Source organism: Leuciscus leuciscus (assembly GCF_965113295.1).
Source record: "Leuciscus leuciscus genome assembly, chromosome: 16".
NCBI lineage: Eukaryota > Metazoa > Chordata > Actinopteri > Cypriniformes > Leuciscidae > Leuciscus > Leuciscus leuciscus.
The window spans coordinates 33410333-33532708 of record NC_138740.1 but is presented as its reverse complement, the minus strand read 5'-3'; the positions used below and the strand labels follow the sequence as shown (position 1 = coordinate 33532708).

General features: G+C 37.5%; 6 protein-coding genes across 11 annotated transcripts in view; 3 read left to right on the top strand and 3 right to left on the bottom strand.

Moving 5' to 3' along the window:
* Positions 1 to 17263: 17263 nt before the first annotated feature.
* On the bottom strand, positions 17264 to 25590 carry txnl1 (thioredoxin-like 1). The gene is made up of 8 exons (XM_082141789.1): positions 25357 to 25590; positions 23974 to 24070; positions 23086 to 23259; positions 22874 to 22996; positions 21057 to 21126; positions 19348 to 19520; positions 17725 to 17829; positions 17264 to 17552 (listed from the first exon to the last, which is right to left on the bottom strand). Exons 1-8 carry the CDS (start codon positions 25452 to 25454, stop codon positions 17523 to 17525), a joined length of 870 nt encoding a protein of 289 aa, XP_081997915.1. The 5' UTR covers positions 25455 to 25590; the 3' UTR covers positions 17264 to 17522.
* Positions 24077 to 28227, top strand: LOC309478204 (uncharacterized protein). 3 transcript variants are annotated; one of them, XM_082141820.1, is made up of 4 exons: positions 24077 to 25029; positions 26263 to 26372; positions 27587 to 27706; positions 27874 to 28227. In XM_082141820.1, the coding sequence occupies exons 2-4, from the start codon at positions 26307 to 26309 to the stop codon at positions 27937 to 27939; spliced, it is 252 nt and encodes an 83-aa protein (XP_081997946.1). In that variant the 5' UTR covers positions 24077 to 25029; positions 26263 to 26306; the 3' UTR covers positions 27940 to 28227. The 3 variants fall into 3 exon arrangements, with proteins under 3 accessions (XP_081997946.1, XP_081997947.1, XP_081997945.1); XM_082141821.1 differs by lacking the exon at positions 24077 to 25029 and adding an exon at positions 25551 to 25689 and having other exon boundaries at positions 27874 to 28145; XM_082141819.1 differs by lacking the exon at positions 24077 to 25029 and adding an exon at positions 25855 to 25940.
* Positions 28228 to 28498: 271 nt separating this feature from the next.
* Positions 28499 to 51062, top strand: nars1 (asparaginyl-tRNA synthetase 1). The gene is made up of 15 exons (XM_082141647.1): positions 28499 to 28680; positions 30905 to 30987; positions 31102 to 31167; positions 32834 to 32926; positions 33014 to 33103; positions 34243 to 34321; positions 34432 to 34502; positions 34922 to 35008; positions 35774 to 35995; positions 36199 to 36398; positions 37491 to 37626; positions 38112 to 38225; positions 38328 to 38459; positions 48601 to 48732; positions 50727 to 51062. The coding sequence occupies exons 1-15, from the start codon at positions 28506 to 28508 to the stop codon at positions 50856 to 50858; spliced, it is 1812 nt and encodes a 603-aa protein (XP_081997773.1). The 5' UTR covers positions 28499 to 28505; the 3' UTR covers positions 50859 to 51062.
* Positions 51063 to 52546: 1484 nt separating this feature from the next.
* On the top strand, positions 52547 to 69843 carry fech (ferrochelatase). Of its 3 annotated transcripts, none has more exons than XR_014198820.1 (12): positions 52547 to 52752; positions 54419 to 54527; positions 56924 to 57043; positions 57128 to 57276; positions 60480 to 60614; positions 61671 to 61777; positions 62075 to 62173; positions 62248 to 62355; positions 63707 to 63871; positions 64908 to 64967; positions 65482 to 66679; positions 66914 to 69843. XR_014198820.1 is itself a non-coding variant. In XM_082141698.1 (11 exons), the coding sequence occupies exons 1-11, from the start codon at positions 52716 to 52718 to the stop codon at positions 65614 to 65616; spliced, it is 1224 nt and encodes a 407-aa protein (XP_081997824.1). In that variant the 5' UTR covers positions 52547 to 52715; the 3' UTR covers positions 65617 to 69843. The 3 variants fall into 3 exon arrangements, 1 of the variants encoding a protein (XP_081997824.1); XR_014198821.1 differs by having other exon boundaries at positions 65482 to 66846; XM_082141698.1 differs by having other exon boundaries at positions 65482 to 69843.
* Positions 69844 to 75000: 5157 nt separating this feature from the next.
* onecut2 (one cut homeobox 2) lies at positions 75001 to 104614 on the bottom strand. Of its 2 annotated transcripts, none has more exons than XM_082141672.1 (2): positions 103146 to 104605; positions 75001 to 83040 (listed from the first exon to the last, which is right to left on the bottom strand). In XM_082141672.1, exons 1-2 carry the CDS (start codon positions 104227 to 104229, stop codon positions 82754 to 82756), a joined length of 1371 nt encoding a protein of 456 aa, XP_081997798.1. In that variant the 5' UTR covers positions 104230 to 104605; the 3' UTR covers positions 75001 to 82753. The 2 variants fall into 2 exon arrangements, with proteins under 2 accessions (XP_081997798.1, XP_081997799.1); XM_082141673.1 differs by having other exon boundaries at positions 82787 to 83040; positions 103136 to 104614.
* Positions 104615 to 115560: 10946 nt separating this feature from the next.
* st8sia3 (ST8 alpha-N-acetyl-neuraminide alpha-2,8-sialyltransferase 3) overlaps positions 115561 to 122376 on the bottom strand; it is an 11571-nt gene continuing 4755 nt past the window's right edge. The window contains exons 3-4 of the mRNA XM_082141736.1: positions 122261 to 122376; positions 115561 to 116966 (exon numbers count right to left, since the gene is read on the bottom strand). The exon at positions 122261 to 122376 is cut by the window's right edge and continues 442 nt beyond it. Of these exons, the coding sequence (XP_081997862.1) occupies positions 116684 to 116966; positions 122261 to 122376 (399 nt within the window). The 3' untranslated portion in view covers positions 115561 to 116683. The remainder of the gene's footprint in view (positions 116967 to 122260) is intronic.

Sequence of the window (122376 nt, the reverse complement as noted above, 5' to 3'; positions counted from 1 at the left end):
AAGTCAAGGGAACGAGAAGTGTAGTGTGATGCCTCTTAAGGCTGGCAATCTCTAAATTCTGCACTCTCACGAAAACTCCCTGTGGCGAGCAGGAGCGGGGCCGAGAGCCGCGGGAACGGAGCGAACGCTAATGAGCGTCACCTGACCGCCACACCGGCCCCGAGTCCCACAGAGGAGCTCCGGAAGGATAACAGGAGGAGTGACGACAGTGAAGGAAGAGAGAGGACCAGGCCTGAACTTTGTTTTGTGCTTTATTTTAGTTTATGCGGCAGTCGTCCCTGATTTGCTGCTATAATTTTAGTACTTCAACTTAAACTTTTTTCAGTTTATTGGTAAGGCAACATTTAAAAAATTTTAGTTGAATATTTCAACTAATATTTATATTTTATTTTATAAAATAATTTTATTTTTGCTCCTATTTTAAATTGTTATTTTCTAATTGAATTTTCTATTTTTAATAAAAAGTAAATTTTATTTCAAATATATATATTTTTGATTGGCCGCCACTTTATTTTCATTTTGTTCTTTGTTTATTTGGCGATTAAATTTATGTTTACTGTTCGCCGGTTCCCACCTCCTACTTCCCTAAGCCTTTAACATTGTTACACTCCCGTTATAATAAAAAACATTTGTCACAGTATTTTTTAATCTTTGTTAACTCCAGTTAATAAAATACAACGGTTCATGGTTAGTTCATGTTAACATAATATTAACAGATGCAACTTTTGATTCTGAATTTATTAATTCAAGAATGAATTTTCATTTATTAATCAAGTAAATGTAAATGTTGGAATTAACATTAACTAATATTAATAAATGCCTTAGAAGTATTTTTCATCGTTAGCTCATGCACTGTAAAACATGTTCACGTTTAATTTAAAGGTGAACTAAGTAACTTTTTTGACCTTAACTGAACAGCTTCGGAGTCATTGGAATGGTTATATTACTTATTTCGGGTTGAATGGTGGTCGTTTCGCACCCCCCTGGTGCCCGTGAGCGGAAAATACGCACTTGCAACTTTGAACCGGCGGGCCGCGGGCCGCTGCGTCAGGAAGTCTCGCGTGATATCAGGTCTCGCGATGTAAACAATTGCTTTACGGCCAAAAGAAATCTGCTAAAATGCTGTCATTATTGCGCTCCCTCACGCTGTCCGAACCCGAATGAAGAAGACGTTTTAAAGAATGTCCCATCTGCTTTGATGTCGTTGATCTACTAGCCTCTGGTGTCTAAGAATCGCCAACGAGTTTTTACAACAGTGTTGTCAAATATCTATTCCGAAGCTGTGGGGGGAGCTCTAGAGAGAAACCTGCGAGCAAAAAGCAAGAATACAGCGAAGAAATCCCGAAGCTACTGAGTGCTGCTTTAATGTGTTACTTGCCGTTTCTTCGTAATTATATGTGAAATTTACTAGTAATTTCTGAGTTTCAAAGTAAATCCTACACCAGTTTTTCAGCATGTTAGCCAATGTTCACAAATGAGACCTTATTGTGAAGTGTAACCCACTTGTTATGTGTTGAGGATATTTATGGATTTTATTTTACTTTCCATGAGAATGAGTTGTTGGACAGGAAGGGCTCATTTCCCTTAATTGTCACTGTAATAAAGAAACACAGGAAGTTGATTTTGATTCAGATTGAATTGTAGAACGGAACAAGGACAGAATGCATTGTGGGTCGGCATGTTCTAAATGGAGGACCAATCAGAGTTACGTTTCTGGCAGCGCTTGAATAAATCTGGCTCGTGAAGCTTCTCAATGGTCTGATTGGGTCCGGTGCCAAACGTGATGATGTATTCTGTTCAGATAAAGTACGGCTGAATGTTAATCAGATATTTGCTCCAGATTGCCAGAGTGGCCCCTCGCTCTCGGGATCAGAGGAAAATGCTCATCTTTGCTTTTCTTCTGGGAACAAAGAAAACTGGATCTTTTATGATGGATCTTCTCTGTCTTATTAAATGCATTTCTAAATCACTGCTTCAATATATGTAATGGAAGATGTCAGTCAACTATTATCACACACTAGACTCCGACTCTATATTTACTTACACGGCTAGTAGATACAAAATAAATGTAATACATTTTTTATAAAGAAATACTGATTTGAGTTGACAATTTGTAAGCTTCCACTAAGAAAAATATATAAGCATGTCCAAGTTCAGGGTTTATACTGTTAACTAAAACTAGTACAAATATTTCTGTTAAAAGAAATATAGCTGAAATGAAATAAAAATAAAAATATTAGTTTGAAATATTCAACTAAATAAAAACTTGAAATGTTCCTTTGGCTTAAAAACTGAAAAAAAGTTTAAGTACTAAAATTATTATCTGGAAATAAATAAATAAATACCAACTAAAACGTAAAAATAAATTGAACCCTAAATAACAATATTTATATTTAAAAAACAAAAACAAATACTCAAATCACAAAAGCACAAAAAATTTAACCAAAATTAACATGAAAAAAAACCCAACTTAAAATATTAATAAAACTATAATAAAATTGTGTACAACTTTATCGACATGCATACAGTACACTCAAGTAAAGCATATACACATATATATATATATATATATATATATATATATATATATATATATATATATATATATTCTATATAGCAAATCTCAACTGTTTGATTAGTTGCAAAATGTAACTGTTATCGCTCAGCTCTAATCAAAATGAGTCTATATGAAGATATTATTAAGATATTATAAACGATTTTCTGTAAAGCTGCTTTGAAACCATGATTATTGTGAAAAGAGCTACACATATATTTATTTAGCTTAATTTAATACTAGTAAACCATTTAGCTAAGATGTAACATTTATAGCCCTGTTAAAGTTTGTCCCTCATTAGACTCTTGGTGTTTCTTATTGATTACCACTTGTTCTTCTAAACGCAATGTTTTCCTTTTCTTACTTTAACTGGAGACTCCTGAGCTTCTAGACATCTACAGTATCAAAACCTTTATGTTCATTACATGTTTTAAAATGAATTTTCTGTCATAATTTACTCGTTTCGAACCAGAATGTCTTTCTTTATTCTGTGCAACACAAAAGCAGCTATTTTTAATAACTTTGGGGCCTAAACAACATTGATTGGACCCCATTGACTTTCATATATGGACCAAAAAATGTAAAATAAAGGAGATATTTTTCTAAATATCTTATGTCAAAGATCTCTCTCTCCTATGAAGATCTCCAATGACATTTTCACTAGTCAGCAACAGACAAATATATGGAATTATGGAATATATGGAATTATGGAATATATGGAATTATGGTAATTGCAATTTTTTCTCTCACAATTCAGACTCTCTAATCTTGCAACTGCAAGAAGTTTATATTTAAGACTTTTTCTCAAATTGTGATATAAACTCACAATTCTGAGAGAAACAAAAGTCAGATATAAATTTGAAAATGTGACAAAAAAAAAAGGTAGAACTGTGAGACAAACTTGCAATACAACAAAAGTTAGAATTGCAACTTGCAAGATAAACTCAAAATAACCTCAAAAAAATCAGAAAGAATGGTGAGATAAAAAGTCAAATAAGCTTCCAAATATACAATCTAGCATCATTATCCAAAAATATTTGCTCAATGTTGCTTAACCAATCAGAATCAAGTATTTTAGAAAAGAAAAAATCCATTAAAACTTACAATAAAACAAATATAACTGAACACATACGTTTTTTACTAACGTTTCGGCAACAAGCCTTTATCAAGGCCCCAAAACACTGGTGAAAATATGTACCTCTATAAGGCAAGCGTTTGATTTAACGTTTCCTTGATTCCCGCTGCAGGACGCTGAACTTTAGTACGTAGTGCTTGAGGTTTGCTAGCAAAACCTAAATTGCAGGTATAGAGCTTAGCATGTGTTCAGTCAATCAGCTTTATAAGATAAAGAATCAGCGTGATGCTCATGGTAATAAAATATTAGCCATAATCCGTCTGATAGATATTCAACAAAATCATGGTCACAGACTCCCACACTGTTAAAATAATCATCGTAAGCTCTTTAATGAGCTGTAACGAGTGTAGTGTCCTCTCTGCGTGCGTCTGAGATCCCAGAATGCTTTGTAAAATGCCCCCTGCAGACGTCTACCCATCACGCACAACACACTGATACCCCTGTGTGTGCTGGCGTCTGTGTGTGTTGATGGATGCGTTGCCAATTTCCGGTGTCACGTAAACGCTTTGGTGCTCTTTTTTCCCCCCTTGCACGCTTTTAAATATTTGGAAGCCTTTAGGGAAGATGCATTATTCATTCAAAATTACATTTCATTTGCAGTTGGGGAAAAAAAAAGGAAAAACCTGTAAAGCAAAAATCTTATAAAATCAATTAGATTCCTGCCCTCAGACGACAGGTCGGCCACACACAGGGCCTGGCACCATATCAGACCCAGATCTTACCTTTCATTTCACATTCAACAGGAAAATAGCAGTTCTAATCAGGAAAAGAGTCCATGAGAGTTAGAAGATTAAAGCTGGTGTTGAATTAATGGTGCCATGTGTCTGAAACTACTTCCCTGACACATTCAATCACACACAAAGGTAACACTTTGTAATACGCTTTCATTTGCTAACATTAGTGTTTAACTTAACCAACACATTAAGGCATGACAAATCTTACTTATATACTCACAATAAACAAGACTATTGAGCAAAACCTAAAGACTAAATCAACATAATTCAATCAAAACACAAGACTCCTAAATAATAATGATAATCAGACAGGAAGTGGCAGAGAAGAACACAAACACTTCAAGGGCAAGAAAGAGAGAGCTAAAAACTTAAACATTTTATCCCTTAAAGGGATAGTTCACCCAAAAATGAAAATTAGCCCATGATTTTCTCACCCTCAAGTCATCCTAGGTGTATATGACATGATTCTTTCAGACGAATACTCTCAGAGTTATATAAAAAAATGTCCTGGCTCTTCCAAGCTTTATAATGGGAGTGAATGGCTGTTTCTGTTTTGAAGTCCATAAAAGTACATCTATATATGATAAAAGTGCATCTATCCATCATAAAAGTGTTTATCCATCATAAAAGTGCGTTTATCCATCATAAAAGTGCATCTATCCATCCTAAAAGTGTGTTTATCCATCCTAAAAGTGCATTTATCATCATAAAAGTGCATCTATCCATCATAAAAGTGCATCTATCCATGATAAAAGTGTATCTATCCATCATAAAAGTGCATCTATCCATCATAAAAGTGCATCTGTCCATCATAAAAGTGCATCTGTCCATCATAAGTGCATCTATCCATCATAAAAGTGCATCTATCCATGATAAAAGTGCATCTATCCATGATAAAAGTGCATCTATCCATGATAAAAGTGCATCTATCCATGATAAAAGTGCATGTCATCATAAAAGTGCATCTATCCATGATAAAAGTGCATCTATCCATGATAAAAGTGCATGTCATCATAAAAGTGCATCTATCCATGATAAAAGTGCATCTATCCATGATAAAAGTGCATCTATCCATGATAAAAGTGCATCTATCCATGATAAAAGTGCATCTGTCATCATAAAAGTGCATCTGTCCATCATAAAAGTGCATCAATCCATCATAAAAGTGCATCAATCCATCATAAAAATGCATCTATCCATCATAAAAGTGCATCTGTCCATCATAAAAGTGCATCTATCCATGATAAGTGCATCTATCCATGATAAAAGTGCATCTATCCATGATAAAAGTGCATCTATCCATGATAAAAGTGCATCTGTCATCATAAAAGTGCATCTGTCCATCATAAAAGTGCATCAATCCATCATAAAAGTGCATCTATCCATCATAAAAGTGCATCAATCCATCAATCCATCATAAAAGTGCATCAATCCATCATAAAAGTGCATCTGTCCATGATAAAAGTGCATCTGTCCATCATAAAAGTGCATCAATCCATCATAAAAGTGCATCTGTCCATCATAAAAGTGCATCAATCCATCATAAAAGTGCATCTATCCATCATAAAAGTGCATCAATCCATCATAAAAGTGCATCTGTCCATCATAAAAGTGCATCAATCCATCATAAAAGTGCATCTATCCATCATAAAAGTGCATCTGTCCATGATAAAAGTGCATCAATCCATCATAAAAGTGCATCTATCCATCATAAAAGTGCATCAATCCATCATAAAAGTGCATCAATCCATCATAAAAGTGCATCTGTCCATGATAAAAGTGCATCTGTCCATCATAAAAGTGCATCAATCCATCATAAAAGTGCATCTGTCCATCATAAAAGTGCATCAATCCATCATAAAAGTGCATCTGTCCATCATAAAAGTGCATCTGTCCATCATAAAAGTGCATCAATCCATCATAAAAGTGCATCTATCCATCATAAAAGTGCATCTGTCCATCATAAAAGTGCATCTATCCATGATAAAAGTGCATCTGTCCATGATAAAAGTGCATCTGTCCATCATAAAAGTGCATCTGTCCATCATAAAAGTGCATCTATCCATCATAAAAGTGCATCTATCCATCATAAAAGTGCATCTATCCCTATCCATCATAAAAGTGCATCTATCCATCATAAAAGTGCATCTATCCATCATAAAAGTGCATCTGTCCATCATAAAAGTGCATCAATCCATCATAAAAGTGCATCTATCCATCATAAAAGTGCATCTGTCCATCATAAAAGTGCATCTGTCCATCATAAAAGTGCATCAATCCATCATAAAAGTGCATCTATCCATCATAAAAGTGCATCTGTCCATCATAAAAGTGCATCAATCCATCATAAAAGTGCATCTGTCCATCATAAAAGTGCATCTGTCCATCATAAAAGTGCATCAATCCATCATAAAAGTGCATCTATCCATCATAAAAGTGCATCTGTCCATCATAAAAGTGCATCTATCCATGATAAAAGTGCATCTGTCCATGATAAAAGTGCATCTGTCCATCATAAAAGTGCATCAATCCATCATAAAAGTGCATCTATCCATCATAAAAGTGCATCTATCCATCATAAAAGTGCATCTATCCCTATCCATCATAAAAGTGCATCTATCCATCATAAAAGTGCATCTATCCATCATAAAAGTGCATCTGTCCATCATAAAAGTGCATCAATCCATCATAAAAGTGCATCTATCCCTATCCATCATAAAAGTGCATCAATCCATCATAAAAGTGCATCTATCCCTATCCATCATAAAAGTGCATCTACCCATGATAAAAGTGCATCTATCCATCATAAAAGTGCATCTGTCCATCATAAAAGTGCATCAATCCATCATAAAAGTGCATCTGTCCATCATAAAAGTGCATCTATCCATCATAAAAGTGCATCTGTCCATCATAAAAGTGCATCTATCCATCATAAAAGTGCATCAATTTAAAACTTTAAAACTTTATAGACTAAAATAACAAGCTTCCGGCAGACGGCCAACAAGAAAACAAGACACGGAAGTTCACAAAAGATAACCAAACCCTTTAAAATACTCCTGTGGATTTTTTGTTTAGGGATGGGGATTTTTCAGAAATATTGCATTTGAATATTTGTGTAACAATCCACTGTGCGCAAGTTAGACAATTTGGGCTCATAAAAAAAGGAATATACAAATATTCGTAATTAAGTTTAATGAAAAAAAGACGTCATATTTTAATCATTATGTTTTTGTCACCATTTCTGAACAAGTTTATGATTAACAAATATACACAAGCTTGAGATTTTCTTTTATTTGAAAACATTAAACATCGTGTGTTAGAAAACTCGCTCCGCAAATTGTGCAAAATGTCGATATTTGTGTCTGAGAGAGAAACTAATTCAAGTAATTTGAAAGTCATTGAATGCATTTTGTTCCAGGAAATGATGAATGATCCTCAGTTTAGCTCACATAAACTGCTGTTGTGTTAAAAGTGACATAGCATTGAGAAACTGGTCCTAGCGATTATAAAAGTTGAAATAGTTGCATTATGTTTGTCATCATTATCACCTCTAATAATTTCACACCTGTTCAAACACACAGGGAAAGACCTTTCAATGATCGCAGACAGAAACGTGTTAAATTCCCAGCGCCGGTGTTTGATTCTCCGTCGAGTCCGTGCTAAACTGTGTGTTTCCCTGTAACGCGAGCGGCGCTTGGATGTGAAAGTTGGAAGGCTGAATTCCTGCAGGTCTCCGGCACAGTGTTGATGTTACTGTTTATCCTATAAAACTTTGATATGACACATATAAATCATTCACTAAGGAAATGATTGCCTCAAACAGAATGCGCCGCCTCTCGCTGCATGCTGAAACATTTATGCTTTTTAAGTCATAAATTATGACATGGCAATTTCTGTGCCGCAGGGGTAGAACTCCTCTTCCTCCTCCACACACACACACACACACACACACACACACACACTACAGCTGGGACGAACGGTCCTGCAAACACGACAAAGATCTTTTTTTATTGTGACCTAAATGTCTCTCCTCATGAGAATCTCTCACTGAATAACCTTCTGGTTTTCCAGAACAGAAACACGGCTCTTGGTCAAACATATCAGAGAATATTAGGCTATACTCAAAAATGCAGATTGATTCAGTGCAAAGATGAGCTTTTTGCACACGAGTCAATTTTGTAATGTAAAAAAAATCATTAATGTTGTTTCCAACATGTATGACTTTTTTTTTTTTTTTTTTGAAGGACAAAAAACTAAAGGAGGATTGTGAAGCTCTAGACCATCAAACCTGACATGAATAACGACTTAAAAACTGTCAGTTTCATGCATAAAACACTGATTTCTTCAATCGGACAGAATTCCAGTCATAAAAATAGAATTTAGTGGAATGTCACGGAATTTGGCAAATTAATTCAATCCAATGCAGGGCCGGACACTTCATCAAGTTGTGATTTGGAATAGTGTCAGTGAATATTAAACCACAAAAAGACTGCTAATGAGCAGGGTTATTATCGTTAAATAAAAATAAAACATCTGTTAATTGAAATTAAACTGAAATAAAATAAAATTAAATATCAATATTAGTAGAAAAGCTTAAACTAAATGAAAATTTGAAATGTTGTATTGGCAATAAACAAATAAATTTAGGTAAAAACTAAAACTAAAACATCTGTTAATTGAAATAAAGCTGAAATAAAATATTAATATTACTTGAAAAGCTTAAAACTAAATGAAAATTTGAAATGTTGTTGTGTCAATAAACTGAAATTAATGTAAGTAAAAACTAGCCAATAAATAAAATAGCAATATTTTAAAATATATATATATATAAATGACAAAAAGCAAAAGCACAACAAAATAAAAAAAAAGTAAAAAAAAATTATCCAACTTACAAATGAGTAAGAATTTGAAGGCAAACTATTGCATTCAAAAATTCTAAAACCTAAATTCTACATAATTAGACAAGTGAGAGTCACTTTAAAGAGTTTTAAAGCATGATTGAGTCAGAGAGATGCCTTTTAAAAGCGTCCTGTACCACAGATTGTCAAGTTCCACACTCTTGTCTGTGTGTTTTTTTAGTTCAGGTGTGATGTGTCTTAAGATGCTGTAACATATGTGAAGAGAGCGCACAGAATCCATATGAAAGACACACAAAAGCTCAGCGTCAAAGCGCCTGCCATATGCCAGCGCTGACAGCCTTAATAACACACGCCGCTGATATCCCAGATCTGTGCGTTTCTCTTCACATCCACGGGTTTAAAATGACATGTTCTGTCCTCTTCCACTTCACTAGACACAACTCACGCTCTACGTGAGACCGGGTTCATTCAAGACGTCACAACAACAGATTTAAAATCAGAACTGACCACAGCGAAGAGCAGATGTACAACAAAACAGCAATGAATCAATGCATCAATGAATAAACGCTCTGACTGAAAGATAAACAGACACCAGCCAATGGTCCCCACGAAGAAAACTGCTCAATAGATGCATGATATATCGGCCACCATATCACTATCCGCCGATATATGTTAAATATATCGGTTAAAGCCGATAAATAATGTGTTATTTCCTCCAGCTGAGACACTTCAGATGTTCACTGTTCATCATGATGGGTTTAAATTGCTTAAAATATGATTGGAATCACTTCAAAAAAGGAAAATACAGTTGAGTGCAACATATGCAGGGCAATCTGTCATATCGGCTACATAAAATCATAATGAGAACATTATAATTGTGTGCTTGAGATGTGGATTTTAATGATGAGACTTTAGTTTTTGTAATCAGGCTCTTAAAAATTATAGAAAAATTTGGATTCAGATTTATCGGCCGATATATCGGTTATCGGCTTTCAAATATAAAAAATTATAGGTTATCGGCTTTCAAATATAAAGAATTAACATAAAAATACATATGTAAAGATTAATATTAATATAAATATTAATAAAAAAATAAATAAAAATAAAAGAACACTGATCCCATTTTATGCAGATTTTAAATGAATGTATTTGTATTTATTGTATTATGTTTGAGTGAAGTCTATGTAGTGTTTTAATTTTACATTTGTTTATTTGATTTCTTGAATGTTACTGTTAAATAATAGGCTATAGCTGAACATTTTAAAACACTGTTTATTTCATTTGTATATTATATTGTAATTTTTTACTATTATTTGTAACTTGCTTCTTTGCTACAAAGATAAAACAATGAAATAAAAGGTTTTTATCTTCGCCCACCCCTACTTTAGTCTAAATGGTCTATAATTGTGTGCTTGATACGTGGATTTTAATGAGGAGACTTTAGTTTTTGTAATCAGGCTCTCAAAAATTATAGAAAATTTTGGATTCAGATTTATCGGCCGATATATCGGTTATCGGCTTTCAAATATAAAGAATTATCGGTTATTGGCTTTCAAATATAAAGAATTATCGGTTATCGACTTTCAAATATAAAGAATTATCGGTTATCAGCTTACAAATATAAAGAATTATCGGTTATCTGCATACAAATATAAAGAATTATCGGTTATCTGCATACAAATAGAAAGAATTATCGGTTATCTGCATACAAATATAAAGAATTATCGGTTATCTGCATACAAATATAAAGAATTATTGGTTATCGGGCAAAATGTTCATATCGGTGCATCGCTACAATAAACATACCATGTAATGTCTTAATGAGAGAATAAAACTGGAAAAATATAATTTTGTTTAGGCTAAATGAAACCCACATACAAACTTGTTGATTTAGTCGTTTAAAATAAATGTTCTTCCATCCGAATCACTTTATCACTATATTTGTGGAGACATTTTTAACTGCAGTAATTCTTACATATTCTATTACATAATTATATTAAGCGTTATAAAAATAAAGGTGACTTGACTATTATAGACATGATCATCACTCGATATCATCAACTTTTCTGACTTTCAGTAAAATTACAAATGGTTTGTGCTCATCGAATTCTTAAGCCAATCACAAGCTTTCTTCAGATTTTCCCAGAATACACTGCACTGCACTTTTAAACATCCCACGAATCAAGAATGGACATTGAACGAGCAGATCATCTGGTCAAAACAACTCAACATTCATTGTCATGTGATAAATAAATAAAAAACGCTGTTTTTCTTTTAAATGAATATCCTGTGCGTGTCCATATAAAGAGAAACAGAGTTTACGTTACATCAGCACAAAGAAATCTGAGAAAATGTGCAAACATACATGATTAAAAACATGCTGTCAGGCATCTGGCTTTCTGTGAAACTTCTGCTTCACGTGATGAGTGTGTGTTTGCGAGGTCAGGCTGAGACGCAGGACGTGAGACCCTGTGAGAATGATCACATGACTCTGAAGCGAGATCAGTGTGTGTGGTTGAAATGAGCAGTCACCTGTTGCGATGGTAATGAGCACCTGAGACTCGTTCACGATCCGCAGACCTGACTGACTGACAGCTGAATCTCAACGGCCTGTAAAGATGCACCACAACTAGAACAACATTAGATGTAATCGACAGAGTCATCATGGACTGTTCTGAGGATAGTAGGGATGCACGATATATCGGTCACCATATCGGTATCGGTATTTACAGACCAATATATCAGTTATCGGCTTTAAAATATAAAGAATTATCAGAATCGGCCAACATTTCTCAAATAGGTGCATCCCTAGTGGATATTTGTGTGTCCTAAATGATAAACTATACACTTATACAGTATGTAGTGTATGAATCTGAGAGTCTGATGCCCCGCCCCCTTCACTACGTAATTAAAACTGTGACAGTCGAGTGCATGACGTGTCCAACATTCCACACTTATTTTTTTCTGTGCATCAGTGCATCATCTGGGTATTAAAAGTGTACTTTAAGTACTTAAAATTAAACTTAAATTAACATAAAAATACATATGTAAAGATTAATATTAATAAAATAAATAAACACTGATCCCATTTTATGCAGATCTTAAATGAATGTATTTGTATTTATTGTATTATGTTTGAGTGAAGTCTATGTAGCGTTTTAATTTTACATTTGTTAATTCGATTTCTTGAATGGTACTGTTAAATACTATGTGCTGAACATTTTAAAACACTGTTTATTTCATTTGTATATTATTTTGTAATTTTTTCCTATTATTTGTAATTTGCTTCTTTGCTATAAAGATAAAACAATGAAATAAAGGTTATCATCTCCACCCACCCCTACTTTGGTCTAAATGGTCTGTCATTCTTTTTTTCTTACCATACAAAGTGAAATTTTTTAAAATTGCAATTTAGCTTTGCTGCACTGCTCAGTGACTTGTAATAAAACCAATATGAAAAAGATTTGTGATGAAATTGCGATCTTCCTGTAAAAATAAAATCGTGATATATTTTTTGCCATATCGCCCAACCCTAAAATTTTAAAACACAATTTATTTAATTTGTATATTATTTTGTATTTTTTTCCTATTATTTGTAATTTGCTTCTTTGCTACAAAGATAAAACAATAAAATAAAGGTTTTTATCTCCGCCCACCCCTACTTTGGTCTAAATGGTCTGTCATTCTTTTATTCTTTCACATTTTGTTACCTAATGAGGCGAAATTTTTTAAATCGGCAAATTAGTTTTGCTGTACTGCCCAGTAACTTATAATAAAACCAATATGAAAAAGAATCGTGATAAAATCGCGATCTTCTTGAAGAAAAAAAACGTGATGTTTTTTTTGCCATATCGCCCAACCCTAAAATTTTTAAATACTGTTTATTTCATTTGTATATTATATTGTATTTTTTTTCCTTTTATTTGTAATTATTTGCTTCTTTGCTCTTATATAACAAAGATAAAACAGTGAAATAAAGGTTATTATCTTCGCCCACCCCTACTTTGGTCTAAATGGTCTGTCATTCTTTTTTTCTTTTATATTTCGCTACCTTATAAGGCTACATTTTTAAAACAGGCAAATTAGTGCTCAGTGACTTATAATAAAAACAATATGAAAAAGAATTGTGATGTTCCTGGGGGGGACAAAAATCCTGATATATTTGATATAATCCTGCAATATCGCCCAACCCTAAAAAACGCAGTGCATACTGTGCAGTAGTAGCAGAACACAGGCCTATAACTGGCAGAATCCGCTCCAGTATTGCAGCTCATGCGGGGGCACGCGGGCGCTGGCGGGCGGTCTGATGTCTGGTGGAATGATGCCAGTTGACTCCAGGGCATCGGGGGGGAGGAGGGCTGTGAAAGGAGAGCGAGTCTGTGCCAGGATCAGCCTGTTCTCTGGGCAACAAAAGGCGGCACACATTCAGCTAGTGCCGTGCCAACCGTAGGCCAGCGTCAGTGCCATCGAGGAGGAACTCAAGGGGAGGTGGTGTTTCTGAACAATGTGCCAGGCAGAGAGACGGCAGCCAACCAAAGATCAGTGCCTGACAGAAACATGGACAGACGACAGGAGAGAGAGTGAGAGAGAAAGAGAGATGGAGGCTCTTGTCTGCGATGTATTTTTAAGTGATGAATGAATGAAAGACATGTAGAGACTCTCTCCTGACATGGGAAGATGGCGTGTTGAAAGATGAGGTCGGTGACCAGTAAAATGACAAATTTGGCTTAGGCTCTTCTTTTTTTTTTTTTTACTTAGGCTGATAAGCAACTACTTAACTACGCCCTGGCAACCATGCAGAAAACCTTAGTAACTGCATAGCAACGCGGTAAAACAATTCAGAACGCCAACTGCATAGCAATGCCCTGGCAACCGCCCAAAACACAACAATAGTGACTGTAGCAATGCGCTGAACCCCAAATCAGAACACCATAGCAACGGTTAAATGACATCCTCTCAGGAGGACATCATAGCAACGGGCGCTAAAACCACTCAGAACACTATTTTGTGATTATTTATATCCCTTTTTATATAAAGCACTTTGAATTGCCATAGTGTATGAATGTATCAACGTTTATAAAGGCTAAAAAAAACACTCAGAACACCATAGTTGAAGACACAGCTAAACACCATAGAAACAGTTTGTTAAAACCCACTTATAAGACCATAACAGCTGTTTAGCAACTCAGGACACCATAGCAACGGTTAAATAATGCACTTAAATCCACTCGTGGCATCCTAGCAACGGGTTGGAATTTGGAAACGCATAAAAACTACTCAGAACACCATAATGGTTTAGAAACGCGATAAAACCCACTATCAACGCTTTAGAAAGGCGATCAGAACACCATAGTTGAAATCCAGTAAAACACCACAGGAGGGGTTTGCTAAAACCACTCAGAAGTCCATAACAACACCTTAGCAACGGCACAGTAAAGCACTCTGATTCCAGTTTTGCGTGTGGTGCAGGTAGGCCTTCAAACATTACTTACATTTTCTTCAGAACAAAAATTCAGTTCTCCATGCAATTTCCCTTGTGTTTAACATGATTTCTACTTCTATTTATTATAATGCTAAATATTATATGTTCTGTATGTAACTTTAAACTTAGAAAACAATGCTGACCTGTAGGCGCTATTCTGGAAACCGCCACCATTTTGTTTAAATTCAAACACAGAAAATCCCGCCTGTTCCAACGGCACTTCAACAATCGCGAGCGCTCAGAATGATTAAACCCTTTTCACATTTCACCATTAGTTGGGTAAACGGTGGATGAGATAATACATTAAATATATTTATTGTTTTCCCCATTTGCTCAAATAGCAAAAGAAAAACTCCACAATAGTGTTTTCACAACTTTCAAAAATAGGGGGAAAAATAGAGAGAGATTAATAAAATGTCACTCTCATAGCAGAAACACCCTCACAACAGTTAACTAGTTTTTTTTTTTTTTTTTGTAATTTGATGTAAAGGTAATATAATACAAAGAATGTTATAATTGTACATACATTACTTTAAAAAATGAAATTATTAAAAGAAAATGCAGGATTTACGATGCTCATTAAAACGCGATGTGAAAATAATGTTTCTGGTTAGTTTAAACCAGCGGGCTACTTCTATTTTTGCTCCTTTTTTTAAATGGCGTGTCGTGTAGTTTTTGAGCCAGACTGTGTGATTTCACACACGACACCTGCTTCATCTGTCAGCTAGTACTGATCCGAATTCCTAAAAACCCTTTCAAATGAAAAGCATCGCGTCTGATCTTGACTCCAGTGTAATGCGGTTTGAAACCCGATCGTTCATTTTGTTGACTCTTTTTATATGAACTACCGTCCTGATCCAGAGAGCAGCTCCACACACACTGACCGCGAACGCTGAACTGAAGCCTCTTTCATACACTTATTATTACATTACTGAACATGTTTCATTGCCTTCCAACATCCTGTTTAACCAAAGCATCTGACCTCGAGTCTGTTAAAGCGCTCAACATCTACAACACAGCCTCAGTTCTGCTTTAGATCATCGGGCCTGTGAGTTCACTCTCTTCTACACAACATTGTGGAGCACAACGGCAACATAACACCTCGATTCAGAGTTTATTATACAGAAATGAACCTCAGATGGACCGGCGAAGGTTTATGAATATGCTGAACTGGCCGTATTTAATATGGTGTACATTTATAACATACGGATTTAAATAATTATACGACTACTTTAATTATAGAACTTGATTAACATGAAAAATGTGTAAATTGAAAATACACATTTACCTTGTATTTAAAAAAGCATAATTCGTTGTTGTTTTTTATCAACGTTTAAGAAAATAAAGCATGTTGTCCGTTATTAAATTAGCTATAGCCTACGTGTAATTTGCATGAAACGTGTCATTTTAAAAAAGCACTGAACATATTTATTTTAGCCTTCATAATGAGTGTTTTAAAGCTTCTTCTTTAAAAAAAAAATAATAAACAGAAATGTATTTTCGTGTGTTATTTATGCTCAAAGAAAACAAGCGCGTTCATGAAAACACTTTACAAATATTCACAAATTAATCTCCCAAAATAAACTACAGAATTAAATTAGAGATTAAAACGATGTCGCTTGTGACCGGTGTGTGATATTAGGAGCATTATTATTACACTGATCATTTAAAAATAACCAAATGTGAAATAAAGCGTAATTTAAATACAGTGAGTTTATGCGCGACCTTTTCAAATTATTTATATCGATCGATTTATGAAACTATAAGCTTCACAAGAATCCGAGATTGAACAGATTTATCAATAACGTTTTTATTCTGTTGTTATTATTAATATAGTCTATTTATAATAGGCTAATTAAACAATAACAACAAATAGAAAATTAAATAATAGTGTCACATACATTAGATATTTAGTTGTTCTATAAATAGGCCTACCTAATAATCAATATTTCCTCGAACAAAATATTTAGCAGAAACAGATTTAAAACACGTTTGCCTTTGTGGTCCAAAAACGACATATTTTTTCGCCCCAAAAAATATATAGTTTGTAATATTTAAAACGCAATGTTTAAAATGTATGTTTTATGCAAGGAAATGTTCTTTATTCCTTCATGAATACACGCCGTTATTCAAATGATTTCATTATATGCATTATCATTTTAATTTTAATCATTGTAAATTATATGATTTAAACAAATGAAAGGATAATATTCCGACTAAACGCGATTGGTTTTGAATGGCTTTATCAATAAGCCCGTTTTCATTTTTCGTTTCGTTTTCACATAGCGTAGCTCCTCTCACAGGAACGCGCTCCAGACGCGCGCCCGCGGACACGCGCTCATTCCATGGCTTCTGCTGCCACCCAGCGGCCAGAGCAAGAACAACAGCACATTATTTTCAAGAAAAATGGCACAAAAAATACATTTAGAGTCATGAAAAATGATGTAAAGGCAAGAGTTTGTGCTCTGAGTGTTAGGACAGATAGACAGGAGCCACATGCCTTTGAAAAAGGTTCGACTTTATTTACAGGAACATTTTCAGGAGGTTTTCAGATAAAAATTATTGGTGATACACGGCCTCATTGAGACAAAGCTGTATCTTCTCTCGCTCTCTCTCCCTCTGATGGCGAGCTGAGGGACGTATCCAGCTCCGCTCTGTGTGTGTGTGTGTGTGTGTGTGTTGATTTTGCCCAGTCATGTTGGCGGAGAGAGACGCCCGTGGAGAGATTGCAGCAATATGTCGTGTCGTCTTTTCCTCTTCAGTGACTTTCTCCCTTCTTACCCACAACCTGCATTTGACACACGCAAAACATCAAATTCACCACATTTATCTTCCATCATGCTCAGCAATACATTTTTAACCTGATTATAACTTCAGACAGACTGGATTCATCAGGATTTGATTGAATGGTGGAAAGTGGGTTATGATATTATTGTTGGTTAACAATATTTACTCAGTACCCGTTTGAAGTCGTTCATGTTTGTTGCCTGGACAGGAGTGCCGATAAACGTCAGATAGTTCACTTTTGTCGTCTCCTCGTCTCCTTGGTTTGACTTGATAAATAACTGGGGAAAAAAACAGGTGGAAAATGAGAAACTCAAGGGGGAACAAAGGGCTCAAAATACCATAATATTAAACATTAAATATTATATTATAGTTCACCTAAAAATACCCTCACATTGTTCTAAACCCGTGTGAGTTTCTTTCTTCTGTTGAATACAAAATAATATATTTTGAAGAATGTTGGTAACCAAACAGTTAATGGTTCCCATTGACTTTCATTGTATTTTTTTTTTCACACTATGGAAGTCAATGGGAAGCAGCAACTTTTTTTCATACTATGGAAGTCAATGGGAATTTTTTTCATACTATGGAAGTCAATGGGAACCAGCAACTTTTTTTTTTATATATATATACTATGGAAGTCAATGGGAATTTTTTGGAATTTTGTTTTCATACTATGGAAGTCAATGGGATTTTTTCTTCATACTATGGAAGTCAATGGGAATTTCTTGGGAAATATTTTTTTCATACTATGGAAGTCAATAGAAATTTCTTGGGAAATTATTTTTTCATACTATGGAAGTCAATGGGCTTTTTTCTTCATACTATGGAAGTCAATGGGAATTTCTTGGGAAATTCTTTTTTCATACTATGGAAGTCAATGGGAATTTTTTTTCATACTATGGAAGTCAATTGGAAGCAGCAACTTTTTTTCATACTATGGAAGTCAATGGGAACCAGCAACATTTTTTTTTTTCATACTATGGAAGTCAATGGGATTTTTTCTTCATACTATGGAAGTCAATGGGAAGCAGCAACTTTTTTTCATACTATGGAAGTCAATGGGAACCAGCAACATTTTTTTTTTTCATACTATGGAAGTCAATGGGAACCAGCAAAAAAAAATTTTTCATACTATGGAAGTCAATGGGAATTTTTTTTAATTATGTTTTCATACTATGGAAGTCAATGGGATTTTTTCTTTATACTATGGAAGTCAATGGGAATTTTGGGGGAATTTCTTTTTTTCATACTATGGAAGTCAATGGGAATTTTTTTTTATTATGTTTTCATACTATGGAAGTCAATGGGATTTTTTCTTTATACTATGGAAGTCAATGGGAATTTTGGGGGAAATGATTTTTTCATACTATGGAAGTCAATGGGAATTTTGGGGGAATTTTTTTTTTTTTCATACTATGGAAGTCAATGGGAAGCAGCAACTATTTGGTTACCAACATTCTTCATAATATCTTTTGTGTTCAGCAGAAGAAAGAAACTCATACAGGTTTAGAAACACTTCACTTCGTGAACTTTCCATTTAAATAAGATAGACTATTTTTACAAAAATTATAAAAATGATGTTTGGATTTTATGGTTGGGGAATTTCTACACTAAGGAATGCCAAGCGTCTTTTAAAATGCTGAAATGAAATCTTGTCGTTTTTATTTATTTTTAATTAATTAATATTATTATTATTATAATTATTTTTGTTTATTTGTATTAATTATTTTATGGGGGTTTTTTATATGCAATTTGTATTGTATTTGTATGAGCATTACGAGTGTAATTGAACATACAGTCACACTGTTGACGTTCTGAAACTTGACGTATCGGAGCGGGATGAGTCCGTCATCTTTGTAGTCTTCCTCGGACAGATCCAGCGCCTGCGTCGCTTCACTTCTCTCCGCGTCATCGAAACCCATGGAACGAGGAAGATTAATGAAGATCTTCACACTCTTCGGGGCTTGAGCTGAAAACACATGAAGAGACAAGCGGTTTATATCAGTGTGAACCCGATCTGAAGGGAGAAAACTAACAGCCATTTGCACTTCTCGGTCAGAATGCCTGTTTAGGAAACGTATTAATGTAAACACATTAGGATTGCATGAATGTAAACAAACGAGTAATAAAATATTAGATCATTTTGCACAGTAAATGCAGCTGTTGTTGCCTATTTTGTTCAAAAAAGAGAAAATCACAAACTCTTCTTGATTTATTGATGTTATATTTATTTATCCAATACAACTTACATTCACAGCATACATATTTTGATATACCTGTACATTTCAGTAGGTTTTGCTTTTGTAAAATGTGTCTATATTAGTTTTAGTTATTCTAGTGTAACAAATTAAACTAAATAAAAAGGAGTAAAGTTGCATGGTAACTAGCTGAAATAAAATAGGTGCATTATATTATATTTCTATGTCAAGTAGAGCTGCATGATTCTGGATAAATCATGAATCATGATTTATTTTAATTTCATTTTAAATAGAGATTAGATTCTGAACAAACAATTCAACAAATTAACGTGATTTACTAGAGGTTCTGACAAAATGTTAATTGCTGCAGTCTATTTAAAAAGATTTAATTAACTAGAATCAGTCTGAGTGAATGATTCAATGACTCACTCATATAGACTTCACTTGTTTCATTACTGGATGAATCAGCGTTTTGAACGAATGATTCAATGACAAACACATTTTTCTAACAGTCACGTGTCGCCACCTACTGGTGTAACGATGTAATTGATACAATCTTAATTTGAAGCATCAAGTTAAAAGGTGATTTACTCTATTATGATCGCTACTGTAGACATCAGGGTTTATATCTGAACTATAATCTTTTATTCCAGTGCTTCTGTGATCATTTGAATGATTGTAAGACAGAAATAATGAAACTGTGTGGTTGAAAAGACCGTTTGTGAAGCTGATTCATATCTGTACATGACAACGGCTCTCTCTGGATCAGAACGCAGATCTGAATGTTCGCTGTGATTTGATCAAAGGTTTAATAGACAGAGGAGAATCACTGTCATTTAGAAATGAGATCATGTGATCAGGTGTTTGCAGGGTTCCCACACCTTGGTTAACTTCAAATTCAAGGACTTTCCAGGTTCAATATCCTCAAATTCAAGGACTTAATGTGTGTCCAACAACAAACGTTAAGGTACCATCGTAGAGTAGTTTTGTGCGCGCGTGAACGTCATGGCAACGTACAACACGAAGTACCTCACGCGGGAAACACTTAACGTATATTAACGCATAAATGCACGCAACTAAGGTAAATCAAGCAAGCTAGTGTGCATAGGTCATGAAGTGTTGGCGAAATAACACACTAGCGGACTAGCACTCAATGAATGAAGAATTCATTCCAGAAAACTTATTGCATTTTATTTAATTTTTTTCAGATTCACAAACTTTCAAGGATTTCAAGGACCCGTGGGAACCCTGAGTTTGAATTGAGATCACGATCTTTTAGCGTCAAGCAACGAGAGCTGGTGTCTTACCGAGTTCAGCAGACAGCAGCTTCAGGGAGAAGAGTTTGACAGGTTGATTGAAGGAGATTGTGATGAGAAGCTGCAAACAAACGCAGAAGAATCAGTCATAAGATCAACACTACAGATCATATTTACACTCGAGAAACTCACACTGACAGTCTCTGGGATCTGATCTTATAAAAGGTACAGTTTCACTTTCAGTTTAACGGCCATTCGATACGGCAACAAACGACTGGAAATAAATACATGCTGAAGCACTAAAATGACTGGAAATATATAAACTAAAGCTAAATTAAACCTGAATAGTAATATTAAGGGGGGGAAATGGCTAACATTTTACAATTAGGTTTCATTTGTTAACATTAACTAATAATGAACTGCACTTCTACAGCATTTATTATTCTTTGTTAATTCCAAAATGTACTAATACATTATTAAAATCAAAAGTTGTATTTGTTAGCATTAGTTAATGCACTGTGAACTAGCATGAACTAACAATGAACAGCTGGATTTTTATTAACTAGCATTAACAAAGATTAATAAAGATTTTAATTAAAGATTTCTCTTTGTTAATTCATGTTATAACTAATGTTAACTAATGAACCTTATTATAAAGTGTTACCAAGAAAATTAAAAGGCACAAATTTGTTTTACTAAAATTAAAAAAAATAATAATTTAATTAAACAATTTACAAAATTAAACATTGGATGAATAGATTAATTAACAATAATATTAATAATAATTTATCAAATCAAACTAAAATTAAAACTGAAAATGTAAAAATAAGTTAATTAAAAATATTCATGAACATTAGAATAGTATATAAATAATTATAAAATAACACACTATTCAAGTGTCTTAAATTTAGTAGTTAACTAATAATAATTAATCAAAACTAATAATAATTAATCAAATCACACAAAATAATCAAAATAAAACAAAAAAAAAGATTTAACTATTTTATTTGTTATTCTGCATGTCATGTGACCGACATCAGCGAACATGTGACTAAGTTGTTAAATAATTGAAATATTATCTTTAAAGATCAAAAGGGTTTGGCTGAGAAAAGTTTGTGAATCCTGTGACACCGCAAAAAAACACACACACACACACACACGCAGTTAGTTCCTTTGCATGTAAACAGGACGTTTATGTCAACATTGCATTAAAGGGGTGGTATAATGCCCTTTACACAAGATGTAAAATAAGTCTCTGATGTCCCCAGAGTGTGTGTGTGAAGTTTTAGCTCAAAATACCCCACATATATTTGAGGGAGAGCAAAAACACACAGTTTTTGTGTCTGTCCCTTTAAATGTAAATGAGCTGCTGCTCCCGGCGCAGAGGGCGGAGCTTCAAGAGCACTTGTTCTTTTACCTCACACACACATGCACTGAAAATCTCAAAACTTTTAGCCTTTTATGTTCAAACCGGAGTCGGACAATGATGGAGAGACTCGAGAAGAAGTGACAACATGTAGAAGCAACAGGGCGTTTCTGAATGATTAGTTGATGAATTTATGAAGCTGATGTGTAGTTATCTTCTAGTCATTGATTAGCATATTCTGTTTTGATAATCTATAAATCATGTTCAGTGCTCATGTTTGTGATGTCACTAACCCGGGAGGAATGTGGTGTAGTCTCTACCAGCCGTTTGTTGTAGTCCTTATAAAGCTATTTCTTTAAAATCAAATATCTCCCTTTGCTTTTAACTTTGAGCGTTGTAACTTTGCAGATGTTGTTTATGCTCAAACAGCAACATTACACACTAACTAAAGTTAGAAAAGTGAAATCATAATCACGCTTTAAAACCCCAGGAGTGTGTTCACCTGTTCATCACAGTCGGACTCCAGGTAGGTGGAGTCCTTGATTAAGCAGTTGTCGAAGCCACAGTCGTCGCTCTCATTGAGACATTCACAGCCAGCTTTACTCACGAACGGCATCAGGTCCATCTGAACACAACAGACGACAGACGTGACACTCTCAAAGTTCACAGTTCACAGTTCACGAACCCCATCAAACCCAGCCTGCATGGACTCACGTAGCCTTTGGGAATATCCGAGTCTTCGTTGCTCCCGGGATCGTTTTCCACATGCTGTTTGATTTTCTCCTCCAGCCCGGAAGCGTCTGCGCCCTGATACTGGTCCACGCGCACTTTGTTTCGGAAAAACTGGAACGTCGGCGTCGCTGAGATATTATTGGCTGCGGCTGTTGCCTAGGAGACGGAAAATAAAACACTTTGGTCACAAACTGTAAAAAATGACGTGATTGGTAAGTCATGCCAACTTATGTTTTTACATTACTTTGACTTACTTTTATAAGTTATACGAGATTCAACTCGATTTTAAGTCAGTTTCATATTATTTAAGTTTAAATGACTTTACAGCCAATTTGATAATACTTAAGTAAATAAAATTTATATTGAAATACATAAAACATACATATGTTTTTACAGTGCTGTTATTTTAGTATTGAGATACGATTATAGTTTTCATCCATATTTTAACATTTCAAGTTTTACATTATTACCCACTTTAATCAAGGTTTAGTCATTTTGATGTGTTTTTGCCTTTTTTTTGGTAACACTTTACAACAAGGTTTCATTAGTTAACATTAGTTCTACTTCTACAGCGTTTATTATTCTTAGCTAATGTTAATTTCAACATTTACTAATACTTTATGAAATCAAATGTTGTATTTGTCAACATTAGTAAATGCACTGAACTAACAATGAACAGCCGGAGTTTTATTAACTAATTTTAACAAAGATTAATACAATTTAATTAAATGTATTGCTCTTTCATGTTATTTAACACAAAAACTAATGTTAACAAATGAGACCTTATTGTAAAGCGTTACCTCTTTTTTAATGTCTAGTTTTTATAAATGTAAGCATATAAAGTTAATCTGAAGGAAAATAATCTGTCACCTGACAGACGTGGACGTCGACTTCTAGAAACACAACCTGAGGGTATTTGTTGCTCAACATGTTGAACGCTGGAGCTATTCTGACACAAGGACGACACCTGGACAAAGAGAAACCATCATCAGTTAAACATCATCATCTCAGACCAAGAACTAGGACACTTTCCCCTTGAAGTCGTCATTTCACATTAGTCTCTTCTTCTCTATAGTGTCGTATATCCGAGTGAAACGCTTCTGAAACAAGAACAAATGTAGGGCGGGGCTTGATTGGATGGTTGTGGTTTGCTATTGGCTGATCTCCTGTGATTGACAGGTTATAGCCCCGCCCTCATCATCAGAGAAGAGATGCTGCAAGAGGAACTTATTCTGATTCAAGATTATTAACACAATAATGATGTGCACCGATAAGTCGTTTAGAATAAACACTGGAATATTACATAAAAACATAAGAACTGAAAGTGACTTTAAATCTGTGTTTAAAAACAACAACATTCTGACAGATAATGTTGATTGAATCATCTGAAAACAGCATCTCCTGACACAAAATTACATAAAAAAATACATTTACTAAGAAAATTTCTCCTAAATATTAGATTGAGAAATTATAAACTACATATTCAACCTGGCAGTTAATTAATGTATAATAATAATCATATTAATAACAATTAAATCATAAAAGTGCACAACTAAAATAAATGAATACACAAATATGTATTGTTAATAATACGTTTTTAATGATAATTCTTTAAAAATTATACATTATTAATCAATTACTAAAATATTTAAATCGGTGCTGGCCAACGATTAATCGCGATTATACACATCAAATATAATATACACATTAAATATACATGCATATGTGTGTATTTATATATATACAGTACAAACACGTATATTATGTAAACACAAACTTTTATTTTGGATGCGACTAAACAATAAGTGTTTACACCTGCATGTCATGTGACCATTAGCCAACAAGTGAATGTGTTCAGTTTTTGAAATATCAGAGGGACTATATCATGGGTCAACATACAGGCTGACAACAGAGCAACAAAACACAGTTAGATCTCTCAACACACGTGTGTGTGTGTGTGTGTGTGTGTGTGTGTGTGTGTGTGTGTGTGTGTGTGTGTGTGTGTGTGTGTGTGTGTGTGTGTGTGTGTGTGTGTGTGTGTGTGTGTGTGTGTGTGTGTGTTTTGCTAAGTCATGCCGGTGTGTGTTCTGTTCTTGTCCTTCGTTCAGTCTTGTGTGTTGAGTGGCGGGTCAGTCTGTGCTGTTCTGACCCAGCTCGGACTCTCGATATCTGTGTGTGTGTGTGTGTGTGTTCTCGGTTCTGTCAGGTTCGGCTGCAGGGGCCTCACACACACTCACTCACTCACTCACTCACCCGCTCATGGTGAACTTCACCACGACCAGCCTGGATCCTGCGCCGCTCAGCTCCGCCTGGAACTCCGAGTCATTCCCGATCACCTTCACCCCGACCATGACTCAAAAACACGGGGAACGAATCGCTGAAAAGCGTTATTAATCACCAATAATCGGTCAGATTGATCAAAATCACTGAGACGCTCGGCGCGGCACGACAATTGTCCCGGAACACACTTCCTGTGTAGTGATGACGAAGAACGGCGGGCTGGCCAATCACAGGCGGCGTTGGCCGGCGCGCGTCATCACCGAAACCGTTCATGAGATGTCGCAAATCCTCAGCAACTGTCGTGAGGTGCAAATAACTAATATTTATGTTTCTTTTTATTTATTTACATTTATTATAAATTAATTTGTCACTCAGCTTCTATGTGAATGTTTTTATAAAAATAAGAGTAAAATTTTTTTGTTATTTTTCTTCAGTACGTTTGTGTTTCTATGGTGACGGGTCAATTCGATTTGACCTAAACATGAGTAGGATCAAAACTTTCATGGTTTTACTCCTAGTTTCGTTAGTTTCGCTGAACCAAACGACCGCTGAGTACGGTGTGTTTTTAGTCTAAGAATATATTATAGATATTATAAAAATATATTTATGTTATTCTCATTAAGAATCAACTGTTTATTTTGTTGCTATTCCAACCATTGCGGTCAATAAACCATTTCTCATCCAACAGCAAAACAAATCAGAAAGTTGACTAGCCACAAAAACAAGATGTTAGATGTGTTTCTCTGTGAAAAATCATACACAAATATTGATTTAGAGCTCAACTGTTGATCTGTCGTTATGAAGAATTTATTCTCTACTTACAAAATGTCAAATATTTTGTGATGCTCTTGTTTACAGTCATGTTTGTTTGTTTTATAGATAAGAAATCACAGGAGATCAGATTTGGTGTGGCCTCGTTAACTATGAAAAATAAGGAGCTAACAAAGTTGTATCCTTTCTTAAAGCCTTACAAGGGACGACAAGAGCAGGTATGATGATCATAACCACTGATCTGTCTCTTCTGCTCACCAACAGTGCATTTATTTGATCAAAAATACAGTAAAAACTGTGAAATATTATTATAATGTAAATCAGCTGTTCTCTATGTGAATATATAGTAAAGTGTCATTTATTCCTGTGACCAAAGCTGAATTTACAGCATCATTACTCCAGTCTTCAGTGTCACATGATCCTCCAGAGATCATTCTAATATGATGATTTGATGCTCAAGAAACACTTATGATTATTATCAATGTTGAAAACTGTTGTGGACAATTTTTTTCAGGATTCAGTGATGAATAGAAATTTCAAAAGAACTGAATTTATTTGAAATAGAAAGCTTTTGTAACTTTATACTTTACAAGTTTGGGATCAGTAAGAAGTCTTTTATTTATTTTTTGGGATAGAAATTAATATTTTTATGCAGCACGGATGCATTAAATTGATCAAAAGTGACAGTAAAGACATTTATAAAGTTAAAATAGATTCTATTTGAAATAAATGCTGTTCTTTTGAACTTTCTGTTCATCAAAGAATCCTGAAAAATAAAGTGTATCACAGTTTCCACAAAAATATGAAGCATTGATAATAATCATAGATGTTTCTTGAGCATCAAATCATCATATTAGAATGATTTGTGAAGGATCATGTGACACTGAAGACTGGAGTAATGATGCTGAAAATACAGCTTTGATCACAGGAATAAATTACACTTTACTATATATTCACATAAAAAAACAGTTATTTTAAATTGTAATAATATTTCACAACTTTTACTGTATTTTTTATCAAATAAATGCAGCCTTGGTGACCAGAAGAGACTCTTTCAAAAACATATTATCGATTGAAAACTTCTTTTGAACAGTAATGTATAATACATTAAACAAAAAGTTACAGTACAAATTTGGCCTTTAAACATTAATACTTCAAATTTATGGCTTTCCTCATACAAGGATGATCATATTTGGAGGTCCGTGGCATCTGAAAATTAAACTAATTTTCACCTGGTGGATGAATAAAGAGTTGGAAAAAAATCCACGTAAATCAGCAAGCGATTCCTCAGAACCAGAACAGATGAATTGTAACACACAATTATGCTGTTGAGTTTTGCACTGGCAGAAAATGTAAAGACTGCCTTTTTTACTGGAACGTTCTGTTGAATAGTGAAACATGACTTATTGAATGAATTGTTGTGTTGTTTCAGCTCTTGGAGAAGCTGCCTGAGAATTTCCAAGTGCTTCTTAAAAGCACTATTTCCCTGCAAACTACCGTTTTCTGTGTTGCTCTCCTGTTTGGAATCTTTCACCTGCGTGGCTGGGATCCTGTAAGACTTATTTTTGTGCAAAAACATTACTAAAGACCAGCAGATTACTTTCAACTAACATTCTATTAACGTTCCCTGTGAGCTGGGTCAAAAATAGTGCTGTGAATGAAGTCTATTCATTATTCTTGGCTACTGAATACATGTCTCTCTCTTTGTATTGTCCGCAGCTCTGTCGGAAATGGGTCCGGAATAAAGACTGGACCGAGGAGTTGGAGATGGTCGAGATCGGATGATGCCGTAATGTGAAAGTTCACTGATGTGATGAAGAGATGTAATACAAGAAAAACCACATCTGTTTCTTAAATAGCTTGATGTTTTATGTACTTTGAACTTTTTTAATTATGTATTAAATACTAAAGTATTTATATATTGTTTGTAGAAATGTAATTAATATAATATAATCCTAATAAACTACTTGCTCAGTGTCTCTGATTTGATTAGGACTCATTCATATTTAAAATGTCTCGTATTGAAACCTGATTGAAACCTGTAAGACAAATTGTAAGGAAATAAATAAGATTAAAATAAATAAACAAATAAACATTAGATTAAATGCGTAAATAATAAATAAATAAATACATTACTGCAATTTTATAATTGTTTGTACCTTTTACTGGCCGGGGTATTTTTTATTTTATTATTATTTTTGACTGGACTGTAAAGGACTGAACCAACGCTAAACGGTTTTATTGAAACTCCCGCCCCCGACCTCAAAACCAACCAATCAGCTTTCCGGAAAAATCTTCACCGTGCGAACGGGCCAATGCCCAGCTGGAACGACAGAGTTGATGTTTCGCGCATGCGCACGAGTGAGTCTCCAGTCATCAGCTCGTGTGCTCAGCGTGCGGTGTCAGACGGACGAACTGATTTCCGGTGCGTTTACCCTAAAACATCCCGAACCGAGCCGGACTCAACTCATCTGAGGCCCAGAGAGCAGAACATGGCGGGCGAGCGCGTCGCTCAGATGTCGATCAGTGAGTTTGATGATGGTGATGATGATGGTGATGAAGATGACGCATATTGTCTGCAGTGTTGCGTCAGATCATGCTCTATTGCACTATAATACACATACTGTACTCTATTTATATATATACTGCAGTACACAATTAATATATATATATATATATATATATATACACACACACACACACACATATACATGGTCTTATCAGAACATGATGCATGAACTTAAACAGACAAGATCTGTCAAATCTAACGTGCACTAGAAATAGATCTAACATGTGGACTACTTTAAATATAAGTGCTTCAGATTTTCGTAAATAAACTCTCAAATGTTGATTCATTGAGTGAATCTGACTAATCAAAAGAATAGCCTAGTTTTTAAATAGTGATCGGCCGATATTGATTATTTTATCACCAATTTACATATTTATGTGCCCGATAAACGATATTTATTTATTGTTTTTGACAATTAAACCAACAGCCCTGAACAAACTGATTTATTTAACACTTTTTTTTCAATATGGTAATTTCTGTAATTTCACTTGCATGCAAATCAAAATAAGTAAAGTGCACTGTCACTGAAGTGTATTTTTAAATAACTGGTAACAAATAAAGCATGTAAAAACAATTCTAAGATATTTTTAAAAAGCAAAACATTCTAAACCGCCTGAATAAATTAAAAAAGCATTGCTACTTAGTACTACATTTACATATTTTCATTTATAACAAAAGCAGTAATATTAATAACAAAAGGCTAAATGTTATTTTATCTTTGACCAGTCTTGCGCACAATTCGAGATGGTCCTCACTGCAGAACATGAAATCCAGGGGGAGGAGTTGGATCCAGATCCAACTCCTCCCACCTTACATATACCTAAACCTACCCATCTCCACCCCCTGATCCCTAAACCCACCCCTAAACCTACCAGTCTCCACCCCTTACATCTGGATCCAACTCCGCCCCCTGGATCTCGTGTACTGCAGTGAGGTGCTACTGCACAATTCTCAAGATGGCGCCATTTATTGGTGAATCCGATATTACGAAACCAATACCCGGTTATTACCCTGGTAAACCAGAGTTCTCGCGAGAGCACAAGTTGAATTTGCTCAGCGAGTTACTCTGGTGTCGAGCCATGGAGCTCATTAAATATGCCCCTCGATCTGAGCTGCACCAATCACACCGGGTTATCTGATATAGGCGGGCCAGAGGCGAGCTAAACAGATGATGACAGCGTGTGACGTCGAAGTCATCAGTAAACATTGCAAGATGCCTATGGATAAATAGCAGTGGTTTGAAACGGCTTTGGCCGCTACAATGAACGAGTTAGACTTGGCTTTTTCCCAAAAGAGGAACAGAAGACGGCGCTCGAATCGTTCCTTTGCAAGTAGGGTGTTTTTGCTGTTTTGCCGACCGGAAGAGTATAATCTACCAGTTAGCTCGCTGGTAGCTAAGCGTATGGGGTTTATTGTTGTGATTGGTCGTAGTGTTATCCAATTGCGTGCTGTGAGATTTTCAAATGCATGCTTGGTGCCGCCCCTCGAGCTGGCCGATTCTCATTGATCGACACCAGACCATTAATCTTTTAGATTTAGGTCTGGATTTCCAGGCTACCCGGTTATGGGAAAATGCTTAAATATCGGGGAAAATATACGTAAAACCGATTATCGGTCGATCTCTACTTTTAATCCTAGTGCTAGGGATGGGCGATACCAAACGTTTTACAATTCTATACCTTTTTCTATACTTTTTGTTACAATTTTAACGAAACGTATTATTATTTATTAAATTGGTTTGTGATTTTTCAAAATAATGTATATTTTTACAAAAAAAGACATTAGACTTTAAAGAAATGTACATCTACATAACATGCTGGCCATTAATATGAAATGTATTACAAAAGCACATACGAGCACAATTAAATAAAAATGTTTATCAATACTGAAATATTGTGATTTAAATAATAATACAATTATTTGTTATAACATAAATATGAATGCAATAACCTAAAATACCAACAACATAAAACATGCATATTTGCACTTGTTTTCTTAAACAGGCCATCATTTTCCCAGACCAACTTCTACTTTTTTTATGTAGGCTTCCTGATGTTTTTAAAAGGAATCAATTCCACATAAATAGCTTGAGAGTGTCGACACACTGCCGTAAGGACCTGAGCCGTTTCCTGCTCTCGTAAACTGGTGAAATGTTAAACCTGCTGTTGTTTCCTCCTGCAGAAGAACTGTACGTGTCTGATAAACAGGGCAGTGATGTGGATGGAGAGGGATCCGAGCAGAAGCCCTTTAAAACGCCACTCAAGGTGCCTGATGATAATCCACTCCGCCTAGTCATACGGGATCATCCTTCATGAAATATGATTCCGGTCATTTTCTGTATTTCATTTCATACCTTCATATTTCCTAAATGTTCTCAGGCACTGTTGTTTGCGGGAAAAGAGCCGTTCCCAGTGATCTATGTGGATTCACAGAAGGAAGGAGAGGTGTGTAAACCTTATGACTAACTAACCGTAACGAGAATAAACATGTAAATCTACTGATTCAAAGATTAGTTCCTGACATGCACATACACTCTGCCCAGCCTAAATTATTACAAAATTACTTTAGAATAAAAAATAAATAAATTCTAGACAATTAAAGATGATACCTTTATTGAAAAAATGAAGATCGTATAGATTTTAATGTTCAAAAATATAATTAGAAAAAACGATTAAAATAATATATATTTTTGTATGCACTATGTATGATTTCACATTGGCTAATTTTAATAGCTGTTTTTCTTTAAGAAATCTCAGCTTCCACCACTAAACATACATTTTATAAAGGGTTTATTTAGTATTTACTTGCTGATACACAATGTGAGCAGACACGAGTAAAGAAAATTATTTTCCCAGTAGATAGTAGGGATGCACAATATATCGGCCACCATAACGGTATCGGCCGATATATGTAAATTTTTTATGTTATCGTTATTGGCCCGATAAGAAAATTTGGCTGATAAATAATGTATTATTTCCTTCAGCTGAGACACTTCAGATGTGCACTGTTCATTATGATGTTTTTGAATTGTTTGAAATATGATTGGAATCACTTCAAAAAAGGAAAACACAGTAAAGTGCAACATGTGCAGCGAAAGTCTGTCAAAACGGCTGCATAAAATAATAATCAGAGCATTATAATTGTGTGCTTGAGACATGGCTTTTAATGGTGAGAATTTAAATATAAAGAATTGTCGGTTATCGACTTTCAAATATAAAGAATTATTGGTTATCGACTTTTAAATTTAAAGAATTATCGGTTATTGACTTTTAAATATAAATAATTTTTGGTTATTGACTTTCAAATATAAAGAATCATCGGTTATCGACTTTCAAATATAAATAATCATCGGTTATCGGCTTTCAAATATAAATAATTATCGGTTATCGACTTTCAAATATAAAGATTATCGACTTTCAAATTTAAATAATTATTGGTTATCGGCTTTCAAATATAAATAATTATTGGTTATCGGCTTTCAAATATAAAGAATTATCGGTTATCGTCTTTCAAATGTAAAGAATTATCCATTATCGGCTTTCAAATATAAATAATTATTGGTTATCGGTTTTCAAATGTAAAGAATTATTGGTTATCAACTTTCAAATGTAAAGAATTATCGGTTATTGGCTTTCAAATGTAAAGAATTATTGGTTAACAACTTTCAAATGTAGAGAATTATCGGTTATCGGCTTTCAAATATATAGAATTATCGGTTCTTGACTTTCAAATATAAAGAATTATTGGTTATCGGCTTTCAAATATAAAGAATTATCGGTTATCGGTATTGTCCAAAATGTTCATATCGGTGCATCCCTAATAGATAATGTTTTGACATGTTTGAAGTAAGGAAAAGTTATATTAGATGTATCTGTTTTGAAAAAAATTACGTTGAATGTAAAATTGTTACAAATGTGCTTCTTTTTTTTCATGGTGCATTCAAAATTAGTGCATATTTAATTAATAGATGCATATTAGCATGCATATTTTGCATAAGAGCGTGTTTTAAGGTGATTCATACTAATTTGGCAAAGTTTGATAGGAATAGCATTTAACCTGCACCGTATGACCTCTGGATAGTTGAACATTATGGTGTGTTTGTGTTGTCAGCGCTGGGCCGTCATCTCTAAGACTCAGATGAAGAACACGAAGAAGCTCTTCAATCGAGAGCAAATGAAGACAGAGAGCAAAGACCAGAAGGAGGTACCTGGAACGTTCTGTGATTCCCCTGTCCTCTATAGACCTGTAATAACTCCTGTATCGATCATCTTTTGACCTCATGATTGACAGGCTGAAGATGCTGAACGCAGAGAGAAGAATCTGGAAGAAGCTAAAAAGATCACCATCAAGAACGACCCCAGCCTTCCTGAACCCAAAACCGTGAGTACTTTCAGAATTACGTACAGAAAATAATATTGATTATATAATAGCACCGAGTTACAATATGAGGATGGGTAGGTGGTTTAGGGGCAGTAATGGATATAAATAATAAACAATTGCAAGTTTACATCTAAACATTTTTTTAATAATCTTGCAATTCTGACTTTCATCTCGGAATTCTGAGTTTAAATCTCACAATTCTGACTTTAATCCCGGAATTCTCACTTGGAATTCTGAGTTTACATCTCGCAATTCTGACTTTCATCTCGGAATTCTGAGTTTAAATCTCACAATTCTGACTTGAAATTCTTAGTTTCATCTCGAAATTCTGAGTTTAAATTTCACAAATCTGATTTTCATCTTGGAATTCTGAGTTTACATCTTGCAGTTCTGACTTTCATCTCGGAATTCTGACTTGGAATTCTGAGTTTACATCTTGCAATTCTGAATTTCAACTCGGAATTTTGACTTGGAATTCTGATTTTGCATCTCGGAATTCTGACTTTTTTCTTGGAATTCAGAGTTAACATCTCACAATTCGGATTTTTTTCTGGGAATTCTGAGTTTAAATCTCGTAATTCTGACTTTTTTTCTTTGTTTCTGCCTTGGAGTGAAAAAGTTAAAGAGATAATTGCAAATGTTATATCTTTAAATCTCAATATAAAGTTTATATCTCAATTAGGACTATATCTCGCATTCTCCTCCTAATTGTGAGGAAAAAAGTCCGAATTGTAAGACAAAAAAGTGATTGCAATCAAAGTGGAAATGTTAAATGTTTCTTTTTTAAAGACATAAGGTTCTTCAAATGTTGGCACTTCAAATGACTTTGATCCGATTTCATATTCTCAAAGAGCATCAGTCATTGCGTTTGTAATGTACGCAAGGTATTTTTCAATCTGGTTGAGAAAGTTGCCGGATTCAAAGGTTTAAACCACTAATATTTTCCTTATAAATTGATTATTTATGGTATTTACTGCCACTTTTAATCAGATTGAAATCTCTTTTTAAGGGTTGAGCTTTATCGGATCCGTTGATGTATTACATGAATACATTTCAAATCCCATTAAGCCATCAATCCGATTATTAATGTTCAAGTCTGCTTTATGAAGTTTTTCAGTTTTATTTTCTGTGCCGCTCAGGTGAAGATTGATAAACTGGAGGCGTTCAGAGAGCAGAGGGTGAAGGTGTTCGGTTGGGTCCATCGCTTGCGCAGACAAGGTGAGCAGATTTTCTGTGTTTGTTCATCTATAATCAATCAACATTTAATACAACATGCATATAAAACAATATACATTTATTTTAAAATGTTTTTGCTAATGTTTTCTCAGGAAAGAACCTTCTGTTCATTGTGCTGCGCGACGGAACCGGTTTCCTCCAGTGTGTTCTCACGGATAAACTGGTACTGTGTGTGTTTGTTGTTATTTTACACTATTATAATAGGTAAATTAGTCCTAGTCCTATCTATCCTGTTAGTTATCAGGGATCTTACCACTGATCTGTCTCTTCTGCTCACCAAAGCTGCACTTATTTGATCAAAAATACTGTAAAAATAGTGCAATATTATTACGATTTAAAACATCTGTTTTCTATGTGAATATATAGTAAAGTGTAATTTATTCCTGTGATCAAAGCTGAATTTTCAGCATCATTACTCCAGTCTTCAATGTCACATGATCCTTCACAAATCATTCTGATATGATGATTTGCATATCTCCATATCTTGAGCTTGTATTAGCTCTGAACGATATTGAATGTAAGAAGTGAATTGCAGTGGAAGGTGTAGTTGAGATGATGGATGCCTGTGTTTTCTGTGTTCAGTGTCAGTGCTATAATGGACTGATGTTATCTACGGAGAGCACCGTCGCTCTGTATGGAACCGTCAAACCTGTTCCTGAGGGCAAACAGGTAATATGATTTTAATGTAATAATGATTCATATTAATTACCTTTATTTAAAGGGACAGTTCATTAAAAGGAAAGTTAACTCGCCCTTAAAATGTCATGAAACCCTAATCTAAATTTACTTAGATTTGTATGTGTGTTGAATGTAACCATCTGTTAGTTTTAATTGTAGGAGGAAACTAGTAAATTGTCTTTTTTTGCGGAGGTAAATTGTTTTCAACCTCCGGGTTTAGTCTTTGTGTCGACAGGTTTCTTGTACTATAGTACATCAATGACTGACTCATCGTTGTCTCATAATCATACATTAGACTGCGTGTCCTTATCAAGTGAGAAGACACCTGGCTTAATTATTTATGAGACGGTGTGTCCTTATCCAATGAGAAGACTCCTAGCTTAATTGTTCATGAGACTGTGTGTACGCCTTGCATAATTATTCATGAGACGGTGTGTCCTTATCCAATGAGAAGACTCCTAGCTTAATTATTCATGAGACTGTGTCCTTATCCAATGAGAAGACGCCTTGCTTAATTATTCATGAGACTGTGTGTACGCCTTGCTTAATTATTCATGAGACGGTGTGTCCTTATCCAATGAGAAGACGCCTTGCTTAATTATTCATGACAGCATGCCGTTGCAAAACCGTGGCCAGAACAGGGGGTTTCATGACCCTTAAAGTCTTTTCCATGCCTGTTTGATTTCTGAAACACAAAAAGAGTGTGTGTTTTTTTTCTCTCCATGCAGTTAATGGTTTTGTGTTTTGTTTTGCGAGGCTCCGGGTGGCCATGAGCTGCACTGTGATTTCTGGGAGCTGGTTGGTCTGGCTCCGGCGGGCGGCGCTGATAACCTGCTGAACGAGGAGTCTGACGTGGACGTGCAGCTGAACAACCGGCACATGATGATCCGCGGGGAAAACGTCTCCAAGATCCTGAAAGTCCGATCCACCGTGACCCAGTGTTTCCGGGATCATTTCTTCAGCCGGGGTTACTGCGAGGTCATTCCTGAAGCACACACACACATTAAGCACACGCTCCTTAAAAATGAAAATTAGCCTATGATTTACTCACCCTGAAGCCATCCTAGGGGTGTATGACATTCTTCTTTCAGACGAATACAATACACTGGGCTAATTTTCATTTTTGTGTGAACTATCCCTTTAAGAGGTCTTGAGGTAAAGGTTTGTGTTGTGTTCCTCAGATAACTCCGCCCACTCTGGTGCAGACGCAGGTGGAGGGCGGCTCCACCCTCTTCAGTCTCAACTACTTCGGCGAGAACGCGTACCTGACGCAGTCGTCTCAGCTCTACCTGGAGACCTGCATCCCTGCACTGGGAGACACTTTCTGCATCGCACAGTCCTACCGCGCCGAGCAGTCGCGCACCCGCAGACACCTGTCCGAGTGAGTGTGTGTGTGTGTGTGTGTGTGTGTGTGTGTGTACTTGTACAACTCTCTTTGTGAGGAGCAGTTTGAGTTTTAGAGCATTGGAGTGAGGACAAAGAGAGTAAAGTGAGGACATGTTGGCCAGTCCTCAGTTTCTGAAAGTCTTTAAAGGCCTGTTTGAGGGTCAAGACTTGGTTTTAGGGATAAGGTTATAATGAGGTTAAGGGTCGGTTTAGGGTCAGGGGTCGGGTTAGGCACTTAGTTGTGATGGGTAAGTGGCTAGAGATTGCATTGTGTCAATGAATGTCCTCATAAAGATAGATGTACAAAGTGTGTGAGAGAGAGAGTGTCAAAATGGCTGAAAAGCTAAATTTGAATTTCTTTCTTTAATATTAGCAAAATTCTAATTATATTCAAATTCTAAAGGCAGTTCTTAATGTTAGAGGGAAAAAGAACTGTATTGTCATACGCCCACTAGAGGGCGCAAGCGAGCACAATCAGCATCTTTTGAAACAGTTGTTCTTAAAGGGATAGTTCACCCAAACATGAAAATTAGCCCATGATTTACTCACCCTGAAGTCATCCTAGGTGTATATGACATTCTTCTTTCAGACGAATACAATCAGAGTTATATTAAAAAATGTCCTGACTCTTCCAAGCCTTATAATTGGAGTCAATGGATATATTTTTTTAAGTCAATCAAACCCTATCCATTCGTGATAAAAGTGCTCGAACCGGCTCTGGGGGGTTAATAAAGGTAACAAAAAAAGAAAAAATGTCTTACACAAACGCATCGCTTCGCTTCAGAAGGCCTTTGTTGAAAACGGCTTATAAATCAGACCAAGTAATTTTTTTTTAAATGTCAAAATGCAAAGTGATGTGAGATGGGTAGGTTTAGGGGTCGGGTTAGTGTGTGTGATGGGTAGGTTTAGGGGTCGGGTTAGTGTAAGGGAAGAGAATATACAGTTTGTACAGTATAAAAACCGTTACGCCTATGGAATGTCTCCATTAAACGTGTGTGTGTGTGTGTGTGTGTGTGTGTGTGTGTGTGTGTGTGTGTGTGTGTGTGTGTGTGTGTGTGTGTGTGTGTGTGTGTGTGTGTGTTCTCAGGTACACCCACATCGAGGCCGAGTGTCCCTTCATGAGTTATGAAGACCTTCTGAACAGGTTGGAGGATCTGGTGTGTGACGTTGTCGACAGAGTCCTGAAGTCTCCTTCCGCCCAACTGCTCTACGACCTCAACCCTGTACGACCTCTGACCTCACACAACACCATTATATGGGTTTCTGAACATCAGTAAACTATTATACAGAGGTTCTCGCAGTCAGGGAAAACAAGGAAACATTCATTTTAAAGGCCTGGATTGTGTTTTCAGGCCTGTTAAATTCATGAAATTGGGAAAACATTGTGAATGTTCTTTTGAATAGTTATTATTCAATTCAATTCACGTTTATTTTAATTTTGCTTTTCACAATACACATCATTTCAAAGCAGCTTTACAGAAAGTGCTTGAGTCCACATTACAGTTTAGAGTGATCTGTTATCAGAGGAAACAGTCTAAGTTATATTTTTCAGAAATGTACATAATACAAAATCACAGTTAGCTAAAAATGTATTAATTAAAAATTTTTTAGCAATTGAATGCAGAGACAATGAGCTCATTGAAGTAATGAATACTTGTTTGTTAGAATGTTGATCTTAAAATATGATCTTTTTATTTTCCTCCTGCAGGACTTCAAGCCTCCCAAACGCCCGTTCAAGAGGATGAACTACACCGAGGCCATTGATTGGCTAAAGGAGCACAACATCAAGAAGGATGATGGGACGTTTTACGAGTTTGGAGAGGTTTGTTACGCCGAGTCTCGTACGTTATTGCCGAGAGCTCTGAACTATGAAGAGACGCTCGAGTTATGATGATGTTTCACCGTTTGTGTGTCATTTCCACAGGATATCCCAGAAGCCCCGGAGCGCCTGATGACCGACGCCATCAACGAGACGATCTTGCTGTGTCGATTCCCGGCTGAGATCAAATCCTTCTACATGCAGCGCTGCCCTGAGGACCGGCGCCTCACTGAATCGGTCAGATCACACACTTCTCTGGCATTAACCCATAGGGCTATAACTAGGGCTGGGGATCAAGAGGGTCTTTCGCAGCGGAGGAACCTTTTCATAATTCCTAGAACTATGGGCAGAAGTACCCAGATGTAGTGGGCAACCGATATATTGCCAAGGCCGATATATCGGCCAATATTTGGCATTTTTTGAATATCGGCAACGGCCGAAAAGTTTTTCTGATTGGCCGATGTGTTGGAAACTGGACTTTAATTTTGACGGCGCTCCAGACTTTTATTTTGAAGGGTGGCGCTGAGAACACCAGCGTGCGCCTGAGAAGAGAACGACAGCGCCTGATCACACAGCGCTCACTCACATTCTCCGTCTTCATTAGTTTACGATCTCTGTCAGTCATATCTAATACTTTGTTAGACAGAACTAGTAAATGGTATGTGATAATGCCAACATTTTCCTATTTACATGAGAATATAGTTCCCAGTATGTATACGGTTAGAAGATCGCTGTGTCTCATGTGACCTTGTTATTCGTACACGCTGTGACTATACAAATCACATGTAAATAGGAAAATGTTGGTGTTATTTTGTCACTTATTGGGAGCGGTATGCTAGCTGGAGCCGTTTACCTCCAGTCTTTGTGCTAAGCTAGGCTAGCGGTGGGTGCGTCAGACAGAGTTACGGCACGCACGGAGATGAGAAGGGTATGTATGGACTTATCTAACTCTGGGGGATACGGTGAAGAAGATAAAGTCCCAAAAAGTCGGTGTGTTCCTTTAAGTGCGCTTATCCTTAAGGTTGGCTGCACGAACAGTTTCCCTGTTCACATTAATGTTACAGCCTCTGCTATAGTGGTCGACCGATATATTGCCAAGGCCGATATATCGGCCGATATTTGGCACTTTTAAATATCGGCATTGGCCGATACGTTTTTCTGATAGGCCTATGTGTTGGAAGCGGGACTTTTATTTTGACGGCGCTCCGGACTTTTATTTTGACGGGCGGCGCTGAGAACACCAGCGCCTGCTCACATTCTCCTTCTTCATTAGTTTACGATCTCTGTCAGTCATATCTAATACTTTGTTAGACAGAACTGGTAAACAAAGAAAGTAAATGGTATGCAAAAAAGTAAAGTGTTGCTTTTATATTATTTGTTACAGAAAAGGCAAACAATTAGGCTAAAATACTCTCCAATTTACTGTCAACATTCAGCAAATGCGCATCTACATCATTTAAACAAATCTCTGAATATCTAATAAACATTTAATTTCACAAACCTTGCAGATTTAATGTAATCCAGCTGTGATATCTTGTGAAGTGTGTGTTTGTAGCCTGTATAAACGTGTTACTGCAAGTGACGGTCGGTCCGTGCGAAGTGAGTGAATGCGAACAGAAGATCAGCTTCACAGGAGACACGATCGAAAAACTTTAAATCCTTCATTTTAAAATATGCTGTGCTATATCCAGTTGCCCACTGTGTCATAATCATATCGTTTTCACTGTGTGCTGTTCGTAATATTAGCGTTACCTTGTTTTTGTTTGAAAAAATATGATTACCAGTGCGCACAATATTACCAGATTAATGAGTTCCCTGTTAGTGTTTACTTCCTTTTTATTCACATATTCATATATTTTTAAACAATTACTTTATATGTGAAAAATACTGTAATAGGATTGCAGATTCAAGAAGTTGCCATCTAAAGTATAAGCATGTTTATTTTAAAGATTTGTTTTCTAATTTATTTAAAATTTATAAAATATTGATTAAAATAAATATAAATAGGGGTGACCCCGAATAGTCAATGATTCGATGCTTCGATAGGAGGAGCCTGATTGGACTACCGATCTCACGGTGGAATCTTCGCAGAGGTGTTATGAAACGAGGCTCATGCCACTTTGGCTATATGAGGGCGCTCAATGTCTAATTTCACATAGAACTACCGGTTTTCTGTCAATACGTTAACATTCAGCCTATTATGATAATGCTATATATAAAAATGTGCAAAGAAAGAAGCTTTTAATAAATATTTTTTAACGTGCGTGAATAAATCCAAACACCCCGTGACAGATTTAAGTTTCACTTTCAATCCGTGACCGACAGAGGAGCGTCTTGGCGGCAAGGATTTAAATCTTTAACAATGTCTGGGATAAGAAAATCTAAAGTGTGGATGTACACCATCAGAAAGGATATTCTCCAAGGCTGGATTTAGCATCAGGAAAACGTACTCGGTTACTAACGTAACCTCGGTTCTCTCTAGAAGAGGGAACGAGTACTGCGTAAGATATCTTACGCTAGGGGAAAATCCTTTTCCGCGAGATATTGAAGCCAAAAATTATCCTTAATTTTGTAATAATGCAAAACGCGTTGCAGCAGCAATGCAGACATAGGCGAGACAGCTCGCGCGCCTATTGGCTGCTCTGCGGCAACTGCAGCAGCCTATCGAGCGAGGCCTGGCGTGACGTCAGACCCAATCAGGGCACTTCGCGCCCGCTGCGTCACGTCCCGCCGAAATGGGCGTGGTCTAGGCCTATAAATATCGCTCGCAGGCAGCTATTATCTGGTTTTTCATCATCGAAGCAACCAGAGCGTGTGCATGCACGGCAAGATACGCAGTACTCGTTCCCTCTTCTAGAGAGAACCGAGGTTACGTTAGTAACCGAGTACGTTCTCTTACGAGAGGTCTCTCGTACTGCGTAAGATATCTTACGCTAGGGGACCCAGTGTAAAACGCCGTGCATGCTGAGATCTGACACCAAAGACCCAAGGGCGAAAGCCCGGGGTACATATAGTGCACAATCACTCAGTGAACTCACAGAGAGTCCGGGAAGAAGGAGGGGTGCAGCCTCACTTTTCCACATAAAGTAGCGTCGAAGGGACGCAAATTTCATCATACAGACAGGGCGGGGTACGGCCTGAACTGATGGGAAAAAATGTGGGTCTTACACAGTTTGCCCAGCTTTAAACTGTCGAAAATTGAGCTGTGCTCAGTAAACGCAGCATTCTGAGCTGAACGCATCAGGTCAGATAATACTGGTAGTTTAGACCGACAGCAGCCTGGCCTGCAGGGCGGGAACCTCTAGGTTATAAAACCTTATAAATGTAGACGGGGAGGCCCAGCCTGCCGCCATACAAATATCTTGCAAGGCAATCCCACTTGACCAGGCCCACGAAGAGGCCATGCCTCTCGTGGAATGCGCTCTGACACCCAAAGGGCACTGCATGCCCTTGGAGGCGTATGCCAGCGCTATAGCATCAACTATCCATCTGGATAGGCTCTGTTTCGACGCGGCTAGTCCCTTAGAACGTCCGCTAAACGAAACAAAGAGCTGTTCCGTCTGTCTGAAAACAGACGAGCGAGACACATAAGCTCGTAATGCCCTGACTGGGCAAAGGAGGCTCGCGTCTCTTTCCTCATCAGGGACCGGTAGGGCTGACAGAGAGATAATCTGCGCCCTAAACGGTGTGTTGAGGGATTTTGGAACATAACCGTGCTTAGGTTTGAGTATAACTTTTGAGTCATTGGGCCCAAACTCCATGCACGCCGCGCTCACAGAGAGCGCGTGCAGATCCCCTATGCGCTTCACTGAAGCGAGAGCCAGCAAAAACACCGTTTTGAAAGACAGGTGTTTCAAATCGATTGACTGTAAAGGCTCAAATGGCGCACCTTTCATGGCTTCCAGAACCGTAGAAAGGTCCCATACGGGGACTGAGGGAGGTCTGGGAGGATTCAGTCTCTTAGCTCCTCTAAGGAAGCGGATGACTAAATCGTTCCTTCCTATTGACTGACCAAGCGTTGTTTCTGAGAACGCTGCTATAGCCGCCACATAAACTTTGAGCGTGGAGGGGGCCCTGCCCCCATCCAACAGCTCTTGTAGGAAGGAAAACACCTCCGTCACATCACAGTTTGTGGGTGACACACTACGGGCTGTGCACCAGCCCGAAAACACTGACCATTTCGAAGAATAGAGTCGTCTTGTAGACGGAGCTCTAGCCTGCGTGATCGTGTTTAATACTCCTTTAGGGAGTCCAACATGTACCCGTTGATGGCCCAGACATGAAGGGACCATAGTTCCGGGTGAGGATGCCAGATCGAGCCGCGGGCCTGTGAGAGGAGATCTCTCCTCACTGGTACTGGCCACGGGGCAGTACTTGCTAACTGCATCACGGCTGGGAACCAAGGTTGGTTTTTCCAGAACGGTGCTACCAGCAGTACTGAGCATCCTTCTTCCCTGATCCGTTCTATCACCTGAGGCAGGAGAGAGACGGGGGGAAAAGCATAGAGCGGGCGGCGGGGCCACACATGGGCCAGCGCGCTCCTGCTCTTGGAGAAAAATTCTTGACAGTGAGCGTTTTCTTGAGACGCAAACAGGTCCACTTCCGCTCTGCCGAATTTCTTCCACAGCAGTTGGACTGTCTGCGGGTGTAGAGACCATTCGCCTGCCGGAACATTGTTCCTGGACAGTCTGTCTGGTCCTATATTCATGATCCCTGGCACGTGCGCTGCTCTGAGCGAGCGCAGGTTGCACTGAGCCCATACCAGGAGGCGTTCTGCCAGCCTGTACAGTTTCTCGGATCTGATGCCGCCCTGGCGATTTATGTAGGACACCACAGACATGTTGTCCGAACGGACCAAGACGTGGTGACCTTTTATTTGGGGACAAAAACGCGTCAGTGCGTTGTCTACTGCCAGCATTTCGAGGCAGTTTATGTGCAGGAGCTTCTCCCGTTCTGACCACTGGCCGAAGAACGGTCTGCCCTCGAGCAGCGCTCCCCATCCCGAGGTGGACGCGTCCGTGGACACCACTTTCACCCTCGAGGAAGTCCCCAGGCTTACACCTGATTGGTACCAGTCGTTCGCTTTCCAGGGTTTCAGAGCTGTAACGCATTTCTGATTGACCCTGAGGCGAAGCAAACCGGGTGCCCACGCTTCGCGTGGGACTCGCGCTTTCAGCCAAAACTGCAGCGGGCGCATGCGGAGCAGACCCAGCTGGAGCACTGACGATGCTGAGGCCATGAGACCTAGCATCTTCTGAAATCTCTTGAGCGGGACAGACGCGCCGCAGCGAAAAGAGTTCGCTGTGCGTCGAATGTCTACCGCGCGCTGTTGTGATAGTCGCGCTATCATGGATAGTGAGTCCAGTTCTGTGCCCAGGAAAGATATTTTCTGACTGGGAGACAGGGAGCTCTTCGCCCAATTGACACTCAGACCCAAATCCTCGAGGTGATCGAGTAAAATGGTCGTGTGTTCTATGAGCACTGCGCGAGATTGCGCTAGAATCAGCCAATCGTCCAAATAGTTCAGCACTCGCATGCCTCTCATTCTGAGGGGTGCGAGCGCCGCATCCATGCACTTCGTAAATGTACGGGGTGCTAGGGACAAACCGAACGGCAGGACTGTGTACTGATATGCCTGGCCCTCGAAGGCGAATCTCAAATATCGCCTGTGACGTGACGCTATCTGTATTTGAAAACACGCGTCTTTCAGATCTATTGACACAAACCAATCTCCTTGGCGAATCTGCACAAGGATTTGCCTGGTCGTGAGCATCCTGAACTGTCGCTTCACAAGCACTTTGTTCAGTTGCCTTAGATCTAGTATGGGTCTGAGACCCCCGTCTTTTTTCGGTACCAGGAAGTATCTGCTGTATAGCCCTCCCTCGCTCTGATCTTGAGAGAGAGGTTCTATGGCCCCTTTGCTCAATAGTTTCGTCACCTCGGCTCGAAGTAGATGTGCTACTTCTGCTTTTACCGTGGTCTCGACGCGCGCCACATAGCGGCGAGGGCGTCGGCGAAACTGCAGCGAATAGCCTCTTTCTATAATGTTCAGCACCCACTTCGAAACCCCGGGTAGCTTTGCCCATGCGTCTGCATGGATAGCTAGGGGTCGAATACGAAGCGCGCTCCGCTCGCTCAGCGATGGAGAAGCTTCGGTGTGCTGTAACACAAGCGTGTCGCTCGTGACATTTGAGGCATGGGGCGCGCTGATGACAGCGGGCAGATTGCCCGCGCTCGACTCCTCTGCGGTGGTTAACCGCGAGGGGGAGGGCTGGGCGGTTCCCGTGGGAACTGTCATGTCTATGTGTGGATGTGGGCGCGGGACAGCGGGCACATTTATCACACCGAAAGCATCGTTCGCTTGCGTGAAGCGAGTGCACGTTGGTTTCGTTTTTACAGAAACCGTGAGACATGCATAACGTGGTGTTAGTGGGCACATTCACCATGTTTGAAGCGCAATCGGTCTGAGCCGATTCATGTGCGCGAGCCCTGTGTGACGGGCTGTGCTTGTGTGTAGAGATGGGCACTGGGCAGTGGGCATTCTTCTTACACATAAAGCACCATCGGCCGTGGCCGGGACACCAGAAAAAATTCACACTTATGGGATTTATCTGGGTAGCCGTAAAAACGGCGTTTGTGTGCAGGCAAGCGGGTGACAGAACCGACTTGTTTACTGCAGGATACACTGGAACAGTCACATTTACTGGAACTGAACGAGCGAGAAGTTGCCATAGAAACAGAGAGCGTCAACATGCTGGCGTTTATTGCAGGCCTGCGTGCATTACAACAGGCTTGTTCACTGCAATATTGACATTTCCAGTCGCCTGAATTCCAGAGGGGAATGGGAAATGTATAGGAAAAAGGAGGTTGGTCCGTCCGCAGCGGGACCAGAAAAACTCCCTTTTTTCCTTACGCCAGTGACGCACGGAACACCATAGAAACGGTGTTTGGGTGCAGGCGAGCGGGTTGTACAACGCGCTCGTTGGCTGCAAAATACACATCTGCAGTCGCCTTTTCAGGGAACTGACAGAGCGAGCATTGACGGCATAATTTTATCTGCCTGTAGACCCGGGGATCGAACGCGGGTCTCTCGCGTGCAAAAACCTGAGAGTCTGCCACTGGGCCACAGGGGGAGACACATTGTAACTCAGTTAGCGCGAGTATTATAAGAGAGCGTCAACGTGCTGGCGTTTGTTTGCAGGCATGCGTGTATTACAACAGGCTTGCTCACTGCAATACAGACATTTCCAGTCGCCCGAACTTCAGAGGGGAATGAGAAATGTACGAGAAAGACGAGGTCGGTCCATCCGCGGGGGGACCAGAAAACGCTCTTTTCTCCTTTCGCCAGTGACGCACGGAAACCATAGAAACGGTGTTTGGGTGCAGGCGAGCGGGTTGTGCAACGCGCTCGTTGGCTGCAAAATGCACGTCTGCAGTCGCTTTTCAGGGAACTGACAGAGCGAAGCATTGGCGGCATAATTTTAACTGCCGCTAGACCGGGATTCGAACTCCGGTCTCTCGTGGGAAAAACCAATGATTCCGCCACTGAGCCACAGGGGGGGAACGCAAAGGTTTTCGGATGCACGAGCATATAAGAGCGTCACATGCTTTCTTCGGCGTATGCTTGCAGGCGCGCTTGTATTAAAACAGGCTCGCCTGCTGCAATATTGATATTTCCAGTCGCATGATCAGGGAACTGGGAATATGTATGAGAAATTGAAGGTCAGTCCATCCTCGGAGGGACTAAAAAACACATCTTTCTCCTTTCGCCGGTGAGTGACGCATGAATGGGGCGCAGAAGGCAGGGTAGCTTTCTTATAACGTAAAGAAAAACTAACCCCGACCGTCCGCTTCCAGCCTCCCTTGTGAGCGGCGCAGTTTGCGCGGCTTGAACAGAGGGAGAGAGAAAGCTAGCCCCGTGACCGCCCGCTCCTGACATCCTCTGTGAGCGGCGCGGTGTGCGCGGCTCGAACAGAGGGAGAACAGGTATCGTCCCCCAAGCAGGCAAGGCAAGCGGGCGAACCGGCAAGCTTTGCGGGTTGGGGGGGGGGGCGGAGGAGCAGTCTCGGAGAAGGATGCCAGGTGAGTCCTCAGAGTCACCATAGGCAGTACCTAACTCGCAGTGAGGGCAGTCGCCGTCAGCGAGTGCGAGAGCTGCGTGATCAGGAAAAGGGGCGTCTTGAAAAAGACGCCCAGCTCTTTTAGTGCAATGGGAGTGTGTGTCGCGGCGGCGAGCACACACACATACATAAACACAGTAGCAGAGAAAGGATATAATGCCGGAAAGCGCAGCAGGAAGGCAAGGAAGGCGGCGCGGCCAGCGACTTCAGTGACTCGTCCCGCTGAAGGTGCTCTCTCTCGACGGCGCGGCTTCTAATCCAGCTCCAGCGATGCGTGTGCTTCGCTTGAAGGATGAAAAATCAGATAATAGCTGCCTGCGAGCGATATTTATAGGCCTAGACCACGCCCATTTCGGCGGGACGTGACGCAGCGGGCGCGAAGTGCCCTGATTGGGTCTGACGTCACGCCAGGCCTCGCTCGATAGGCTGCTGCAGTTGCCGCAGAGCAGCCAATAGGCGCGCGAGCTGTCTCGCCTATGTCTGCATTGCTGCTGCAACGCGTTTTGCATTATTACAAAATTAAGGATAATTTTTGGCTTCAATATCTCGCGGAAAAGGATTTTCCCCTAGCGTAAGATATCTTACGCAGTACGAGAGACCTCTCGTAAGAGAACCATGATCGCACTTCTGCCGGCCAACGTTAACAAGTTGGTTTTCCACGGGACATTCTAAAATGTGTAACGTGAAAAAAGCTTTTAAAACGCTTAACGTGGCTTAATGTACACAGTACACACTTTATTAAGAAACCATACTATGTGCAGATAAGCAGATGAACCCAGAATATGAATGCAATGCGTTCCTCCTAGTAAAGCGTTTTCATATTTTTATTTAACTATTTTAGGAGATTAAGTCGTTAAACGTTTTTCACGTGTTTTAGAATGTATTTTGGGGTGGTGGTGGCGCAATGGATAAGACACATGCCTTTGGTGTGAGAGACCCGGGTTCGAATCCACTGTGAGACACCAATGTGTCCCTGAGCAAGACACTTAACCCCTAGTTGCTCCAGAGGCGTGCGACCTCTGACATATATAGCAATTGTAAGTTGCTTTGGATAAAAGCGTCAGCTAAAAAAAATGAATAAATGTAAATTGTATCCGCGCGCACAAAAGACTCCAGCGGACACAGAGTGAAAGACTGGATTGGTTCTCTCGATCAGGTATCGGGTACAAGTGATTTCAAAACTTTTCAGCCGGTTCTAATGATTTTTGGATGCTGTGAACATGTTTAGCTAAAGACTGGGACTCCAGTTTAGCAGTTATTGTTGTTTCAGTTAAAAAGACAAAGTTGAAAATTCTGGCTACTATCGTTATTTTAATAATTTCTTTCTTTTTATTTTATTTATTGATCTGTCAGGGTTATCTAATCTAACTATTTGTGGCTTGTGTTTTGAATATATGTTCCCCTGCACTTTAGGCATTTTGCACACATTTGCTCCTCATCTTGTGATTTGATTCTGATTTATTTCGTTTTGTATTTTTATTTATAAGAAAGGTATATTCTGTTCTAATTTAATTCAGTAAATTAATTGTTTTATTTTTTCGGTGCATCGATGTTGTGCTGTACTTAGAGCCTGCTCGCACAGGTCATTTAGCCGATTTAATGTGAAATGCAAATCCTGTCTGTGGCCTTTCTGGAGTTATTTATGTTATTTCTTAGTTTTATTGATCCAAAATGTTTTTATACATTTTCTTCTATATCTTTGTGTGATTTTTCTGTACAATCGCGGCTTTGAATTGTTAAAGCCCCGCCCCCATACACATGATTCGACTATTAGTCGACTATAGGCAAGACTTGACGATTCTGATTCGACTATGAAAATCCATAGTCGGGGACGCCCCTAAATATAAAGTATATAATAAAAATATCGGCTTTATATCGGCCATCGGCCATCCTGCTCTCTAAGATATCGGCATCGGCCATCAAAAAAACAGTAATGGTCGACCACTACTAAAAAAAGTATCGATGAGGAACCTGTATCAACGTCATGGCATCGGTATCGAAATCGGAAATGTTTGAACGATACCCAGCCCTAGTCAAAACCAGCCTCGACACAAACATATCCAGTGACATTACTTTCCCTGTCTACACCAAAACCATTGCATTCTCAGCCAATCAAAACTAATGTGGTGTTTAACATGCAGTTATGTGGACCAATGGGATTTCACTGTGGGCGGAGCTACCAGCCAGGCATTGTAAATGAGTGTGCAGGAGAGCAGTGTTGTGAAAGGCTGATGTGTGTGTGTGTGTGTGTTTGTCAGGTGGATGTGCTGATGCCTAACGTCGGGGAGATCGTGGGAGGATCCATGCGTATCTGGGACGCTGAGGAGCTCCTGGACGGGTATAAGAGAGAGGGAATCGACCCCACACCCTACTACTGGTACACTGACCAGGTAACAGTCTCCTGCCAGTGCTTCACACACACACTACTGTAGTAAGATTATAGAAATAAGTGAATACTTGTATTCAGCATGGATGCATCAAAGGTACAATATGTAAGAATTTTGCATTAAAATATCCCAAAATCTCAAGGCCAGTGTTATATATTTTGTTAAGTTGATTACTTACAATATCCCAAATGTTTCCAACTATTTTTAAATCGTGAGAAAATTGCGATTTTAACCAAGGAAACGGGGCGTTAGAGCAGGGGTGAGCTGGGAGTCGCCAGTCAATTGCGTCATATCCGCGTTACCCTCGGTTTCCGCTCGTACTGCGTGGAGTCCTGGACAAATGCGGAAGTTGTAGTTGTAGTGTCTATCAAGCTACAAACTTTAGCTTGTTTCTTGCAGTCGTTACGGAACACAATTATTCTTTACCAATTGCAGCTGGTTCTGTCGACAAAGCATGCTTCATTTTATATTCAAATGTAGCATTCGGTAATAGTTATGTTTATGCAAGGAAAGTATTATTGCTTTAGATTTGCGTTTAGTTTATTGACATTGTTTATCACGTCTGGTGTTTATGGCCATGTAAATAAACATAGCATGTGTTATACATAAAGATTAATCAGTATTTTGCCAAATGATGTGGGCATGTTCGAATGTACTTTTACAACAATTGTTTAGAACATGTAAAACTGCGCAGCGTTATCACAACAATGAATTCAACAAATACAGTAACATCTATGAAGTATTAAACCTTACTTTTCTTGCGGTTAATTCATTTTAATGAAATAAAAGTGTGATGAGGTTTAAGAGCCAGGAAGGAAGAAGACAGGGATCGGCGTGACTGGGACTCGTACTTTATTAAAATAAAGCAAAACAAACAAAAGCCGCGCACAACGCGCATTCACCGTGGCAACCGCGACGGCACAAAACAGTTAAAAAAAGAGAGCTCGGATCCACCGGTTTTCTTCCTCTGCGTCCAATTTTCTCTCCAGTCTCTCTTTCGTTCCAGCGCGGCTTATAAGCGGTCTCTCCACGCCGATCACTGCAATAAGACACAGGTGTTCGTCATTTGCACTTGATCTACTTGCGTCCCGCTCGTCTCTTCTCTCTCCCATCACAGACCGCGCTGAACCACGCCCCCCTCGCCACAAAAAGCATGTCATTAAACGCAACATTTATAAAAATAGAACTTTACTTCATCCATGAACATGGTTTTTCGATTCCCGTCTGACTGATTTACATCCACGGTGGAGTTTAAAACGATAGTTCCCATCATTCCACGCTCCTTCACATCGTCATCAAGCTACGCCGTTGTTGTTGTTTGGAATGTAGCGCCAAAAAATTCTTGCATATTGTACCTTTAAATTGATCAGAACTGATATTTATAATGTTACAAAACATTCGATTTAAAAAAAAAATGCTGTTTTCAAATAAACTCAGCGTAAGATGAGCAGAAAACGTTAAAAACCTCAATGTACACTTTTGTATTTGCCCTGAAATGATTTAAAATAGTGAATTTTGTTTTCAAATAGCTATTGTTGGCAACAGTGTTTTAATGTAAAACTAAAAACTAGTTAATAAATATAATTCTGTAATAATCAGGCCCTGTTTGCAGGAAGAATATTAAATAACATTTTAATTTACATTTACATGCACAATTGTACCAATACAAAATAAACAGCAATATTTACTAGCATATAAAATATTTTAATATATGATTTATTAATTTATTTATCCCAAATTAATTTATTGATAGAGTAAAAACAATGAGTTATCTTGAATCTTGAATATTTCGGCCAGTTCACAATGATTAAAATATATTGACGTGTGTGTGTGTGTGTGTGTGTGTGTGTGTGTGTGTGTGTGTGTGTGTGTGTGTGTGTGTGTGTGTGTGTGTGTGTGTGTGTGTGTGTGTGTGTGTGTGTGTGTGTGTGTGTGTGTGTGTGTGTGTGTGTGTGTGTGTGTGTGTGTGTGTGTGTGTGTGTGTGTGTGTGTTGCAGAGGAAGTTCGGCACGTGTCCTCACGGTGGATACGGTCTGGGACTGGAGCGGTTCCTCACCTGGCTCCTGAACCGGCACCACATCCGTGACGTCTGCCTGTATCCACGCTTCATCCAGCGCTGCCGGCCTTAAACACACACACACTAACATCACTGCAAGAGACCAATCACAGAACTCCCTCTCATCGCTTCAGACCATACTTATATATTACTGACCATAAATATAGACCATATTCATATATACACGTCATGTTTAAAGATCTAATCAGAAGACGGTTTGGAAGATGATTGTGTCTGTAATGTTCAAATGTGGCATAATAAATCAACGAGATGATGATGATGATGCACTTGTGTTTTAATCCACTAGAGGGCGTCAGAGAGAAGCTCAACTGCACTGCTATTTAAACCTATTATACACTTGTTCAAAATCTTTTCAGTCTCTACTAGAGCAGGTTTTCCAGCTTGAATGTTGATTATTTTCCTCATATTCTCCATTGTTGCAGCTCCTCTCTTCCCAGTCTGTCAGTAACGCTCTGTTCACTTCCTGTCTCTATGAAGCCCCTCCTTCTGAAAAGCACACTGTGCTCTGATTGGTCGGCTGGATCAGTGTGTTGTGATTGGTCGAGCGCTTCGAGTGTGTTTGGGAAATGTCCCGCCCCTTCCCATAACCACCAGTTTAACACACTACTAACTAACTCAACCAGGCCCCGCCCCTTTATTCTGCGTATGAATTATTATAATGAGGAATATTGTGACGTGTTCGTTCCCGGAAGAAACTCAAGACTACAATGAAAGACAAGCAATTTGTGAGTCTAATATTTGAATAAAGCATTAAAATAATCATATTCATAATAATTGGGCTAGAAATTCTGACCCATTGCTCAACGATAGAGATTTTTAAATTGTTAATGACAAACTGAATAACAAAAAAACTTATAAGAACCAATTGTGATGATTTGTTGGTTTGGTGAAGTGAAAGAGGAAAACTGTTTGTATGGTTTGTAGCAGAACCAGTTGCAGCAGGAAATACCTGTTAAAAACAGCTTACAGCTCCAATGCCTTTGCTTTTCACTTCCGTGTAATTAAATTTAAAAAAGCAATCAAAAGATAGATCAAGACAAACGGATTTACATGCATAAAGATCTTAATTTAGTCCTGTCTTTTTATTAAATATAAAAAATAGTGATTGACAAGATAGATATTAAATATGGAGGCCAAAGCCTGCATAAATAAGTACATTTGGGAGAAGAAAAAAATACAGGAAATAATAACTAAAGGGTAAAAGTAAAACAATTGATTGTATTTGTTTTATAATTTAGTCACTTATTTACTTAAATGTCGTTTATATATACAGTACAGGCCAAAAGTTTGGAAACATTACTATTTTTAATGTTTTTGAAAGAAGTTTCTTCTGCTCATCAAGCCTGCATTTATTTCATCAAAATATTTAATATTGTGATATATTATTACAATTTAAAATAATTGGTTTTCAATTTATTATACTTTAAATTATAATTTATTTCTGTGATGCAAAGCTGAATTTTCAGGATCATTACTCCAGTCTATCACATGATCCTTTAGAAATCATTCTGATATGATGATTCATTATCAAAGTTGGAAACAGTTCTGCTGCTTAATATTTTTTCATAACCTGTGATACTTTTTTGGGATATTTTGAGGAATAAAAAGTAAAAAAAACTTTTTAAAAAAGAAGCAACTTTTTTTACATTTGTCAAAATGTCACATTTATTTGTGCTGTTTGATCCTGTTTGATCCTGTCCTGCGTGATGACGTCCGTACACGGGGGCGGGGCCAGCGGCACACGTCATGACGCAGTGATAACGCTGACACCGATCAGCAGCTCTAAATCGGAATTTCATTGCTTTAGAGAGACAGAAGAGACAAGCAAGCGCTTTAAATCTTCAGCTCAAGCTTTTCTTTGTTTTCTCCCGGTGGAATACGAGGAGATATTACACCCGAGCGGTAAATAATGGCGGTTTTGGGAGGCGCGTGCCGGCTGATGCAGCGTAAGTGTGTTTAGGAATCTATATACACATGACAGTCATTCATTGAGATGATTATGTAATCATAAATGTAATTAATCGTGCAGAATGAGCAGTGTGAGGGCTGGAAATGAGCTGTGTTTATGTCAGCTCTGTTCATGAAGGTTAAAGTGTCTCGATGACTTTCCTCTGGTTTCTTCCTGCAGTTTTTCACCTCTTCACTGAATAATCGCACAGATGTTTTCATTTAATGTTTTTAAAAATGAGTGCACGAAGTTTACATGAGCGACTCGTCAACAAAACGGGAGTTAAAGTTTCTGTGGCGTTAAACATCATGTTACACAACGCATGCTTTTACAACTTGCGTAACTGCGCCATCAGCGACTCCCAGCGGCCGCGCGGCGCTACTGCAGCGCTGTCATACCAGACACGTGCAATATTATTATATGCTTATGTATCATGACACGGGTGTTATGGTCAGTCTTGAAGAATATATGTAATATAATATGATAGTACTCATTCTTATATACTGTTAAAATAATACGTTGAATAATGAATGTAATATTTCAAAATAAAAAATGCAAGAAATAAATTACATAGACAATATACATATAAAACCACATAAAGGCAGAATGCAATATGCATATGTATAATGTGTTAACAGTAAATTAATGCATAATTTATGTATAAAATAAGTTATGTAATTAAATTATTCAAAATTATATCGAATTGCTAAATATATATTTGTATTATTTAATTTGATCTATAAAACAATGTTTCATGTGCATTTGTTGTTTAAAAAAACTCATACAAAAAAAAAATAGGCCTAAATATAATTAAAAATTTAATGTTTAATCAAGTCTTATATTCTTTTATTTTCATATTAGTTATGTAGTTATTTAAGCCGTTTTAACCCTTGGTAATTAAAAAAAAAAGTATGACATTTCACACTAAAAAAGACTTAAAGCTGTGTTTATTTTAAATGAACTATAAAATTCATCAAATGAAATACAGACTTATACAGATGTATAATTATTAATTTTTTTCTTCATATATTTGATCTGCAAAACCATGTGTTTGTGTGCATTTGTTGTGTTAAAAAATGAATGCAAAAAAATAGGCCTAAATATAATTAATTCACTGTATTGTTTTATCAAGTCATATATTCCTGTATTTATTTTCATATTATTGATGTATTTATTTATGCCGATTTGAGCCTTCGTAATTAAAGAAGTATGACATTTCACACTAAAGACTTAATGCTGTCAAATATAAAATTCATCAAATGAAATACAGACTCAGTCATCATTTAGTTTTGATATCTTGGGTTGATTTGTAACGTTTGTTTTTGTGCACAGTGCCAAAATTCATTTGTTTACTTTATGCAATATATATATATATATATATATATATATATATTTAAATTTAAATATAACTTATATTTAAATATTAAAATATATATTTAAATAAAACTTAAATATATAAAAAAAAAAAATTTTTTATTTATTTTAATATATATTTAAATAAAACTTAAATATATTAAAAAAAAAATTTTTTTATTTATTTTAATATATATTTAAATAAAACTTAAATATATAAAAAAAAAAAAAAAAAATTCCCCCTATAAATGTGTGTGTGTGTGTGTGTGTGTGTGTGTGTGTGTGTGTGTGTGTGTCTCTCTCTCTCTCAGTGGTCAGATGCAGTCCCTCCGTGAGTCTGTGCACGAGTGTGTTTCTCAGACGACAGTCGACGGCCGCTGCGTTCGCCACTTCACCCACTCCAGAGACTCAAGAGAACAGGTACAATTAAACACTCACTTCCTCCTGTGAGCCTCAAGGCCTGCTGGGAAATCACCTGATCACACATGCCCAAAAACAAAACTCACACAAACACTAGTTCTGTAGAAAAACATCTATTAATAATTGAGTGTGTAATGATACCCTCATATCACGACACTGAACTCACGATATTATTGCGATACTCCAAGACACATGATAAAAGGTTAACAAAAAATGTTCTGTTGATTTAAAATGCTAAATTTGATATTACATTGTGGGTGTAAATGAATATTCTTGGACTTGGTGCTGATAACCCAATGCTCAGGACAATAGAGACACCAGAATAACAATATTCATGATTCTGGAGCTGAAAACAGAATTATTTTAGATGAATATGCTTGAACTCTTTCACTGACTACATATATTTAAAATAATGTCGGCCACTTTTTACTGGTAACAGACATTTGGCATTATCAGGAGCCACACATATTCCCCCATTGCATTATTATACATTATATTCAACATTTTATTATAGTAGTACCGACACTAAAACTCTGAAAACTTGAATTTTTTCCTCACACAGAAATTTGATACACAATACATATTGTTGTACATATAGTTGTAGGAGTGTTTTATTGTCATAAAAAGAATGTGAAACACGTATGTAGGTCATATAATTTTAAATATATTTCAAAGATAATTTAAGTTTATTTTACACACTTTAAGCATTATCGCATCACATATCGAATATCGCATTATTTAATGAGTTATCACATATCGCAGCCCTAGTGAGCATAACGTATCTCTCCAGTCTTTGTTTGATTGTTTGTTAAATGTTGGATGGTGGAAAACTTTCTCCCATTAAATGACTCCGAGACTGAAGTGCTCTTAAACACCGTAGGCACTTGTGCAAAAAAATTTGGGAGCCATTTCTAACCCGGCACTTGTACTTGATAAACAAATAAACTCAGCTGTAAAATCAGCATTTTTCAATCCTGTCAATAATTGTATCCCTTAAAACTCATCTTTGATCACCAAAATTACAAATTTAAACATTTTTTTTAAACGTAACGGTTCTATGAATATGCAAATGAGCCCCGCCTCCACTCACTCACTCAGCTCAGAGATCCACTGGTTGACGATCACACGTTGATCTGATTGGTTACAAGGTAGTTTGTGACGTCAGAAACACCAGCGATTTCAAAGCGTGTGTTTGAGACTGTCTTTGGTTCACTGCAGTTTTAAGGAGAAAATACTCAGCAATGGTGTCGACTTATGAACTTACACATGGTTTGTCTTAAAGCACATTAAAAACACCACATAGACACATAAACAACATGGATTTTCACCACAGGGGGACTTTAAAATGGCCTTTGGGCTGGACTAACTGCTGTATAGACCTTATGCGCCAGAGAAACGCGGGCGCCGCCATCTTTAGAATATTGTCTTTGAACGTCCGTTTCTGCGGTCGCTCTGTATATTTCTATGGCGCTGCTGTCCAGGAGTAATAAGCTTTTGAAGTAGATTTACTTAATGTAAAGTTAACGAAAGTTATCATGAGGACTGTGATGTTTAAAACAGATGTCTTCACAAATGTCAGTCGACCGGGAAGATTTTAAAACGAGCCGTTCATTCATAAATACTCAAAATCGCTGTGAAAATACAGACCGGAAGTCGAAAGACAACGAGCGCAGCGCTGAAAAGGGGCGGAGCTACATAAGGTCTATACGTTTTTATTTTGTGTTTTCGAATTTATTGTTGTATACTTCTGTGATTTGTTTTATTGTTTTATTATTAAATGCGCTATATAGTCAAACCAACATTTACTCGGATACCGTCAACATTTCTCACATCATCACAGTTTATTCGCTATAGTTTAGAAAATGGTAATGAAATATGAGCAGAACTCAGTGGATATTTGACTGGTTTTGTCCGTCCTTCTGTTAGACTGTCTCACACATGAATTATGTTGAATATCTGTCAGCTTTTAAATTTAACTACACAATTACATAATACCAGTTTAGCTCAACCAGTGACCAAGCAATGCTTCATTGTGTTCAGTCTGTGTGTAAAAAGATCACATTAGCAATTAAAGAAAAAACACTTCAGCAAAACATGATCAGATCAAAGTGTCCCAAATTTGTAATAAATTTTACTGGTATGAAGAATTTTTTGGGTATAATATGTCACAGTTTACTTTATACTGCTCTCCTCACTTACATTAATGAACTATAGTGTCCTGATCACACTAGTGAAAACATATCACGAATTATATCTGGTGTCTGATTTATTTTTGGTTTGACTGGAAATAAATTTAACTAAACTGGTTACAAGCACGTTAGTTTGCAATATGCTGTTCGTTGGAGCTCCGGTTTGAGGAAATGCACGGCTGATCGACTCATTCATTTCATCTGCAGAAAACCCAAAACAGGGATTCTGATGTTGAACATGGGCGGCCCGGAGAAACTGGAAGACGTGCACGATTTCCTCCTACGGCTCTTCATGGACACAGACCTCATGAAACTTCCCGTGCAAAAGTAAGAATCTCTGGACCGGAGCGAGTGAAACACTGTCACGTCTTTTAGAGCTTCTCAAACGTGTGTGTTTCCCGTGTGCCGCAGTAAACTCGGCCCTTTCATTGCCAAGAGACGCACACCGAAGATCCAGGAGCAGTACAGCAAGATCGGGGGAGGCTCTCCTATCAAAGCCTGGACCAGCATGCAGGGCGAGGGAATGATCAAACTCCTGGACGAGATGTGTCCGGAGACGGGTGAGAGCGCAGGGTTAAACTAGAAACACATGCGGAGATAAATATACCTGGGCTCTTTAGGTGAAATGATAATTGAATTTCATGATGCTATGATGAATAGAAAGTTTATTTAAAATAGAATATTTTCTAACATTATAAATGTCTTTACTGTCACTTTTGATCAGTTTAACTCATCCTTGATGAATAAAAGTATTGATTTATTTCATTTCTTTCCCCCAAAAATAAAATTAAAATTCTTACTGACCCCAAACTTTTGAACGGTCGTGTTTAATGTTACAAAAGCTTTAGATTTCAGATAAATGCTGTTCTTTTGAACTTTCTATTCATCATAGCATCATGAAATAACAATGTAAAAAACTGTTTTCAACATTGATAATACTCATAAATGTTTCTTGAGCATCAAATCATCATATTAGAATGATTTGTGAAGGATCATGTGACACTGAAGACTGGAGTAATGATGCTGAACATTCAGCTTTGATCACAGGAATAAATTACGGTTTAAAATATATTAAAATAGTAATTTTAAATTGTCATAATATTTCACAATATTACTGTTTTTTTTTTGTTTTGTTTTTTATCAAATAAATGCAGCCTTGGTGAGCAGAAGAGACTTCTTTTAAAAACATGAAAAAATCTTACTGACCCCAAACTTTTGAACGGTAGTGTATATACATCAGATATATCGGTTTATATATAAATACTTTCTTACAACAAAAATGAACCGTCACTGAACTTACTTAAGTTGGACTGTGACGCTGTTTTATTTGCACTATTTTCCTGTTATCACTGTAAAGCTGCTTTGAAACACTCTTTATTGTATAAAGCGCTGTATAAATAAAGGTGATTTGACCTTCAGCCGAACATGATCAGAGTTTTGAAGCTCCAAAAAGCACATCCGTCCATCATAAAAGTGATCCATGCGCCTCCGTTGGGTTAATAAAGTCCTTCTGAAACGGCTGTTGCTGGAAGCCAGTGATTATAGTTCGTAAAGTTTTAAATATGGATATTTTTCATGCAAGAACCCATGGCTTTGCTTTAGAAGGCCGTTATTAACCCACTGTAGTCGTGTGGGTTGGTTTTATGATGGATAGACACACTTTTTGGAGCTTTTACAAAGCTGGGAAGAGCCAATATATTATTTAATTTTATATGTTCAGTTGAAAGAGGTAAAAGAAGTAAAAGAAGACTAAATGATGAGATAATTGTAATTTTTTTGGGTGAACTGTTCCTTTAAGTCTCACTTAAAAATGTCTGAAGAAAATAAAGATAAAAAAAATACAATTCAAAATACAATAATTAACAACATTTATTGAAATAAATAACAGGCATTCAATTTTACATAAAAAAAAATCTGTTAAAAAAAGTCACATTTACATAAATTTCAAAATTAATGTAACAGTTCAGTCATATAGTCAGTATTAAAAATGTAATACACCGTTAAACATAAAGATTCCGAAATGGAATTTTCACAGCGACGCCAAAAACCATTTTTCTCAGTTCTAAGAACATTTTAATAATCTGATAAAAAGAACCTTTAGTGCAGTTGAAGGATTCTGAGGATGTTCAAAGTTCTTCATTAACACCAATAAAGAGCCTTTATTTTTAAAGTCTAATAGAAGCGTTTTATAGAAATATTTGTATTATACACAGTATTATTTTTTAACAGAATTAATTGTTTCTTTATAAATGAAAACACAGCTTCTATTTGTGAGGTCTGTGGCATAGAAAATATAGAAAATATCAAAGCAACGTTCAATTTCTAATGCTGACGAACTTTGCATTGAGACGGTCTGATGGTGTCGAGTGTCTTTTGTGACAGATCATAAAATAATCAGAGACAAACAGACAAACTGTCGTCTTTATTGAAAAGATATACAGTCAGTGTTTAGAGTGTTTAGAGCTGATAAAGACGAGATAAGAGTGTGTGTGTGAATGATAGATGAACCTCAGAGGAGTGTCTCACACACCCCTGTGACCCTTATGTGACACACACACACACCATAAACACATGAATGACTTCCTACTTGAAAAGCGCCATGTTCCTCTTTTCATAAGGTTAGCAGTTTTTAATTAACAGACAAGATTTAGTTATGATCCACAGTAACCTGCTCATGAATGTCATCCCAAAACATCATGTGTTCAAGTAAACTAATAAATTACTCTCAATGTACTGTAAAATAACTGTATAAATCAGGAAAATAAATCAGTCTGGTCATATCAACAATAAAAATAAGAAATAACTAAATAAAATAATCATTAATAAATAAAAACAGCTGATTATTTAATCTGCTAATTAATCTTCAAAATAATAATAATAATAATAATAATAATAATAAAACTTAAGCAGGATGTGGAAATGTGCCAGTAACTGTGTCATGATTTAGTTCTGAGCATGAAATATGAAATATTTACAACAAAATGCTTGAATTACCAAAGCATGTGTTGAATTAAACAAACAATATTATGAACAAATAATATTATCAGTTAATATTATTTGTTCATTCATTTATTTGTTTAATTCAACACATGCTTTGGTAATTCAAGCATTTTGTTGTTAATGTTCATATTTCATAATTAACTCTCAATTTATAGTAAAATAATGAAATAGTATAATAATCAACAAAAGAGATAAAAAAATGTATTGTGCAAAACATGATTATTATCATTAACTATTAAAACATTTCTGTTAATTGAAATAAAGCTGAAATTAAATAATATATAAAGATTAAACGAAAAACAAGAAATATTGCTTTGCCAAAAAAAAAAAAAAACTAGAATAAAATTAACTGGAAATAAATAACTAAATCTATCTAATCTATCAAAAACTTAAATAAATGAAAACTAAATAGCAATAAAAAAAAAATAAAAAAATGACAAAGCCCATAGTGAAATTACTAAAAAGTAAACAAAAATTTGTATGAAAAATAAAAATATTTCAAAATATTAATAAAACTGGTGCAAAATAAAAGTAAATTATAATAGAATAAAAACTGCAGAATAAACTAAGCAACTAGCAATCAACAAGTAAATCGATTTTTGTTGAAAAAAAATCAACAAAGTAAAAAAAAAAATTACCTTGAATGAACCTGACGAACTAAAGATGTAGTATAAGATGAAATGTGCCTTTGATAATTAATGTGTGTGATGAAATGTGGCAGTGATAATCAGTGTTAATCATCTGTCTCTGTGTGTTTGTGCAGCTCCGCACAAGTTTTACATCGGTTTCCGGTACGTGAATCCTCTGACTGAGGAAGCCATCGAGCAGATGGAGAAGGACGGAGTGGAGAGAGCCGTGGCCTTTACACAATACCCACAATACAGCTGTTCTACCACAGGTGCCGCTCGCACACACCACTGTTTTACCCTTCAAAAGCCATTAACAGAGTTAGGGCTAGATTTACTGAACTCGGCAAATTAGCAATCCCATAAAAGCACAGATGGGAGTGGAAAGTTCTGTGGCTGATCTACTGACAATGCGCAAATTAAAGGTGCAGTAAGAGAGTTCTGAGAAACTCTGTTGAAAGTGGATCGGACCGAGCAGCACATCACACTTGTAGCCAATCAGCAGGAGGGGGCGTGTCCACTCATGATGAGGGAAGAGAGAGAGAGAGCCAATCAGCAGTAAGGGGTGTGTCCACTCGTGATTGGTGAGGAGAGAGCGAGCCAATCAGCAGGAGGGGACATGTCCACTTGTGATGAGTGAGAAGAGAGAGAGAGCCAATCAGCTGTAGGGGGCGTGTCCACTCGTGATCGGGGAGGAGAGAGAGTGAGCAAGAGGGAAATTTGAAGAAAGACTGTAGAAAGAGAGATGGCTGAGAGACATTACAAATGAGAAAAGCTCACGAGGAATACACCGGTAAAATAGAGGAAAATACCAGTAAACCTTAGTAAAAAGCTCTGCAAAGTTCCAAAGCACAAAGTCCCTCCAGCGGGAGTTCTTCTGTATATCAGAGTCAGTGTTTCTGAACTCCCTGAAACGCCTCCATTGTAGTCTTGAGTTTCTTCCGGGAACGAACACGTCACAATATTCCTCATTATAATAATTAATACGCAGAATAAAGGGGTGGGGCCTGGTTGAGTTAGTTAGTAGTGTGTTAAACTGGTGGTTATGGTAAGAGGCGGGACATTTCCCAAACACACTCGAAGCCCTCGACCAATCACAACACACTGCTCCAGCCGACCAATCAGAGCACAGTGTGCTTTACAGGAGGAGGGGCTTCATAGAGACAGGAACTAAACAGAGCCTAGTAGTTTTTAACTCCTGAAGAGCGTTTGCTCTGGCTCAAGCCGTTAGTAAATCTGGCCCTTAGGGTTTGTAATTACTACATGTTTTTGTAAAATCATCTTTCTGATGCGTCTGAAGTGTAATCTGTGAATGTGTGTGTGATCAGGCAGCAGTCTGAACGCTATATACAGATACTACAATAACCGCGCTGACAGGCCAAAGATGCGCTGGAGTGTGATTGACAGGTGGCCAACACACCCTCTGCTGATTGAGGTAACACATGATCACACGGTTAAACCATCTTTTTTGAGTTTAGTAAACTTAATTTACTGTGTTTATCCAGTTGATTTGGCCAATGCATTTGAATTGACAAAATGTTTAAAAAAATAACTTTTGAAGACACTTTGGATGTACATTTGCCTTATTCAATATAAATATGTTATTTTATTAATCATTTATAATTCATCTGAATACACTCTTGCTGGTTGTTTGCTGCTCTTTCCGTCATAATCATTATTACGTGTCACGTCTCTTGCTGCAATTAAAGATGATTTGTGTGTTTTCTTTCAGTGTTTTGCTGATCATATTCGTAATGAGCTGGAGAAGTTTCCTCCAGAGAAGAGAGACGATGTGGTGATTCTGTTCTCGGCTCACTCTCTGCCGCTCTCAGTGAGTCACACACAACGTCTGATGCGCTGGTGTGTTGTCTCCAATCAAAAGTACTGAAGTGTGTGTGTGTTTAGGTGGTGAACAGGGGCGACCCGTACCCACAGGAGGTTGGCGCTACAGTCCAGAGGGTGATGGAGCGATTAGGCCACTGTAACCCGTACAGACTCGTCTGGCAGTCAAAGGTCACGATCACTTCATAAAGCCACATGTCAATAACTGTGTTTCCATCCAAAAGTGCGAATTTCACATTTGTGAATAAAACAGCGTTTCCAAGTGTGTTCAAGAAAACAAAATCGTCACTTCCTGAGAAATTGGCATAAAATATCAGTAATAAACTGTAAGTTTCTTCAATCGTCTTTTTCCCTCCATCATAAACGAGTGTGTCTCAGAGCGTCAGACGAAACACAGTAAACGCTGTCATGTTCTCTAGCGTTCGGATGCTGGTGTTCGTGAACACACTCGTGTTGAGACGCTTCTGGAGGGAATTAAAGCAAATCATTCTGATCACACACTTTGACTTTCAGAAACACCCAAACCAACATTTGAGATGCTGCGACGCCATTGGTCCGCTGGTTACTCCAGTTATCCAATCACAGCCTCTCATGAGTTACTTGTTGCGCTTCGAGGGATTTATTCATCAAACGTGTTTCCATTGTACTTTATGTGCATGGTTTTTTTAGCCGATAAAAATTGTATCCACTTCAATTGAACGCATACGTTTTTATGAACAATTTTAGGATTTATGCGTTTCTATCCAGGTTTTAAATTTTTTTTTATGTGATATCCCAAAATCCGCATATAAGTAGGTGGCTGGAAACATAACTGATTGAATTGGCTTTTCTGCATCTCATCTCAGAAACAGAAAAAAAATTCAAAATAAAAAAAAACACGTCCAGATGTTATTTAACTCATGATTGATTGTAAAGAGTAATTTTTTTTTATTATTTGGTGCGATCTGTACTTTACTCTAATGCAAGTTAAACTGACTACTCCCTACAATTTTATTTTATATAGTCTCGTTATTATTATCTATGTCATTTTTTGTTTTAACCCAAACTTCTGTACGTCTGTCTGACAAAATAATTTATGCAATTCAATTAACTTAACTAACTCAGAATGATAAAATCATTTTAATAGTTTGCACTTTTTAAATTTTCACTCGCGTATGTTTTTGCCAGTTACGTGAAAATAAGTTTCAGAGACTTTTAATTGAGTAAAGTTTTCACTTTCTTTTAAGTATAATATTTGAGGACTTTTACACCCCTGGTGTTTTGTCTTGTAATGGTTCTGAAACTGTAGTTTAGGACCAGCTGATAAAGAGGGGCATCTAGTGCTCATTAGCTGTAACTGCACTGGAGTATTGAAGCCCATTCTGCCACATCTCACTTTGGGAAATCTTAATTATGACATACTACTATTTTGACCTTTTATGTTATAATTATGACATGAGTTGAAATCGAGATAAAGTCAAAAATGACTTAAGTCTGTCTTTTTAGTGTGATGGTGAATTGTGTACCTGCCGGGTTCCTGTAGGTGGGGCCGATGGCGTGGCTGGGGCCGCAGACTGATGATGTCATCAAGGGCCTGTGTGAGCGCGGGAAGAAGAATCTCCTGCTGGTTCCCATCGCTTTCACCAGCGACCACATCGAAACCCTGCACGAACTCGACATCGAGTACTCACAGATCCTCGGAGAAGAGGTGTGTGTGTCTGTGTGTGTGTCTGTGTGTGTGTCTGTGTGTGTGTGTCTGTGTGTGTGTGTCTGTGTGTGTGTGTCTGTGTGTGTGTGTCTGTGTGTGTGTGTCTGTGTGTGTGTGTGTGTGTCTGTGTGTCTGTGTGTGTCTGTGTGTGTGTGTCTGTGTGTGTGTGTCTGTGTGTGTGTGTCTGTGTGTGTGTGTCTGTGTGTGTGTGTCTGTGTGTGTGTGTCTGTGTGTGTGTGTCTGTGTGTCTGTGTGTGTGTGTGTCTGTGTGTGTGTGTGTCTGTGTGTGTCTGTGTGTGTGTGTGTGTGTGTGTGTGTGTGTGTGTGTGTGTGTGTGTGTATGAATAATGTTATTTATACTTGCATTATAATCTTATTATTATTAAAAAATATTAAAATAAAAATAATGTTTATCATTTGTTATATGAATTATAGTAATACTATTTACATTGTTATTAATAGTAATAGTTATATAAACATTTAAAGTAATTTGATTTTATACTTCCATAATAGTATTTATATAATAATATGTATATATATATATATATATATATATATATATATATATATATATATATATATACACACCCACTTTACTATATATCGTTTTCTATCGTTTAAGAAATCATTTTCATTTCTTGAAATAAAATAAACTTAAACTTGTTTTATTTCAGCTAGTTGCCAAGGCAAAAGTTTGTTGAATTACTTTAAACTAAAAATTTTACTTTTAAATTAAATTGAAAAAAATATATATATAAAAATAAAATTAATTCAAAGCATTAACAACCTATTACAGAATAGCAGTGAATCGAAAAGTAACACAAAAGCATAAGATAATTTTTGTCCATCAACACGACAGTGACAGTTTTTCTGTCATACATTTTCATTCAAAAGTCTCTGTTTATGGACCTGGACAGTAATGCAAATGTAATGTTGTAAGCAGATTGAATATTGTACACAGTATTATTGAATATTGTATGCAGTATTATTGGCTTAAATAACGTGTGTGTGTGTGTGTGTGTGTGTGTGTTTTCAGTGTGGAGTGGAGAACATCAGACGAGCAGAATCTCTCAATGGAAATCCTCTGTTCTTCAGGGTAAGAGAGTCTCTACAGCAGCAATAACATCTGATAATAATCATAAATGTTTCATCATAAATGTTATGATGAGCATCAGAATGATTTGTGAAGGATCATGTGACACTGAAGAGTAATGATGCTGAAAATTCCGCTTTGATCACAGGAATAAATTACACTTTACTATATATTAGTACCCCCTATGCAGTGCCCCCTATGTAGTGCCCCCTATGCAGTGCCCCCTATGCAGTGCCCCCTATGCAGTGCCCCCTATGCAGTGCCCCCTATGCAGTGCCCCCTATGCAGTGCCCCCTATGCAGTGCCCCCTATGCAGTGCCGCCTATGCAGTGCCGCCTATGCAGTGCCCCCTATGCAGTGCCCCCTATGCAGTGCCGCCTATGCAGTGCCGCCTATGCAGTGCCGCCTATGCAGTGCCCCCTATGCAGTGCCCCCTATGCAGTGCCCCCTATGCAGTGCCCTCACTAGGTTTCGTCACAGAACAAGCATGTCACACTGGTGTCTCTGGTTCTCTCAGGCGTTGGCTGATCTGGTTCAGGCTCATCTGAAGTCCGACGAGTCGTGTTCCCGTCAGCTGACCCTCCGCTGTCCGCTGTGTGTGAACCCCACCTGTGGTCAGACCAAGGCCTTCTTCGCCAGCCAGAAACCCTGACCTCTGACCTCTCATCAGGACTGGCGTGGCTCGAGGTTAGCTTGAACACGGAGAGAGGAGTGTTTCCATTTCCCTCTGTGACGAATAAACATGCAAGCGTCTCCGGCATCCGTTCCAACGTTTGATTTCAGCGGAAACCTCTTCGCCTTTTTGTTTTTCTTACTATGTCTTTCCGTCACGTTTTTTTTTCCTTGCATGTGATAATTTCTTCCCTTAAACAACTAAATGCAGTCCAAAAAAAAATAAATGCAAAAACCGTCAGCGTGGAACAAATTCACCAATTTTTCAGTGTAAACGCAAACCATGGTGCTAAAAGTGTGTGTCGCGTGTGTGTGCATCAGATCGGCTGAAGAGGAAGAGTTCGTTCATTCATGTGCTTTAAACCTGTGTGATTGTGTTTCTTCTGTGGAGATGTTGAGCTGGAAACACCATTAAAGCATCATGTGACTGAATGTAGTTGAATATAGTGCTCAAGTCATATCTCATGATAAATCAATAAATCTAAAAATCCATGAAACATTTAAACAAAATATAAAGAATCTAAAAAACCCAAAAAATGTGCGTGTGTTCTTTGTTGAGGATCATATTTGATACGTCAGGCTTTTATAACTATTTATATACAGTATAAGATGATATTGAAATGCTTTGTTTTATGATCAAATCTCTGTAGTTTTAAAATATATGATGCAATGTAATATAAGGATGTTTGAGAGATGTACAATGTGAATCTTTTCTATTAAATTATGTCTGGATAATCAAGTAAATCTGCTTTAGTCCAGTTTAAATATTACTAACGATATTAAAGTTATGCTTATGTTTACTTGATAGAAATCCGTAAAATGGACGTTTGTACAATTACACTTAGAGGAAAATAAAAACTTGCTAAAACAACCTCATGATTGCGTGCGACAGGTTTTGATCATGTTGAGGCCTTTGGTTATTAATTATGATACAGCTTTATAGGGTGAGGAATGAAGTCATACGAGTTTGATGACTGAACTCTTCCAGTGATAACATCCCCAGCGCATCTGAAACCTCAGTCTCTGACCTTTGACCCCTGCGGGTCCCCCTCTCACTCTGACCTTTGACCCCTGCGGGTCCCCCTCTCACTCTGACCTTTGACCCATGCAGTCCCCCTCTCACTCTGACCTTTGACCCCTGCGGTACCCCTCTCACTCTGACCTTTGACCCATGCAGTCCCCCTCTCACTCTGACCTTTGACCCCTGCGGGTCCCCCTCTCACTCTGACCTTTGACCCATGCAGTCCCCCTCTCACTCTGACCTTTGACCCATGCAGTCCCCCTCTCACTCTGACCTTTGACCCCTGCGGTCCCCCTCTCACTCTGACCTTTGACCCATGCAGTCCCCCTCTCACTCTGACCTTTGACCCCTGCGGGTCCCCCTCTCACTCTGACCTTTGACCCATGCAGTCCCCCTCTCACTCTGACCTTTGACCCCCTGCGGTGCCCCTCTCACTCTGACCTTTGACCCCCTGCGGTGCCCCTCTCACTCTGACCTTTGACCTATGTGGTCCCCCTCTCACTCTGACCTTTGACCCATGTGGTCCCCCTCTCACTCTGACCTTTGACCCATGTGGTCCCCCTCTCACTCTGACTGTTGACCCCTGCGGTCTCACTCTGACCCTTGACCTATGTGGTCCCCCTCTCACTCTCACCTTTGACCCCCTCGGGTCCCCTCTCACTCTGACCTTTGACCCCTGCGGTCCCCCTCTCTGACCCTTGACCCCTGCGGTCCCCCTCTCGCTCTGACCTTTGACCCCTGCGGTCCCCCTCTCACTCGTGCCTAGGCTTCATAACGCCTGATATCTCGTGCCTTCACGCGTCCGTCAGCTGTTTAACTCAGTGTGGTGTTGACAGACAGACGTTGTGGATGATCAGATTAGAAAGCGCTTCAGTTTGTGTGTTTAAACGTCTTCAGCTTCTTCTCCCGAGGAGTCACATGATCTAGACATGTTTGCATGTCTTCCGTTTCCTGTAACAGGTCCCTTGTCGTTTATGTCATTTCCTGTTGTTTCTCTCTCTCTCTGTATCATCTTCTGTTCTTTTCATCGGTGAATCTCAAGCAAACATCCACGCCATTTTTCACCTCAAAATGAAAATAAATAATTAATATTAATATATAAATAAAATAAATTATATTCTGCATAAATAAAACTACTCTTGTTGGAACAGTAGGATTTAAAAAAAATATTTCCATGAAAATCACATGATTTACTGTCATTTTGAAAATGAAAGGCAGTTAATACTTCACTATTGTGTGTTTGAGTGAGCGTGTGTGAGAGTGTGTGAGAGAGTGAGTGTGTGAGAGAGTGTGTGTGTGAGAGAGTGAGAGTGTGTGTGTGTGTGTGTGTGTGTGTGTGTGTGTGTGTGTGTGTGTGTGTGTGTGTGTGTGTGTGTGTGTGTGTGTGTGTGTGTGTGTGTGTGTGTGTGTGTGTGTGTGTGTGTGTGTGTGTGTGTGTGTGTGTGTGTGTGTGTGTGTGTGTGTGTGTGTGTGTGTGTGTGTGTGTGTGTGTGTGTGTGTGTGTGTGTGTGAGAAAGAGTGAGCGTGTATGTGTGAGAGTGAGCGTGAGTGTGTGTATGTGAGTGAGGGTGTGTGTGAGTATGTGCGTAAGCGTGCGTGTCTGCTGAGTGTGAGTGTGAGCGAGAGTGTCTGTGTGAGCGTGTGTGAGTGTGTGTGTGTGTGTGAGAGAGAGTGAGCGTGAGTGTGTGTATGTGAGTGAGCGTGTGTGTGAGTATGTGCGTAAGCGTGCGTGTCTGCTGAGTGTGTGAGTGAGGGTGTGTGTCTGCTGAGTGTGTGAGTGAGGGTGTGTGTGTGTGTGTGGGGCTGCTGGATCCTCCTGGTAATTGAAAAGTGTAACTGCAGCGGCTCTGTGACCTCTAATTGAGAGAGAGCATTGATTTCTGCAGAGAGAGAGAGAGAGAGAGAGAAACAGGGGGATGATGGAGCAGAAAGGAGAAATGAACCAGTGAGTGATTCTGTAGGGGAGAGACTGATCAGATGAGTGATTGGAAAGGACAGATGTGGAGAGAGAGAGAGAGAGAGAGATGAACAAGAAATCAGTTTTCTTCTCCATGGACCTTTTTTCCACCTTACAATCTTTGCTCGTTCTGCTCCTCACACTGCCGGCTCCAAAAGCCTGAGAGACGCCTTTTAATTTACATTTATTTTCATAACAAATTATATTATCATCATCCAAATTCGAGTAAAAATGTACATCAGTGGAAAATGTACTTAAAGTTATTTGTTATTATTATTTGAGATGATCCAAAGAACACCTTAAACAATAAAATGAGTCAGTTCAGAGTCACACGGTCATTAATTAGTTTCCATGGCGTTTCTTTGTGTGAATGTTTAATAATCCTGAAACTCTTCTGTTCTCTGGATCTCTGCTGTTTCTGCTTCTCTCATTTCTTTCATCATATGGTGTGTGTGTGTGTGTATATATATACAGTATATATGTCACATAACACATACATATATTATATATTATATAAACACAAACTTTTATGTTAGATGCGATTAATCATGATCAATCGATTTGACAGCACTAATATTCATATATATATAGAGAGAGAGAGAGAGAGATTTTTCTCAATTACTCGTACCTTCCACCAGATGTTATTCTGGGTTCAGCTGCGGAAACGCACAAAAAATGTCTCGCTGCTGTTTGACGCTTTATTTCACCCCAAAAAAATCTAAAGTGAAAAAAAGAAAATTACATTTTACATAGAGTGAAATTTATTAGGTTGAGGTTCATTCAAATATTTTGTATTGCGATGTTATTATCATGACCCTAAAGATGACAGTAAAAATCATTCTTATTGCTGTAATGAAGACATGATTTATTATTCAGTCAGGATGCTTCATATTAGCATTTGCTATATATTTGTATATGTGTTGTTTGATTATCATGAACGCAATGTCACAATGCAAAATATGCTTCATTTCTTCATTTTTCCTCAGTGAAATGTAACCTAGAATTATTTTTATTTTAAAAAATTCATGGTAAGAATTGCATCATATTCGAGTGTCAGAGGTCCTTGATCAGACTTCATTTACGTGATCTGTATTTTGTGTGTATGTTTGAATTTATGTAGTTACGAGAAATTCATCTCTGAATTTATGTAGGCAGAGATGAATGAATCGTATATGGTCTGAGATTTACATCTGTGTTTATTGGAAATAAATGTATTTGTTGCAAATTTATCAGTTTCAAAGTGTCTTTTGTTATGGAAACCAGGGTTGTTATGCTTCAACTAAAAACCATAAAAAATTGTAAAATAACATTTTCCTTAATATTAATATTTACATTCTGTTCAACTATAAAATAACTCAAACTAAATCCGGAAAAAAAAAAGAAAAAAAAGTGAAAATAGACAATATAAACAAAAACGAATTCAAAATATTTTAAAAACTATAAGAGTATCTCAATGATACTCTAATAACACTGAACTCTATTGACTATAGATATTTCTTTTAAATATCACTTTTAAAGTTGCTCTAATCCTGCGTTAACATTGTGTCAGAATTACAAGAGTTGGAGGTTATTATAATGCCAAATACACTCATGTGCAAAATCATTGTTGACAGCAGAATACCCAATATTGCTTATTAATTCACCTCTGCAAAATACTGACCAGAAAGTGCATCATGTAATAATATTTGCGGTTTTTAATGGTCAAGTGGGAAAAATTGGTTTTCCAATGTGTAATTATAAGTTTACATGAGATGAATGTTTTTATGGTCATAAACTGATGAATGCAACAGAAAAAATGTTTTATTCCTCCTGGCATTTCACTGAACGCCATGCTTTTTTGCTTTTTCTCCTCTGTGCTGGTGTTTGGATGGATTATTGTGGCGAAGTGGCCTTTTCCAGCTCTGTTTTCATCATCAGACTCGTCGATGGCAGCTGTCAGCGTTTACTTTGACTGGCGTCTGTCTCTCACAACATGTGTGGACGATCTCTTAATGTCACACCTTATCTCTCGGCTCTTATCCTCCTCACAAGTAATGAAAAGCCAAATGCCACCTGATAAGACGGGAACACGAGCGCCTGTTACCCCGGAGCCATGACGGAGAGAAGGAACAGACTGAGAGAAAAATGTTTGACAGGAATCACACCAACATAAGCCACTTACCAGAGAAAAGCTGAGAGTTTCATGCATTTGATGAAGAAGTGCTTGGTGATACAATGCAAATAAAAAAGTATTAATTGGCGCTGCATAGGCTGCACATTTTCTATGTGAATATATAAATGATTCCTGTGATCAAAGCTGAATTTTCAGCATCATTACTCCAGTCTTCAGTGTCACATGATCCTTCACAAATCATTCTAATATGATGAGTTGATGCAACAGTTTTAGATGAAATCAACTGAAGATAAAAGTAGGCATTAATTATCTCAATATCTAAGCAGAGGAGGATTAAACAACTTGGTTTTAGTTTTGGTTTTGGGTGTTTTGGTCTTGATTTATTTTGGTCTTGGAGGACTGGTCTTGACTACACCTCTGGTCTCGGTTGGTCTTGACTACACCTCTGGTCTCGGTTGGTCTTGATTGGTCTTGACTACACCTCTGGTCTTGGTTGGTCTTGACTACACCTCTGGTCTCGGTTGGTCTTGATTGGTCTTGACTACACCTCTGGTCTTGGTTGGTCTTGACTACACCTCTGGTATCGGTTGGTCTTGATTGGTCTTGACTACACCTCTGGTCTTGGTTGGTCTTGACTACACCTCTGGTCTCGGTTGGTCTTGATTGGTCTTGACTACACCTCTGGTCTTGGTTGGTCTTGACTACACCTCTGGTCTCGGTTGGTCTTGATTGGTCTTGACTACACCTCTGGTCTTGGTTGGTCTTGACTACACCTCTGGTATCGGTTGGTCTTGATTGGTCTTGACTACACCTCTGGTCTTGGTTGGTCTTGGTTGGTCTTGACTACACCTCTGGTATCGGTTGGTCTTGATTGGTCTTGACTACACCTCTGGTATCGGTTGGTCTTGGTTGGTCTTGACTACACCTCTGGTATCGGTTGGTCTTGATTGGTCTTGACTACACCTCTGGTATCAGTTGGTCTTGGTTGGTCTTGACTACACCTCTGGTATCGGTTGGTCTTGATTGGTCTTGACTACACCTCTGGTATCGGTTGGTCTTGGTTGGTCTTGACTACACCTCTGGTATCGGTTGGTCTTGATTGGTCTTGACTACACCTCTGGTCTCGGTTGGTCTTGACTACACCTCTGGTCTCGGTTGGTCTTGATTGGTCTTGACTACACCTCTGGTCTTGGTTGGTCTTGACTACACCTCTGGTATCGGTTGGCCTTGATTGGTCTTGACTACACCTCTGGTCTTGGTTGGTCTTGACTACACCTCTGGTATCGGTTGGTCTTGATTGGTCTTGACTACACCTCTGGTCTTGGTTGGTCTTGACTACACCTCTGGTCTCGGTTGGTCTTGATTGGTCTTGACTACACCTCTGGTATCGGTTGGTCTTGATTGGTCTTGACTACACCTCTGGTCTTGGTTGGTCTTGACTACACCTCTGGTCTTGGTTGGTCTTGACTACACCTCTGGTCTTGGTTGGTCTTGACTACACCTCTGGTCTCGGTTGGTCTTGATTGGTCTTGACTACACCTCTGGTCTTGGTTGGTCTTGATTGGTCTTGACTACACCTCTGGTCTTGGTTGGTCTTGACTACACCTCTGGCATCGGTTGGTCTTGACTACACCTCTGGCATCGGTTGGTCTTGATTGGTCTTGACAACACCTCTGGACTTGGTTGGTCTTGACTACACCTCTGGTCTTGACTACACCTCTGGTCTTGACTACACCTCTGGTCTTCGTTGATCTAGACCACACCTCTGTTCTTGATTAGTCTTGACTACACCTCTGGTCTTGGTTGGTCTTGGTTGGTCTTGACTACACCTCTGGTCTTGACTACACCTCTGGTCTTCGTTGATCTTGACCACACCTCTGTTCTTGAATAGTCTTGACTACACCTCTGGTCTTGGTTGGTCTTGACTACACCTCTGGTCTTCGTTGATCTTGACTACACCTCTGTTCTTGATTAGTCTTGACTACACCTCTGGTCTTGGTTGGTCTTGACTACACCTCTGGTCTTGGTTGGTCTTGACAACACCTCTGGACTTGGTTGGTCTTGACTACACCTCTGGTCTTGACTACACCTCTGGTCTTGATTGATCTTGGTCTTGGGAGTTCTGGTCTTGACCACACATCTGGTTTTGGTTTTGGTCTTGGAGGTCTGGTCTAGACCACAACTGTGGTTTTGCTGTGTGGATCTTGAATTGTCTTGGTCTGGGTCTTGAGGTGCGTTTACGCCGAGATTCCGACTTGTAAAAAGTGTTAACTGTCCTCGTAGAACTTGTAATTACAGCTTGTAAACTGCTCTCTGCGCTCTGACTTGTACCACTTGACTGTTTGAGTTTGATTTTATTTCACTCAAATTCTACTGAAAGTTCATTGTATTTAATAGAAGAAAGTTACATGAATTCAATAAGCTGAACTTAAACAGGATGAGTTCCCAGCATGCTTTCCATAAGGAGAATAAATGTTAAAATGAAGCGTTATTTCATGTGTTTTTGCACAAAAATAATGTAGGGAGAGATGCGTTACTTTGATCTTCTGTTATGTTGGGATTTATACAGTAAATTACAGGTTTATTGGTGTTACCAAATGTATTTTAACTTCAGGAAATTTTTGTTACTACAAACAGACACTTGCTGAAACAAAAGGGGAAATCGGGACTACTTTAGTAAAGACAAATGGCACAGTTTTTAACATGAATGAATCAATGTCATTTATTGAAGAGCAAAGAGCACAACACTACCATCTGATGATAGTGACCAAAGAAAACAAGAAACTCAAACCAAAATAAACCTGTGAGAATGACGCGGACAGAAACACCAACGCCTTGAGCAATGGTCAAATGTAATGCGTGTACAATCTGTGTACAAACACACAAACATAATGTGCTGGAAGAAAAAAAAAACTGTGTTTCACTGAGCAACAACTTTCAACACGGCCAGAAAAAAATCATGTGATGCAGAAATAGTCGACAATGACAACACTGAGTTCGTAGTTTAAGTAGCATTGTTTCTTTTTTCAATCTTTTCTTTTTTTTTATTCAAACACAGATATTAATAGGCTATTGCACAGATGAGAGGCTCAAATACTATTTGGTAAATCCCACCTGATTGTAGGAAAGTTTATACACTGAGTTGATGGAAGCGTTCGGACAATCCGTCGCCTGCTCAGATCCAAACACATGCAAAACAGCGGCAGAAGCTTCTCAGGTGTTTAATGAACCGTTCTTGATTTCCCAACATCTATTCCTGTGAGATGTGTGCTGGTGTTTGAAGTGTAAAAGTATAGCTTTAAAATTCTGATGTTAAGCTTAAGCTAAAATTTGCACACGTTAATGGTTTCAAATTTTTTGAAAATATAATTTCTTCTAGTTTGAAAATTGATTCTTCCATTTGTTGAATGAAAATGTTTGTTTTTTTAAACCCAATTACGTTCTCGTTCTATGTACCTGTGTTTGTTGTGTGTGTAAGGAAATTAACTGAAAACTCAAATACACTCTAAAACGGTTGTGTAAATAGAGCGCAATACACTCGAGTTCCGAATGTAAAAACTAAATTCATTTTCTCCATAGGGACACTGATTTTTAATGATAACTTATAAACCTTTAAAGACACCTCTACTGTGAGCTACGAGGTTTTTAATTGATGGTATTTGCTTTTGTGGAAGCCGTTAGCACACATTATTTCAACTTATTCTTAAAATAATTTTGTTTAATAGCGGAATTCGTGGTGGAAAACTACATTACCCATAATGCTGTAAAGAAAATTCCACCAATCAGAGTCGAAATGATCTTGTTAGCTCCGCCCACTAGCACTGCGAATTATGTACTCGAGTGCCTACGCTTTCAAAATACTTGAATATATATGCATATTTATATTTCTCCATTTTTATTTATTCGATTATGTTGTTTGCAATGCTTCATGGGATTGTAGTTCTTTCCCTCACTAAAGCTGTTAAGTTCACAGTCTTGTATTTTTGTTTGATTTTCAAATACTTTTTTGCTTAAAACCAAAGTAATGTTGTGATTCTCCTCGTAGCTGGTTGGTTTGGTTCACGGCTTATAACGCTTTAACAAAGACTTTTAAAAAATCCCTATGGGAGAAATGAATTGAGAAAATACTTCCGGAACCAACATGCACTGAAAAATCAACTCTATAAACTACTGTTGATTCGTCAATGATTATTTAAATGGAAATCTTTGGACATTTCATTGTTTCGACTTGTGAAACAATGCAAACATTTTTATTTACATCATGAGACAGGTCTTATTGTTGTGACTGACCAAAACAAATGGTTTCGGAATAAAATCACTTGTTCTCTTTATTTATGGTCAAACATTTTGTGGAAGAACATGTACTTTGAATGCTTCAAAGACGTTGATCATGAATGCAAAACTAAAATTTGATCAATTTTCTCTTGTGATTCCAACAACAAATCCATTTTTTTTACATGAATATAATGATTTAACAAACCAACAAATGAACAAAATGTCAAATGATGAAACTGACAAAGAAAATAATCCATTTCCAATCCATTTTCAAAGCAGATCTTTGGAATACAGTCCATAATATCCTGCAGTCGGTTCAAGCGTTTCATCCAGTTAAACGCAATCTTTGGAATTTCCTTCAGTTGAAAACACAAGACGTCAAAACTCACTTTAACTCCTGCAAGGTCTGTGTGGACTTTCGTTCTCAAAAGAATGAAGTGTTTTTACTTTAGTAGTAGATTGTCTGGTACATTTCATCCTGTTTTTGAGGATGTTTAGCTGTTGTATTTTTGGACAGGATTGGTATAGTAGACACATCTAGAGCAGAATGATTAAGTACAGACCGTTAAACCGTCTAAACAAGTTCTTATCTGTCAAAATTAAGTCCAAACACAAATACAGCTGATCGGTTTCTTTTTCTGAGATAATGGAAGATTAACAGTCGAAACACTTGATCAGAAAGATTCGTTCAAATAGAAAGCGATCTTGGGTGAATCTGATTCACTTAGTCTCACGGTGCGATCGAAAACCGAACTGATCAAGTGCACAACGTTTCTATACACATCTGAGATGAACTCTTCAAGAATTAGATCAGGCCAACATGCAAAAAATGAGGCTCAGTTAAAGAAATGAAAATGAGACGGATCCAGAACTTAAAAGCTATTTAACGACAATGCATTACACGCTAGCTAGAACCGTAAAGATACTCATGCATAAATCAAGTCTACGGCATTGAATGATGTCTGTAATGCTACATTTCCACACAGAACGAGAAAAGAATGGGAAGAAAAATGGATGTTGAAAATGAAATGTAAGCGAACTGTACAACAGAAGCGATGCCGAAGTATGAAAACTGTAAACTTGAGGCTCATTCTAGCAACCAACCTTTCCCAATCCAAAAATAATATCCTTGTTGAGAATATGAGCCACCCTTCAACAAAATAAGAATAAAATCAGAATTTCGTAAAACTTGCACCACGAACAAAATTGTGAAAGTTGTCACATTAACAAGAGAGAAAAAGACAAGCATTGTGTTTTTGGTAAGCGAACCTCAGCTATTACAAAAATCACAACTTAAGATGTATAAAGCTTTTTTTCTTGGTTTGTCTTAAGTCACAGTTACTAAAAAATAAGAGTAAGTGAATAATTTAATACATACGCTATAATAACAATACCCTAACACTATCTTCTATGAGGTATATCCGAGAAAAATTTGGTAAGAAAAGCACGGTCTGCGCCCTCGACATGCTCAAAGGTTTTTCTTTTCTTTTCTTTTTTTTTAAAGCTTTGCAACCATTCAAAGGAGAGGAAAGAGAAGAGAGAAGAGAAGTCTAGAAAGCCTTTGGTATAGAGTTATTCTTTGTTCTTTGCAGGATTGCATTGCAAAGCACCATAACACCAGCGTTCGCCGGGGTCGCTGAGGTACTAACAGAAGAAGAAACAGAGAGGTCGAAACTTCGCTTTGGTTCAAGCAAGGCACTCATCCAACAATATCTCATACTTTACAACAAAAGCGCTCTCTACGTCTATTTCAGGGGATTCTTTATGAAAACAATATGACTTTGGAGAGAATCTGTTTTGGTTTAATCAATGCACACTGCAAAAAATAATTGGTAACATTATATTTTGATGCTCCACTTTATATATTCTACTCTGATACTCGAGAGTTAGTTGACATGTAGTTGCAAAGTTACTTGTAATTAGATAGTGGACCATTGAAATAAAGTGTAATCCAATTATGTTCTTCCTCAATTGTCTTGTTTTCCAGTACAAATACCTAAATATTCTTAAATCAAGATTTACTGGAGAAGTGAGTTCGTGCTTAAAACAAGAACAAATATCTGCCAATTTAACTCCATTCAAACGAACACTATTTTCTGACCCCATTGGCAGATATTTGTTCTTGTTTTAAGCATAAACTTACTTTCGCTCGCAAAACCTTTATTGTTTGTTTATTGTAACCCTAAAAGTTTGCAAGCGGATGCAAAGTTTCTCGGGGGAACGCAAAATCATTGAAATATAATCTTTCCTACCATCTCTTTTTTTTTTTTTTTTTATCACCATGTCCCTTTAGGGGCTCCGTATTACCTCGCTTAATTTCAGAAAAGTAGTCATTTTGCTTGCAAGTTAATAATGCTGCCTTCACATGCTATCGGAATTATGGTAAAATACGAGTTTCCTAGTTAAAAATTGGACATAAACACCCTCTCAAGTCGTATTTACCACCGGGAAGCACAGAGATCATTTTGTTACCCAAGTTGGGCATGCCATAAACTTTAAACATGGCGGAGGGGAGGACGACTGCTGCTGTGACTGATATTCTTTATTAGGTTTTTCTACAACAGCTACATCGCCTTGTCGTTAAAGTAGTGCATAATATCCAATCATTTGAAGTGCATTGTATGTTTTACACACAGTGAAAATAGCCTTTATTTGACAGAAATTCAAGAATCGTCAGCAAGCTAGCTAAACAGCGTAGTGAATGTTTATATTGTTGTCAATGAATGGGACGCTAATTATCATTTTGGCTTTAATACGATTTTCCCAAAAACAGGCAAGAATAAACCTGGTGTCCTTCATAATTCCTGTTATTTCCGACAACAAAGCACTTGAACTTAATCGCGACTTCAGAAGTGGGAAGTATGAAATTTTCGATAGCACGTGAAGGCGCATAAGAATGTGTAACGCGCGTGAGTTAGCTATAGGCTAGCCTATGCTAGTTAAAGTTCTTACCCAGCGCAGTTTTGTGGGTTCTTTATTCTGTCGACCGGTTTATCGCCGCTTTATGGAGGACACACACTGACGAGGAGCTCTGGTGATCACAACACTTGTTTAATTTAACATTTGGCGGTGATTAAGTAGTGCGTCTCGTCTTTCTCCCCGCTATTACAACTGCCGCGCAAACTTGTTCTTGCGATATTATCCACCAAATCCTATTTAAAGGCGTAGAATATTATTTATAACCTTAAATTTCACTCCCTACAAACAATTTTTAGATATTCGTACTGGAAAACAAGTTTTGGAGTTTTTCGTGCACAGAAACACCAACGTGTTTTTAACAGAATGGATTTACATCTTTAAGAAAGTTTATTTTAAATGACTTAAAATACTCAGATGTGGGAATATTTTTACTTAATAAGGTTCGCCAAACTGGTTTTTATCGACATGTGGTGTAAGAACTTTGACTAATTGATGTAGACCTATTTTACTTGCTTGGATGTGAATGTCTATTGGTATTGTCTACACTACAATTTCTGTTTTCTTCTTCGTGTTTTTTTTTTTTCTTGTTTTTTTTAGCACAAATATCTAAACATTCTTAAATCAAGATACATTTACTGCGTCAAAAAGATAAACTTAATTCAAAGGCAAAACTTGATTATTTTTCCGACTAATTTTGCCAATGTTGATTTATGAATTTGATATTTGTATTAGAAAAAAAGACATGATAAAGAAAGTTTCTAAGTCTGAAATGGCATTTTATTGCACTTTTCCAAGCAGGTAGTACACTGTAAAAATGTTGTTGTTTTTTTCTTCAAAGTTGTAAATAAAAGATTATTGGAGTAGTTTTTGCAAGAAAATATAATTTCAGTCTTTCGACTTGTTTAATTCAATGTGGTGTCATTTATTTGTAAAGGTTTACTATCCATTTCTGAGTGAAATTTGTTTTAAAATGTTTTCAGTGTTTTTGGAAATAAATGTAATAAAGCATATGATTGAAAATACTGCACTGAGAGATGCTTTGACTTAACCCATCAAAACATTGAATATCTGAACATTTCCATTAGTTTCAATATTATGTCCCATGTGGTTTGCGTTTGATCGTTAATGTTTCTGTGCCAGACAGATCTTTCTCAGTGGGTTGGTTTTTGCATCAAGGTCTTTTACGGGCGATCAGAACCGCACAGCGCTCAACAACTACAGCTCGACGTCGAGTCCCATCCGCTCCATTGCACTTATTTTTCCGAGGAGAGGAGGAACTCACGTCTGAATAAAGAGGAAGAAGAGAGAAAAGAGTGGAACGAGTTATCAAAATATCCCAAGCATGGCATCAAGCGCAGACCGTCCTCGAGAAAAAAGAAATCTTTGGTATCTTTGGTTTCATCAACACGATTAAAATTACAAATGGAAAATTCAGTGAGGTAGCCTCTGTGGTTCTCACTATAGAGATAGAAAGACTTTTATACACACACACAAGTCAGTCTTGGAAGCAGCTTTTTCTAGTTTTTAAGGGATTCCTCTATGTCCTTCTACGAGTGAAGCAATGAATAAACGGCCTCTCAGCGTCCGTGGGTTTTATCTTTGGTGAGTCCTGCGTTGATCTCCGTTAACGTGTGGCCCCGTATATGATCTCGAAAACATCAGGCTTGAAATTCGGTGCTTGTCCTTCGACAAAACGCGTAATATCGATCGCAAAGACAGATTGTTTTCATTCGAAAGAAAAGCAACTAAACGATTTACATAAAATCTTGACATACATACAAGCATACAAACATGTGAGTTGCAACTAAAACCTGATCGCTAACACGTTTCCAGAATTATTCTTTCTAAGAAAAATTAAATACACCCTTTGTCTTGCTTTTTAAAGTAAAGCTAACTAATAAATTAACAGAGCATCTTTGATGCACTAATAGTCATCCAAACAATTACGTCTAATTAAATAACATTATTAAATAATCAAGAACAAATAATAATAATAATAACAACCTTCTAGCACATTTAGTCATAAATAAATAAGTCTGATGGTGTCCAACATGCAAAAGAAGTAAATGTAAACTTTGGCAAGCTAATCAGGAAAAAGGGGGAGGGGTTTTGGCAACTTAAATTACGTTCAATCATAGCAAATATAAATTACATAAATAAATCACATATTGCAAAACCTGGGTAAGACATTGTACAGAGGCATTGGCGAAATTTAAGACAAGCAAAGAAAAGCTCTTTGGCCCATGTATCTAAAGACCTGACTGTCGTGAAGAGCAGATGAATTCTCCGTTGGAGAATCTTTGGACTAGAAGCTTTTAAAGAGAGAAACCTAAAGGATAAAGCTATTCGACCTACAGTCTGCAGTTTCCTCTCTACAGAATTAAGTGAGCGTTTTTGGCAGATTATTGGCTTTTCAGTTGGAATATAATGTATTCTGTACCAGCTGCATTGGTGCCTTGCAATAACGCTAACGACTCTCTCTCTCAAACATGGGAAACGTGGGATTCGGCGCCCGGAAACGACGTGCATATGTGATCAACGATGGCTGGAAGAGTGCAACTCTTTGGTATACTGATCCATTGGGATATGAAAACAAAACTACTTGGGATTGCATGTGCTTAAAGGTGTTTATCTTTGGTATGCCCATCAGGCTTGAGTTACACCTTTAGTTTTAGCTGTGAGACGGATGCGACTACAGGGGGGGAAACCCAAAGCAGAGCCGAACCCCGAAACGTCCCATGTTTGGAAAGAGGCAACATCGCACCGATGCATTGTGGGAATGGAATTGCGGCGGGAGTAACTCTGAATCTTTGGTATTGTAGCTGATGAGGTTCTTGTTGTTCTTTCCATTTGGGTTGAAAAAACTGCATAGGCACACATTAAAGACAATCTTCAACTTAGTTTGAGAGACGCATCATTCGGGAGCCGCCGATGCCGTGGGAAAAGCTCCGTCGCTTTAAAACCCTTCCGATCCCATTCTGCTTCCTTTTTTTCCAATGTCTCCGATCCGAACACAACAAAAGACGCCGGCTCGGCGTTCCCCGCTTTGTCGTCTTTGTTTGTTCGTTGCAGTGTTTTTTTTTTTTGTTTTTTTTTGTGGTTTTTTTCCTCTTTGTTGTCCTTTGTTTGCAGAACAGTTAGGTGCAGAAAAAGTTTCTTTGGTGTCGATTTGTTAATAAATAGAAAAAGTCTTTAATGTCCGTTTTGAGCGATCCGAAGAGGCCCTCAAGCGTAACCCGGGAGAGAACTGCTTACCGGCTCTCGGTTCAATAATAAGTGAGCACGAGAGATGGAACTTGAGATGAGTATATGAAAGAGCTCAGTAAAGTGGTTTTGTATTGGAAAGTAGCTAAAACTACGGGAGAAAGAACCTTTGGTAAAGCAAAACTGGTAGGCGTTGGTGTGGAGATTGTCCTCTTAAACTCTAGTAAAGGCCCTGATCACCAATGCCAGTTTGGTTTCTTAGCATAATACAGTTACAGTCGTGACAACGTGAAGCTGATGCATGTGTGTGTGTGTGTGTGTGTGTGTGTGTGTGTTTGCACTGTCATTTCATCTAGAGTGTTTGAGAAACAGAAGCTCATTCTTCGGCGGTATCATCCTGAGTTATTTTTAAACCAAAGAAGAACAATCGGTGTGGTCCAGCCCCTGTTCTATTGCAAATTGAATGTGCTTCAGGATTGTGCTCACAAACCCGGCCGGCCAATAACGTTGTGAGAGATGTTTGTTCGTGTTTGTTGTGCTTTGTGCTTCTGACAGGTGTTTTTCTAGTTCAGTGTGTTAGAAAAACCTGCAACCCAATGCCAACTTAAACCTGTGCTGCTATCATGGGTGAATCTCACAAAAACCTGCCATATGTCTCTCCAAAATTCATGAATATTTTGTTTAATAAATGAATTCCCATTGCCATAATGCAGAAGTAAAAAAAATCCCATTCTCATTACTACAATAAAAATAACTATTACAGTAATGAGAATCTAATACTTTTTAAACTAATGGGAATTAATAATAATAATAATAATTAAAAAAGTCTGTATGCATTGCACCATTGATGCTGCAAAAAAAATGCTTTTCTTTGTCTTGTTCCCAGTACAAATATCTAAACATTATCATATGATATTAAGAAAATAAGAAATAATATGTATATATTAATATAATATATTTGTATATTTTATCATTATATATAATATAATAATAGTAATAATATATTTTATTATAATTATATTTGAAATAATTTCTTTGAATTTTCTTTTTCTGACCCCATTGACAGATATTTTGTCTTGATTTAATAATGTTGAAAAAATTGTACTGGAAAATAAGACAAAAATTTTGCATTGAATTTCATAAAATGTGACCTGGACGTGTGTTTATGAGATTTACCCTTGTAGTTTAAAACATCTCGACACACACACTCACACACGCACGCACACACACACACACACACACACACACACACACACGCACTTCAGGAAATGAAAATCAAAGCTAATTTAGAGTGAATGCAGATGTGAAATGCAAACCCTTTGTCTTCTCTTCAGTTCAAAGCCAAATGGAAAGTTAACAATGTTTTTGATTTGCTTTAATTTTTCATTCCTGATGAATGATTCTTGCTTCGAACCGGAGAAGAGAAAGCAATATTTTATTTCCTGACGTTTCGCTCTTTGGATTTGTGTGTTTCCAACCGTAAGCATTGAGCCGGTAAGCAGTTTCTCTCCCCTCGTTGCCCTTCAGAACGATTTTCTCCTCTTAAAAAGTTTGCACCCTCCCCGGTGCACGGGACCCTCATCCCGATCCCACGTTCCCATCCCATCCCACCCCCCCTCCCCCCGAGATCACGCTTTGGTACAAGTGCTGGAGGTGGACGACGTGTTGCCCGGACTTCCCTCGTCCAGCCATTTGTCCAGGCTGCGTCTGCGGGCGTTCATGAAGAAGTTGCTTACAGTGTTCAGTTCCAGTCCCAGCTGCTGCGAGATGGTCAGCTGCATTTCTTTGGACGGGCGCTTGTTCTCTTTAAAGATGGCCAGAAGTGTTCTTCGCTGCAGGTCTGTGAAAACCAGCCGCGATTTCTTTGGTGTATTGCTCCTGTCTTTGCTCGGGTCCTGCTCTTTTCTTTTGCACGCTTCGGGGGTTTCGTTTGTTAGAAAGGAGACACAAGAGACAGAGAATAAACACGTTAGAATCAATCACATGTATATGACACATTTATATTTATGCATTTGGGGGGGGGGGAACTTGCATTCTATTACTTTGAAATGAGGATCAGCCCAGAGGTTTATTGCACCACTTACAATTAGATTACAATTACATAAAAACAATATAGCTGCATGCAGCAAATAAGGGGCCATAGGGAAAAGGAGGAGCTAAAAATCAAGACAATGAGCATCAGACCAACTACAACAATGAGTGAAGACATTTAGAGACCGTTTTAAGTTGAAAGCCCATAAATACAATCACTTGTAATCCCAGACAGCAACATAGTGTCGGCCCAGATCCGGCCCACATCTGGCACACGTGGAATCAGCGTTGTTGCTGTCTAGGATGTGACATAATTGTTAGTTACTTTTGACCAATAGGTGGCGCTGACACAAAATTGATGTGGTGTGGTCAAGGTTGGATGACAACTCCATGCATTAAGTTTGGTGTCAACATATCAAATCTTTCCAGAGATACAGCCTCAGATGTATTTTGGCAGTGTGCCATCAAATTCGATGATATGCCGCGGTACGCGGAAATTTAGTCTATTGACTCGAAATTCACAACTTTTTGCCAGCATGGTCTGAAGATGATCTGGCTCGAATTTGGTGAAAATCAGACAAACGGTCTAAGAGGAGTTTTTTAAAGAAAAAAAAAAGGCGAAGAGGAAGTTAGTTATTTAGTTAGTTAGTTTAGTTTATTTCGGACAACTTCAAAAGAAAGAAAAAAGAAAAACGAATTTACAAGCAAACATAGAAATAAAAATTCAATTACAGTGTAAACAATATTTTTCAATGAAAAAAAGTAGCTTGACTGAAAAGGTGTCGGCTGAAGCTCATACTTATTGCGCAGATCCTTTTTACATTTCATTTATTTTACACACAACACCAAAACACCAAACACCAAAGTCATCTTGCGTACATAAAGAATGACTAAAAGAAAAAGAAGCTAAATTCATTCAGCTTTGTATAATGTAATCTTTTTATTTATTTAATTTCTTAAAGCTAACTATGGATTTACATGTTTTCAGTTCATCGTCGAGACTATTCCACAGTTTAACCCCCTGAACAGACAGATTGTGCAGACTGTGGTTTACTGAACATGAGTGTTCCTCTGAGCTCATAAGGAGTAGATTTAATCTGAAAATTGTGGAAGGAGAGAGATTGGTCTATAGTTTGAGAGTGAATGGCTGTCACCATTTTTGTAGATGGGAATGACTTTAGCTATTTTCATGTTGTCCGGAAAAACACCAGTTTGGAGAGATAAATTGAAAATATAGGTTTAATGGTTTTACAACAAATGTCATAACATCCTTAACTAGTGCCATGTCTATATCTTTAAAATCTGTAGATTTTCTATTTATTTTTAAATTTATTTATTGTATTTATTAGTTCATTTTCTTCTACTGACTTTAGAAATATTGAGCTAGTATTTGATTTCATTATGTCAACATCCACACCTACTTTTAATTCTGGTTGCACAATATTGTTTGCTAGATTGGCTCCTACATTTACAAAATAATTATTAAATTCATTAGCAATATCAATTGGCTTGGTTATAGTAGGTAACCCAATTCTATAGATTATAGAAGTTTGGCTGACTATGGCAAAAAATGGTAGGAATCTATAAATAACAGTTTCATTACAATAGGCAAAATTAATCAAAAGCTATTAGCATTTTTCCCCCCCTTTTTTTTCCCCCACAAAGTGGCGCTCTCCGGAAACTTTTTGAGTACCCTGAGGGCATGGTGCCGATAATACACACCGAGTTTCGTGACAATACGCCAATGTGTTCGTAAAACATAACATTTTACGACAAAATAAAAAATGGCCAATATGGGAAAATTGTGATTTTTGGTTAAACTCTTCAGAAGTGATAAGCAAAAATATATCATGACCACTAGGTGGTGCTGTGGCATGTAAATCCTACACTGAACGATGGGTGTAGAAATAATTTTCAATCAGAAATTGCTGGTAAATTTCAAAATAATTAGAAATAGCAAGTAACATTGAATTAAACGCGAAATTTTTATGTCGAATTTTTTTTATTTGTTCCTTAAGTTTTTTAAGTTACATTTTTTAAATTTTATTTAATTTCATCTTTATTTTAGTTAATAGTTTTAACAAAATCAAACAGCACTGCAATTAGAACAAACCTCCTCAGCGTTTTACTAGATTCTTATTCCGAATCAGGACATCTAAACTGCTCTGGGATCAGTGGTGTCTCACAGGAAAGCTTTAGATTATTTGAAGTGAGGTGAGATTCCCTCCAGATAATTACTTCTGTGACCACCAAGATTCCCAGAGTAATTCACTCGCGCTCGTGTGGAGTTTCTGAGTTTATTTTTAGGGTCTTTTATCATGATTGAGTCCAGAGACCAAAAACACATGATCACCTGATAATTAGAGCGAGAACTTGATATATGTGCACTAATGCACTAATACACTGTAACCCACAATGTAAACGCACTTACATTGTTTTGCACTTACATTGATCTGTTTTTTTCTTTCTTAGACACAATATTTGATCAGATTGCTGAAAGTCCAGACGCTCAACTGAATTAAAATGCAAAACAAATCATCTTAATATGATTGACCTCTGAGATGAAAACTCACAGAACTAAATAAACCAAAGAGACCAATAATTTGCATACACTCTTTCTTTGCTTAGCATTTTTGTCTTGTTTTCTTTAAAAATATCAAGAAAATCTTAAATTACACACATTTACTTGAGAAGCAAAATTACTTAAGTCTTGTTTTCTGGAGAAAAAAAAAAATCTAAATTAAGTGAGTTTGTGCTTAAAAGTGGCTTTACCTAGACTTTATAAACCCTTGTTATTAGCGCCACCGGACCGGTGGCCGGTAAGTGAATTGCAGCAGCGCTTTCAGCTCGTGCTCGTGCACACGTGACGCACACGCACAAGAGACTGAACGTGATTCAATGCTCCAATATACTCACAGCAAAGTTTTTTTTCGCTATTCACTTAGAAGTAAAAAGAAGTTGGAAATGCATGTGCAGCGATAACGAACTCCCTGATACTGATGAGAGCGACCATTAGATTTCTCTCAGTAAACACAATGAACAACAAAAATGACAGCGGTGTGCAACAGCAGTTCAGAATTTGCACGAGCTCTGCAACTCACCGGCATCATGTCGACAGATGAGGTATTCAAATGACATTGTTATAGTTTGATTCTTAAGTAGGCTATTTTTGAGACTATAGATCATCTGACTATGTGAGACTATAGTTTGAATTAATCCCCTTTCTTTGCATGCCACATTGACTTTACAGTAGAGAATAGCTCTTTCTGCATTTTCCTGAACATAAGCATTAGTTTCGTGTGTCATAGAACGGAACGGAGGCGCTTAACCGTCACATCCGTTAGATTTTCCCGGGAAAAACGTCCCGAGTCCTTCACATAAAATTCAGTCTACAGGCTTTCATAGACGACCTAGGAAGTCGGGGAAGGTCTCGTTTTTTAAGTTTCGCTACAAGCTGTTCACATTGGCAATACAAAAGTAATAAATGCATGAAAAATTCCTACATATAGCCCCTTTAAACCAAGAACAAATATTTGTGAATGGCGTCAGAAAAATAAACTTAATTCAAAGGGTTAATTCTGGCCCCATTGGCAGATATTTGTTCTTGTTTTAAGCAATTTTGATACATTTATCATGAAGCAAGACTTAATATCTTCAGTCATTTTGCTTCTCCAGTAAATGTATCTTGATTTAAGAATGTTTAGATATTTGAGCTGGAAAACAAGACAAAAATACTGAGGAAGAAAAACACATTTTTTGCTCTGTAAGTAAAATCATGTATTATTGCAGACTGTTCCACATGCTATTTATAAAAATAGTAGGCAGTAAATAGTGCTCACTGCTCAGTGAATGTACATTAAACAGCAGGATAGAAGGCTAATTCATTCTTGACATAGTCTCAATGGTATACACATACCATCTAGCAATTAAAACTATATATATATATATATATATATATATATATACTAAAGAAGTGTTCTTCAGTCAGTCAATTAAAACAGCTTTGCTTATATCTGCAGGAGTTCTCGTGGCCTCGGGCATAATTTCTAATTAATGTATATGAAAGTGTTTCAGCAGTTTTAATGATTGTGGATTTTGCTGACTCGAGTTTGAGTTTGTTGTGCTGATCTCAGTAAACGCAGCTAAAGCTCAAGTACAGGTTTAATGCAAAGCACACCATTGAAAAAAACTGCAAATATCAATTCATAATATCAGACTGTCCAACTCAGTTCAACAGATTTAGTTTAACACACAGCCGTGTCTATAAATCATTCACCTTAAACAGATAAAGAACGAATGAATCGATCTCACAGCCCAACAAACGTCTTCATCTGATCTGAATGCATTCACACACATTCTCAGATGTACATTATAAACATGATTCCCACAGTTGTGGAAATATCAGGAAATTACAAACTCCAACACTCCCGTTTCTACCAGCACTAACACACAACACACTAGTTTACTTTATAGTTTTATTCATATTTTGAATTAGCTTTTATTTTTACTATTTTTACTTTAATTGTATTTATGTTTACGTTCATGTTAAGTTTAGTTCAGTTTTTTGTAATTTCGTTATTTGCTTTAGTCATTTTATTACTAAATATTGCTATTTAGATTTCATATATTTTTATTGTGTGTGAGAGAGAAAGAGAGAGAGAGAAAGAGAGAATGTGTGAGAGTGTGTGTGTGTGTGTGTGTGTTAGAGAGAGAGAGAGAGAGAGAGAGAGAGAGAGAATGTGTGAGTGTGTGTGTGTGTGTGTGTGTGTGTGTGTGTGTGTGTGTGTGTGTGTGTGTGTGAGAGAGAGAGAGAGAGAGAATGTGTGAGAGTGTGTGTGTGTGTGTGTGTGTGTGTGTGTGAGAGAGAGAGAGAGAGAGAGAGTGTGTGTGTGTGTGTGTGTATGTGTGTGTGTGTGTGTGTGTGTGTGTGTGTGAGAGAGAGAGAGAGAGAGTATCTGGGGGTTCTGTGTGTGTGTGTGTGTGTGTGTGTGTGTGTGAGAGAGAGAGTGAGAGAATGTGTGAGAGGGTGTGTGTGAGAGAGAGAGAGAGAGTGTGTGTGTGTGTGTGTGTGTGTGTGTGTGTGTGTGTGTGTGTGTGTGTGTGTGTGTGTGTGTGTGTGTGTGTGTGTGAGAGAGAGAGAGAGTGTGAATGTGTGTGTGTGTGTGTGTGTGTGTGTGTGTGTGTGTGTGTGTGTGTGTGTGTGTGTGTGTGTGTGTGTGTGTGTGTGTGTGTGTGTGTGTGTGTGAGTGCGTGTAGGAGAGAGGGTGTGTGTGTGCGTGTGCGTGTGAGAGAGTGTGTGTGTGTGTGTGTAGGAGAGAGAGAGTGTGTGTGTGTGTGGGGGGGGGGGTGAGTGTGTCAAGATTTGATTTGATTACTTCTCCGAATTAAGTATGCACAACCGAGTCTGGGCCAGATCAATAGAAATCAGGTTAAGAGCTCAATTGAGTACAAAACTATTATGTAAGAGGAAACTACGGTGTAAATAAAGGCGACACACACACAACAGTGTGTGTGTGTGTTTCCAGTTCTGCTGCATTCACACCCTCATTATGAGATTTGCTTTCTCTTTCACACACACACACACACACAGCGCAGCAGACCCATTTGTCATAAAATTAAGGCGGCAACAAGCCAAGCGTAGAGAGAGAGAAAGCGCCGGTCTTGCACTCAGAGTAAGTTGCTGAGCGCTGCAGACAGACGTCCGAGAGACTCGTGTGTGTGTAAGATCTACACACACACACACCCCGTCAGCCCCTATCATAGCGTGCTTAAACTAAATATTTGATAAAGACAAATGCACAGCAATATTTCCACACTTTGCATGTATAATTGATGGCGTAACAATGGCAGCAGGAGCTCAGAAGTGAGTGTTTAGGGATCTGAAACTCACACACACATTCAGTGCTTTATCCTGAAGAACAATTAACCCGTTCATCCCCAGATTATTCCGGCATCTTAATCTGAATCATTTGCACAAGCAAAAGTGACTAAATTCCAATGCAGTTGCTCTATATCTGTCATTATAAAACAAGGGATACAAGAATAAACATGCATTATTCTGTTAATCCTGCATGTGCATTTCATTATACAGTTAGTTTTATGTAAAGATGTGCAAATACAGAAAACATGCAAAGATAAAGATGTTAAAATTGCATTTCTGTATAAACTAGAAATGGCAAAAATCTCGTCCTAAGATTGTCTCCACTCACATTTTCTTCATGCAAAAATACAATTAGATTGATATATCAACACCACAGATTATTTATTACAATGATTTGTCATGCAATGAATTGTTGTAAGAATCATCTGTACATGTGTGTGATATAAACACACTCCTCTCTTCTATACATCAGTGTTGTGTTGGAGTGTGTGCTCAGCACTAGGTGGCGCTGTTCACCCATCAGACTCCAGCAGAAACATGATCAGTGAACGCCATTCCACTCCAGTCCTCCATTACTGAAGCCGCTGATGAAGACATGCAGAACATTCACAACATCTTCATCACGACGCTCATTCTAATGCTCTCTCCAAATATCCCACAGTTTAGTTAGAGCTGATGTGTTTTGATCATACTTAGGAATATAAATACTAAATCTTACTCGGAGAGTGTGTGTGTGTGTACATATGTGTGTGTGTGTGTATATATACTGTAAAAAATATAACACACACACATACAGGTATATGTATTTATATATAATATAACTATCAAACTATTTTTAATAGTTAATGTATATTATTATTTAAATATATATTTTAATTATATTTAATTTTAAAGATATACATATTAAATATTAATATTTAAATTATAGTATAATAGTAAAATTATATATTAGAACTATCAAAATTAAAAATATATATTTAAAAAAATATATATTATTATTATATATTATATCACACAGACACACTGTTCTAAAAAGCAAAATTAACACGTTTATTCTCATATCTAAAGAGCAATTTTGTTTTATAATAAAAAATATAGAGCAACTGCATGTAAATTAGTCAGCAAAATCCTTAAGGAATAAGTACACGATTCAAAATGGAATTGAAATTCATAATTTGTAAGAACAAATCCTAAAGGATCCTAATGAGATCAATAAGAATCCTATAAGAAGCAAATAAGATCCTGCTGGAGAAACCAAAGCCTTTTCCTGCAAAAAAAATCCTATTTTAGGATTAGGATCCTTTAGGATAATTCTATTAGCAATCTAATTATTTTTTACTAATTAATATACGTATTTCTATCCCTAATTAAGACTAGCATCCCAATGGTTTGATGTTGAATTCCTCTGAAGACAGGGATTAATGTCAGTTGTGTGTGCAGTGCAGGAGGCAGACTCTGTTCTCTAGTGAAATACAGGATCAATGTTTACTTCCTAAAGCGCTCTTTACGAGGCCCGACGGCTTCTGCTCAGTCTCGCTCTGGATAAAAGCTCAGACTGCTGCTTTTGTGGAGCAGTGAATTTCCCCGTCATCATTTGCTATTCTGCTTACTGTGGCCGAAACAATCACACACACACACACACCGTCAATGGTCGTCCACGCAACAGTGACTCCATCAGGACTGGCTCTCGTGGTCGCGGCGCTTTACAGTGCGATCAAAAAAAGCAATTATATTATTCAAAGGGATTGACCATTTCCGTGGTGGGAAAGGGGTGTCAACTTTGGGCTTTTCTAAAAGGGGTAGGGTTCAATCCATCCGATCGATCCCTCAGGTTTCCCTGGTCTTTCATCAAACGGGTTAGAGCCGCTCTGGTTTATCTTTCCTCGCTGGCGAATGTAAATCAATGTGTGTGAGAGAGGAAACGTCCAGTGGAATTGTCCTAACCGCGCCGCCGTCGTTCGCTAAAGCCGTCAGTTCAGTGTTGAGTATCAGTTTACACCCTCAGTAATTAACGAGGAACCCGAAGACCATCACCGGCTCGTGTATTCTATCAGATGCAGTGGAATTTTATTTGTAGTAAAAAAAAAAAAGAACATTTGGAAACTATACTAACACATCAAATAAAAAATAAAAATCGAATTTATTTATTTAATTGCATTGGGCTATTGTAGATGATGTCCAGTTTGTGGATGGGTGTGAGTGGGTGTGTGTGTGTGTGTGTGTGTGTGTGTGTGTGTGTGTGTGTGTGTGTGTGTGTGTGTGTGTGTGTGTGTGTGTGTGTGTGTGTGTGTGTGAATAATGTACAAAATGATGAATTATGTAAATTTGTGATGTAATGAAGAGGAGACCCCAGGAAGAATAGCAACTGATATTTCAGGCGCTAATGGGGATCTTAATAAATGAAATGAAATTAAATTAAACTGGCAGAATTCAACTGAATGAACTGAAGAAGAAAAATAATAATACAAGGAAAAATGGAATTTCTATTTGTCCCGGAAAAACATCAAGCAATGTAGGCTATACATTCATAAATACATTTAAATTAAAATGTGTACAGGATTGCTAATAAAATATGTATCATAATAATAATTTGGATGTTAAAAAAATCTAAGATCCAACTAGATCTGAAATTCAAAGAATAAATGAATTAGAATTTAAAAAAAACTAATTTCATTTTATACAGTAGGATCATATTTGATTTGTTTATTGATTCTCTGATGATTCTTATAAGCATATATATAATTGCATCTAACATCTAAAAACTAAGTTTGTTTATATAATATGTGTATGTATATATTGTTATATGTATATAGCCTACTGTATATATATATATAATGTATATATGTGTGTGTGTGTGTATATATATACACACACACATATATATATGTACACACTCATATTAAATAAACAAAATTTGATGTGAGAAGGAATTAATTGACCTTTAAATGTATTTAAATCAAAGTGCCACATTTGTACATCATTGTTTCATGTACATTATCTTCCATCACTGTAAATGCAGCACAACAAATCAAAGGCATGTTAAAGATATTAACATTAACCGGCAGCGACACGCGTGACGTCAGCTGAGAAGAAAAGTCTTTTCAGAGATCAAACTGTTATAAGATTACAATTCTTTACAATAACAAGCGTCAATGACTCATTCGCTATAAAGCATGTATTAAGAAAGTGTCCCGCTGACGAGTGTTCTCATCACACGCAGTAGTTTTACTCTCGGTGCATTATGTGCCGTGACTTCACAAAAACAAGCACTGAATTATACATGCGCTGAAAAAACCCCTGAGATCAGACGCTTTACAGGAACAATCCACTGCAGCGCTGAAGCACACACTTACACAACCAGATTTACACAATGCACTGACTACATAAAACAAAGATTACCGTAGAAATGTCACGTTTGATTCACTGTTAGTTGTGAAATTTCAAAGTAAATCCTACACCAATTCAGATTCAACTTATACAATTATTGTGCAATATACCTATCATCTAACATCAGCCAATTAATAATATGGCATATCTATGGAAGCTTGTTTCTGCCACTGAATAAAAAATGAAAAAGGTAACTGCAACTTTTTATCTCAGAATTGCATTTATAATTGTGAGAAATAAACTCACAATTGCAAGAAATAATTTTTGCATGTTTATATCTCACAATTCTGACTTTATAACACACAATTGTGAGATATAAAGTCAGAATTGCATGATATAAACTCGCAATTGTGAGATAAAAAGTCACAATTATCTTTTAAAATGTTTTATTCTGTTCTGTTCAGTTCTTCTGTATATCAGAGTCAGTGTTTCTGAACTCCTGAAACGCCTCCATTGTAGTCTTGAGTTTCTTCCGGGAACGAACACGTCACAAATTTCCTCATTATAATAATTCATACGCAGAATAAAGGGGCGGGGCCTGGTTGAGTTAGTTACATTTACATTTATTCATTTAGCTGACGCTTTTATCCAAAGCGACTTACAATTGCTATATATGTCAGAGGTCATACACCTCTGGAGCAACTAGGGGTTAAGTGTCTTGCTCAGGGACACATTGGTGTCTCACAGTGGATTCGAACCCGGGTCTCTCACACCAAAGGCATGTGTCTTATCCATTGCACCACCACCCGTTAGTAGTTAGTAGTGTGTTAAACTGGTGGTTATGGGAAGGGGCGGGACATTTCCCAAACACACTCGAAGCGCTCGACCAATCACAACACACTGCTCCAGCCGACCAATCAGAGCACAGTGTGCTTTTCAGGAGGAGGGGCTTCATAGAGACAGGAAGTAAACAGAGCGTTACTGACAGACTGGGAAGAGAGGAGCCGCAACAATGGAGAATATGAGGAGAATAATCAACATTCAAGCTGGAAAACCTGTTCTAGTAGAGCCTGAAACAACATCAAGACTTTAAATTTCCCATCTCATGCATCTGATTAGAAAAAGCGAGAGATAGGCCTACAGTACAGCGAAACAGAGGAGGAGTGAGGGAGGCGGTGGGTGACATCAGATCAATATTTCGCCACAAAACACGATCAGTAATGATGTTTTCACTTGTTCGGGTGAAACCTCCCCATAACAGATGAGAGAAAATCACTCTTTTTTTAATTCGGCTAGTGTTTCATACTCTCACAGACGTGTGATCTCTCATGCTCAAACGCTTCCCATCTCAATATCAACCCTTTTCTAAGCATGCGTGTGTGTGTGTGTGTGTGTGTGTGTGTGTGTTAGAGCGAGAGGACTTGCTAAATGCATTATGCTGTAGTCTTGCACTTAGCTGTGTCATTCTGTGCATGTGCGGATATCCTTAATGTGGAGGCCGGACACCTCGCCGAGAGATGGAGGAGGGGAAGGAAAGAGAAACGGAGAGAGAGAGAGAGAGAGAGTCACGCGTTCACTGCAGTGGATCATCTCGCTTCGGCCATCAGCGCCAGCTCCAACAAATACAGCAACCCCGAAATGATTTGTTAACATGCATTCATTAAATAAAGATGTGAGTGTGATTCATTAGATCAAGTGCGTGAAATACTGCAGGATATTTCCTCTAGTCTCGATGTCTCTTAAAGTCCCCCTGTAGACAATCATTTATCCATTAAAACTCATCTTTGACCACCAAAATTACATATTTAAAAGTTTTTTCCTCGAAAAATGCCTTAAAATATCTGAATGTAACTCGACACCCTTGCCTCATTTAGTATGCGCGGTTCTATGAATATGCAAATGAGCCCCGCCTCCACTCACTCACTCAGCTCAGAGATCCACTGGTTGACGATCACACGTTGATCTGATTGGTTACAAGGTAGTTTGTGACGTCAGAAACACCAGCGATTTCAAAGCGTGTGTTTGAGACTGTCTTTGGTTCACTGCAGTTTTAAGGAGGAAACTAACTTATGAAGTTACACATGGTTTGTCTTATAGCACATTAAAAACACCACATAGACACATAAACAACTTTAACAGCTTTTCTTTAATCAACTTTGGTGATTTTAGAACTATTGTTTTATAATTTCAAACCATTTATTTAGTTTGTGCATCTATGTTTGCTGTGATATTTGATATTAATGCAATGACATCCAGACATTTTTAAGGCAAGACACTAGAGGTGAATAAAGTAGAAATCTTAACTAACTAACATCACCAAAAATAAAGGTTATTTTATTGCCATCTATGGATCCATGAAGAACATTTAACATCCATGGAACCCTTTAATTCCACAACAGGTTCTATATATTATTTTTTTTTTTATTTCACACTAAGAAAAAACATTTCTTTTTACAACTGATTTGCTTTGGGGAACCAAAATGGTTCTTCTATTAAGTGTGTAGTTAATTTATCACAGTATATTCACAGTTTTTAAGAATAAAATGTTCTGGCAAATGATATATGAACAAACCTTCAGAATATAGATGAAAATATTTTTGCCATCTATGGATCCGTAAAGAACCTTTAACATTCATGAAACTTTTTAATTCCACAACAGGTTCTTAATAGTGTCAAAAAAGATTATTTTTACAACTGATCAATGAATGAAATGTTCTATAAATCTGACGAATGACATATGAAACCTTCAGAATATAAATGTGAAGTCTGGTGTAAGTGCTGCCGAGACTCGATAAAGTGCAATAAAATAAACACTCAAACTGGTCTGAATGTTATACAGAAACAAAACAGCCCAAAGTCTCCAAAATGACCAGTGCATTTCAGGACCGCTGTATCGCTTGATCTCCATGAGGGACAAAACAAATGTTCCCTGATCAAGTGAGTAAGAGGTCAGAGTTCATCTGACATGATGACATCAGTGGTTCAAAGGTTTGTTGCCAGACAGAAACATCAGCACACTGATACAGCCAATCAGAACGCTCACAAACAATGCTGATGAGGTAACACTCGTCAACAACATCAGCCAGCCGTCCAATCAGCTTCACAAACACACTGAATGCTTACGAGCGCACAGATAAACAGGCAACACTGATTACTGAAGATACATGCGTTTGGAGCTCAATGTTATTTGTTACTCGTATCTTTGTTTGGCAAGAAACAACCTGACTTTAAAGTCCACGCTGATTGCATCACATCCTGAAATTAAAATTTGGTAAAACGTAACAATAAGGTCCCATTAGTCTGATGCATTAACTAGCAAAAACTATGAGTAATCCTCTATATTTATTCACCTTTGTTAACATAAGTTAGTCTATGTGTGGTCCTTAAAATAATACTAACAGATGCAACTTTTGATTTTAATAATGTATTAGCAAATGTTGAAATTAGCTAAGATTAATAAATGCATTTTCACTGTTAGTTCATGTTAACTAATGCTGATAACAAATAGAGTGCAAAATCTCCACTAATTTTCTCCATAGGGACACAGATTTTTAATGATAACTTATAAAACCTTGAAAGTCAGCTCTATTGTGAGTTACGAGGTTGTTAATCGATGGTGTTTGCTTCCGTTGAAGCCGTTAGCTTGCGTTATTTCTACTCATTCTCAAGATAATGGTGTTTAACAGCAAAATTTGTGGTGAAAACTACATTACCCATGATGCTACACAGAAGATTCCACCAATCAGAGAGTCGAAACGAGCTCGTTAGCTCCGCCCACTCCCATCAAGCACTGCGAATGACGTAATCAAGTCCCTATGCTCTCAAAATATTTGAATATAAATGCATATGTCATCATTCACGTTGTTCCAAACCCATAATACTTTAACTTGGAACATAAAAGCAGATATTAAGGATCCGCTCTTTACCACAACAGTATTAATTTAGCTATCAAGCTCCATTAATAACCAAAACACACTATAAATCATATCAACAATCCATACTATGTCAAACAAACGTACTTTATGGTCCTATTTCTGGAGCTTGACAGACGTGGGTAATATGAGCTGTCATTTGGCAAAGATTTGCATGAAGATTGAGGATTTCTCCTTTTGCATTATAAGGAGATGCACGAACTGCTTCAATGTGATGAGAAAACTGTGTGCCAAATGCATAAATGTAAATGTAGAAACATTTGCAATGGGTTTGTATCTATTCCTCGAACAAAAGCACTGTTTAAAAGAACATATGTGTGTGTAAGAGACAACTGTAAATAATGACCGTGATTCATTACGCAAGTTCTTATCAGCCCCTCTCCTCTGGAAAGCAAACATGAACCTTTCTCTTTCCTCATAGCTGAAGTTAAACGTCGTTGCCTATTCTTTCAGCAAGAGCGTTGAATCATCAAGGAATAAACTTTGTCATGCAGCAGCACACACAAGTTTATGTCTATCCTTCATTCGCAGATCACTAACACAAAACCAGCGCAGGAACACAAACCTCACGTATAAACCAGGCTGAAAGGAAAACTGCGAGACGACCGAATCCCCCACAGATTCCCTCCAGTGATAAGAACATGTTTTCTCTGGATGTTCGGCAGCATTGCAGGAGGTTTTGTGGGGTCGAGAGACCAAAAACGTTGGCCTTTGCTCTGGCCGACGCTGATCATCCCCAATCACGAGACATTCATAATCACAACCTCCAAACTCACAAACAAACACCTAATGCATACACACACTGAGCTGGGAGATATACGAGGAGGATAATACACACAACGCCACGCAAAAGCCTGAGAATACAGAAAATATGGGATTTAAGCGTAAAACGAGGCACTTCTGGCATAAAACTTTCTGCTGTAATACGGATAATAAGATACTCATGTAACATTATTCAATGTTCAGAAAGCTATAGATGCCATACATTACCAATATGAAACACCAAACCATAACAGTTTATTTATTTTACACATGTACTTACTATAGTAATAACAGTAGATTATGCATAATTATGCAACTTATCCTAAACCTACAGTAAGTGCATGTTGTTACTTAATATCACACAGTATAAGGACACCCGAAAATAAAGTGTAACCAAGAATATTAATATCTCTATGGAATATATAGCAGATGAATGTGAGATTGGTCAATTATATTCAAACGTCTTACGAAGAGGAAAATACACACAACGTGACGCAAAAGTCTGAGAACACAGAAAATATGGGATTTAAACATGGAAATTAAGTTTGACATTTTTTAAGTGAGGCACTTATGGCATAAAACAAAGCATGCTGTCTTTAAAGCACACGCTCTTTTCATCAAAATTACTATCATTTGTCATGGAAAATGTATTTGATTTATTGAAATGAGGCAAAAGGAAATATGTGCCAAAAATTATAAATATACTCATTTAACATTATTCAATGTTCAGAAAGCTATAGATGAGTGAAACATGTGACACCAAACTATAAAGAACATGGGGTTACACTTTATTTCAAGGTGTCGTTGTTACAGTGTAATTATATATTTAAGTACTGAGTAATATATATGTACTTACTATAGAGTTAGGGTAGGATTAGGGTTAGTTGCATGTAATTATGCATGATTTACTGTTATTACTATGGTAAGTACATGTAACATATGCAACAAGGACACTGTCAAATAAAGTGTTACTGAATGTGGTAACTATTTATTTTAAACATGTACTTACAATAGTAATAACAGTAGATTATGCATAATTACATGCAACTTACCCTAAACCTACAGTAAGTACATGTTACTTAATATTACACTAGCCTACTTAAGAACACCTTACATTTTAAATTTAAATTTTAAAATCACCTTAAATTTTAATAATAGTTCATATTCTTGGTTAAACTTTATTTTAAGGCTTAAAATAAAGTGTAACCAAGAATATTAACTGTTATTAATATATTAATATTAACATAATATTATCTCTATAGACTATATAGCTCAATGAAATATGAGTTTGGTCAATTTAAACATATTCAAACGCCTTACATTTTCAGTCTCTGATTTAGAACATCTACTAGAATAACAAATAAAGCATAATCTTCGTAATATAATAGGCAATGCTGATTTTTTGTATAATCCTAATGTAATGTCAGGACATCTTCCGTGTGATTAGATTAGCCTGTTTTAAGCAGATCGTTCAATCATATTTCTGCCGGGATTATTTCAGTCTCTCGGCCCGGGTTACACACTCATCGGCTTGAGAAGAGAATCTCATCACTAAAAAAGGTCCTTTAAAGCAGCGTAAAGCCATTATGATTATCCGAGGCGAGCGTCCCGGTCTCTGTGAAGGTCACCGGGCGCAGGCCTGCGATTAAACTCCCTGCTAAAATTCACTGGAAAACATCCACGCTTGGTTATTCCTTCATCCCGGCGGCTTGATCAGCTCTAATGATCTTTTACCGGCGGCTCGCGGCTCAGAATAGCCCGTCAGGAGTCTCTTTAGCGTGGAGTCAGTCGGTTTCTGCTGGGAACCTTCCTCCAGCGTCAGCTTTACTGGAACAGGTCCGGATCGGGTTCCAGATCAATGCGAGCTGGGTGCACACGTTTATGTTATTGTTGCCAGCATTAATGCCCTTTTAATCTTTAAGAGATTACACGCATTGATCCGCCGTCGTTCAGCAACACATATTTGTTTGAGAAAGTGACATAACTCACACACATTACTGAACGACAGGACGAAAATAAACTGGTGTTTTGGGCTGGTTCTAGCCCTCGTCAAGCAAAAACAGATCCATGACTGGCCTGGCATTGAAGATATGCTCTGCTGGCCTGTATTATTTCTTTGCATCTTTGCATCCAAACCTAAAGGTCACGACCTCAGTGGTCATTGAACCATATATCAGCCAGGCCTGGTTATTTGGAGTCTGTGCGCAATTTGCAACTTTCAAGTTTTTAAGAGAATTTCATAAGACATGCTGTGCAATTATATATAATTATAATATAATGCATTTGCATCTTTGCATATAAACCAAAAGTTCATAACCTCAGATATATCTAACCATATATCGGTCAGGCCTGGTTATTTGGAGTCTAAGTGCAATTTGCAACTTTCAAGTATTTTAAGAGAAGACATGCTATGCAATAAAAATGTTTAATTTCAGAGTTTTGTTTTAAATCATTAAATCACTATTAGCATTTAGCATATACATGCATTCTATTGATTGCCGACCACTTTTTACCAATATAATAGACGGTTGTGTCCAGATGTCTGAGACCGCAGTGAAAATCTGGGACTTTTTTAAATGCAAACCTGGAAATAAATGTTTTTGGATATATATATATATATATAAAAAGTAACACTTTACAATAAGGTTTCATTTGTTAACATTAGATAATGTATTAACCAACATGAACTAACAACGAGCAACACATTTGTTACTGTATTTGATAATCTTTAAGGTTGGTTAATAAAAATCCAGCGAGTTAGTTCACAGTGCATTAACTAATGTTAACAAATGCAACTTTTGATTTTATTTATGCATTAGTAAATGTTGAAATTAACATTAAAAAGATTAATAAACACTGTAGAGGTGCAGTTCATTATTAGTTCATGTTAACTAAGGTAACTAAAGAACCTAATTGTAAAGTGTAAAGTTTTTCTAAGATCAAATGTCAGTAAATGAGTTTCAATGATCATGTGACAGACTCTTTCATAATGTTTGCTGAGACCTTCACAAATTCAACTTTCCACTCAAATTGTGATGCTGCTAATATAATCTGTGAGTGGAAGTTGTGCTCTCAGACTGTATCTAAAGATATATTTCATATCTTCTCGATCTCGCGGCCTTTGTCTGGAAGAGTCACTGCAGAAGCTCAGATGGAGAGAGATGGCCTGGCAGAGGTCGGGAGGTATATTTATCCCTCTCTTATTTACGGGACCCGGTGTTTCTCCAGCACCTGGGCTCTTTTTCAATCTCCCCGTCCTGACTTGTATAACGGCGCTTGTCCCCTTTGATCATCTAGTTAATAAAGTTGTTTGTGAGCCGTGGACGGCCCGGGCTGAGGCTCGTCTCTCTGGCTGATTGCTTGTGCGCTGTGACTGGAATGAGCTGCAGTCAGACGCCACCTTTCATTTGACTAAATTAATAGTGCAAAGACAGGCTCGTTTCGCCCGTGACATCATGCATCTGCACCGCAACACTCTTGGAAGAAAAGATTCTATTTAGAACTTCATACAGTATCTAGAACCTTTTAGCGGTTCCATCATTTTATTACATTTGATCATTTAAAACATACGTTATCACTTTAAATAACCTGTTAAACATGAAAGTGTTATGCAATTATAAGACATTTCTCCTTGTATAGCACCTTTTAGCGGTTCCCATCATTTTATGGACTTAGTTTTCATTTTTAATTTTAATTACATTTTATAATTTAAAACATACTTTATCACTTGAAATAACTTGTTAAACATAAAAGTATTATGCAATTATTTAAGACATGTCTCCTTGTATAGAATCCTTTTTTTTTTTTTGGTTCTATATAGAACCTCATCGAACCTTTCCATACGAGTGTATGCCTCATGAATAAGACTCAAACAGTGGAGCGTTGGCGCTTGTAACGCCAGTCCTGGGTTTCGATTCCCAGGGAAAGCAAGAACTGATAAGAATGTAAATGTGTACTTTGAAGTTGCTTTGGATAAAAGCGTCTGCCAAATGTATAAATGTAAATGTAAAGACATTACTTAATTCATATCTGTGTAGATTCAAATTTGAATATCCATAACATTTCATGACAAATGACACTGAATTTGAATGACTCTGAAAGTTTATACCTGAAGATCACTATTTAGAAAATGAACAGCATCTTCAATGAAAGCAGGAAAATCTGCCCGTCACATGATCAATGACACTCATTTCCTAACATTTGATTAGTCGCCTAGAAATACTGCACAATCAGAAATATGTTTCCAGATTTAAATATTGAAGAATGTATTAATATTTAAAAAATAAAAAATGCTGGTGATTTTGCACCCCATACTATAGGCCTGTATGAAGATAATAGTTTCATGATGTTCACCTAGAGTCGGTTATGATCTGATTATATAAAGGCTTTTTGCCGAATGCGTGACTTTACAGCGAGGTTGTTATGCACGTAAAGGTTTAATTCAAGCACAGTGAGCAATTCTCTCTGGGTCAGTCATTTATGATGTCATTTATGATGTCATGATGTGCAACTCCTCATTGTTTGTTTCACATTCTTTCCCGAAACGCTGAACAAAAGGCAGGTGCTGGGCTGCACATCTCTGCCTGTTTAACCCAAGACAAGGTGACGTTTTGTGCGTTGAGCTGAGGGTCACGCAGAGATTTCTATCAATAATTCATCGAGCCGCTGCAGCCTCTGTTCTTCTTTTCAATTCCCCTGCAGATCACATAATACCTTCCCCCCAACCCAAAGCCATCTGTGAGACCAGAGCCCTGCAGGGAAACAGCATTAAAGCACCTACCAACATCTCCAATGAAGCTTCACAGCCGTCTGTTTCCAATCATATTCTTGGTGAAAGAAAGATGCATTTGTGTGTTTACACAACAATCACCTCACAGGGAATCTGGCTGCATTTCATCAGTGCATATTCAAAGAATAAATGACGCCCACGATGGAATGTTTTGTTTCGGCATGTGCAATTTAACTATTGTTGGCTCAATCCTCACGCTCTTTCTCCAAACCCTTTTGTTGACAACTGGAATAGTTGTTATTTAAGAAATGCACCCGATTTGTAGTGTTTTTTTTTACAGAAACATCTGAAGCCTTAATGCACAGGCTATATGCGTCTGTGTTGCACAATGCATGAGGCATCAGAGCTGTCCATTATTTCAGTGAATAATTGTGCATCACCCTACAAATTAAAAATCAATACGCGCCAAGCTTTTATTTTAATGCACTGATAGGATGCTATTCAACAGCACGACACCTACAACACATCCAAACTACACTGAAGCTGGAAATCCTGCTCTTGCTTTTTCTTCTTCTGCCGAACAAAGGAAAAGGGGGTCTGCACCGCCCATCGCTAGAGGGGGCAACAAGCCTGATGTAGCGGGGCAGGAGAGGGAATAACAGTCCAGTAATTACCAACACATCCCTATTCAGCACCTCTCTGAAAGGCTTTTCTTTAACACACACACACACACACACACACACACACACACACACACACACAGACTAAAGCGCCTCTTCCACCATAACACGCCATATCCACCAGTCTAACTTGTGTTTACTGAATATCTTGAGTATTTTAAAGTAAATGCAAATGTGCAGGTAAACAATAGACACGCTGCGGATCAAACTAAAACATCAGCTATTCACTTTAAAAAAATAAAGGGTCATTATTGGATTCTAGTTCCATAAAGAACCTTGGAATCCTTCCATTCCACAAAAGGTTCTTTATACTAAGATTTTTTTATTTTTTTTATTTTTTTAAGAACTGATCCTTACTCTATGGGGAACCAAAAATGGTTATTTTATGAAATCACTTTTGGAACCATTATTTTTAACAGTGTGTATATATCAACAACACCTGTTTTTAAGTCGTGGTGCAACTCTAGACGTTTATAAACAAAATAAACACCTTTGTGCGTGAAATAAACAATGCACATTAAATGTCACGAAATAAATATATGATGCAAATAAATCAATTAATGTGCATTGCCCCTTAATAAAATAAACATGATGATAAGGGTTGATCCTCCACAATTTTGCCAATCAAATTTCCATTTACACGAAAGATTGTTTAAAAAAGCAGATACCTTGTCTTACCTGCAAGCCGAAGGGCCGACATCCTCTGAAACTCGGGCTCTTGTAACCACTTCCACATGCGGCGAAACGTCTCTCGGCCGGACTTGAGTTTACTCCAGGGTTTGGGGTTCCGCAGGAGGTCGGACAGGGTTCCCTGCGAGCGGCACAACACCCGCTGAGCGAAGATGGCTTGCGGGATACTATAGCGCTTGAGCTCGGCCGTGATGCGCTGCGCCACTTCTTTCGTGTTGATCTCTTCCAGCTGACCCGAGCCGCCAGAACCCGGCGCTCCGGAGGAGGAGGGCGGTCTGTCCCGGTTGGAAGCCAACACGGGCCCGTGGGATTGAGGGTGGCACCCGTGCATCCCGTTGAGATGCGGCATCATGCCCGCGGTGGGGCCACCGAGGCCTCTGGAGAGGTGCTGGTCCCCTCTGGCCAGCATGGCAGTGTGTGCGTCAAAGTTGGAGCTTAACATCTTATCGTGCCCGTGCGCGCCGTAGTTGTGGAGCGTCGGTTGCGCGTTGTGGATGTTGCCCAGAGGGGACAAGCTTTGACCCATCCCGCTCATATCTTTGTGGTAGGGGCTGTAGATGTTATTCATGGCTGGTAGAGTCCTCTCGTCCCGCATGAGAGTGAAGCTGCCGCTCACGTTCCCAGAGAGACGCTGGTGGTGGTGGTGGTGGTGGTGATGCGGATGGTGGAATTTGTCGGATACTGTGGAAATGGGAGGCAGGGGCTGAAGCGGGGTCAGGGTGGTGTATGTGCCGCTCATCCCGGGTGGGGAGGTGTCGCACGGCATGCTCATGGCGTGATGAAGCGGTAAAGAAAGCTCAGGACGATACTCTCCTCCCGCGCAACCTCCACCACCACCACCGTCCAGTATCGATGCCATACTGGACACCATCGCGGAGCGCGACGGCGCAACGCTCAGATCCTGGTGTATCCGTAGCGAATTGCGGTTGTGATGAGGGCTGTGGCTCATCAAGTCCTGCTCATGGCTTATTCCGGCATGAAGGTTGCCAATGTCCATTGTCATCTCTGGGTTCATGGCGTACGCATCCAAATCCTTGGCCAGGCATCGATAGGCGGTATAGGCAGTCTTCATTCAGTCCATTGATTTATGTCCAGCTTTGTGCTAGGGATGGGTTTTCTCTCCTTTTTTTTTTTCTTTCTTTTTTTTTTTTTTTCTTTTTTTTTTTTGGTTGTGCTAAGGCCTCTCGGTTTTTTTTTCCTAATAAATAAAAAACACCGATCTCTATCAGACGGGCCAGTGCTGATTTCTCCCCATGTCCGAGCCCTCTACTCCTCCTGCGTCTTCTGTTTGGGCAGCTGGAGGTGTTCGGGGTGGGCTTTGCTCCGCGCGCACCCGACCCTGCTGAAAGGGGAGGAGACTTTGCCTTGACTGACGCGTCACCCGTCCAATCGCGTTGCTCGTGAGTGTAGCTCATTAGCGCGCTGGCCAATCGCTGAGCCCGTTCGGAGCGCTGTCTTTGCATCTGGAATCTGGCGTCAGACGGTCCCTTTACTGTCACTCCGAACGGATCATTTAGCCAGTTCATCCACTACACAAACATCAAATTCACATGAACACAATCACACGATATCATGTGCAATTTAACTGTAAAATAACAAATGCAGAACAAACTTCTAATGTACTATTTATTCTATATTTTGTGCATTAGTGTGTATTTTGCGTATTGGCCAAAATTAGTGCATGTTTATGTTTGTTTCTTCTTCGATGGATTATTAGAACTATCTTACTGTAAAAAAGAAAAGAAAAAAAGATCAATGAGTTAATGCAACATGTTTTTACATTGTTTTAGCTCATTAAAATAAGTTCAGCAATTTTCAACTTTTTTTATAAGTTATACAAGATGAAACTCTTAAATGTAATTTAACTTAAATGACTTAAACATCCAAATTGATTGTACTTAACATTTGTATCTATCTATCTATCTATCTATCTATCTATCTATCTATCTATCTATCTATCTATCTATCTATCTATCTATCTATCTATCTATCTATCTATCTATCAAAACATCAATCAGATTCCAATCAAGTTAAACAATAACTGCACATATGCTTAATTGTGAAGTCATATTTTTTTTGTTCGTGTTTTCTGATCATTTATCACTGGTTCATTACATAAAGGCCTAATTTACATTATTAGCATTATTAGTTAAAATATTATGCATATAATTAATTTCACAGTGCTGTATAGTCCACAATGGGCCTGTAAATATCAGGATAGCACACACTGTAAATACGAGCAGAATTTTCTCTATTGTATTTGTAGTAATTTTGCGCGGGTTGATTTAATGCTTTATTTAGCTTCGAAACACTGTTAAATGCAGGTGTCTAAGAAATATGCAGTGCAAGACTTTTTTTTAAAGTAAGTTCTACATGTTTCACAGTAGCCTACCACTGATCCTTTTCACGTTAGAGTTAGTCTAAATCGATCAATGCTCTCGCAGAGTAACTTCTTCACGCGCATTATGGTCTGATCCGGCTTGAAGTGATTCAGAAGTAACAGATTTCTCGAATGCCGGTTGCTATTTTCTTTGGAGGATGCGCAGATGTTGCTTTTGTTTAAAGCGACTGTAATTAAGGATGAGCGACAGAAGTCTGAAAAGCGTGACCTATTTTTCTTTTGATCAGCTGTCAGAGGAGGAGCAGGAGGAGCAGGAGGAGCGGGGGCTCGGGCTCTCCACAAGACTCTTCCCGGATTTTCAGCTGCCACAAATTGGAGGAAAAGTGGCCGTACCTGCCGCGCGCGACTGGAGCAAACCCAGAGAAGGACACAGAAGAGTTTGAATCTGCTCGGGTGTTTTTGTGCTGCTTTGCTTTGGCACACTTCAACACAATGCAAAGAATCACTGACTGAAAAAGGCCCTTATTCATGTCAAAGAAAATCGATATTTGAAAGAAAGAGAGAGAGAGAGAGAGAGAGTGCATCAAACGTGCACGTTGTTTTCTTTCTAAATGCATGTAAAACTCTAAATTCTCAACTCACTTTATACCAGCTTTAACAGGAGGCCAAATTATCAAACGTCCACTTAATTTTTTTTATTTTTTTTAAACCTAAAACCTAAAAACTACATGCGTTTTTCCCCTCTAAATTTACACAAAAACATGATGACAGGCTATCTGAAACAATACTTTCTAAATAAAATAAAAACACTGTTAAAAAAGTATATGATCAATACGTTGACAACATATAGGGTATTTTTACATTGCTTTATCTAATCAAGACAAGTTAAACAATTTTCAACTGTTTTTTTTTTTTTTTTACAAGATTCAACTCATTTTTCAAAGTCTTTAATGTAATTTAAATTGAAATGACTTAAACATCCAAGTCGATTGTATTTAAAAATTTAAGGCAGCAACTCTTTTTTTACAGTGAATTTGAGTAATGAAGAAGAAAATGGAGTAGAGGTTATTAAAAATATGTTTACAGATTAAAGATAACATAATTATGAACGGAGTATAAATGCATATTTACTGGATGCATAAAATAACCTAAATTTTTTTCAAATGTGAGATAATCTGGTGCTATTTAAATGCTGAACAATTCTTGTTTTCTCTAAGATCTGATATCTGATTGCAATATCTGATCAAAGTTTGCTCTTCACATGACACAGCACCGAAACTCCTTGATTTCGAGCAGAAAGGCTTGCAGTAGTTAGTTTCAGACAGATGTTCAGATGTGATGAGATTAACTCATCTGAATGGATTAGGTGTGTAAATGAAATACACTTGAGTTTGTTATCATCATGCAAAAGCTAAAGAGGCCCGAGTAACTGTTGGACTGGGCTTCTTCTCCCCGTGTTCCCTCACTCCGACCATCTGCTGTGTGAGAGCTCGATATCGATCAGAATCAGTGCGCCTCGGACCGCATGATGACCGTGTGCCGTTACTGCCGTCAGTTTCTGCATCTGTTCCCTGTGACCCGGCAGCTCTCGGTAAGTCTCGGACTTTCCTCGGCACTTTAAACACGCTCGTGCTGTCAGTCATAAGATGAAATGCTGTTTATGGTTATGTGCGTCAACACGCACGCGGACGCTTTTCTCCAAAGCTTTACAGGAGCGCGAGTCACAAACCCAATCACCCGCGTTTATCAGAGGAACATCCACGCGTGAGAAAGAGGTCCTTCTGAATCTCTCTTTCTGCTATTAAACCCGTTTCATGTTTTTAATGTGATACTGTTCAATGATTCTTTGGGTGATAATATGTTTATGTGACGGTGACGCTATGATGTAGTTTGCGGATATTCTCGGTGATTTCCGCGTATTTAAAATGTCATTTACTTGAATAGACACCGTTAAAGAAACACTTCTTGAATGATAAATGAGATTGTTTGAGGGTTTAGAAAGGCATGTCATTCATGTCATTATAATGTCATTATGCCAACATTATCTCTGTCGCACTGTGAATTGTGTGACATAGCCTATAATATTAATTTATAAATAATAATAATATCTGTGCCGTTTTGTCCTGCGAAAATGATACTACTGTATTTTAGTATTATTTACCCTTTTTTTATTTTTTTTTATTATTTACCTTTTTCCCAGCATTTTCAGTGCCTCGAGATCTGACCAAACAAAACAAAACCACTTTTTATAACCAGACACAAGAGATCTGAAAGTCCTGTGGTGGTTTTACACGTCACGAGACTTTCAGAAAACATGAAATGTGTTCACACACACACACACACACACACACACACACACACACACTCTCTCTCTCTCTCTCTCTCTCTCTCTCTCTCTCTCTCTCTCTCTCTCTCTTACACCCACACACACACACTTCTCGTGCATGAAATGCTTAACAGGTGCGCAGAGTTAAAAAAAGAATAATTCTAATTACATTCGACTAAAGTTATGAAGTTTCACATGCGTGTAAATCTGCACGACTCGTATCTCAATATGAGAATAATGTGCAATAGATGGTGTTCAAAAATTAATTCAATTTTCGCGTTGTTGTTTTTAGCAGGAGAAATCAGACTGAATTAGTGATGCATAAAAATAGACATATGATTTTTTTTTACGACTTTTTTTACGACCGGATTATAGGAGGTTATTGTTCTTTTTTTCTGTTATGAACCTACTCGTCTAAAAAATTGCATTTTTTAAAGACTTAATTCTGAACTTATAGAAAAAAGGTTTAAAACGCAACACGATCTTAATATCCGACATAATATTACTTTTTACTTCAGTGTTTTTATTCCTTCCTTAAAGAATAGGCCTATGACGTTCACACGTAATTAAATAACGTTTAATATTCTGTTATTGTTTGTCGGATTTTAAGAATATATAGGAGGGAAAGGTCATATATATATATATATATATATATATATATATATATATATTTAGTTGACACATATGCATGAATGTATAGGCCTATGTTTGTATGTATTGGCTGTAATCTAGAGTTGAAGTCAGTGTGAAAGTGTGTGAGCTGGTGCAGAGAGGGTTTGTGTTTCTGATGATCATATTGATTGTTTTGGGTGTTCAGGGTTAATTAATAACTGCTCTTGCTTTGCATGTGTGAGCGGTTTAACATGGAAGTGCTTGTTCTTCCTCTAGAAGAAAATCTCCATATTGTTATGATAACGTCTCTATTGCATATTTCCACGCGATATCTTCATCATGTCAAATTCAGTATTGCTGAAAGGCTGTGCTTTGCTTGCTGTGTTTCAGGCCCCGTGACCTTTAACCCTCGACACTTTCACCTCATTGTGTCCATGAAAGACACGCAGACAACAGCGCAGATTCTTCAGTCCTCTGTCACACTAAATAAAGACAATATAAGAGAAAAATGTGTGTAATGTCCTAATAAACGAATGAACGCAAAAGTTATAATCTGATATTTTCTGTGATTTCATAATATTCACAGAAGAAAAGAAAATACATTTTACTATTATAAACTATTATAATTATTACAGACTATTATAAAACCTTGCTGTAACTAATATGACATAAAAAATAACACTTTACAACGGTTTTATTTGTTAACATTAATTGATATTAGTGACATGAACTATACTTTTAAATCATTTGATGTTAATTTCAACATTTACACTGCTAATTACATTATTAAAATCAAAAGTTACTAACAAAGATGAATAAATACTGTAACAAATGTATTGCTCATTGATAATTTGAGTTATTAACCAGTGTTAACTACACTGGAAAAATTTTGGAGTAGGATTTACTTGAAAAAAGCTAGGCAACTTTTTCCACTCAGAAAATGCTAGTAAATTTACAAAGATTTGCCAAGTAAAAACCTAAACATATTTATCAGTAGCTTTAATTAGAAATCTTTAAGTTAAATTTACTTGGAATATGGAATTAAGTAAACTTTACTTAACCTAGTTAAGTGAAAGTAACAAAGAAAATTAGTCATTTTAACTTGGCTAGTAAAAGGTTGATTATTATCGATTTAGTTAAAATTTCCTTTGCATTACATTTCACTCAAACAATAATATTGAATTATACCAGTCATTTATAGTATGTATTTTACTTAGATTATCTAAGTAATTTATACTATATCATTTCAGATAAGCATCATGTGAATGCAAAGACCTCAATACTTGGTAGACAATACACAATGACGGTAACATTTGATGGATCCTTTTTGTATTTGAATGTGTCATTTTGAGCAGAAAATTTACTCGAAATGTCACAAAATGGCAAGTTACTAATCCTGACAACAAAAGCAATGATAAAACAGTGTAAATACAGCTCGAAACCAGTGAAAAATGAACCTCAGTAATTATTCACGGTCCAGTGCATGATGGGAACCCCAGTATCAGAAAAGTTGAGTAATTTTTACTTAATTTTATTGAGTTGATATTTACGCTTTCATTTCTACTCGCTTGAATTAAGTACTGATATGGAATTTACTTAGTTTTTTTAAATTCTTGCCTGAACTAACTTTTTCATGTAAATTACATTGTTTTTTTTCAGTAGTATTTACTTCACCAAAAAATCCTTTTTTACAGTGTAATGGAACCTTATCGTAAAGTGTTACTGAAAAAAATATACAATTGACAACAACAAAAAATAAACTCTGCAATAAAATATTAAATTGTGCATTAAAAATCTAAAAAAAAAAAAAAAAAAAAAAAGGAAACCTAAAATGGTAACATCTAAATGAACTTGTCAGAAATGCATACTTACATGCAGTGTGTTAACTCTTTTTTTATGGGTTAAATCAGATATAACAATCACAGGTTATCTCGGTAAAATGTGTAATAATTTTAAATGTAAATCTGAAATAATAAATGTGTCACTATACACATTTGTGCCGTCAAATACAATACAACAATACAATTGAGTGTGTGTGTGTGTGTGTGTGTGTGTATGTGTTTGACTGTGTCTGTGTGTATGTGAGAGTGTGTAAGAGAGTTGTATTGATTATCTGAAGCTGGTTTGCATTTCTATCTTTTGCTCAGAACCGCAGAAACTGTTCATGTTTATGTCACTGCTGATGAATATCAGATAGTGTGAGGTTACAAACACAAATATATTTACTAATTGATCTCAGAGCGTAAATAAAAGTATTTCTAATGAACCAATTTTTTTTAATTGTTCATTGCATGCAGCAGATTGTTGTTATTAAGATTTCTTAAGAATAATACATGTATTATATAAAATGCAAACTCTTTCCATTGCTCGTGTCTTACAGCAAAATCCTACAGGCCTGTATAGTTAAAACTAAAATTTGTATTATTATCAATTATTATCATCAAAAATGGTATTATAGGGTCTCATCTGTTAACATTAGTTAATGCATTAACATAATGTATATTATACAAATATACACACATAAATAAACAAACATTGGTATGAACCTTACAGTAAATTGTTACCAATTATAGTATTAATTTACGTAGACTTTGTTTTTTTAAGTCTCAAAATCATAAAATTGATGATAAAAGAAGAAAATGTGCACAAACCTTCATGAACAGGGAAAGGAAAGGGTTCAGTTTGCTGCTTTTCCTTTTTCCTCCCCAAATTGATTTTCCATGAATGGAGAAGCACAAACGGCAGAAACAGCGAACACATGACATTATACTAGACAAACCCTCCACTTTCACACACACAAACTGTACCATCTGTCTGTGTAGAGAATAATAACTCTGTATATTTCACATCCGACTGCATATCCCCATCTGATCCTATCATTAGAGATAGCCAAGCGTCATATATTAAATCATACTTGAACATGAAGAATTTTGATGATTGACCACATAGTAACAACATCAGAAATATTGATCAAAACAACTAAAACAGTCATTGAGTTGTACGTGGAAATGAAAGATATTTCTACGTTTCTGCAAACAGTCAGTGAAAGATCTAAAGAGACAAAGCCGAGGGGTTGTTACATCATTCTGTTTGAACTTTGACCTCTCTTTAGGCTCAAAGGTCAGAGGTCAAAGAAGACACGAGAGCCAAACGCAGCCTGACACACGCCACGTCTATTTATTTCACATTAAACAAACTAAATTGAACACAATGTGTGAGATGTCTATAATGTCTATATTAGTATATATATAACTATATTTTCCAGTTCTCTCCGTGTAATATATATATGCTGTATGTTGCTGTTTTTTAACGACAAAGCAATTTCATGTATGCATGAAGTGCATTACAAACATTGGGAAAAGAAATATATATATCCGGTATATTGCCGGTGATCAATGTTTTCTCTTCCTCTGCGCATGGATTATCAATAACATTTCTCATGTGGTGTTGTCTTTGATTGACGTTTTGTGTTTTAAATCATGTTCAGGAGGACCTTTAAAGGAAATTTCGTCTTAAACATCCTCTTTAATGGTGAAGTATTGAACTGTCCTCACCATATAACCCTGATTTATGACTCATAACTGTAAACAAAACAGCCAAAAATGATTGCTTAAGGAATATTTCTGATGGCCATTAGACCGTCAATCGAAACATCCACAGATAAATCTATTTTACATGCTGGACACTGTAGAACTGAATATTGGTTGTGTTTAAAAACATTGTTCAATTCAATTCAAATAATCATTAATAGTTTCAAAATGTTGTACATGACATCAGGTGTGGTTAGTAGTGATGTACAATATTAACTGGCACATATGACACAGCTTTAATGTCTGAAACTGAAGTTTATTCTCTCTGAAACAATCAAACATCGACAGGAGCTTAGTTCTGCGTTTACAATCGAAGTGATCCACAGTTAAAGAATTAGAAAATAACACTTCACACACACACACACACACACACACACACACACACACATGAATTAGTTTCGTTTAAGGTGCCCCGATTATGGTTTTTCGAACATGACCTTTCATGCAGTGTTTGTGAATGTATAAGGTCTGCAAAGTTTCAAAGATCAAAGTGGACGGCAAATACAGTCACAAGGTCTAGAAACGCGTTTTTTAACAGTTGAACTATAACTTGAGCGCCGCGTTTTCAGAACAGGACGCTGCAAAAGACGCGGGATTCGAGAGCAACGGTCAAAGACGTCCGTCTAGCGCGTTTACATTGAAAAACAATTGAAAAGTAGTGCAGTGGAATGTAATAAAGTCTCAAAGTGCAGATAAATTAAGTTTTTGTCTCCCAAAAGAAGTGATTCTGAACTGCCAATAATTCCAGTCGCTCTTCCTGTTGAACCTGTGTAGGTTTGTAACTAATTTGCATAATGCCAGTCTCTGGTCTTGATTGGCTGAACAGCGTCTCTTAGCTCCGCCCTCAAACACTGTAGTTTATCTGAGACTGGAAGAGTTTGGTTCGTGTTGTTCGTGTGGAGAAGACGCTGTTTTCTGCTGACAAAGCAAATCCACTTTGATGAGATTGATACGGTAAAACCCACGCCATCGTTACTGTTCGTATCACTGTGATCAAGAGCTGAGAGTCAGATATGATAATGAGGGTTTAGTTTCTGACCAATCACAGCAGACTGGGCCGACCTGACCAATCAGAGCAGAGCGGCTCTCAGAGAGGCGGGGTTTAGAGAGACTGAAGCGTTTCAGACACTGAGAGAAAAGAGCTGATGCTGCAGTGGAGATTATGAGGAAATTAAAGTGTGTTTTGATCTTGGATGCATGTAAAGCATGTAAAACAGCATAATAGGAGCACTTTAAATTTATCTTAAATAATACTAGTGATCTCAAGATATGGTGCCAGAAACACATCAGAAACTCAGTGGAGCGTCTTACAATCGAAAGAGCATGGAAACAAAGACAGATACAATCAAAAGAAGTCGGTATTATCAAAACAACAAACTGCATTCAACATTCAAAAAGAGTCCAGAATGATTCTCTGCGAGTCTCGGGTTCCTTCGGGAAAGAGTATTATATACAGCGAAGATTCCCAGTGAAGGTCGAGTGTCTAAAACAGGCTTTCTAAAACTATCCTGGAATATGATAAACATCAACATGAAGAAATAAACACAGCAGGGGGTTGTTAATCTCTCTTTCTCATATAGGCTGCATTTATTCGAACAGAAATACAGTATGTTTTGAAAAAGAACTTTTCTATTTGAATATATTTTCAAAATGCTATTTATTCCTGAATTTTCAGCATCATTACTCCAGTCTTCAGTGTCACATGATCCTTCAGAAATCATTCTAATATGAGGATTTGATGATCAAGAAACATTTATGATTATTACCAATGTTAAAAACAGTTTGATATTTTTATGGAAACCTTGATATGTTACATTTTTCAGGATTCTTTGATGAATAGAAAGTTCCAAAGAACAGCGTTTATTTGAAATAGAATCTTTTGTAACATCATAAATGTCACTTTTGATCAAATTAATGCATCCTTGATATTAATTATTTACATTTTTGAATAGTAGTGTACAGTAAATAATGATAAATTCTCACCTTTTAGATTCTGGATGAGAAAAACAACCCATGATATCCAAAGATTATAATATCAGAGAGAGCAGTAATATCACAAGTTTGGATGTGAACACTTTTATATTATGGAAGCGGACAATACTTTAAATGTTTTGCTTTTGCATATTTTTTCAATTAATTTCACTTATCTCACTGTAACCTTACATTGGGGAAAGAAACGCGGCCTTCGAGACGTTCAGACATCAGCTGACAGACTTTTGCGAGAAAAGTTCTTTGGTAAATGTTTTTACACTTCTCTATGTTCATATAATATATATGCATATATGAAAAAGAAATGACTCGAGAACATTTCTGTCAGTGTTAAACAGACAAATAAGCAAGACAAGATTAATCACACTGACAACCGAGTCCAACTTTTTAGACGCTCAGCGTTTTGCAAATGGATCCTCAGTAATATGATCAGGGATTGGAACGTTTCCACTGTCTCAGCCAATCACGTCGTCTGTTAATCATCTCAGCCAATCAATTTGTTTGTTAATCCGCTTGGTCTTGCAAAAACAAATTTGCATGTCCTGGTTGATGGACTGATCACCGTCAGACAAATTAACCAACATCTTCGGCCAATATAAAGTATAATAACTGCAATGCAATAAAACACCATTAAATGCATCATACAAATAATAATAATAAACTGAAGCTTGATATGAAAACATAAGGTTACAATCTGTGTCTCGGCATTCGCTTCAGCTTCATGACATCTTACAGAAACTGTAGCATAACCTTTCACAATACATATGTAGTGTTTACATTATCATCTAATCAAATGACTGTATTTAAATAAAAGAGGAATAAATGTTAAAGTCGACACTTCACACTGACCTGGTCTTCCACATGCACATTATGACTTCAGCACACACACACACACACACACACACACACACACACACACACACACACACACACACACACACACACACACACACACACACACATTCACTCACTCACACACATACACACAAACGCACACAAAGACACACACATTCACAACACATACACACAAACATTCGTACACACACACACACACACACACACACACACACTCTCTCTCTCTCTCTCTCTCTCTCTCACACACATTCACTCACTCACACACATACACACAAACGCACACAAACACACACACATTCACAACACATACACACAAACATTCGTACACACACACACACACACACACACACACACACACACACACACACAGACACACACAGACACACACACACACACACACACACACACACACACACACACACACACACACACACACACACACTCTCTCTCACACACATTCACTCACTCACACACATACACACACATTCACAACACATACACACAAACATTCGTACACACACACACACACTCTCTCTCTCTGACACACACACACACACGCTCAAACACTCTCTTTCTCTCTCACACACAAAGACACACACATTCACTCAATCACACATATACAAACACACACATACACATACACACACGCACACAAAGACACACACATTCACAACACACACACAAACATACGTACACTCACACATATACTCACACACACACTCTCTGACACACACACTCAAACACAAACACACACACACACACACACACACACTCACACTCACACTCAAGTGTGTAAACATTCATGAACACAGAATCAATCACAAATAAAATGACATCATTCATAACCCTTACATTCCTGAATTATGCGTAAAGTAAACATCAATATTTCTGCAGAACTCTGACAGCTCACGAGCCAATCAGAGCCTCTCGCTGAGAATGCCCCGCCCACTGGAGCAACCTGATTGATTGACACAGGTCGTGTCCAATTAAAATGCTTCGATTAGACTTAACTGTGTCTATATAATAATTCAGAAACATATCCTAGTAGACCAGCATAAACCTGGCATGCAGAAAATAAGCATAGTGTTTTGATTTTATGGAAACTTGTTTCCACAACGGAATAAAAAAAGACAATTGTCTGACGTTTTTCCTCCGAATTTATTTTTTATTCCATGGCAGAAATAAGCTTCCATACATTTATCCTCTGTCACTATATACAAAACTAGATTCCTCTGAAGAAAATCTGAGCAGTGTTTGCCTGTTGTGGGTCGTTGCCAGGGTGTTTCTAAGCGGTCACTAGGGTGTTGTTGTTGGTTGCTAGGTGGTAACATACTCAAGTTCGCCTCATATTCTGGTCTGTATATATATATACACTATATATATACTCAAAGAAAACCTTCATAGGGATATTAAATGAAAGCATTTATTTTATGTGCGTTACATTTTAGTAATATTTGCATTATATTGTGGTTATATTATAACATGATGCTGTAGTTTAATGTTAACAAATAGTGCACTCTAAAAAATGCTGGGTTGTTTTAACCCAATTTTGGGTCAAATATAGACAAACCCAAACGTTGGATTAAAAATAAAAACCCAACGGCTGGGTTTGTCCATATCTGACCCAAAATTGGGTTAAAACAAGCCAGCATTTTTTAGAGTGCACCAACTATCCTCATCATCACTGACACTGATCTGAGCTTGATGTCGATAGTTGGCAGAAATAAAACCTTGAATCACCACAAACGTCCATTAGCCAAACCAAACGACCCTGAGTCCTGACCGCCGACCCTTTGACCCTGACCTTTGACCTCTAGGCGCAGTGGGAGAGGCTGAGTTTCAGGACGCCGTCTGCGTGCATCTTGAAGAGCAGTTTGAACTCGGTGGGCAGCTGGTGCGACTCCTGCCACTTGGTGGTGAACTTGGTGCCCTTCTTGTCGTAGTAATGGTACGGCAGCTCCTTCCCGGTGTTGGGGTCCCAGCCGAAGGGCCAGAACCCGTACAGGTGCACCTGATCGCACAGGGACGAGGCCAGCGTGAACATGAGGATCCCCGTGCTCAGACGCTTCGGGGACAGAGCCTTCGTTTTCCAGTACCTGCAGACAAACAAGAGGAACTGCTGTCAAAGGTTTCAAATATTGTATGTTTTACATTCAGTTCTGATTCAAACAAGCTTTCTTTGGACATTTTGTGAAGTCGCAGATTGGAAATAGGATTAACAAAATCAATAAATGTGTATTAGCTGATATAGTCTTCAATTCTATCTGTAGGTCAGGAGAGCATTTGGATGAATCTCACAAAATATATATGATATATATATATATATATATATATATTAGGGATGCACCGATATGAAAATTTTGCCCAATACGGATAATTCTTTAAATTTGAAAGCCAATAAGCGATATATTGGCTGATAAATCTGAATCCACATTTTTTTAATAATTTTTGAGAGCCTGATTACAAAAACAAAAGTCTCATCATTAAAATCCATGTACCAAGCACACAATTATAATGTTTTAATTTTATGTAGCCGATATGACAGACGCTTCGGGGACAGAGCCTTCATTTTCCAGTACCTGCAGAGCACCTGCATTTGAAATATCGTTTGCATTGTTTCTTTTACATTCAGTTCTGATTTAAACAAACTATCTTTGGATATTTTGTGATGTCACAAATTGGAAATAGGATTAACAAAATCAAAAAGTATTAGCTGATATAGTCTTAGATTCTATCTGTAGGTCTGAAGAGCATTTGGCTGAATCTCACAAAACCTGTGAGATATATATATATACACCAATTCTACCAATTCATATAAAACCTGTTTGTTTATTTATTTATTCACAATGGTCAGCAATAATGTGAAAATCAATTATATAGCCTTTTATAAAATTACATTATTATATTATTTAAAAAAAACAATGAATAAAACAAAACTCTTAATTAATTACTTTACTAGACTTTACTATATATTCACATAGAAAACAGCTGTTTTACATTGGAATAATATTTCACATTTCTTACTCTATTTTTGATCAAATAAATCCAGAACTGGTGAGCAGAAGAGAAAATACTGACCGCAAACTTTTGAACACGAGTGTACATATAATTTTGACTGGGTGTGTTTATGTGATATTAGGGTAATTTAGGTAAAACCATCAACAGTCATAAACATGTTTTCCACACCAAAGCGCTGATCTCAGTCCGTTCTGCTGCTCCGACAACACAAACCCTCCGTGATCTTCCCTGAAAGACCCTTCCAGCACTGAGCTTCAGCTTTAAATGAATTCAGAGAAATATCCTCATATACAGTTAACAGCGGTAAACCTCTGCATACACACTCAACAGTTTACCCATAAACCCCCGGGTAACACACTAATGCGTTTCACCCAAAGTGGCACATGTGTCTGCGGGAAAATGGTGCCAACACATCCATGAAGGTCAGCTGCTCCTGTGTGTGTGTGTGTGTGTGTGTGTGTGTGTGTGTGTGTGTGTGTGTGTTCATTCGCTCAGAGCAAGGTTAGTTCAGCCACCATCTCTAATAGAGTCACAGCGCTGGTGAACAGTGAACAACACAGGACTACAGGCTGACCTGTGTGTGTGTGTGTGTGGGGGGGGGGGGGGGGTTTATAGGTCAATTTATTCCATAACATTAGTGTGTGTATGAAGGTAAATTCCTACAGACACTGTTTTCAATTTCTCAATTAAAATGATTTTGAACATGTCTAGAAACTGTAATGAGTTTGGGTTGATGAATAAAAGTATTGATAAAAAAAAAAAAAATCTTACTGACCCCAAACTTTTGAACTTTAGTGCATGTACTTATTTATTTATTTATTTGTTTGTTTAAGCATTTTTAAAAGAGTTCCAGAGATTATAAAAATTACATTTTAATCATTTTCTATTTATTTACTTATTTTAAAGATTTAATTTTAAAATCATTATTAATATTATTAATTTAATACAAATATTATTAATAAAATGTATTAATATTTATTAATATTTTTTTTATTATATCAAAACAAATGACACATTTTCTGATTATATTATTTTTTTATATTATAATTACAACATGTATATGAAATCACGGAGATCCTTTTTCGTCACTGACTGTTAAACCGAAAATCTATTAAACTTCTTGTGGAGCTTGTGATGGTCTTCCAGGGGATAAATCTGTCCGATCGGACACAGCGACTCGCTTTAATGGGATTGCAGAAGATTACAGGACAACAGCTCAGTTCTGTGAATGATGGGTTAAACCGAGCAACTCTCGCTCTCTGTTTGTTTACATACAGCGAGTGTGATCTCATCTTCTGCTGGGACCATGTCCCAAAAATACAGAGTTTGCATCACGCAATTCAGACTCTCTATCTCGTAATCCTGAGTTTACATCTCGCAATTCTGACTTTCTTCTCGGAATTCTGAGTTTACATCTCGCAATTCAGACTCTCTATCTCGTAATCCTGAGTTTACATCTCGCAATTCTGACTTTCTTCTCGGAATTCTGAGTTTACATCTCGCAATTCAGACTCTCTATCTCGTAATCCTGAGTTTACATCTCGCAATTCTGACTTTCTTCTCGGAATTCTGAGTTTACATCTCGCAATTCTGACTTTCTTCTCGGAATTCTGAGTTTACATCTCGCAATTCTGACTTCTTGAAATTATGAGTTTACATCTCGCAATTCTAACTGACTTCTCGGAATTCTGAGTTTACATCTCGCAATTCCGACTTCTTGAAATTATGAGTTTACATCTTGCAATTCTAACTGACTTCTCGGAATTCTGAGTTTACATCTCGCAATTCTGACTTCTTGGAATTCTGAGTTTACATCTCACAATTCTGACTTCTTGAAATTCTGAGTTTACATCTCGCAATTCTGACTTCTTGAAATTCTGAGTTTACATCTCGCAATTCTGACTTCTTGAAATTCTGAATTTAAATCTCGCAATTCTGATTTCTTGAAATTCTGAGTTTACATCTTGCAATTCTCACTTCTCAGAATTCTGAGTTTACATCTTGCAATTCTCACTTCTCAGAATTCTGAGTTTACATCTCACAATTCTGACTGACTTCTCGGAATTCTGAGTTTACATCTTGCAATTCTCACTTCTCAGAATTCTGAGTTTACATCTTGCAATTCTCCCTTCTCGGAATTCTGAGTTTACATCTCGCAATTCTGACATTCTTCTCGGAATTCTGAGTTTACATCACGCAATTCTGACTTCTTGAAATTATGAGTTTAAATCTTGCAATTCTGACTTTCTTCTCGGAAATTCTGAGTTTACATCTCGCAATTCTGACTTTCTTCTCGGAATTCTGAGTTTACATCTCGCAATTCTGACTTTCTTCTCGGAATTCTGAGTTTACATCTCGCAATTCTAACTGACTTCTCGGAATTCTGAGTTTACATCACGCAATTCTGACTTCTTGAAATTCTGAGTTTACATCTCGCAATTCTGACTGACTTCTCGGAATTCTGAGTTTACATCTCACAATTCTGACTTTCTTCTCGGAATTCTGAGTTTACATCACGCAATTCTGACTTTCTTCTCGGAATTCTGAGTTTACATCACGCAATTCTGACTTTCTTCTCGGAATTCTGAGTTTACATACGGCAATTCTAACTGACTTCTCGGAATTCTGAGTTTACATCACGCAATTCTGACTTTCTTCTCGGAATTCTGAGTTTACATCACGCAATTCTGACTTTCTTCTCGGAATTCTGAGTTTACATCACGCAATTCCGACTTTCTTCTCGGAATTCTGAGTTTACATCACGCAATTCTGACTTTCTTCTCGGAATTCTGAGTTTACATCACGCAATTCTGACTTTCTTCTCGGAATTCTGAGTTTACATCACGCAATTCCGACTTTCTTCTCGGAGTTCTGAGTTTACATCTCACAATTCTGACTTTCTTCTCGGAATTCTGAGTTTACATCACGCAATTCTGACTTCTTGAAATTATGAGTTTACATCTTGCAATTCTGACTTTCTTCTCGGAATTCTGAGTTTACATCTCGCAATTCTGACTTTCTTCTTGGAATTCTGAGTTTACATCTCGCAATTCTGACTTTCTTCTTGGAATTCTGAGTTTACATCTCGCAATTCTGACTTCTTGAAATTATGAGTTTACATCTTGCAATTCTGACTTTCTTCTCGGAATTCTGAGTTTACATCTCGCAATTCTGACTTTCTTCTTGGAATTCTGAGTTTACATCTCGCAATTCTGACTTTCTTCTTGGAATTCTGAGTTTACATCTCGCAATTCTGACTTCTTGAAATTATGAGTTTACATCTTGCAATTCTGACTTCTCGGAATTCTGAGTCTACATCTCGCAATTCTGACTTTCTTCTTGGAATTCTGAGTTTACATCTCGCAATTCCGACTTCTTGAAATTATGAGTTTACATCTTGCAATTCTAACTGACTTCTCGGGATTCTGAGCCTACATCTCGCAATTCTGACTTTCGTCTCGGAATTCTGAGTTTACATCTCGCAATTCTGACTTCTTGAAATTATGAGTTTACATCTTGCAATTCTGACTTTCTTCTCGGAATTCTGAGTTTACATCACGCAATTCTGACTTCTTGAAATTATGAGTTTACATCTTGCAATTTTGATTTTCTTCTCAGAATTCTGAGTTTACATCTCGCAATTCTGACTTTCTTCTTGGAATTCTGAGTTTACATCTCGCAATTCCGACTTCTTGAAATTATGAGTTTACATCTTGCAATTCTAACTGACTTCTCGGGATTCTGAGCCTACATCTCGCAATTCTGACTTTCGTCTCGGAATTCTGAGTTTACATCTCGCAATTCTAACTGACTTCTCGGAATTCTGAGTTTACATCTCGCAATTCTGACTTCTTGGAATTCTGAGTTTACATCTCGCAATTCTGACTTCTTGAAATTCTGAGTTTACATCTCGCAATTCTGACTTCTTGAAATTCTGAGTTTACATCTTGCAATTCTAACTGACTTCTCGGAATTCTGAGTTTACATCACGCAGTTCTGACTTTCTTCTCGGAATTCTGACTTTCTTCTCGGAATTCTGAGTTTACATTTCGCAATTCTGACTTTCTTCTCGGAATTCTGAGTTTACATCTCGCAATTCTGACTTTCTTCCCGGAATTCTGAGTTTAAATCTCGCAATTTTGGCTCTTTTCTTGGAATTTTGAGTTTACGTCTTGCTATTATGAATTCTCTGAAATCTGAGTTTACAGTTCATGGGAGACATAAAGTTGTAATTGTTTTATTTTATCTTTTTAATTACCTTTCAAATTTTTTTCATTCCGTGTCAGAAACTTCCATACAAAACTCAAAATGATACCATGGTATTTTTTAGAAGTGTGACTCTCAAATGAAGCAGACATACACAATCTCTTACCTGTTCACATACTGCATAATGTTTCCCGGCCAGGCTAACTGCACTTTGAGCTGCCCCTTGTGCTCTACGAAGAAATCTACGAGTGTGCGTGTGACAGTGGCCGACGTGTGGAAGAA

Coding starts and splice junctions, on each gene's coding strand:
- txnl1 (XM_082141789.1), bottom strand. CDS start 25,454: ATGGTCGGGGTGAAGGTGATCGGGAATGACTCGGAGTTCCAGGCGGAG. Junction 19,521..21,056: donor GCTGCTGTCTGCTGAACTCG/GTAAGACACCAG, acceptor ATGTGTTTTCAG/CTCAAGCCCCGAAGAGTGTG. Junction 17,553..17,724: donor ACATGAACGACTTCAAACGG/GTACTGAGTAAA, acceptor TGTCAAATGCAG/GTTGTGGGTAAGAAGGGAGA.
- LOC309478204 (XM_082141819.1), top strand. CDS start 25,865: ATGAGTAGGATCAAAACTTTCATGGTTTTACTCCTAGTTTCGTTAGTT. Junction 25,941..26,262: donor CCAAACGACCGCTGAGTACG/GTGTGTTTTTAG, acceptor TTTGTTTTATAG/ATAAGAAATCACAGGAGATC. Junction 27,707..27,873: donor ACCTGCGTGGCTGGGATCCT/GTAAGACTTATT, acceptor TATTGTCCGCAG/CTCTGTCGGAAATGGGTCCG.
- nars1 (XM_082141647.1), top strand. CDS start 28,506: ATGCGCACGAGTGAGTCTCCAGTCATCAGCTCGTGTGCTCAGCGTGCG. Junction 38,226..38,327: donor CGTTTTACGAGTTTGGAGAG/GTTTGTTACGCC, acceptor TCATTTCCACAG/GATATCCCAGAAGCCCCGGA. Junction 38,460..48,600: donor ACCGGCGCCTCACTGAATCG/GTCAGATCACAC, acceptor TGTGTTTGTCAG/GTGGATGTGCTGATGCCTAA.
- fech (XM_082141698.1), top strand. CDS start 52,716: ATGGCGGTTTTGGGAGGCGCGTGCCGGCTGATGCAGC. Junction 62,356..63,706: donor GACTCGTCTGGCAGTCAAAG/GTCACGATCACT, acceptor GGGTTCCTGTAG/GTGGGGCCGATGGCGTGGCT. Junction 64,968..65,481: donor GAAATCCTCTGTTCTTCAGG/GTAAGAGAGTCT, acceptor TGGTTCTCTCAG/GCGTTGGCTGATCTGGTTCA.
- onecut2 (XM_082141672.1), bottom strand. CDS start 104,229: ATGAAGACTGCCTATACCGCCTATCGATGCCTGGCCAAGGATTTGGAT. Junction 83,041..103,145: donor GTCGGCCCTTCGGCTTGCAG/GTAAGACAAGGT, acceptor AAACCCCCGAAG/CGTGCAAAAGAAAAGAGCAG.